The sequence below is a fragment of the Lolium perenne genome, chromosome 6 (genome assembly GCF_019359855.2).
Source record: "Lolium perenne isolate Kyuss_39 chromosome 6, Kyuss_2.0, whole genome shotgun sequence".
NCBI lineage: Eukaryota > Viridiplantae > Streptophyta > Magnoliopsida > Poales > Poaceae > Lolium > Lolium perenne.
In genome coordinates, this window is record NC_067249.2 from 10,732,427 (window position 1) to 10,875,709 (window position 143,283).

At 47.7% G+C, this 143,283-nt stretch overlaps 5 protein-coding genes and 3 long non-coding RNA genes across 10 annotated transcripts; 3 read left to right on the forward strand and 5 right to left on the reverse strand.

Annotated features, from left to right (window-relative positions):
* Positions 1–16,076: 16,076 nt before the first annotated feature.
* On the reverse strand, positions 16,077–21,441 carry LOC127308907 (tRNA nucleotidyltransferase cca2). The gene is made up of 16 exons (XM_051339821.2): positions 21,207–21,441; positions 20,392–20,749; positions 20,140–20,309; positions 19,942–20,059; positions 19,790–19,842; positions 19,593–19,642; positions 19,173–19,271; positions 18,810–18,919; positions 18,551–18,678; positions 18,280–18,355; positions 17,847–17,930; positions 17,124–17,186; positions 16,884–17,028; positions 16,584–16,733; positions 16,419–16,513; positions 16,077–16,341 (listed from the first exon to the last, which is right to left on the reverse strand). The coding sequence occupies exons 1-16, from the start codon at positions 21,365–21,367 to the stop codon at positions 16,234–16,236; spliced, it is 1,968 nt and encodes a 655-aa protein (XP_051195781.1). The 5' UTR covers positions 21,368–21,441; the 3' UTR covers positions 16,077–16,233.
* Positions 21,442–26,385: 4,944 nt separating this feature from the next.
* On the forward strand, positions 26,386–44,931 carry LOC127308906 (uncharacterized). 2 transcript variants are annotated; one of them, XR_011746436.1, is made up of 6 exons: positions 26,386–26,615; positions 26,706–26,816; positions 26,920–26,995; positions 27,474–27,727; positions 41,973–42,044; positions 44,365–44,931. It is a non-coding gene; the product is annotated as an uncharacterized lncRNA (long non-coding RNA). The 2 variants fall into 2 exon arrangements; XR_007856850.1 differs by lacking the exon at positions 26,920–26,995.
* On the reverse strand, positions 30,120–35,612 carry LOC127308904 (disease resistance protein Pik-2). The gene is made up of 3 exons (XM_051339818.1): positions 34,503–35,612; positions 32,869–33,534; positions 30,120–32,290 (listed from the first exon to the last, which is right to left on the reverse strand). The coding sequence occupies exons 1-3, from the start codon at positions 35,556–35,558 to the stop codon at positions 30,296–30,298; spliced, it is 3,717 nt and encodes a 1,238-aa protein (XP_051195778.1). The 5' UTR covers positions 35,559–35,612; the 3' UTR covers positions 30,120–30,295.
* Positions 44,932–45,138: 207 nt separating the features above from the next.
* Positions 45,139–46,491, reverse strand: LOC127308905 (uncharacterized). Its single transcript, XM_051339820.2, has 2 exons — positions 46,113–46,491; positions 45,139–45,740 (listed from the first exon to the last, which is right to left on the reverse strand). Exons 1-2 carry the CDS (start codon positions 46,230–46,232, stop codon positions 45,357–45,359), a joined length of 504 nt encoding a protein of 167 aa, XP_051195780.1. The 5' UTR covers positions 46,233–46,491; the 3' UTR covers positions 45,139–45,356.
* A 3,871-nt stretch (positions 46,492–50,362) lies between these two features.
* LOC127308903 (uncharacterized) lies at positions 50,363–53,548 on the reverse strand. Of its 2 annotated transcripts, XR_007856849.2 has the most exons (3): positions 52,515–53,548; positions 51,325–52,429; positions 50,393–50,801 (listed from the first exon to the last, which is right to left on the reverse strand). It is a non-coding gene; the product is annotated as an uncharacterized lncRNA (long non-coding RNA). The 2 variants fall into 2 exon arrangements; XR_007856848.2 differs by having other exon boundaries at positions 50,363–50,801; positions 51,325–53,548.
* Positions 51,551–69,882, forward strand: LOC139832006 (uncharacterized). The gene is made up of 2 exons (XR_011746438.1): positions 51,551–51,688; positions 69,659–69,882. It is a non-coding gene; the product is annotated as an uncharacterized lncRNA (long non-coding RNA).
* Positions 69,883–72,210: 2,328 nt separating this feature from the next.
* Positions 72,211–75,303, forward strand: LOC127308902 (uncharacterized). Its single transcript, XM_051339817.1, has 2 exons — positions 72,211–73,584; positions 74,997–75,303. The coding sequence occupies exons 1-2, from the start codon at positions 72,396–72,398 to the stop codon at positions 75,053–75,055; spliced, it is 1,248 nt and encodes a 415-aa protein (XP_051195777.1). The 5' UTR covers positions 72,211–72,395; the 3' UTR covers positions 75,056–75,303.
* Positions 75,304–82,930: 7,627 nt separating this feature from the next.
* LOC127308901 (protein ROH1A-like) lies at positions 82,931–84,522 on the reverse strand. Its single transcript, XM_051339816.2, has one exon. It carries the CDS (start codon positions 84,457–84,459, stop codon positions 83,200–83,202), a length of 1,260 nt encoding a protein of 419 aa, XP_051195776.1. The 5' UTR covers positions 84,460–84,522; the 3' UTR covers positions 82,931–83,199.
* Positions 84,523–143,283: the final 58,761 nt, after the last annotated feature.

The window sequence follows — 143,283 nt, forward strand, 5'->3', positions numbered from 1 at the left end:
CAAGGAGGATGCCGACGCGTGGGCGTTCCTTGCCATGGCGCGCTGGCAGGAGGAGGCCACACGCCAGGCCGCACTCCGGGAGGAGGAGAGCCTACTCCGCCTCAAGAACGAGGCGGAGCTTGAGGCCGCTACGGTGGAGCAGTGGCAAAATGAGGCGGCGCGGTTGGCACGCCTGTGTAGGCCGGCGAGCCCTCCGGACCCGCACTCCGCATGGGAAAGGACGCAATGGTCGCCCTGGCCGGAGTTCCCGGTGCCTTTCAGCGTGTCCAGCCGAAACAACACGTTGCTGCCGGGGGGCGTCTTCCTCATCGACGGCGATGATGGCGAGTACCTACTGGGAGTAGGTGGCGCACCGGCGGCCACCGCGTCCCAAACCGTAGACTACGGTTTCACATTTTTTTTAGTTAAAGCCCATATAGGGTTTTCTTTTGTGTAAATTTTTCCCAAAATATAGCAAAGTTTAATTTTTTTTTTAACAGGAAAGGTCCCGAAGGACCTGGAGCATGCATTCATATCGTCGGTGGGAGTACAATTACAAGGAGGACCTCAAAGAGAAGGAAAATTACAACCAAGTCCCTAATACTTGCACCAAGCACCCCGTAAAGATGCGCAGAAACGCGATCGAGTCCATGGCCGATGGTTGCTGACTTGCCGGCGCAACCGCCGCTTCCTTCACCGGGGACGAAACCACTTGGGGAAGAAGCAGCGTTCACCGTCACTCCTGAGTCGGTGTAGATCCTCCATCGAAGGAGGAGAAAGCTCGAACCAGAGTGGAGGTCGAGCGCAACAGGGCCAACCTTATGGCCGAAGATAGCGGCGGCCGGAGCTAGCCGACGCTTGGAGGCTGCTGCCGAGGTTGCACGCTCCAGGAACCTCGAGCACCACCTCTGCAGGGTTGTCGCCGTTGCACGAGTCCACTCCTCTCCCTCGCCACCGAGGCCAGCCAAGAGGAGAAGGAGAGGAACCGGGACACCCAAGCAGTGATGGCGAAGACGCTTATTGAAGCAGAGGCGCGCCGCAGAAATCAGCATCGCCTCCTTCCACCACGGAAGAACGGCGGAGCCACTCAGCGGCGCTGGCCTGACGCGGCGTCGGCACATCAGGCTAGAGGAAGACCCCTGCCTACCTCCAGATGCACATGTGCTTGCTCCATCCCTCCTCTTCTCCTCGCCTACATGGCCGGCCAGAGGAGAAGGAGATAGCAGCCCAACACCTCGAATCCAGGGGTAGAAGAGCCGGATCTTATATACGGAGATCCCTGGGGTGGCGAATCTCACCGTCTCCGACCACCGGAGCTCGAGAAGACGCAACCACTAGCACAGGATGCTCAAGATCTGATCCAGATGATCTTGAACCCTACTCCAAACTACCGGCATATAGCCGAAACCTAACAACCTAAACCTAATATCTACTCCGACACCCCTCCTTCGCCATCTCCGGCCGGCAAAGCCGCCGAAGAAGGCTCGGGAGCGGCCCGGCCTCTCTCTGGGAGCTATCAAGGAAGGGGGAGGAGAGAGAGAGGAAAGGGGAAAGTGAGCGGTTATAGCTAAGTTTAATGAACTTTAGTTTAAATTTAAATTGTTTTTATTTTTGTGGTCTTTAATTTTGCGTTGAATTTGCGCGATTCAAACCGACCGTCAGCCAGGTCCGGGTGTCCGCGCGGCCACCCAAACAGGACCGGGCCAACGCCCATCCGGTTTGGGTCGGCGCGGGGGAGATGCCCTTACAAGTTACAACCCCAAACCATCCTTCGATCTGGGATGGTTTTGACTTTTGAACCCTGGTTTTTTGTGGTTCCGTGAGAGGGCGTTGACGCTGGACTGCGCAATTCCTACCGCCGTCGTTGTTTTTCCTCTCCGTCCCGATCCCTTCCTATTCTTTCTGGGCGACCAGGACAGTCTAGCGCTTCTATGCCGGTCGGTCGGAATGAATAGTTTGCAGAAAGATGGCAAGTAGTACAGTAGAAAATTAGAGAAGAGAAAGGCGAAACTCAATCCTCACGTTTCCACTGCATAAGAACTAATTAACAAAGCTGCGCAATACCATGTCCATAGGAACTGGACACTCCAATGTCAATGCTTTCCAACACATCAAGTTAAGAGATCTGGCATATTGCATCAAATAGTTGCACTTGCAGTGCAACGTGATCAATACATATATGATATATATCTTTTCATGTCTAACTTAATCTGACGAAAGCAAAGTATATACGGAAGAGATTCGTACTCCCTCATATCTATATTAGTCGTCGTTAATATACATGTATCTAGAAATATTTTCATTTTAGTAGAAACAAGTAATATGGATTTGTGAAAATATATAAAATGACAGAAAAGAACATGGAGCAAAATTAGCACTCTCGCGTGTCGCGAGCACCATTCAAATTGCTGAGGTGAAGAAGGATTTGGAGTTGCTTGACACGTCGTAGATTTTTTTCCCCGGAAGTACACAACGTAGTATCTTAGTTTTATGGAAGGAAAAAGTTTATGTATACTAAAGAGTTAGCCTAGACTGCGGTAAAAAAAAAACTCGAAAAAAACCTAAGCCTACTCTTCTACATTACTATCTAGAACTCCTTTTCCTACTCTCTTGGCATAGAGCAGCATCTTTTGATCTCCTAAGATGATCGTCGCCAGCCTCTGTGGCAAATGGTCTTGATATGTGTTGTAGTGTGTTTTATGTGTTTCCACACAGCATGATAAACGGAGCAAACTAGGGTATCAAACATCTTCCTCCTTTTCATGAAACGCCGTCTCTTTAGGCAGGGACGGAGAGAAGGGGGGACCAGGGGGGCTTAGCCACCCCATGATTAGGATTTATGAAGAATATTACTCACTAGAGATCTAATTTCTTGCTGATTTAGCTAGCTCTGCCCCCCTCATCAAGTTTACAACACAATTTTGCCCCCCTCAAGATGGGAAGCTGGCTCCGTCCCTGTCTTTAGGGGCGAGTTTGGTTGCTCAACAAGTCAATTCCCGCTTTCAGGGATGCAAAAAAAACGTGAGTTTGGATAGCAACCGTTTTCGGTGTTGTTGGCTTGCACGAACTTTAAATCATGGTCGAGATAGGTCATAGGTCCACTAGGCACGCTCAATTTGGGATGGTTTTGACTTTTGAGCCCTGGTTTTGTGAAGGCGTTGACGCTGGACTACCCAGTTCCTACCGCCGTCGTTGTTTTTTCTTCTCCGCCCCAATTCTTTCTGGCGACTAGGACAGTCCAACGCTTCTATGCCGGTCGGTCGGAATGAATAGTTGCACAAAGATGGCAAGTAGTGCAGTAGAAAATTAGAGAAGAGAAAGGAGAAACTCAATCCTCAAGCTTCCACTGCATAAGAACTACGTAATTAAGAAAGCAGCGCAACACAATGTCCATAGGAACTGGACAGTCCAATGTCAATGCTTCCCAACACATCAAGTTAAGAGATCTGGCATATTGCATCAAATAGTTGCAGTTGCAGTGCAACGTGATCAATACATATATGATATGTATCTTTTCATGTCCAACTTAATATCATGGGAGCAAAGTATATACAGAAGAGATTTGTACTCCCTCATATCTATATTAGTCGTTGTTAATATAGATGTATCTACAAATATTTTGATTCTAGTAGAAACGAGTAATATGGATTTGCGAAAATATACAAAATGACAAAAAAGAACATGGAGCAAAATTAGCACTCTCATGTGCCGTGAGCACCATTCAAATCGCTGAGGGCATGAAGGCTTTGGAGTTGCTTGACACGGTAGAGAGATTTTTTTTCGAAGGTACACAATGTGGTATCTTAATTTTATGGAATGCAAATGTTTATGTACTAAAGAGTTAGCCTAGCCTGCGGTACAAAAACTCGAAAAAAACCTAAGCCTACTCTTCTACATTAACTATCTAGAACTCCTTTTCCTACTCTCTTGCATAGAGCACATCTTGTGATCTCCTAAGATGATCGTCGCCAACCTATGTGGTAGTGTGTCTTAATTGTTTCCACACGGCATGAAAAACTGTGCAAACCAGGGTGTCAAACATCTTCCTCCATTTCATGGAACGCCGTCGCTTTAGGGGCGAGTTTGGTTGCTCGACAAGTCATTTCCCGGTTTCAGTGATGCAACAAAACGTGAGTTTGGATAGCAACCGTTTTTCGTGTTGTTGGCTTGCACGGACTTTAAAGCATGGTCGAGGTAGGCCCGCTAGGCCCGCTCGATTCTTCTGTTGTCGCTGGGACATGCGCTGTCAGGCAAATGAAGGAAAGTCAGGCGCGCGGAAGAATGCACGGGTGCAAAGAAAGATAGTAGGAGGGGGAAAATTGGCCGGCCCGTATGACACGAAAAGTAGGTTCATTGCCCTCATAGTGGATCACTTTAGTTGGAAAAGAGAACAAACCCTATTTTCGCTCTCGGACATGTGGTAAATGGCCAAATGGGGGATTTGTATCTGTGATACGGAACCGGGCGAAAGAGACAAACAGCTCTCCAAGCTTGTGTTGAAGTTGAGATCAGAACCCCCCAGTTGTATCAATAAAATACCGTTCAAATTACAACCCCAAAGTACCCCTCGATTTGGGATGGTTTTGACTTTTGAACCCTGGTTTTGTGGCTCCGTGAGAGGGCGTTTGACGCTGGACTGTCCAATTCCTACCGCCGTCGTTGTTTTTCCTCCATGACCCAATCCCTTCTTTTTTTTTTGCGGGGAAAGGAATATATATTAATTAACAGAAGGATTACAATCTTGGATTATTGCCCTACTAACAGTCAGGGGCAAATCCACAAACCACACAGCCGACCTGTGCTCAATCCTACCTATTTTAGCTAGTTCATGACTTGCCACATTGGCGTCATGGCTAACTTTGTCTAGCTTAATATTACTCTCCTTTAATAACTCTCTTATCGAAGAAACCCTAAAGGCATAGATGGAGGTATTAGGTGTGGACTCCCTAATTAAGTCGATCGCTACGGCGCAGTCAGTCTCCACGACAATAGGCAGAGTAGTCCACATAAGAAAAGAAAAGAAAAGAAGAAAAACAGGAAGCCGTGCATATATTGCTGAGCGATGGAGATGGAGCGCTCTCGCGACGCGGGAGGCGATGCGGGAGACCCTGCTCCGCCGGAGCCTGCGCGCGACGGCGATCCCACCCACCAGCCTCCACCCCCGCCCTCCACCTACCTCCAGCCCCTTAGCCACCAGCCTCAGTCGTCTTCCGCTCCGGGCGGCGACTCCACCAGATCGGCGCTCGCGGGGCGCCCTTCCCACAACCCATCCGCGCGGTGCGCCGCTCCGGCCGCGCGCGTCCACCCTTCCCCTCCGGCTGCTCCTCTCCGTAGCAGCGCCACCTCGGAAGGCTCCCTCGTTCAGGGCGGCGGCGCTGCTGTTGCTCGCGGCGTCAAGGCACCTGCTCGGTTTGGCCCAGGTAAAACTTTCCAGGACTACGTCTTGGCGAAGTTCTCCTCCTTCCTGTCCTTCTCCCCCTCGACCCCCTGGGTCTCCGGCGAGCTCTGGGTCACGCCGCCCTTCTCCTCCCCCTGTTTCGATGAACGAACCCTGGGGAGCATCCTTTCTTTCTTTTTTTGCGGCGGCGACGACCATCTCCAAGCCCAGTGCGTGTGCCCCGGCGTTTTCCATGTCGTCGTCGCTTCTCCCGCGGTCGCGGCCTTCCTTCTCCAGGCAGGTCCTGCCCACTGCGCCCGCATCCCTCTCTCTTTCCACCGCTCGCTCGCCAGTGCGTGCGCCGTCGCTGCTGACCTGGCCGACCGTGCCCCACCTGCCAGCCTCTTTCGTTCCAAGCGTAGACGTCGCAAGCCAGCCTGGTCGCGTTCTCCCGCGTCTTCGGTAGGGTTTGGTGGGCCGGGTTTAATTCCGCTCCCTCGCGTCCTTAATGGGCAGCTCCCACCTGCTTCGATCGACGTCCCTCCGCCCGTCCCGTCCCCGTTTAAGGAAGCCGCGTCCACGCCTGCCTCCCTACCGCCCTACTCCGGCTCTCCGCGCCATGCCCATGCCCTCCCCAACCTCGAGCCCAATGCCGCTGGCTGCACCGCTCCCGTTTCTCCGGCTGCCAACCAGCTGGGCGAGATCAATGCGCCTGCGTCGCCTCCTCCACGCTCCTATTTGGATGTTGCTAGCTGCGCTCCTGCTGCCTCGCCCAAAACTCCTCCGCCTCCCTTCAAAACCCTCAGTCTTGACGGGTGTTTTCGCTGCCTCTCCACCCTCCACCAAGTGCGCACCTGCCGCGATCCGATCCGCTGCCGTGGGTGTGGCCGCTCGGGCCACCGCCGCCGTGAGTGCACAATGCCTTTCCCCCAGCCCACGTTTGTCCCCACCGCCACCTCCCCGCGTGTGCCCGCTGCCACTCGCCGCCGTCCTCCCACTCCCTACCCTTCCGCCCTAGCCCCGCCCGCCCCGCGCCGCGCTAGATCAGTCTCGCCCCCTCGCAGCATGGGCTCCCTCTTCGAGGTCGGTGAATCCTCCAGCTCTGCGCCTGTGCAGGTGCCGCTCCCTACCGTCGAGCGTGTGGTGCCCATGATCGAGCCCCCTCTCCGCGTCCCTGCTGCTTCCCCGGCGCCGCTCGCCTCTGATGAGGAAGAGGTCGAGTCCGACGAGGGCTCGGACGCCCCTCTGATGGAGGTGTTCATGCCAGCTGGAGACATGGACGCCGCTCCTTTGCCTCGCCGGCGGGTGCCATTGCCGAGGCCATCTACTCCGACCTGCCAGGGCTCTACGTCACCCTTGTGCCCTCGTCCATCGGCGACATGTACGCCAAGTTCCTGTCTGAGGAGGACCGTGAGCTCGCCATCAACCACCAACCTTTCCACCTCCATGGCGCCTCCATCCGGCTCGTGCGTGAAGAAGAAGCCGACCGCGTTCCGTGCGCTATGGACTGGGTCGCCCTGGTCCTCGCACGCCGCGTCCCTGTCGAGCATCTGAGCCACTGGAACGTGGCCGCCGCTTTCAGCCTCTTTGGCGAGACTCTTGAGGTCGATGCGGCTTGTCTCTCGGGCACGGACTACGCCATTGTGCGGGCTATCGTTCGCCTCAAGCACGACCAGTTCGTCCCCTCGGAGATCCTGCTGACGCGGATGCCCTGGGGCTCGCGGCTCGTCACTCTGCGCAAGATCCGTGTGTGGCGTGCGCGTGACTCCTTCGACGGAGATGGCGAGTACATTCCCTTCTTCGCCCCTTGATACGTCTCCGACGTATCGATAATTTCTTGTGTTCCATGCCACATTATTGATGATATCTACATGTTTTATGCACACTTTATGTCATATTCGTGCATTTTCTGGAACTAACCTATTAACAAGATGCCGAAGTGCCAGTTGCTGTTTTCTGCTGTTTTTGGTTTCAGAAATCCTAGTAAAGAAATATTCTCGGAATTGGACGAAATCAACGCCCAGGGTCCTATTTTGCCACGAAGCTTCCAGAAGACCGAAGAGGAGACGAAGTGGGGCCACGAGGTGGCAAGACTACAGGGCGGCGCGGCCCAAGCCCTGGCCGCGCCGGCCTGTAGTGTGGGCCCCTCGTGCCGCCTCTTGACCTGCCCTTCCGCCTACTTAAAGCCTCCGTCGCGAAACCCCCAGTACCGAGAGCCACGATACGGAAAACCTTACTGAGATGCCACCGCCGCCAATCCCATCTCGGGGGATTCAGGAGATCGCCTCCGGCACCCTGCCGGAGAGGGGATTCATCTCCCGGAGGACTCTACGCCGCCATGGTCGCCTCCGGAGTGATGTGTGAGTAGTCTACCCTTGGACTATGGGTCCATAGCAGTAGCTAGATGGTTGTCTTCTCCCCATTGTGCTTCATTGTTGGATCTTGTGAGCTGCCTAACATGATCAAGATCATCTATCTGTAATTCTATATGTTGCGTTTGTTGGGATCCGATGAATAGAGAATACTTGTTATGTTGATTATCAAAGTTATGTCTATGTGTTGTTTATGATCTTGCATGCTCTCCGTTATTAGTAGATGCTCTGGCCAAGTTGATGCTAGTAACTCCAAGAGGGAGTATTTATGCTCGATAGTGGGTTCATGTCTCCGTGAATCTGGAGGAGTGACAAGAACCTCTAAGGTTATGGATGTGCTGTTGCCACTAGGGATAAAACATTGGTGCTATGTTTGAGGATGTAGTCACTGATTACATTACGCGCAATACTTAATGCAATTGTCTGTTGTTAGCAACTTAATACTGGAGGGGGTTCGGATGATAACCTGAAGGTGGACTTTTTAGGCATAGATGCATGCTGGATAGCGGTCTATGTACTTTGTCGTAATGCCCAATTAAATCTCACAATACTCATCATAATATGTATGTGCATGGTCATGCCCTCTTTATTTGTCAATTGCCCAACTGTAATTTGTTCACCCAACATGCTGTTTATCTTATGGGAGAGACACCTCTAGTGAACTGTGGACCCCGGTCCAATTCTCTATACTGAAATACAATCTACTGCAATACTGTTTTACTGTTTTCTGCAAACAATCATCTTCCACACAATACGGTTAATCCTTTGTTACAGCAAGCCGGTGAGATTGACAACCTCACTGTTTCGTTGGGGCAAAGTACTTTGGTTGTGTTGTGCAGGTTCCACGTTGGCGCCGAAATCTCTGGTGTTGCGCCGCACTACATCCCGCCGCCATCAACCTTCAACGTGCTTCTTGACTCCTACTGGTTCGATTAAACCTTGCTTTCTTACTGAGGGAAACTTGCCGCTGTGCGCATCACACCTTCCTCTTGGGGTTCCCAACGGACGTGTCAACCATACGCATCACCCCTCCTCCGCCGCCGCGCTCCGTTCGGCGCCTGGGTCGCCTTCCTCTGGCGCCGGCGCCCATGCCTCCTACCCCTCCTGCGGACAATGCCTCGCTCGGTGACGGCGGCCTCGGCGGCCATGGTGACGCGATGCTGGACCACGCGGCCCTGCTGGCGCTCCTGGATAGCGTGGCGAGCTTCACGCCTCGCAGCCCTTCCTCGCGCTCCTCCGCCCCATCCTCGGTGCTCACCATCTCCTGGTGCTCACACGTGGGCTCTGAGGCAGGCTCCGACTCCCTCGGTTCTGGCCCACCTCTCGCGCTCACTCGCCGTCGCGGTGTGGTGCTTACTGAGCTCGAGGAGGATGTCGTCTCTCCTGCTGGCCCGGAAGAGGTCCCGCTCGCTGCCGTCGCTGTTACGGGTGAACCAAAACGCAGCTCCCGTCTAGCCTCCAAGGAGTCTCAGATGTATGAGCCCGTTGAGGTCCGCGCCATCAAGCTGCGTGGGCTAAAGGACGCTCTCGGCGGCTGCACCTCCACCCTCCAGCGCCAGGTCAAGAAACACGGCGTGCTCGACCGTCGTGCAAAACCCCTTGGCAAACGCGCGGTGAAGGCGATCACCGCTTCACTCTGTGCCTCCGATCCGGTGACCACCGGGTCTGATGTGTAGACAACCTACCGCCTGTGTGTGTGCCACCGCTGCGTCGGTGCTCCCTTCCCCCTCCCTCTGCTTGTGCGTGCATTTGTGTTTCCCTCCCTGTTACCCCCGTCCTCTCCTTGGTGTTAGTTCGTCCAATGATTAGTGGCTGTCGTGAGTTTAAAGTTGAATCGTGGAATACCCAGGGTTTAGGCTGTCTGAAAAAACGCCCCCTTGTGCGTGACGTGATTTCTTCTGCTTCTCCCTCCATCATGTGTATCCAGGAAACGAAGCTGAGCTCCATTGACCGGAGTACTGCTGCTTCCTTCCTCCCCTCTAACCTCACCGATTTCTCGACTGTCGATGCTGTTGGCAGCTCGGGCGGCATCCTAACTGCGTGGGATCCTTCCCTCTTTAGCTCGGTCGCCGTCCGTCAGGATAGATTTTGCCTGACCACCACCCTCCAATCCTCCCTCTCTGATCTTGTGCTTGCGATCACTAATGTCTACGCTCCCTCTGATCACTCTCTCACCCCTGCTTTCCTGGCGGAATTTGAGAGCCTTGGCCCTCTTTTCCCGCTTCCCTGACTCGTGGTTGGAGACTTTAACCTCGTTCGTGATCCTAGCGACAAAAATACGGGCGCGTTTAACACCGTGCTGGCAGATTCGTTTAACGATTCTATCAGGAACCTCTCCCTCTTCGAGCTCCCTTTGCTCGATCGTCTTTACACCTGGTCCAATAAACGCGCCTCTCCGATCCTTGCTCGCCTCGATCGTGCGTTCTTTAACCAGGCTTGGAACCTCTCCCTCCCCAATTCCTCCCTCGGATCCCTCTCCCGCCCCACATCCGATCACGTCCCCCTCCTCGTCACTGCGTCCACCACTATACCCCGTTCCCAGTGTTTTCGTTTTGAAAATGCTTGGCTCGCCGACCCTCTCTTCCTCCCCACCACTCTTCCCGCCTGGGCCAGGCCTCGCTCGGTTGATGACGCTGCTGGCGACTTTGCAGCTCGCTTGAAAGCCTTCCGCAATGCTGCTAAGGTCTGGAAACGCTCCCACAAATTTAACCCAAAATTCGAGAATAATTGCTCGTTCGTGATTGATATGCTTGATCTCTACGAGGAAATTCGCCCGCTCTTCGTGGACGAGTTCTCCCTCCGTTCCCTGTGCAGGTCCACCCTCGAGAAGCTGGTGCGGATGCGCGCTGCTCGCTGGAAGCAGCGAGGGAAGTTCCGTGCCGTTGTGGAGGGTGATGAAAACACGCGTTTCTTCCACGCGCGCGCCTCGCAACGCCTCCGCCGAAACTCCATCCGCACGCTCGACGTCCATGGCGTGACGGTGGCCTCGCATGACGCCAAGGCCGCTGCGCTCTTCTCCTTCTACAACGACCTCCTGGGGCGCCGCTCCGACGAGGCCTGGGATTTCGACATCGACAACCTCTACTCCGGCTGCCCCCCTGTCGACGGAGCTGCGCTCGTTGGGCCGTTTTCGGCCCAAGAAATTTGCTGCGCTGTGCGGTCGATGGACAGGTCCAGCGCTCCCGGGCCTGACGGTCTTGGGCCTGGTTTCTATCGGGCCGCCTGGGACACCATCCGCCCCAGCCTGGAGAGATTATTTGAAGCCTTCGCTTCCTGCTCTGCTGACCTGCAGCGCCTCAACCGCGCTCATGTCGTCCTGCTGCCCAAGGCCGCCGGACCGCTCACGCCCGGATCCTTTCGCCCCGTCTCCCTCCAAAACTGCTCCGTCAAGACCATCTGCAAGGCCCTCACGACTCACCTCCAGCAGCAGATCGCCTCCCTCATCGACGCGGATCAGACCGGCTTCCTCTCCGGGCGGAGCATCTCCGAGAGCTTCGTCTACGCCACGGAGCTGGTCCAGACCTGCTTCCGCCGCCGCGCCCCGTGCGTGGTCATCAAGCTCGACTTCGCGAAGGCCTTTGACTCCGTCAGCTGGAGCAGCCTGCGGAAGATCATGCTCGCGCGCGGTTTTCCGGAGCTCTGGTGCAACTGGATGGATGACCTTTTCTCCTCCTCGCGCTCCGCCATCCTCCTCAACGGCGTCCCGGGGAAGTGGATTCGGTGTATGCGCGGGCTCCGCCAGGGGGACCCCCTTTCGCCTTACCTGTTCCTCCTCACAGCTGATGTTCTCCAACGCCTGGTCCGGCGCGACGACGTGCTCCTTCACCCCCTCGTCAACGGCGTCCCCTGCCCGGTGCTCCAATACGCGGATGACACTTTAATCATCCTGCGCACGGACGCTAGGGCGGCGGCGAGGCTCAAGCTCCTTCTCCATCAGTTCGAGCGGGCGACGGGGCTCTGCATCAACTTTGGAAAGAGCACCATCGTTCCCATGCACGTCGACACCGCCACCCTTGATGCCATCCAACAAACTTTGGGCTGCAAGGTGGAGGGGTTTCCCCAGACTTACCTGGGCCTTCCCCTCTCGGCGGAGAAGCTGCGCCTCTCGGCTTTCTCGCCCCTCATCGCCAAAGTCGACCGGTACCTGTCTGGGTGGCGCGCGCTGCTGCTGTCCCCGGGCGGGCGGCTCGTCCTCATCAACTCCGTCCTCGACGCCCTCCCCGCTTTCGCCATGGGCGCGCTGGAGCTCCCTCCAGGGGTCCTGACGGCTCTCGACAGGCTCCGTCGCGCCTTTCTCTGGGCTGCCGCAGACCGCGTTTCCGGCGCCCAGTGCCTGGTGTCTTGGGACATCGTCTGCCGCTCCAAAAACGAGGGTGGCCTTGGCGTGCGCTCCCTCAAGGACGTCAACTCCTGCCTCCTCGTCAAGCTCCTGCATCGGCTCCACGCTTCGTCCTCTGAATCCTGGCCTCGGTGGGTCTGGGGGAGCCTGGCAGGCCTGCCGCTCGACACGGGCGGTCCCGCCTCTCCTCTTGCTGGGGCGCACTGGAGCTCGCTGCGGCGGCTCCTGCCACTCTATCGGTCCGTCTCGCGCGTCTGCATTGGCGATGGGGTCCGCACCTCGTTCTGGTTCGACTGTTGGCACTCCCTCGGCGTGCTCAGTGTTGCGATGCCGGAGCTCCTCTCCCATTGCACGCTCCAGGAGGCCACTATCCGTCAGGTCGTTGCCTGTGGCATCGACTGCCTCTTGGTGCCGCGCCTCTCCACCACTGCTTCCAGGCAGAGAGACGTCCTGGTGCGGATTGTGGCTGGGACCGCGCTCTCGGACTCCCCCGATCAGCGCTCCCTCCCTCTTTGCTCAAGAAAAGGCGGCGGGCTGCGCACCTCCGCCTTGTACAGGCTCTGCACCATCGGTGGGGTCGACGATGCCCATGTCGAGTTCGTTTGGGGGTGCAAGGCTCCCTCCCGCGTCAAGTTCTTCGGCTGGCTCTTGGTCAAAGGTCGCATCCATTGTCGTGAAAACCTTCGCCGGAAGGGCATCCTGGACGAGGCTGCCAGCGTCTGCCCCATCTGCACCGCCCCTTCTGAATCGACTGGTCACATCATGTTCGGGTGCCCCTTTGCTCGCAGCTTCTGGGCTGCTGTTGGGGCTGCTACTTCCCCTGAGCTTGCCCCGTCGGATTTTTCGAGCTGTCACCTGCCTCCCTCGGCGCCGCCGGCGACTGCCTCCACTCTCCGCCTGCTTTGCTTTTGGCACCTTTGGAAGCACCGCAACGGTGTGGTTTTCAACGGGCTCGCGCCTTCCCTACCCCTCCTGCTCAAGTGCTGCAGGGATGACGCCTCTCTGTGGCGCGCTCGGCTCCCCCCTGATCATCAAGAAGACGTCGATCTCTGGCTCACCTACCTGGTGCCCGAGCGACCCTAGTTTTCCCTTTTCCTCTTTTTTCTCTTTGTTTTGAGCTCGTCCCCGTGCGTTGGGCCTGCTCCCCTGCCCCCTGATGTAAAATCTCGGAAAATTTGGGTTGTTCCGCCCGATCTTTGATGATTAATGGAAAAAATTCAGGCGGGAGCGTTTCTGCTCCCCCCGGTGACCTGTCAAAAAAGATGCACTCCCTCTTCAATCGCCATGAGCTCCGCATCTGTGGCATCTTGACACTGTATGGCCTCGCGGCATGCAGCGGCAACGACAGCGCCATGATGATCTCTGAGCACCATTCCCATGCCTGCCTCTATGCTGCTAACAAAGGCTCCATCCGTGTTCAGCTTCATATGTCCAACGTCGGGAACCCGCCAGTGCTTCCGCTCCTTTCTTCGACCCTCGGGCTGGTTCGTTCGCGCCTTGAACCCTGCATATGGATCAACAACCATCTTTCCTTTAGCGATATCACCAACGGGATGCTGTTTAATAAGGAAGAGAGACTCAATGTAGCTGATCAAAAATCTGCGCGATCCTTCGATGGACGGACACGGCTTATCATGTGTCATTTCGTTATGATTATGCCAAACCCGCCATACGATCATCATGGTGTGCACCCGCTGCTTCTCTGTAATGCTAGTGAGCAGCTGGAGGAGCCATTCAGTCCCTGTTTGTTTCAGCATCTCATCAAACGGCAGCTCCCAGACCTCCTTCATCGCAAGCCACAGGGACCGCGCGTGTGGGCAGCACATGAAGATATGGAAGGTGTCTTCTTCTTCCTGGCCGCATATCTGGCACAAACTTGTTGTAGCCATTTTCCTTCTCGCCATATTCTGCTGTGTGGACAGCGCGTTGCGACATATCCGCCATGTTAGCATTTTCACCTTTGGCGGCACTGGGCTGTTCCAGACGAATTTCCATTGTGGTCGCACCCCATCAGGCCTTGCACTCAACGCTCCCCAGTTCTGGTCAGAATTAGCCATGTCGAAAGCTAACCTGTATGCACTACTCACTGTGAAACTTCCCCTCTTCTCCGGGTGCCATGCAACAAAGTCATTTTCATGTCTTCTAGATGTTTGGATACGTAATATCTCTGCAGCATCCTCTGGGTCAAAGAAATGCAGGACGCGCTCCTCATTCCATGTTCCATCCGGTTGCAGGAAGTCTGATACCCATCGATAGCGGCATCGACGCCTGGCCGGTTTCGCCACATGAGTCACAGCTCTGGGTATCCAGGGGTCTCTCCAAGCGCGGATATCCACACTGTTACCCACCCGCCAAATGACGCCCTTCTTCAGGAGCTCTAGTCCGTACTCAATAGCATGCCATGTAGAGGATCCATTGCCAGTAAAGACAGTATCAATTAGAGACCCACTGGGATAGTATTTGGCTTTTAGGAGCTGGGCACATAGGGTCCCTGGATATTGGATAAGTCGCCACGCCTGGCGAGCCAACAAGGCCTGATTGAAAAGGCGCATATCCCGGAAACCTACACCCCCCTGAGATTTTGGTCTGAGCATGCTGTCCCATCCCAGCCAGTGCGTCTTCCTCTTCCCGTTTTCCGCACCCCACCAGTAGCGTCTAATCATCTTTGTGAGTTCATCACACAGGGCTATAGGCAACTTAAAAACCCCCATAACGTAGACAGTCAGTGCTTGGGCGACAGATTTTATCAAGACCTCTTTGGCAGACTGTGACTTATGATTGTCTTCCCATTTGACTAGGCATTTCGCCAATTTTGCTTGTAGGCTCACAAACTTCCCCTTGTGCATCCGTCCGTCAGGTGTGGGCAGCCCAAGATACTTTGTTTCAAATGTTTCCTGTGTGATTTGTAAACAGGTTTTGACCGCTGCTCGCTGCTCCACAGGACATGATTCCCCAAACATCACAGAGCACTTAGCTGGGTTTATAAGTTGTCCTGTACTGGAGGCGTAAACATCGAGCACATCCTTGATCTTGTTTGCTTGACCAACATCAGCCTTAAAAAATAGCAAACTGTCATCTGCAAAAAGGAGATGAGATATTCCAGGGGCTCGGCGACAAATTTGCAAAGGCTCAATATTATTTGCAGCAACCTCTCGTTGTAGAAGAGTAGACAGCCCATCAGCGACAAACAAAAACAGGAACGGAGATAAGGGATCACCTTGTCGGAGGCCCCGAGAAGGCGAAAATGAATCTAGGAGGGTACCATTAAATTTTACCTTATAACTCACCGTGGTCACACACGACATTATCCAATCGATCCACCTGTGAGCGAAACCCATCCTTTGCATCACTTTCCTGAGGAAGTCCCAATCAACCCTGTCGTAAGCCTTTGAGAGGTCTAACTTGTACGCGCAGAAGTTCTTCCCTTGGTTTGTATTCTGCTCAATAAAATGAAGACATTCGAAAGCTACCAAGGCATTATCCGTAATTAGTCTACCCGGAACCCGATCCCTTCTTTGTTTTCTATTCTTTCTGTGCGACTAGGATATGTCCAACGCTTCTATACCAGTCGGTCAGAATAAATGGTTGAACAAAGATGACATGATGCCGGAATAGAAAATTAGAGAAGAAAAAGTGAAAAGCTCAATCCTCACGCTTCCATTGCATTAAGACCTAATTAAGAAAGCAAAAGATCGAGCAAGTGAAATATAGTTGCAGTGCAACGTGATCAATACATACCTCCCTCTTTATATCCAACTTATCTCACGGGAGCAAAGTAACATGGAGCAAACAAATTAGCACTCTCGCGTGTCGCGTGCAACCGTTGAAATCGCTGAGCTCAGCAAGGATATGGGGTTGCTTGACACGGCAGACATCTATTTTTTTCGAGGGTACCCAGACGTCCTACATTAATTTTATAGAAGCAGAGGTTTATGTACGTCCTAAAGAATTATCACGGCCTGTAAGAAACAGAAATGCCTCATTCGTGCTTCGATCTGACCCCGTGACAAACAGGCAAACTGGATTAGGTAATCTCGTTTGATTTACGAGGAGTAATCCAAGAACGAGGATAACTAGCACCGACCGTAATCGGAACAGGCAAAAAAGCTCCAGGTGGCAGGCTGGCAGCTTAACTAGTGCAAACTAGGGCAGCTCAAAATCAGATGCTAGATTTCTAACTTTTGGCGTTTCGACTGCGACTGCTTCATCCAATCGATGCAATCATCCACGGTTCCGTTTGGATGCGCAAGCTGCCACCTGAACACACGTTTTTTCTGCAACAAGGGATGTGTTAACATATTTTGGGCACAATTGATCATGTGAGCACTTACAAGGGAGCTAGGGTGCATACCCATTCTCCAATCTCTGGACCTTTTGGCCGCTGCATGGCTGCCATTATGGTTTCACCTTTGAGCAATGGCTTCCAATTCCACACCTCATCGAGACCTGAACTTAACATGTTATCTCTACATTTGCGGTGACGGGAAAAGTGTAAACCATCATTAATTTACTTTACCTAGATCAGTTATGAAATGCTCAACTTCCATGTACTTCTCTTTCAACCGATCCTGCTGGCTGAGGGCATTTTCAGCTTCTGGATAGTAGTAGAGAATGGATATAGCAAGTGCCACCCGCCAAAAGTCCTTTATTTCAGAAAGTATGACTCCTGAATGCCAAATGTTATGGTCCAAAATACAACTAAAAGGAATAATCTTAGGACTTTGAGATTGGATGCAAATTACTACAAGAGCATGCCTACATGCATCAGACCAGGGCACAAGATAACGGTGGTAAAAACTAGCATGCTGACACTGACCTGCATAAACACGATTCAATGTGTCCGTTGGTAACTCAAGATATACATCTTCCAACTCCTCCTTGAGAGTTCCTGAAGCGACATTTGATTCAAAGAGGAGAAGAAATTCAGCAAACTTTCCGCTGGCAGCATGTATGTCGACAACCTTTAAGCACACAAGAAAGTTAATTTGTTACCACAGTGCACAAGACTGGGAGTCACAAGAGCAAATGTTGCTCAGGGCAACTCAACACAACATACCGATTTAGCAAGACATGCTGGCAGCTTTAATGACTCCTTAACAATATACCTAGTGACCTCAATCTGCAGATGAGACAACAGAAGCAAAAGACTTAAAGACAGTAGCAGATGGATACCATTCAAAACGCACTACAAGGGGCTCTGAGCAGCAGTAGGGTCAGGCTTCAAATGTTGCAATCCCTGTTCACTTCTAGAGACAAGCAGCAATGAGCCATTATGGGGAACCACAAGATGGGCACAAGAGAGAAATCGTAGACTCAAATATTACTCTAATACCCCTGACCATTATACCATTAACATTGCCTACTTTGGGACTTATTTGCAAACGGAGATCGTAAAAAGCAAGGGGACCTATTTCTACATTTCTTGGAGCTGTTAAGACTTTACTTAACCTACGTAGGCTTATCTAAACCCAAGAATAACTGTCTTCCTAGACAGCTACTGTTCTCACTTAATCTAGGTAGATTATAAGCATATAATGTTCAGTTAACTGAAAACTAATGGCCATGTCACACCAAGCCTGCCTTGCCTCTCCAGTCAGCACAGTAATACAGTAATAAACAGAACGGCTTACATGTATTGCTCCTAAGTAAACAGTTTTAGTGAAACTAAGATGACACAAAAAATTGCCTGTTCAATTTATCAAAAAAAAAATTTGCCTGTTCAAATAGATTAAAACCTTGGATTTACACAAGATTGGATGATGCATAACTTAGACGTTACCTTCTTAGATTTCTCGTCCAAGTAGAACATCTTTCGGAGAGGAAAAAAGAGTGCACTATAGAGGTAAAGTTGTCGCTGTTCATCCTAAACACCGTAAAAGATATTTATGTTAGGGAAGGCAAGAGAGAACATATTACAGTCAAACAATTATGTTTTGCCATAATAGCATCGAATCCACAAAAGAGGTAAGAGGAAATTGGGGTAGAAGTTATTATCGCACCAGAGATGCTCTGAATATTAGTAAACAATAATACTGATAAATCATGGACAAGAAAAGACATTGGTACCATTAAGAGCTTTATTTTCGATTTACATATTTCTATATAAATGGCTTAAGTAGTTCACCAGTGAAGCGTTGTCAAGCTCTTACTATGAAGCATTTTAAATAGAAGTAAGAACATATGGAAATCATCTAAGTAAAAACAAAACAGACCAGCAAGGGATGAGAAACGCCATTGTGCAAAGAAATTGCAAAGTTCCAAGCCGCTTCAATGTGTGAAACACAACACCTGCATATACCAGTACAAAATAATAGATGTAACTGAAGTGAACCATGGGTAATAATGGAAATAAGGAGGTATAACTGCACATTGGTATTTTTCTACTATTCCGAATTCCTACAAGTACCCTAATTGGAAATAAAACTGTGTACAATCAGTTGGATCTGAAACACAAAATAAGTAGATGTCAGAACAAAGACACACCGATCATAGTTGTCAAAATTTGGAGGGTTGGATTTTTCAGGGAAAGCAAATGCAACATAAAATAGCCCCAAATCACAGATGTAAGACATTGCTTCAACTGGGCGTCTGCCTGACATCATATGATTAATCTGCACAAAAAAGCATTATCACTAGGGTTGTTTTCCAAGTTCATCAACAATGATAAAGCATTGTTACAAAAAAACAGGAAACAATTAATGAAAGAGATGTCGTCAGATGATAAGTAGTGTAGGCATCAAACCTCCTCGCCAACACGTTCTCTGCTAATCTTGCAGCAAAGTTCCAACTTCACCTTTTCGTCCGAAGCAGCTTCTTTCAACTCATCGGACAATGTAAAGTTGAATCTAGTAGCTGCGAAAGATAACGATGAGCCAATGCAAGAAAAAAAAACATGATGATTCAATTCTAAATTTTGGAATGTCAGATTACATAACTGTGTGTATTTATAGTCCGTGTAATATATGGGTTCTATAAGGGGTTTAGAATATATTTCCATGCCTTTTACGTGTACATATACTAGCCATTGCCCCCAAGAAATACAAGTATCATGCTTCCCTGCCTAGTACATGTATGTTAAGATCAACTAGGAGATGTTTAAACTTACCAAATCGAATTGCTCGAAGAACTCTAAGTGGGTCATCCAAGAAGGTAGCTTTGGGATCTAAAGGAGTAACAATAAGGCCCTTCTTGAGGTCGTCAATACCTTCACAATGCAAAGCAGCTTGAATATTACATGATGGTCCCATAAATTTAGAGTAAAATGCATAGCAAGTAGGGTGTATCATACATGTCCATGAACTTTAAAAATGTGGTTTGGGGTACTCAAACTTGTTAAGTTGACTGTAGGTGAGTCAACATGCCAAACAACACCGAGATAGATGAAGGTTTGGACTAGCACTAAATAACTTAATAAGTTGAAGAATCGACAGCGCACTTTCAAATTTGATGGACATGAGCTGACAGGTTGTATGACGGCACGCACATGAATTTGGTATCTCGTGCCACAGAAGTAGTACAAACTCACCTCTTCGAGTAAAGTCTTCCACACAGTTATCATTGATGTTGTAGAATAAACTGCCAAAATTGTTTTGAAAAGATAAATATGCAGGGATTCTAAGGAATAGGCTTCTTGAAGTCAAATTTATATCAACGTTGTAATGATGAAAGAAAATCTTTCAGATATAACACAAACACATCATTAATGGGGTATCAAGGTATTACCTATTAATTGTTAGGTCCCTACGGTATGCATCTTGTTCAGCAGTGCCACTCTTCTGCAAGTGATAATCAGGTTGTAAAATATCTATCAGTAATAAAAAATACTCAGATATATATGTATAGTGCGCACTGAGGCCAATAAGATAAGTACACACCATGGTAGGAATACGGGTGCTTTCAACGTACGTTTCAGACCTCAAGTTAACAAAGTCAATGTCTCTGCCCAACACAGACATCTTAACAGTTTCCAAGTGCTTGGATCGATCCGGATTGCTGCAAAAAAATCGTAATAATTCAAGTTAATAAGTTACTCATGAGCAAGATTAGCAGCAGCCTAACTAGAATTTGCATACCACCGGATAACATTAGTTCCTCCTTCCAGCTTCTTTCCTTTCTCCTGCTGCTTCTCCCCCACTGTCAACTTCTTCTCCACAAGGAACTCTGTGTATTTGACAGAGAACTCGAGGCCCGTCATATTATTATCAAGGGCAATGTCGATGTCAGCAGGCTGTTCCCCTAATAGCTGCCGAGAATTCTATGTGTTAGTCAGCAGCGAGGCGAGGAGCAAAATTAAGGAGAAAGGAAAGCCAAAAGGAGGATCAAACCTTGTCCCGGACCCAGCCACCGGCGACACGAAGCGTAGTGCAGAGGTCGAAGTGACGGACGACGTCGAGAAGCCGTTGGAAGATCTTCTCCTCTTCCTCTGTCAGCTCTATCACTACGGTCTCCACTACCTCGGCGCCCCGCTGCAACTGCTCCAGTGAATCCGCCCTCATGGCAGAGTTGCCGGAGTTACCCGCGCCTCCCCCACGTACCACCCGCAGGACGCGTTTGGAACATCTCCATGAATTGTTGGCGTCTCGGTGAGCAGCGGAGGGACCGATCGGCAAATCTCCCTGTGCTTTATTGGGTGCGTCCATCGGCAGGCGGAGCCTGGCTTGTTTTCCTTCGTTTCTCTCATAGCTAGTCATCCCAGACCCCCATAGTTAGTCAGTGCAGCCGGTGAATATCGTGGAAAGATAGAAAATTGGAGCTAGCACCAGTCTTTGTGGCAATTGTTGCTAGTTAGTCAGTGCAGCCGGTGAATATCGTGGAAAGATAGAAAATTGGAGCTAGCACCAGTCTTTGTGGCAATTGTTGCACCAAACACAGAAGCAAAACTCTTTTTTGTTGCAGCTGGCACAGATTGTGGTTTTTTTTTTCACATGGCCCAAATGGACCAATTACAAGAAAATAATCTCCTCCCCTTTCTACAATTTCTTTCACCAAAAAAAGCACAATCCAATAAATATTATTGCAACTGAAAACTTCACACCGAGAAATTAAGAAAAGGTTTGCATTTGTACGTCGATTCGAAACCCAAAATTCAGAGGGAGGCAACCTAGGGTTCTTCGGTCCCCTCAGTCGGAGGGAAATATACCTGGTGGAAGGAGCAATGGGGTTTTCGCAATCCGTCGGAACCGTCGCACAAGCGCCGCCGCCACCGTCGCCGAGCCGTATCGTCTGTGCCTCCTCTCCTGGAGACAGCGGGAGGGAAGCGTACCCATTGAACGGGGAGATGAGGTCGCCCGAATCCATCATCCTCGACGCCGGCGCGCAGCCTCCGCCGCCGCCGTGACGCGAGTCCTCTGCTCGTTCTAGTTAGCTCGCGTAGCTTTTTTTTCCCTGTTCGTTCGATTCTGGTAATGTTGTGTGGGCTTGTAGCTGCCTCTGGGGCTACGTGGGCCTGTAAGGGACGAGGCTTATGAATCCGGTCTAGAATTTCTTTTTGCCTAGGGCGCGTTTGGTGCCTGGGTGCCCGCTCGCATCGCCCCGCAAATTTCTGGGCGCAACTCGCGTTTTTACATAGCACGGTTTTTGAAGCATCTCTGGGACAAGTTTTGGAGGAACCCCGATTTGACGGTTTCTTCAGGACCAGGCCATGTCGAGACGAAAATAGACAACGCCGGTTCGCACTGGAGCTTGCTTCGCCTCGGCATGGCGGGAGAAGCCGAAATCCCAGTGGCGTTGCGCGGCAAAGGTGGGGGTAACCTCCCTCTTCGGTTACCCTTTCCATTAGCCCCTCCCAAATTTTGCATTCTCCCAATTTCCTTACCGGTGTCTGCGACCAGATCTGCCAGTGCGCATCTACCCTTCGATCTCCGGCGCCGACCAGAGTCCTCTTCTCCAGCCACGGCGGAGACTGCGCACATCTGTGGCGGCTTTCGGCCATGTCCATCGTCCGCCATGATGGATGTAAGGGGAAACTCCTCTGCTCTACTGTAGTGTTCGATTCATGTTCGTAGAACTGGTTGGGTTCGATAAGACCGCTCGTAATGCATAGATCTTGTTTGAGTAGACCGACCAGCTCCAGCTTGTGCATCACGCCGCAGCACTCATCATTTGCGTACAAGCCTGGATCCTGATGGTGCACAAGAGAGAAGTTAGGCATGCTGCTTATCCTCCTGTGACTTACGGACCTATGATACACCGATATCAGGAGAGGATTGCCAACCTAAACAACATCTATAACTGCAACGACGTAGAGGCCATCCAGATGCTACGGATGAGAAGAGTCCCTTTCTATGCACTTGTGAAAACGTTCAGGGAAAGAGGACTGCTGACGGATAGCACCCACACCTCTGTCGAAGAACAAGTCGCAATGTTTCTTCATGTCATCGGTCATAACCGGAGGTTCAGAGTCATCCATAACACATTCAGGCGATCCACGGAGACTATCTCTCGGTACTTCCAGGTGTTGTACGCAATTAGGGAGCTCAGTGGGAGCACCTTTGTCAGTGAGAGTGGATTTAGTGACCGGGTGTATACGTGAGCACGCGGTCATCACTGTTGGATTCGCTTTAAGATGCTGGCCTCACAAACGGAGCCCAAACGGCGTGAAACATCCTTTTTCTAATCCCACCGCGAGCTGACTTGTTGACTCGAATTGGGCCGCCTCTGCCCACTCTCTCTCCCAACCAGTCCCAACACCTTCGCCGCATCGCGGGGAGGAGGCCGGCGGCGGCGCCATGGAGAAGGGCTTCCAGCACCAGCACCACCTGCTGGGATGCGAGAAGATGAGGGGCACGGCGGGGCTGATGGGCCTACAGAAGCAGAACTCGTGGTCACCCGACATCGAGCGGGGCGAGGCCTGAGAGCGGTGCCGCCGCGGCCTGAGAGCGGTGCCGCCGCGACCTGATGCGCCGGGCGCCCTCGTCGTCCTCGCTCAGCCGCGCGCAGAGCGTCACCGACGACGACCTCGACGAGCTGTGTGGCTGCCTCGATCTGGTCTTCGGGTTCGAGCCGTCCGCGCGTGGGGGAACCGCGTTACCGTCGAGCTGCGTGGCTTCCTCGATCTGGGCTTCGGGTTCGAGCCGTCTGCGCATGGGGGAACCAACAAATTGAGCTCATTGTAACGGCCGGAGCAGCGAGTGGCCGTAACTTGCACGAGCGCGGCCAGCCAGGGCGTACACGGTCGAGGGGAGAGGGCGAGCAGGGCGAACAGGGGCGGCAAACCAAAATAGGAGGTCAAATCGGAAGCCAGAGGAGGCCAAATCGGAGTGTACATGAGCGGCTACCTAATTCCCGCCACCGTAGCTTGGTCGCTGTGGCCGCCGCTTGGAGTGATTGCTCCGGCCAATGCTTCGTGATTGCTGCAAGACATATTACTTGCTCGCCGTGGTTTTTCGATATGGTCTTTGGAGCTGCACTTTCCCAATCGCTGTTTAGATACGATTTACCCAATGCTTTGTATCCTAGGTCCTATATCTGGAGAAATGGCATTAAATATCCATGTTGATCCACGAGTGGGACGTTGAGCCAACGGGGGAAAAGACGCCGACCGCCGAGCGGGACGTTAACATCCGCTAGCCATCGCAGTTTGACTGGAGGTGATTTTGTGCTCCCAACAATTCGTGATTTTCACATGGCGGGGCTGGCGGCGCTCCCCTAGAATCCCAAATCGAGACAATGGGGCTCATGGAGGTGGCAATTGCGAGCCAAATTGGGCCAACGGGAGCACATCAGCAGTGAATCCGCCGGGGTCCAACGGCAGCATCGGCAGGGAACCAGCGGCGCTCCTACCGAGGCGGAAACTGTTGTGGGCAGGTTGGGGATTAGAGAGGAGGAGCGGACGGAGGGGGAAAGGGATGAGCTAGAGCGGCCAGGAGGATGGGTCAACGAGGGAGGAAAGTGTTAAGGGTGAGGCCGTACTAGAAGGCTTATTTTAGAGGACGACGCACAGGGTTATCATCTAACGGATCACAAACGGCCGTTGGACACGTGTCAGACAGTCACCGCGTGCTCACGTATACACCCGGTCACCAGGCTTCTTTTGTCAGTGGTGAAATGATCAAGCCAGCATCAATGAACACAACAACCAAGATCAAGAACAGCTACAAGTGGTTCCCCTATTTCAGGGTGAGTACAAAATCATGTTCCTTCTACCTATCAGATGTGTGCTACTGTCAGAAACATGATTGTGTGCTAATATTTTTACAGGATTGCATTGGGGCTTTTGATGGTACTTATGTCACTGCAAAGGTACCGAGATCAATGTGTGCAGCATTCCGCGAGAGGAAGCACTACACCAGCCAGAACGTGCTAGCAGCTGTGGATTTCGATATGAGGTTCACCTACGTGCTTGCTGGGTGGAAGGGTTCAGCTCATGATGCCAGCATCCTGACCGACAGCTTGTCAAGGCCTGATGGGTTGCAAATCTCTAACGGTAAGTTCTACCTTGGAGATGCTGGATATGCATGCCGACCTAAAATTCGCCCTTCAGGAAAACAAGGTACCACCTCAATGAGTTCTCTGCGAAGCACCGACCTCTGAATGCGAGAGAGTTGTTCAATCTCAGACACTCAAGCCTTAGAGTCACTATTGAGAGGGCCTTTGCTGCATTTAAGAATAGGTTCAAGGTTCTTGACCAGAAACCGTTCCACACATTTGACACTTAGGTAAAGCTGGTCATTGCTTGCTGCATTCTTCACAACTGGATCCTGGGTTGGGGCAAGGATAAGTTCTTCGAAGAGGTTGTCACTTTTGATGAAGTAGAGACCGGCCATGGCGTGGAAGCAGGCGACAATGATGCCTGAAAGGTGAATAGGCAAGAGTGGGCAGACACAATGTGGAAAACCAGAGGCAACACCACCATCTGAGAAGAATTGAAGAAGTGAAGAAGAAGTGAAAAAGTGAAGAAGAAGTGAAGAAGTGGAAGTGAAGAAGAAGTGACGAAGAAGAAGAACCCCTATGATCCCCTATTTCTCGAACCCTTTTCGATCCCCGTTTGTTGAACGACCCCGTTATGATAAACTGCAATTGGTAGTAGCTAGGAAGCCTCGTGTTATGAATTACCATTCGTAGTAGCTAGGGATGATTTCGTCAACTGATTGCAACTATCATGAACTGTGATTTCTGTGTGATGGGAGGTGGTAGCATGGTAAGGCTACCCAAAGTATAGAAGATGTAACCGTAGACATGCGTGGATGGTACCAAATAGGTTTAATATCATCTCCATCGAGATTTGGGCTTGACTGCAGGCAAACAAATAGAAAGTCCTTTTTGGTCCAGGCGATGCAGCCCGACCTACCAAACAACAGGTCAATTTTGGCCTGTGGCTTGTTCTGGACACGCAAGTGAACTTGCACAGCTACGCCAGTGAGCCACGACCCAGGCTACCAAATGCGCCCCTAATGAATCCGGTCCGATAGTCTTGGTGGCTTCAAACTGTTCTATCGCGATGTACCCCAAAAAAAAGTCCTATCTTGAGACTGTACTCGGATGGTTACCAGGATAATAGCACCAAGGATTAAACCATAATTTGATACTTCGTGTCTTATAAAAATAAATATTTCGAACAATGTTTTCGTTAATAGCGAGATACATATAGTGACTCGCTCAAGCTCAATACCCGTTAGTTTATTGAGACTTAGTCTCTTGAAAGTGCGTATAGAAAGAGTGTGCGTACATGCGTTTACATGGGTGAGTGTCTGGACGTATTTCTGATGTTTGCATCCGTACCGTATTACGCAAAAAACCCCTTGGTTTAGTTTAGCCATTGTTAAAAAAAAAATCGGCCAATTTATCGTGAATCGAGTGGTAACTGATAAGAATCCGGCATATCGGTTAATTTAACGTCGCACCAATATTTCGCCCGTTTTGAATTCGATGGCTGATATCTTAGCTGATTTTTAGTCTAGTAGCCGATATTTCACCCGTTTTGAGTTTGATGCCCGTTATTTTAGCCGATTTTCAGGGGTCTGATATTTTTGTTTTATAGTATTATAGAATGGTATTAGCTTAAATTTTCCATTTTATTGATTCAAATGCAAAAAATTAAGGTAATACTTCAATGCTCCAATATTATTTTTTGTGCGAAAAAATATGATTTATAAAAAAGTCATTAAATAGTGGACGGATAAAATCGACTAATCATTCGACAAGGGATTAATCTCTATTTTGAAGCTGGTCGATAAGTTACAGCTTACTGATGTCTTGAATTTTGAGTTTAGCATGGGATTAGTTTAGCAGGATATTAATTAATTCATTAATTTCACATCAAATCCCCGTTTGCTTTATTTGTGAAGTGATTTTTTTTCATTTCCCCGTTTCACATCAAATCCTCCGACGGCCGCGCCGCTCCGCTCACCACCGCCTCCGCCTGCTCCATCTCGCTCTTCTCCTCTTCTTCTTATCCTCCCACATCTCTCCGACGAGGGCGCGTGCGGTCCTTCCGCCGCGTACTGGCGAACAAGCGAGCCTACGCCGCCGCGCACGGATAAGGCCTTGCCTTCCTCACCGCGGCCGCAGTCGACCCCCGCTCCACCACTGTCTCATCTGGAACCATGCGGTGGGTCACATTGCCTCACTGGTTCATATTCTGAAACTATATACAGAAAATTAAGCATGCACCTAATCCTTTGTGAATCGACTGTTTCAGGAATGTTTATGTGGTTCATAATTTTTATGTAATGAAGGAGTGCTTGGCATGGCAATTTCAACGCATCGCCTGATCTCATTCTGCCGGAGGACTTAAATGGTGTGAAGGCAGGTAAGGTGTCAAGTTTACCCTGCAAGCAATTTAGTTGCTATGTCTGAGCATCTCCAACCACACTTTATGATGCCTGATAACTTATCTTCCTATACTATGGAAGCGGAGTCACACCCATCAACAGTGTTGAATGTCTGCCCGAGTACTGCATATTCTGGCATGTACTGACATTTCGGAAGGTACATTCAGAATAACCAATTTCAGTTAATGCAGCACCCGCCTCTGCTGTCTTCCATAGGACCATCCTCCTGATCAAACTGCTCCGGCAAGTATTTACCAGTACCGGCTTCTCCCTTCGGCTTGCCCAATGTTTTGCTATTACAGCCAGCATAGATTGTCAGGCACTAGCAATAATCTCTGTCTCCACAAAATAAAAAGTACTCCCTCCGATCCATAATAAGTGTTGCGGGATTAGTTCAAAAGAGCTCAAATTTGAACTAAAACCCCGACACTTTTACCAACTCAGCAGATCGTGTGGTAATTCAGAAGACATACTATTTTTTCGAACAAAGACATTTTTACTAACTCAGCAGTTGATATGATACCGTAGTCTGAACATTTTGCTTCCAAAGAAAAAGTTTGTACCTTCTACTATGCTTGCTAATGCATCTTATTGAAGGGATTTATTTTTGTATAACGGCGTATCTTACTATGCAGGTTTTGTTAGCTGTTCGGAGTTTGCTGCAGCTGACTCAACGATGATATATATGTTTCAGCGCAAGAAAGAATGATGTTATATATTTTTCAGTGCAAAAGATTGATGTTATATATTTTGGGAAGTTTAGTTGGACGAATCATGGGTGGACGTGTTGGATGAGTTGACATTCCATGATGAGAAAAGAGAGTAGTATGTTCTGGAATTCAAAATCCTCTCGAAAAAATTCCAGATCACATTGAAGAAGTTTAATCAGGTATTATTTCTTTCTTTATCAATGATACTGGTGCAGCAGTTATACTATGAGTTTCACCTTGTAGAATCCAGGCTAGGATTTCCTTTGTTCGAGTAGTACTTTCCATAACTTTTGTAGAAAGTAAACTTGAAGTAGATGCATACTCAGCGAAGTCATCATCTAGAAGTAATAATTGGTGCAGTTAGTACATTGAGACCATGAGGGGGAAGATGAACAAGTTACTGTTCTGGGGAGGGATAAAAAATATATAGTAGCACATCAGTGTGTACACCTGTCAACTGGGAGGCTTTAGACGCCATTCTGGATGCACGTGGACTCGGGCCCCTCTTTCGGTCCTGGATTTCTTCTATTCTTAACACTGGACGGACTGCTGTGCTGCTCAATGGTGTTCCTGGGCGATGGATTACATGCAAGAATGGGTTACGCCAAGGAGATCCGTTGTCCCCCTACCTGTACTTGGCCGTCGCTGACTTGCTCCCCAGCCTCATCGCCATGGAAGGGGGCGGTGACCGTCTTTTGCATCCCCTTGTCGACGATCTCCCATGCCCCGTGATCCAGTACGCCGATGATACCTTGCTGATTTTGAGAGCTGAACACTCCCAGGTCCATCGCCTCCGTGAGATTCTGGACCTCTTCTCGCACGCCACCGGTCTCCACATCAATTTTCACAAGAGCACGTTTGTACCCGTTGGCGGCGTCTCGGCCGAACTGGCCTCAGAGCTGGCGGGCATCCTCAGCTGCCCCGTCTCGTCCTTCCCCCAAACTTACCTTGGTCTGCCGCTCTCGGACCACAAGCTCCCTGCCGCCGCCCTGGAATTCTTGTCTGTTAAGATCTCCAAGCGCATTCCAGGTTGGCGGACATCCCTGCTTCCCATTGGTGGGCGTCTCACTCTCACTACTGCGGTGTTGTCTGCTCTCCCGTCGTTTGCCATGTCTGTTTTGCCGATCCCTAAAGGGACGCTCGCGAAGATGGATAGGCCCAGAAGATCGATGTTTTGGAAAGCAAGAGAGAAATGTTCCGGTGGCGATTGCCAGGTCGCCTGGGACTATGTGTGCCGGCTGAGATCCGAAGGCGGGCTTGGAGTTGTTGACCTTGGACTTCAAAATAAGTGCCTCCTGCTGAAAGCGGTCCATGGACTTTTCACGGGGCGGGACTCTCCGTGGACCAGGTGGATAAAGCGCAGTTATCTTGGTGAACACCCCCAGGCGGCCACCCCCGCTTGGAAATGCTTCCAGTCGCTTATCCCGCTATACCGCTCCATTACGAGAGTCGAGCCCCGTGACGGGTGCTCCACGTCGCTCTGGCACGACTCTTGGACCCAGCTGGGCCCCCTGTCGGCGGCTCTCCCCGCCGCTTTCTCGCACTGCCTCCGTCCCCTCGCCACCGTCGCAGATGCCCTTGAAAGCGGAACTGTGGAGATCCCGCTCGTCCACCGGGTGTCTGCGGCAGCCTCAGGGGAGTTGGAGTTTGTACATGCTTGCCTCTCTCGGATCTCCCTCTCGGCGTCACCGGACGTCCGTTCCGTCGCCCTCGGCCCATCTGTCGACTTCTCCACAGGGTGTGTCTACCGAGCTCTTCACTCCACCGGTTGTATCGTCCCGGGCCAGGACGTCAACTGGAACTGCTTCGCGCCCCTCAAAGTGAAAGTGTTCTTCTGGATCATGCGCCTCCAGAAAACAAGGACGCGTGCGCTGCTGCATCGTCTCGGGTGTGTGCCCTCCACGGATTGCCCCTTCTGCCCCGGCCAGCCTGAAGACATATCGCACCTGTTCGTTGGCTGCCCCCGCCTCCGCCCCTTGTGGAATATCATCTTTCCCTCGGGGCGCCCCCGGGCTGATGACGATGTGTTGGGCCTCCTCGATGCTCTCTCCGAAGACTTACCCCCCATGCACCCGAAAGCGCGTAACACCGCCATCCTTGCCTTGCTGTGGTCCATCTGGAAATCCCGCAATATAATGGTCTTCGACGCGGATCTCATGTCTACCCTACGCGTGTTGGATATGATAGCCGACCACCTCCGCCTGTGGATCGTCCGCGCCCCCTCTAGTGTCGACACGACCCCCCTGCTAGCTTGGTGTAGATCTATCTCTTAACACTTGTACCCCCTCCTCTAGCTGGCTCCCCTTCGGGATGAGCGCGGTATGCCGCCTCCCAGACCCAGGATTGTTGGCTTACGCCTCCTGGCGTCGCACCCTTGTAACCCCCCGCTAATTAATGGAAACTGAGTTCAGGTGGGCGATCGCCCCCCGTTGATTCCTCAAAAAAAAAAAAAAGTGTGTACACCTGAAGGTACTTATACAGTGGGAACCAATTGACAGCACCTACACAATGTCTAATACACCAGGAGTCCTTTAGTACGTGTTTAGTTAATTGAACGCATTGGGCAATGCAGGACAACAAAGAACGGCAATTATTTTTGTGAGAACGACGAGAAACAGTTCAAATGGTTCAGCGGCGGATTCCCGACACCATCATAGTAGGGATGGAAATTAATACAACCAACAAAGTCATCTCAACACAGAGAAGGGGGAAGACATATAGACCACGGAATAGCCTCAATACTGCTCCTAGGAGCTGTAGTTGTACCTCTTCAAGACGGGTCCATTTAAATTCCTGGCAAGCTGGTTACGTAGGTTCTCCATGAATTCTATCGTGTAGTTGTCGCTATCCAGCATAAATTCCTTGAGGCTTGTGAGCGATGGTAGCCCAGAAAACAACCCAATGTTGGCATCTTCAGGACGGCAACTGAACACCAGCAGCTCAAGCTTAGGGTTTGCTCCTGCCTTAAACTTCACTGATTGTAGGTTATCTTGGACACCCAGCTCCAGCACCATCAGGCTCGGGAATGCCCCCGTATGGAAACTGAAACAGACCTCTTCACCTTCGAATGAATGCCACAACAGACGCAGGATGGCCAGGTTGGGCAGCTTTCCGAGGATCTGCATAGCAACATCGTGCTCAGATATCCTGGAGCTGCGTAGCACCAGCTTCACGAGATTTTTCAGCCCATCGATCCATTTTGGCATTTCCACTAGGTTACCATACAACTCGAGGCTCTGAAGGTTCATATGAAGCGAGGATGGGTCCCCCAAGCAGCCAAAGAAACCAGGCTTCCCCTCCGACCGCATTGACAAGGATTCTAGGCATTTGTGATTGGCAATGGCTGAGAAGAACTTCATACAGTTTTTCTTGTTGAGACCAGTCACTCTTAACTTGCGCAACTCTGTGAGAAATTGAAGATCTTCAAGAATAGCATTTCCCCCATTGATATTGACAACACCCATTGTGTGCAATGCCTTCAGTTTCCTGATTCCTCTCGGAAATTTGACACCATGTGGTTCTAGCCCCATAAAGGAGGCTGACAGCCCACTGAAATCCTCTTTCACATATACTCGTGAGAACTTCCCTATGAGATACAACAAGTTTCCTGTGATGATGAACAGCCAGAGGAGGCTGGCTAGTAAGTAATACAGGCTGCGGTAGCACAAGAACAAGCAACCAGTCCGGGGGTACAAGTGAAAAGATAAATAATTCAGCCAGCGATGGATGTGGTGGAAACCATCAGTAGATTCTTGTTTCTCGTCATCATCCTCTGGTACAAAGCCCACACGGAGGTACTGTAGCTTCCGAAGCTTGATTATTGATCTTGGAAGATTTATTATGCTTGTGTCTTCGACATCCAGTGTCTGTAGGTGCTTCAGGTTACCCAATGAATTTGGCAGCCGTAAAATCCCTTCACATCTTCGCAGGGAAAGATAGTTCAGGTGAAAAAGCTGACAAATTTGATGGAGGTGGTTGTCTGTTAGACCCATTGTGTCTTCCAGATCTAGCACTCTGAGCAATTTCATCTGCTCAGAAATGAAAAATGATTCCCACCCTCCAAATACTGTTAATGATCTTAAGTGAGAAAAGTCCAGTCCATGCTCAAATGCAGTCTTGTTTCTTGTCCAGCTACTGCTTATAGCAAGGTGACGAATTTTTCCCTGGGTATCTAAGTTGCAACCATTCTCTATTGTAAAAACAAGGTTTTCCTCTGTGGACTTTGTGATTCCAATTTCACGGATGAGATCATGGATTTGCAAAAAACCAAGCCTCCCACTACTGTGCACATGGGCTGTCCTCTTTGGTGGTCGCACCATGTTTCTGTTAATAAGCTCAGTAATGTAGTTATTCCCAATCTCTTCTGCAGTCTTGTTTCGTGTTCCTCTTGCGTATTGCTCCGCAATCCACCGTCTCACCAGTCGTGTCCATCTAATGTCATGCCCTTCAGGAAATATTGACCAATACAAGAAGCAAGACTTAAGATGATAAGGTAAACCATCGTAGCTTGAGGTGAGGACTGTCTTTATCATCCCAAGCTCTGGATTGCTCTCAAGCTCAGCACTAATATGTGTGTTCAGATTGCTCCACTCCATGGCTGTTTTAGGTTTGGTTGCAAGAAAGCTGCCTACAATGGATATAGCAAGAGGGAGGCCACCACACTTCTTAAGTACAAGATTTGCTTGCTCAATCATGTCCGGATTATGATCAAAATTTTCCTTCTCCCTAATATCCTTGAAGACCTGTTATTCGCACAATCCAAATGCTTTAGTAATCCGACAGGCAGTGGTTCCTACTCAATAAAATTATTTTTATATAGAAAAGGAGAGTGCTTAAAGTTTATTTTTTTAATCAAGTATGTGAGACCCACACTCAAAATATATGTTATGGAATGCAAATTATATTTGCAATTCACAATCCTTAGGCATCTCCTCTGCTCCATTTTAAATTTTAAGCTCTAATGGAGAAGTGTATAACATCATGTAGTATCATTATTTCGTGACAAATAAATAATTGGATATTTCTTTTATCTAACTTCACCAAAGCATAAAGCATCATAAAGATCAACAGAAGGATATATGAATTATTTCAGAAGACAATATTATGTTAATATGTATCAATGTGAATATAACTGTTTTCTCTGTGTGCACTTTTGCATAATTGAAGACACACAAAGAAGGAAGAAAGTGGAGAGAAATAAAAAATATGTCTAGAGGGTCTTTTTTTTAAAACCATCTTACAAGATAAAAAAAGATAGAAGTACAGATTAGTTAACACTTCATGGCAATACTGTTACTATTTCAGATGTTTCTGGGCGTACCTTCTTTGCGAAGAGGAGGTTAGATTCCTTGCAATCTAACAATTCCAGGTTGTATATTTGCTCCTCCAAGGAACAGTATTTAGCGATGTCCAATTCTCGCGTGGTAACTACGATCCGGTTAGGAGTATTTACAGGCAAGAGGTCCAATACCCACTGCAGTTCCACAGTGGATGATAGATCGTCCAAAACGATGAGGCATTTCTGCTCCAACAAAATCTTCGCTAGTTTTTCAAACAGAATTTGTTTTTTCTTTTCTTTGGATTTATGTTCTTTTTCACTTGACGCACTCTGCAATTTGCCAGCCTTTTTTGTGTCTTCGCGGCGTAATTTTCGGAACAACTCCCTAAGAAATTCGTGATGTTCAAAAGATCGCGACATGGTTAACCATGCGTGTCTCTGAAACATTTCACCAAGTTCTTGTTGGTAGAGATCTCTCACAAGAGTAGTCTTGCCAATACCACCCATTCCACAAATGGTGATCACATAACCACGTTGATCAATTAATCTGATTACTGTATTTTTTGCTGCCTTGCGGTCGATAAGTTCATCTTCCTCCGAAGCAGCTGCCACTGTAGTGGCGTGAGTAGGATTATTTACATGTTCCTCCCCAGCGGGTTCAGTTGAGATGGGCTTGGCCTTGTCATCCTCTTTAATCAAGGTATCCACCTGAACACAAGCAACAAACTGCTTTATAAGTGGAGAGTATAAAAAATGGTGTCCTTAAGAAAATATATCTTTTATATGTGAACATTTTTGGCTCTTTTAGTCTTGCCTACACGATTTTCCATCAACTCTAATTTTATATTTAACAAATTATTCATAATAAACATCTACATCTTTCAAGTGGCCTTATGTGCATGTGCAAAGTCAGAAATTGCACAGGGTCCATAAAATCTGGCAGGTGGCCACCACTTCCAAATTTGCCCCTTACCTTACTAAGATTACTGTCAAGTGTCCCTAAAAAATAGTATTACAATTAAGATTCAAGACTTAATTGATGCATTTGACATGTACGTTTTTTGTAAAAAAAATTAAAATTTTGTTCCGTCACTTTTTGTTCCACTCCTCACAAGAAGTTATTTTTTGTTTCTTGTATTTGTGCATTTGTCTAGTGTTCTTTGTTTTTGCGGCATCTTGCGAAAATAGCGAGGACAAAAAACATAACATGAAGACCATAATTGGATTCTTATGAAAACCAAATTGAAGATTTTACATCAGCAAATGTTAGAAGAATAAATTAATGAATATTTCCAAATTTGATGTTTGGTTAAACCTTAGTCTTAAACAAAATTTTGCTACCGTACTTATACGTAAAATAACTTTATTGGCTTTTTGATACCTATTGCCTAAGTTGATTTAGCACCAGACCCAGTTTCTCAAATACGACTCTGGTTTGCAATTACATGCCTTTCTAGAAACTGTGCACTAACCTTTTTCAAACTTTGACTAGTAATATATAAAATATAATTTGATTGATATCATCACAGTTATATTAATTATAATATTACCAATTTACATGCTGTAGATTTTGTTAACTTTATTGTAAGATATAAAAAAATGGTCAAATGTGTTTGTCCGAAACGTGCCAACATCTAAAACTTTCATTTATTTGTGTCCAAAGAGAAGGAGGTTACCTTCGTGTAGTAGAAGACATAAAAGTCCTTATCAAATGACCATTTTTGGTCTATCTCTGATACCATGTGAGGCTGTTTAGTGCACAAGCTTGCAACTTCAAATTTCTGTGTGGACACAATAATTCTACTCCCCCTCTTGCTTGGGAAATATGTTTTAATCCAGTCCCACTCTTCTATGGTTGATACATTGTTAATGATAACCAGGTAACTCTTCTGGGTTACATACCGATTAAACTCATCAACCAAATTATCTTGCGCTGCCATCTTCTTTGTAACCTCCATCCCCGTGGTTGTTCCTTCTGTTGCTTTTCCTGTTTCTTCACATGAATGCATGTAAAACTGCCTCACCAAACTGATAAAGAAATCACTTGGATGGAAGGGATGCATCAGCCTCACCCAGGCTCGGCACTGAAACTTAACTTTTACATTCTTAGCATCATAGGCAGCCCTGATGATAGATGTCACCCCAACATCGCTGCTTGGTGCCCACACTGCAATCACCCCAAGGTCATCTGCATCCTCGGTGATCAGCTTGACAAGATCTACCTTTTTGTTTTGCTGCAGCGCGGCGCGTCGTGTCGCTTCAGCGATGTGAAGTAGGACCTCAGTGCTGATGGTAGATCGCTCAGCAGTGACAGTAGGCTTAGAACTAGAGCCTTCGATGAGGCGATAGCGCAGGTTCCTCTGGCTAACATCCTCCACCTTTAATCTGAGCTCCTTCATCTCCTCAGCTACACGACGTCGGTCTAGCAGCCTGAATGGGATGTGCCACCAAGATAAGTTCTCTAATCGAACAGCGAAATCTTGAAGGCAGTCCTCCACGTCGTAGGCCACTTCGCGAACTTGCTTCACCCAGGTCTTGACCACTTTGTTGCCTTCTTGATCCTCATGGGAAGCCATCAGAAAAGCCTGCATCATCTCCAGCTCGTCTGTTATGAAGCTGTGGTCACCCTGGATGCCGAGCTGCAATGCGACCTCCTGCGCCACGGCGGAGGCGGCGTAACCAAGTGCTCCACTCAGCACGGACTTGCCAAGGCTCAGCACCGTTGATTCCATCGCTGCCTGCTCTCAGGCAGTCGCCCTGGGTGGTCGCTCAACAGTGTATGTGGATGAAGTGGTTGAAGCAAGGGTGCCGATCGAAGGCAAAGGTCTTGAAAACATGCCCAGCTTGCTTTTGTGGTGTATGTCAGTCTCGAATATGCTAGAGGATAAGATGCTTTGGCTTTGGAGTGAGTGTGGAATCCATTATTGTCTGTTGCTTTGAGCAAATGATGGATACACTGAAGCCGTAGAATTTTTTCTCTACTCCTGGAGGTTACCGAGTTAAAAGGTTGCATGTTAATAACACAGTAACATACAGCGCACATAACAACAAACTGATCGGTTGTGCAAAACAGTAGGTATCCATTGCCATATGTCCTGAACGTCAATGAGTTCAGCCTTCAGCCTCCAGTTCTGCTAAGTTTTATTTGAGAGAGGTTATGTTGCTTTCTTGTCTTTTGGCAAAGTTTATATACCAAACTAAAGGGCCTGTCGGAGGCCGAATAAAGTTGGTCCTGAAATTGCTTTAGTTTCTGGAAAAAAGGTTTGCCTGCTTTAGGATTTCTTTTACTCTTTTTTATTTCTTGTACCAGCTGAGGTGCTGAGAGTTTAGCGTTTCACACGTGTAGGAATGTTTCGGAAGGGTATACCACACAATTTATGAACTTAGGGCATCTGCAGCGGCCAACGTAAATAGATATAAAGTGACCGTTTGCGTTCTGGACATAACAAGAAATGGGGTGAATCCCCAGCCCAGCGGCCCAACGTAGACTGACCGGCTTGTCCGCGTCGATGAATTTGTGGCCCAAATTTGGGCCCAGAATACGTCGCCGTGGACATCAAACCGCGCGTACCCTCCACTGTTCAGCTTAGGCCTGCCCGCGCCCGGGACACAAAACCTGCCACACGTATTCGCGTTCCTCCCTTCCCTTTGCAATTCTAGTGCGACACCGCCGCCTGCCTAGCCGCTCGCCATTTTTGGCACCTTTTGTTCGGCCCGTAGCTCACTGGTGGACACAAGTGTTGTCGGCGCTTTGGACTGCCCTTGCTAGCCTTGTCGCAGTCCTTGGCCCGCTCCCCGCCCACTCGGAACTGCCGACCAACATCGATGCCCAGGACCTGTTTGGCCAATTGTTCCGTACGAACCCCTTGACCATTTTCGGCCATGTCGTGACAAGTAGGCAGGCCATTGAAGGCGAGGAGCTCAAGCCGTACCTGGTTGAAGGCGAGGAGCTCAAGCCGGACCTAGTTGAAGGTAAGGACGGGCGCGCCCGTGGAAAGTGAATTGGTTTTGGCAAATCAGACAACTTGGTCCCAAAAGGTTCCTGATGAGATTTCCCCTAGCAAGAGAATCAAGGAGTTAGTGGAATATCTTTCCATTAATCTCAAGAAAGAAGGAGTGGTGATATATTTTGTGAACTGGGAAGGTGAAGCAGAATCTTTTGAGGAATTCCAAGAGGTTTGGGTCAAGATATTTGGTATCCCTGCCAAGTGGTTGACATGGAAGACAATTTACCAAGTCTCTGCTACCCTAGGTGTTCTTGTCAACATTGATTGGCATGTCATCTTCTGAAGTTTCTACAAGGAAGTCAAAGTCAAGGTGGCTGTGAGGGACAAATCAATAATCCCATCCAACAAGCTTTTTGAAATGGAACAATGTTTTTTCGTGATTGACTTCATTGTGGAGGTTGAAGGAGAAGCTATTGATGTTGATGAGGATGATGATGAAGACCCTGGTCACAGTAATGAAGGGGACAAGATTGATGATGATGCTGAACTTGGTGATGACTTCAAGGCTCTGGATAAAAGCAAGACTGGGGAGTAATAGCAGGATGGAGACTGATCCTTCCATCCCTCCTTAAGGTGGGAGGAGTGTCTCTAGGTCTGTTGCTCAACAGAGCTTGGAGATAAGTGTACAAGACAAGGTGTTTGGAGTGGAGCCGCATATCTCTGCCAGTAGTGCTTTGGTGATGAGGAATGCTGAAGAGAACTTTGGAAAGAATCTCCTCCAACATTTTGATGATGAAAGTGATGAAGAAAATGAGGGTGCAAAGAAGGAGAGTGATGGAATGGTCTCTAACAAACCTGACCCTCCCATGACTTCTTTGGTATGGAAGGAGAAGAAGCAGTGGGGGCCTGTTCAAGCTACAAGGATGAGCTCTAGGATTCCAAGAGATGGCAAGACTGTTATTGAAAAAGCTCAAGACCTTAAGAAGGCAAAAAATCTGAAAATTTCTAAAGGTAACAAGATTTGTGGCTTTGCCAATTCTTTTGCTGCTCTTGATAATCAAGTGTTATTTGATAAAGCGAAAAATGCTGGCATTAGCCTGGGACATAAAAATCTTAATGCTGATTCAGTCATTAATAAGATTAAAGATGTTGAAACAAAAAGACTTAATGATTTTCATACCTCTAACCCTGCTAGCTTTCTTCCTAGTGACATTAGAGCATCTCCAGTCGCGTCCCCCAAACCGTCCCCCAAACCGCGCCGGATCGAGCGTTTGGGGGACGTGTTTTGTTCGTGCCGCGTTTGGGGGACGTCGCTCCCCAGCCGCGTCCCCCAAACGCCGCCCCCAAATGAATATTTGTGCACGAAAATAAAGGTTTTCATTCAATTTTGATTATATATTACAAAGTTTGAATGAAAACGGCTAGATTTCATCTAAACCTAGACTACTGACCGCCCGGCGGCGCGTTCGACGGCCCCGCCCCGTCGTCGCCTCCCCTACGCCGCAGCTCCTCCTGCGCGCGCCTCCTCTCCTTGCGTTCGGCGGTGGCCAGACGGTGCCGCTCCCGCCGCGCGTCCTCCACCGTCCTGGCTGCGCCGCACAGGAGGGAGAGCTCGATGGCGCGACGAATATGCGCCTCTTCGAGGGCACGGGCGTCGTCCTGGAGCTTCTTCTCCGACTCGAAGGACTCGACGAGGGCGCGTTGTCGATCGGCCGTCTCGTCCGGGTGCGGGGCGTCGTCGTCGGACCAGTCGAACTCGTCGTCGTCGTCGTCCTCCTCCACCTCGGTCTCCTCCGCCTCGGCCTCCTCCTCCATTAGCGCCTCCTCCTCCACATCTGTTGGCGCCTCCATCATCGCCGCCGCAAACGCGTCGGCCGCCGCCAATCGCTCCGCCCGCCTCCCCCATAGCGCCGTAGCGCCGCCTCCCATTGTCGGACGCTCCTCCGCCGTCGCTGCTTCTTTGGAGCTCGATCGACTCACGCCGCCGGCGCTCGATCGAGTCACGCCGTTCACGGAACAGCGCTGCCGCTCATCGCGCCGCGCGCCGGCGCTCGTCGGCCCATCGCTGCTCCATCTCCTCCGTGCACGGCGCCGTCGCGCCTCTTGTCCCGTCGAGGCGTCGAACGCCGCAACGGTGTCGCATCTTTGCTCTGCCACGCTGCTGCCGCCGCGGCCTCCTCAGCTGCGGAGGCAGGGGCGGAGAACGCCGCTAGATCCGCCGCCTGCTGCGCCTCACGCCGCTGGCGGGACTCCTCCTCGAGTGCCGCACGCCGCTGCCGGCTCGTCAATGGAGGAGACGGCGGTGGAGGGAAGTGGCCATCGCCGGGGCGGTTCGCCATTGCCACTGGTGATGGAGGAGACGGCTGTGGAGCGACGAGGGCTGTGTTTGTTGCCGGCGGGGTGTGGTGGCTACCATTGATGAGCCGGGAGACCTTTTATAGACGCCGGCGTCGGGAAGAAAGCGCGGGAACAGACGAGAAGAGGCGGGAAGATCGCGCGGGAACGGGCGGTGGCGTGCGAACGCCGGCGACGCGTGGAGGCTGCGCAGCACCGACGAGACGTCTCGCCTGCCCCTCCGTCGCCATTAAGGCAAAGATGCCGCTGCGCGCGAATAACTTCCGTCGCGAGGTAGGCGACGGTTAGGTTTAAATTAACTGTGCCGCTGACGCGTCGGCCCCGCGCCTCCTCGCCTCTCATTTCGTTGTGTTCGGCGTGCCCGGTGCGTCCCCTGTGGGACGGGGACGGGCTCGGGGCGCCGGACACCGTATAGGGGCGCGCCGGACAAAAAAGGGCTTTGGGGGACGCGGCTGGAACGCTTTTTTTGTCCGGCGCGCCCCAAATCCCTTTGGGGGACGGTTTGGGGGACGCGACTAGAGATGCTCTTAGTCTATCTTTGGAAGAATTAAGGGTGGGTTTGGAGGATGGAAATGAGGTTTTATCTGATCAGGAGGATCACACTAGTGATGTACCTAATGAGGATGAACCTTGGACACTAGTCTATAGTAGGAAAAAGGGAGAAGAAAACTAAGTTTTAAAAATGGTGGTAGCCCTAATTTGGAACCCTAGAGGCTTAAATAGGCCTGATAAGATTACTAGAGTGCATGATCTCATTAGAGAGATATGCCATGTTATCATCTGTTTTTCTGAACAAAAAAAAGAGGATTTCTCTAGTTTACAGTTGCAACAACTAGATCCTGGGGGAAAATTCTCTTGGAAATGGTTGCCAGCTGTTAAAACAGCTGGAGGTATCCTTGTTGGCATTAGCATGTGATAAGGGGTTGCTCGATCTTCTCAGTAAGCGATGGTGGATGTGATGAACACGGGATGAACACATCGGAGATAACACGATGATGAAGTGGATAATAACTTGTATAACGTAACGAGTCTCTCGATTGGTCCCTGTCGCCAATGCAACAACTTTCAACCCTGCAAGATATTCGCAACAGTACACACTTGCGCACGTAGCCACCGACCACGAAGCGGTAAGTTGCAACCATCTAAATCCCAATGGAACAGCAGATCACACAAGACTTTCAGTAGCAAAACACCAAATCGATGCGGATTGGTGTAGAGATTCAATTGAGTTGCAAAGCAATCAACTATGAACTAGGGTTTATCTTAAACATGGCCTAAACCTAATTTGGGGGCGTCCTGGGGACTTATATAGGGGTTCAGGATGACCAGAAGTCAAGAATATACATTGAAAACCGACCCAGATCGAGATCTGGTCGAGACTGACTCGGATACGGCCGGCGTGGGGGCCGGTCGACCGAGCCAGGGACCGGCCGGTGCGGTTTGGACCGGGCCTGGGACCGGGCATGGGACGGGTGGCTCAGTACACCGCCCGGTTTGCACTAGCGCAGGATCCGGCGAGCGCCGGGCTTGCCCGTCGTGGGATCCGGTTGGACCGGCCCTGTGGCCGGGCAGGCCGGTGTGGTGGCTCGTCTGACCGGGTTGTGCGCCGGCCTGGACTTGGTCTTCCTCTCTCGCGCATGCCTACCTCTCCTCCCTCGCACGTTCATTGGATGTCTTCTTGTCCAGCTCCATGTACAGCTTCACGTCCAGCTGCTCATCTCCTTCTCGTGTGATGCTTGCTCCATCTTCAGACCTGATCATACATAAATAAAAGGACTTAGGCAGTATAAATTTCTTATCGATGAAAGTATCATTTAGGAGTGAATTCACCTGCTCCTTAAGTAGCTTCGCACTAGCCCTTGTAATGGGTCCAATCCTGATTTCATTGACTTGAGTTTCACAGTAGTATTGTCTTTATCTTGCAATGACGGAGGTAGTGGATTGGTAGGGATATCCTCATCAGACTGGGCCTGTTTGACATAGTTAAGTGGGATGTCTTTAATTACTGTCTCTCTGTGCAAATAAAAGCCAAAAAGGACTATGTTGTTTGGAGAGTCATTGTTGTTTATGGCTCTGCATATGAGGAGCACAAATTAGATTTTATTAATGAGCTACATAATGTATATGCTTGCTGGAATGGTCATACCTTAATTGGTGGTGACTTCAATCTCATTAGAGAAAAATGTGAAAAGAACACTGGTAATATAAATCAACACTGGGGCAATTTGTTTAATGATTGGATCAACAAATTCAATCTGATGGAGCTCAAAAATCCTAGTAGGCAATTCTCTTCGGCTAATAACCAAGATAGTCTGGTCATGGACTTGCTAGATAGAATCTTTGTTTCTACTTGTTGGGACTCTTTATTCCCTGCTAGTAGTTTGTCCTCAAAAGCTAGGGTTGGTAGTGATCATACCCCTCTCATTGTAGATACTGGTGCTTTGAAAATTCCCCATGATAAACAATTCAGATTTGAAAAGTGGTGGCTTAAGATTGAGGGCTTTGAGCAAGTGGTAGCCAAATTTTGGTAAACCCCTTGTCATCTTCAAAACTCTCTTGATAGGTGGTAATTTAAAATGAGGAAAACTAGAAAAGGTTTGAAAGGTTGGTCAGCCAACATTGAATCTTCCCAGAGGAAGCCTAAACAAGGGATGGTTGCTGAATATGATTTTCTTGACATTATTTCTAAATCTCAATGTTTATCACCTGCTTCTAAATCTAGAATGAAGAATATTTATGTTGAGCTTACTAAAATTTAGAGTAATGAGGAAATTAAGGCTAGGCAAAGGTCGAGAGAAAGATAGATCTTAGAAGGTGATCGTAACACTGCTTACTTTTCTGTAGCAAATCAGAGGAGAAGGAAGAAGCAAATTAGTCAGCTGCAAGGTGATACAGGAATGGTGGAAGATAACAAAGGTATGTTAGATATTGTTGTTAATTATTATAAAGACCTTTTCTGCAAAGAACCTTGCCTTGACATTGATTTAATGGATGACTTTTGGGACCTTGAGGATATGGTGTCCCAAGAGCATAATGATATGCTTAATGCTGCTTTTTCTGAAAAAGAGGTAAAGGATGCAATCTTTGGCTCGTATGCTGAGGGTGCTCCTGATGGGTTTTCTTCCTTTTTTATCAACATTTTTGGGAGCTTATTAGAGCTGATTTCATGGCTATGGTGAATGATTGGAATGCAGGGAATTTGGATCTATTTAGATTGAACTTCTCTTTATTGACTCTGATTCCCAAGGAGGCTGAAGCTGTAACTATATAGAAATTCAGACCCACAGCTTTAACCAACTGTAGTTTTAAGATTTTCTCTAAGTGTGCTACTAATAGGCTGGGTGTGGCTAGTGAAGAGCTTATTTCTCCAAACCAAACAACTTTTATTAAAGGGAGGTATATTCTTCAGAGTGTTGTCTCTACACATGAAGTTATTCATAGTGCAGTGCACAATGGTCAATCTGGGTTTATTTTTAAGCTTGATTATGAGAAGGCATATGACAGGGTGGACAAAGACTTTCTTTTGAGAGTCATTAGGATGAGGGGTTTTAGCCTTAGATGGATGTCTATCATTGAGGGGCTTTTGTATAATGGTTATGTAGGTGTTAGGATCAATGATTGCAATAGTCATTTTTTCTCACTAGTAGAGGTGTGAGGCAGGGGGATCCCATATCACCCATTCTTTTTAACTTTATGGCTGATGTTTTTACTAAAGTCATGTCCAAAGCTGCTGTTAGTAGACAGATAGCTGGACTTATGCAAGAGTTGGGAGAGGGGGATATCATTAGTATGCAGTATGCTGATGATACTTTACTTTTCCTAGAAAATAATTTGTCTTCTGCCATAAATTTAAAATGGATTCTGGCTTGTTTTGAGCAGATGTCTGGCATGAGGATCAACTTCCATAAGTGTGATCTCGTTCCTATTAATGTGGATGATAATGATGCACAATTTATTGCGCAATCTTTGAGTTATAAATTAGGTGAATTCCCTATGCAATATTTAGGAGTTTCCCTACATCACAGTAAGCTTAGGAGAGAAGATTTACAACTTGTTGTCGACAAAATCCTCAAAAGAGCTGCTGGTTGGAGAGGAAAACTTCTTAATCGTGGTGCAAATTAGAGCTGGTTAGAAGTGTCCTAGCCAGTATTCCTCTTTATTTACTTAGTCTGATCAAGTTTCCCAAATGGACTATTACCCTTATTAATTCTCAGATGGCTCACTGCCTTTTCGACAATTATGAGGGGCATCATAAGTATCACTTAGCTAACTAGGGTTTGGTCACTAGGAAAAAAGAGTATGGAGGTTTAGGCATTCCTGATTTATCACAGTTGAATATGTGCTTGTTAGCCTCTTGGATCAAAAGATATAACTTAAATGAGAACAAGCTTTGAAAGCAGATAATTGACGACAAATATAATGTTGCTAACCCCAATTTCTTCTCTTGCTCATCTAGTGGTGCCTCTCCCTTCTGAAAAGGGGTTATGTGGGCTGCCAAAGCTGCTAGGATGGGCTACCACTGGAAAGTAGGGGATGGTCGGCATATAAAGTTTTGGGAAGATCATTGGGTTGGATCTTGTAGTCTGGCCATTCAATACTGGGAAGTTTATTTCCTAGTTAATGAGCAGAATAAGACCATTGCTGATCTTTGTGATGGGCTTTCTTTGAAAGTAACCTTTAGAAGGTGTTTTGACCATAGATTGATGTTGAGTGGCTGGAAATTCAGAAAATTGCTCAAACCATTTCTTTGAATAATAATATGAAAGATGCTTTGATTTGGATGTGGGAAGCTAATGGGGTCTATAGTGTGAAATCCATGTATGCTGTGGTTAATTTTGGTGGGATTAAGCCTGTTGACATTCATTGTGTTTGGAAAATTAAAGTGCCCCCAAAAATTCATTTCTTTCTTTGGTTGTTGTTCCATAATAAGTTGCTCACTAGAGATAATTTGGTCAAGAGACAGAATGTTGATGATTTGACTTGTATTTTTTTAATGAAGTTGAATCATGTTAGCATTTTTTCTTTGAATGTGTGGTTGCTTCCAATATCTAGAAGGAAATAAGTTCAGTCTTGGATCTTAAAATTAAAATTTCAAATCTGTCTGATATTACCTCTCTTTGAAATGAAAAGAAAAAGAACAATTTATATAATATGATCTTTTTCTGCTATCCTGAGAACTATCTAACTTACCAGAAATGATCAAGTGTTCAAACGTTCTCAATGGTTTGGTATGCAGGGAATGTGGAGACAAGTGGTTTAGAGTTGTGCTCAGTGGAAAATTTTACTGAAGGAAGAAGGAAGAGAAGAGCTGAATCTGTTGTTGAGCAAGTTGGAGATGTTGGTTCGGCTGCCGCCGGCTGCTGTCGTGGCCGGAGCCTGGCTGACACCTCAGAAGAAGGTGAGATCAACTCTGGAGGTTTGCGACATGAACAGTACAAGGGGTTTTGGCCCGATGTTGATTACAGATGAAGATCTGGTGAGGATCCTGGAGGCAAATGATCTGATCCTGGTGGGTGACGGAGCAGGCTTCAAAGTCCTGAAGCGTCCCTGAACAAGTTAGCCTGGGGGTTTGGTGCTGATGGTTTTTAGATGTTGTTTCCATCTAGCCCTTTGATGCTTTGTCAGAAAACTTCTAGTTGTTTGGTCTGTAGCTTAAAATTGGTATGTGTGTTTGTGTGAGTGCTGGTGGTCTGTAAAGAATACTCTAGTGTTGTTTTTGTGCCTGAGGTTTCAGTAAAATGGAGCCGGGGTTTGGAGCCCTGTTCTTCTAAAAAACAAACAGTCCTATCAATACATGCCCTAACAGCTAGCCGAATTTTCTACCTAGCTGTGTTATCACAAGCGAGCACACTTATTTTTTATGAACACAAGGATCGAGCTTAACTGACAGAACTAACACAACTGACAGGATCGAGCTTAGCTGCCGGGCGACCGCGCGCTGTCGTCGACCGTTCACCCAGACAAGAACCCCACGACGCGTACCACAGTAAGCAACTAACCACAGCTGTGATGACTGATGAGAACAATAATAATGCTCAATGGTGGTGGTGGGCTGGTGGCAGACTGATATACTGCTCAAACACTCCTATCTAGCACGAACATAGTCACGGCAATACGAAAATGTCCACACACACACAACTCAAATTAACCTAAGGATGCAAGCGCTCAGATTCAATGCCCCGGCCGGCAGAGTAGTACTCAGATAAGTGGTCTTCGCGCAGGGTGCAGCTAGGCGTCGGCCTTGCCGCAGAAGACCACGACGACGGCGGCGATCGAGAGCAGAACGAACGGCACGGTGATAATGACGTCGCCGGCGATGCGCAGCTGGTGGTAGAAGCCGTGGTCGTGGCAGCGCCCGATGGCAACGAGGAGCACCCCGGGGAAGATGGCGATGGCCCTCTCGGCCATGGGGATGCTCAGGAGCAGCGCGAGGAGGGTGCCGACAGGGTTCGCCCCCGCGACCGCGAAGGCCGCCATGGCCATCAGCGCCTGCCCCGCGCCGAAGAGCAGCAGCACCGCCGCGTCGGCGCGCATCGCCATCGCCTCCGCCGCCGTCGCCGCGCAGCTGGTCTGGCCCTCCTCCGGCTGGTGACCCGGGTCCTCCTTGATCATCTGCATTTAGAGGAGTAGTATACCGTTCAATTGGAGTATTCTCGAAAGCAGAACGCAATGGAATCAGTGAAAAGATGAACCGGATCCAATACACCTCGTCTATATATATCGTCTAAGAATCGATCTGGACTTGGAAAGATTAATCTTGGACGGCTTAGCATTAGCCAAATTTGTAGAAACTACTGTAGGTAGCAGTGTGCGTGGTTCAACTGAACTTCACTGTGTAGTGTGTACTCATGCATGGGTTCGGTGACCTGATTATTACTACAGATTTGATGGAAAATCTAACAAATAAAAATCATGGTTGCAGTGAACAGTTCGGATTCCGAAGTGAGCTAGCTAGGTAGCTGGAGGGAAGAGAGGAGTGGGTACCTGGAGCTGGAGCTGCTGGAACGCGGTGGGATCGAGAGAGATGGCGTAGAGCGCGAAGCACACCACCGAGAGCCCCAGGACGACGTACATCCCGGCCACCGCGCGCACGCCGCCGGCCATGGTTGATCGATCGATCGGTCACCGCGCTCCGCCGGCCGGCTTCTGCACTCTCTAGCTAGCTAGATCTCTCTCTCTCTCTCTTGACTCTTGAGTCTCTTGTGGACAATGGCTCGTGAGCTCCCTTTCCGTGAGCAGGTGTGGTGTGGTAGCTTTGGTTAGATGGATGTTATAAGTGCAGCCTGCGCGGCGCGAGATGAATCGACGGCCGGGAATTGGCCGGAGGACGGTGGTGGGTTGGAGCTTACACGGATTTGGCAGGCAGGCTGGCCGGCTGGGCATGGCCCGACGCCGGAAGTGGCAACAGCTAGGTCAGCTAACCAGAGCGATAGAGTGAGTGCGGTGGGCGGCGCTGCTGTCCAGTTTTCACTCAGCATATTTGGCCATGCGGGTAGGGCCAGTCAGTAGGGATGCATGGCCGTCTCGAGGAACTGGACAGGATGCATGCGTAAATTTCTCCGGCCTGTCAGGTCGTCAGGTAGATAGGTTACAGATGTATGTAAATGCATTTTAGTGTGTAGAACTGCAAATATATCTATGTTTTTTCTTCTTCCGTGTCATATCCTTCGCTCGTGTAAACGTTTAAAATGCAACCGTGCAGTTGAAATGGGGCGAGTGTGATATCACCACTGTTCATACGGCTATCCATCTATGAGGTCCATCTTCCTGCCCACTCATATGAAAAGATTCACTTGTTCAATTGCACTAATAATTCCAAAACAAGAACAATGTTCACGTAACAAATGCAAATGAGATTATGTTTGCATATTTGACTTTCTCGCGATGAACTCTTCGAAATGAGTCTAATATTCAATATTTTAGAATTTATTTAGAGTTTATTTGGCAAACTGGATCTATAGAGTTCTATATTGTTTCAACATGTAGTCCGAACACTATGCCCATGTGGTCTTGTGATTTGTCGTGCCTCTTTTCGGCGGTTTCTTAGTCTTTAAGTTTTTCTCGGCGAAGTCGAGAATATATCGAGACCAGTGCATGTCAGTAACATGCGTACTGTATCGGACAACGCAGTGTCAGCGAGGGTCAAATCCCTCATCTCCCGCGCGCATTTAAGACGCCGCACCTGATCCGTATGACCCTCCGTGTGGCCGCTCCAATTTCACGTGTATCACGGCACCACGTGGCGGCCCAACCGCCGAACCGTCGCGGGCCGAACCGCTTCCGGCCCACTAAGTGCCCCCGCCTATTTAAGGGGCGACGGTTCGCCGTCACTCCCATCGTCTCCCTCTCCTTTTGCCATTTTCCCCTCGAACCATCTACGAACTGCTCCTCGTGCTCCTCCGCTGTCGTCCTCCGCCGGAGGTCCTTTTCCTCCGGCGAACACTGCTGCGCCACCGAGGAGGGTCTCCGCCGCCCATTCGCAGTCAGTGCGCACCGTTCCCATCTCCTTCTCTCCTTAGCCTTCTTCGTGTTCATCCTCGGGTACGGTAGATTTACTTACATATTTTTTCTCTTCTTTTTTCTTGTCTTTAGATCTCCACGAGCGAGTAGGATCTGTGGAAGTTGTTTTTAGGTAGCTCCGGTACAGTTAGACTTACGGTTTCCGAAGAGTCCGATTTAGAGCTCTCCGGTTCCTCCCGAATGACCGGAGAGGATGAAGAGGCCGAATGGCCCGAGATATCTGGGGGGCATGAAGATGCCGCGGATTAAGAAACCGGCGAGCACGAGGAAGAGGCCGGTGGGCAGGATCAAGAGGCCGGCCCAAATCCCGCGGGTTACTCGCGAGGCTGCTGGAGAGGCTTCGATATGACCCAGGCCGAGATAGATTGGTTATGCCGGTCTCGGAGGATACCCGAAGGGGTATCTTGCCGATTCCAGGTTTTGAGCGTGAGCCCGTGTTGAATCCAGGAGAAGTAGTGGTTTTTACCGCTCACTTCGAGTGCAGCTTCGGCCTGCCGGCGTCGGACTTCTTCCGGCGCTTCCTTAATTTATATAATCTTCAACCCCACCATCTTCCCAGCAACGTGTTTTCTACCTATCTTCATTTGTTTATTTCATGGAAGGATACGTCGGTCTCTGGCCTACTGTCGAGACCTTTGCTCGATTCTATAATTGCCGGATCAACTCCATCCAGGATCCAAAGTTACCACTTCCCAAGCCAATAGTCCAGTGCGGGGCGTGCATAATCACGCGCCGCCAGAAGAGCCCGTATTATAAGCTCTCCGGCTTAGAATCTTGATGGAAGTGGCAATAGACTTTCTTTTATGTTAAGACTAGCTGGCGGTGGCGCGGCGCACGCCGCGCCCGTGGCTTTTTTTTCCTTACAAAATGTGATTATTTTTTTATGAGGGGCACCGTCGGCTGAAATTGATTCGGCTGTTCTAAAAGGAGAGAGGAGGAGTGCCTCCGGATACCACTTTCACTGTAAGACTTGCTGTTTCAGGACGGCTGGTGTACACGGGTTGCTGTTTTTTTTTTTTGAGAGAACGTGAGCATGTAAGCGCCGCCATAAGACACCGTTTCATCTTCTGTTTATTTGGTGTGCTATGTCAAGGCTCTTTACATGGGCCGCAGCAGTAGATCCGGGCCTAAAATAGTCGATTCATCTAGCAGCATCGGTCTTAACAGAGATGAGGACCCCCTCAAAAAATAAAACAGAGATGAGGATAGGAACGGGTGAGGGAAAAAAATAGTGGATCCTAGAACAGTGACCAGAAGAGAGGTGCTAGCTCTGGGTGCCGTAGCTGAAGAAGACGGGCGGCGTGATTGGGACGGCGGCGGGCAGCATGCTGCAGGGGATGCGAAGCGATGCCTCTGCGGGTGTCTTCACGTCCAGGCCGCAGTCGCGGAGGCCAATCGTTGCGAGCGCGGACGCCCTGCGTTCTTCGGACGGAGGGTGACGTGGTAGAAGCTCCGTTCAATGGAGGTCGGTGGAGCTCGTTCGCGTACCAGACGGCAGTGCCGACGGGAGGGAAGAGCGGGGCAACCCAGGCTGCCGACGCTGAGCTCGAGAGCCTATGGGTTAAGGCATCAACAATCGGTATGTCACTTCTCTCTGTAGTTGCTCAACAGGAGCATTTCTATGTGGAATAGCAGTTGCGTGCATCTGGGAAGAACTTATTATGTGAAGAAAGCTAAAATTAAAGGATCGAAAGTACAACATCTCGAAACCTGTAGACTGTTCCGCTAGAAAGAGACAGTAAAAACAAAGACAATTTGGTTTTGTTCAGCTACATAGTGTGCATCGATTTGGAGATATGTTCCATTGAGTCGGATGCCATCTAAGAAAAGGAAGCAGAAAAGTTAGTTTTTTGAGCTGATACATATGACTTTCTCATGCAGTTTAACTGTTTAAGGGATTAAACGGTTTCAGATTTCAAGCTGCTGCACACAATGCGTAAATTCAGAAACCTAGACAGGGCACGGGTCATAATTCACAATCCCATCTCTTTCGTTTAGGGGCGATCTAGATGGTGCGCCATGTTTGCACCGGCACACCGAAATTTGTGCAAGCCAGCGGGATCGAAGTAATCACCAGATGGAAAAAAGAAAATAACAACCTCTCGTTTGTTCATGCTACCATAGTACCATGCAAGGAAACCAGTTTTGCTTTACCGTTGAAGTGTATAGATTGGTCAACCTAAGCGTATATAAACTGCTCAGATATGTTGTCTTCTATAGCGCTTAAATTGGAAGTAAAAAAGTACACGCATTGTACTGTTACGGTCGTGCTTTGATAAATCGTTGCTCCAATCTGTGGTCAGATAAGCACATTTTTTATACCTGTAATTGTTTCCCAGTAATTAAACCGTATTGCATACACATTAAGCTATGGCACCTTGCCCGTGGTGTTATGTCAATTGATGCAAGAATGTACTGTGAAAATGCTTCATTTGAAAATAATTTGTGGGCTGTCTGCATAAGCTTCTTTGGTTTTGGAGTTAAATTGTTGGTTTTCACATTGGCGTTATTTAGCGCACATATAGTGTAATAGCCCAATTTGTACAGCCGGTCTGAAGACTCATAACAGTACTATCACCGAGATGGCTAAAGAGCTATTAGTATGTCCTCTTTAGACAATAGGTTCTATTGCTGCTCAGCGCCTCAGCCTCAGGGATCACCATTTGGGCCGCAGAATATTCACCCAAGTAGTCACATCTCATTCAAAAAAAGCAAGATAAATAAACTCGTTTAACAACCTGTAGTAATATGCAAGATTCTGCAATTAAGGAAATAAACGTTCAAAGAAACATGTCAAGCAGATCTTCATGGAGAAGCTTATCCTGCTTAAACCGTACAACCTTCAGTCGTGAGGCCTCAACTTGTGTGACAGCATCAGGCTCACGTGTGTCCTTATTTTCAGAATTCTCCCTTTCCTTCCAAAGCTCTTGGAGACCTGCATGGACTGGAGACCTGCAACTGTGGGCAGGCGATGCTATACCTTGCAAAGTACCACAAGTTTACATTTAGATAGGCATCAAAGATGGACCATGCAGCTTTGATGTGAAGACCGACGCTTCTTTGGTCTTTGAACTGGAGACATCTATTCGACGCAAGGAGACGACCTAGACTTCTTAAGAATGTGCGTTCCATATACTTTAGAAGATCACAAAGCTGCATATATCATAGATGGAAAAATCAGAAAACTTACAAAGAATGAGTTGAAAGAAATCAATAAAAAGAGTCATACAACAACTAATAGAGATCAGACCAATCAGAACAAATTAGATGCCCATAGAGACAAATACAATCAAAAATATTTAAAGTAAAATCTTATTTTCATTTATTTGCAATAAATTCAGTTTGAACAGAGGATTTGGGACTTAGGAAAGTATGTGTAACTGGGATACATAACTGGCATTTTTGTCCTCTAAATCAATGTCATTTTACAACGAATAAAACGGTTCCTCAATATCATTTGTAGGCATCAAGCCATCAACATGTCAAGAGAACAGAGAAATTTCCATGGGCAAATACCATGTACAGTATAAGACTGTAGAAAAAAAAAATTCAATGAACCAGGAAATGAATAAGCCCGAGTCTTGTGACATGCAAACATAAATTCCTGAACCAAAAAAGTGCAGAACACCAACGTCACCTCCATCAGGCCAAAACAGTACGTACACACGGTGCTCACCTGAACCGCAAGTTGCTCGACTTTTCTCCTCAGGACAGAATGTTGGACCTTACTTACGTATTGCGCTTTGTCCCATAAGCAAGTCCAGGAGCAAATTAGCATTATGTAAGTCACATGGAGCAGCTAGAGCTAGCTAACCTGCTTGTATTTCACGAAGCAAGTGTGCACAGGAAACTCCCAGTTCAGAAAAAGGAGAAATCACCATCAGAAGATAATAAATGAGTGGTCCAGTTGAAGTACAGGCTATGGGTGGATGAATGCAAGACGCAAAGGGGAGATGCTGGAAATATACAGGTAGAAGAAAATGGAAGTGGAGTGGGTGACTGGTTGAGTTGATTATGTCGTACTCATTCCCACAACAATGGTACGTCCACATCCCCTATCTCTGCGTCCATTTGTCGTGCTTCTGCTCTCACCTCTTGGTGGAGCAATCCTTGGTGATAAAAATCTATCCTATGCGTATAAATTGTGTGGTTGGTAGTGTTGTTACTGTACCAAATATTTTTGTAGAATAAGAAACGACAATGCATGTAGAAATTATAGTTCACAATTATATTTAAATGCTCAACATTTTAGTCTAATTTACACGGGGTGGATGGTTGTTTGGGAATCCAATCCAGTGCTGCTATTCACTAATCATTTAATCATAATTTGTAATTTATGTAGTGACATGATGAAGAGGTATTCAATAAAGTTATGTTGACCTTAAATTGGTATTTTTGAATCTCTCCTTATAAACAGTTGCATCGTTTAAATGTGTTGACAATTCATGTCAGTACCTTCTTATTTGGGTAGAAAATAAACAGTCCGCCTAAATCTGATTTTGGAGTATCCCTCAGTATGATTTCAAGCATATATGTTTTCTGTATTACATTTTTGTACTTAGATTTGAGGGTAAGGTTAATAACACTGAAAAATTGATAACCCGTTTTTTGCTAAGCCCATGTTATTGTGAGAGGGTAAGAACTCTAAATAAGCTAATAACCCGTTTTGGTGAAGCCCATGTTATTGATTTCCCTTGCAGCTATTTGGTTACCTTGTTTCTTTCTTCTGTGGTATAGCTAATTAGCCTTTCTTTACCTCAGTCTCCATGGCAGCGGTAAATCTGTAATAATGACAAACAGATGGCTTTGAGAAAATATCAAAATTAGACATAAAAATAAGATCTGAGCAGAGAATCAGCACACAACTTGATAGGATGTAGGAGTAGATGACTGGCGCTGCTCATCGGGGATCTGCTCTCTGTACTTGTCACGGCCATCTACTGCAGCTTGGCATGACTGCCTGGGCGTGGCGACACAATGAGGGTAAGGCAGCGATCATCTGCTGCCGCTCATCCTGGTCATCACCCACGCGCCATGGAGGAGAATAAGAGGAGAAGCTTGGGGTCGAGTGAGACACAGAGAAAGAAATCAAATGAGAGGGAGAAAGTGATGGGGAAAGTCACGCTCAGCTTATTCCTGCAGGGGATGGTGAACATGGAGTTGAGCTCGCCCTCGTTCTCCACAGCTGGTAAGGCGTGATGCTTGATGGCACTACTCCTCAATGAAACGAGCACCTGTGAAAGAGAGAAAGAGAGAGAGAGAGAGAAGGCGAAGAAAATTGAGGTAACGCGGCACGGGGCAGACTGTGACCTTATCTGGATGCTGATGGCCTAGGCGCCTAGCGCCGGGGAGGCATCGACGGGCACTGCTCCGGCGAGGTGGACCTCTGTGCTTCCTGGACGACGACGCCACTGGCCACTCCGGCACGGTGACCTACCCTACAGGCGGAGCTGACAAAGGAGACGTAGAAGGAGGACAATTTGTTAGTAGCACAAGAAACTGCAGGAAACAAATAGAGATCAGATCGGGAGAACGAAAACAAAAGAGCAGTAAAACAAAGGAAAAAAAAGAAACATGAGTCGGGACAATCCTCAAAGCGACGACGTCGCTGTCGCGCTCTTCCTCTGCCGTTCTCCAATCGTGATGCGCCTACTCCGGCCCAACGTCGCCTCCATCGGCCCGCGCCTGCCCTGCCACGAGAAAGCCATCCCCGACCTGCGGCCGCCATGTCTTGATGCCGCCGTAGGCCACCGTCCCGCCGAGATAGTCGTCACCCAGCGCTACGTGGAGATCATGGCTGGCGACCAACCCTTCCGGGAGCTCCCCGCATCGCCAGCCTTGGAGACCTCTTGGTCGGCGGCGGAGATGGGACGGGCGAGGGGCGACATGGAGAGAGCTGGGCCTGGGCAGGCGTTGGGGGATTTGCTCTCCCTCACAACTCGGTCAAAGCGGTTAAATTCGGCAAAAGAGGACCAAGCGGTGGATGGCAGGACCCACCACTAGACCTTTCTGGAGGAAGTAATAGGGAGAGGTGGGCAACAATGAGAATAAGGCCTAGGAACCGGTGGTTACCGGTAGTTTATCTAGCAAGAAAAAAGGCAAACGGAAAACAACTATGTGCTTGACACGGTAGAAAGATAAGAGGATGCGTACGTGTCTCTACCCAATTGGAGATAAATAGCTCATGAACAGTAGCCAAGGCAAGAGGAGGGCTCTAAATCAGCTAACTTTTATATAGCAAGAAAAAAGGCAAACGGAAAACAACTATGTGCTTGACACGGTAGAAAGATAAGAGGATGCGTACGTGTCTCTACCCAATTGGAGATAAATAGCTCATGAACAGTAGCCAAGGCAAGAGGAGGGCTCTAAATCAGCTAACTTTTATATAGGGTATAAAGTCTGGACCCACAAACCTTATCAATCTTCCGGCATACTTCCCTGGCAAGCCTGTTAGAACCAACTAGCAGTTCAACCCGAAGGATAATCACGATGAAACAAAACGGATTATCCGGTTTATCAAGAAGCTTAAAAATAAAACCGAGCTCTCAGCCGACGACATCGTGCGCACGTTCATCGCGCACTGGATTCTTCCCGTTCAACGCCGCGCTCACAAGATTTGCCAGATGAGCGGACGGTTTGATCCCACCCGGATCACTACCTTCCGGCTCACTAAAGCTGACGTGGCTGTGAAGGCCAAACAAATTTCTAAAACGAAGATGTCGGTTGACTGGGAATGGGGCTTGGAGCCTCACAACCGCAGACATCCGCCAGCTCCCCAAGTAAGGTTTTGGGGACTCCGGAATACCTTTTCCAGAATGTCGAAATTCATCTTCTGACTTGTTTCATCTTGTGTGTTGCAGAACTTTGCGTGCATCAGCGTCGAGCAACCGGCTTTGTTTACCACGAACCGCACTGAAGAAGACAACGAGGACCCGGATCCTTTCCGAACTACACCTGTGCACGAGATGGACTCCACCCGTAACACGGGTTCCGGTAATTCTTCTGCATTTCATCCATCAAGAACTCAGGCCGATGATCCCGGTAGCGAGGAAGAAGATTGCATTATCCTCGAGGTACTTGACTTGCTTCCCATATCTTACACGTTCCCCACGACTCCAGTTTCAGCTGATCCGGATCGTCAGGTGTTGGAGCATACTGTACCGCTTGCTGCCGATCCTGGAGCGCCCCCGACCTCTCGAGTCCGGAAGGCTCCTGCACCCGCTGCTGGCCCTAGCGGTGCGCCAACCCCCAAGCGCCAGAAGGTTCCTAGTGCCGGTCCTTTGCGGGAGAAGAAGCGGAAAGCTATCCCGACCTCCTCTGGGTAAGCAATTGGACATCATGGACTACATTTGGCATGAGATGCAAGATTGTGCCTTCCCCCGCAAGCTCCCCCAATATGCACCATACATCATGAGGCTCATTTGTCTCAAGTGGGATGAAGCCGTCTGTGGAGACCTCCTGGAACAATGCTACCCAATCACCATCCACAAAGAGCACAACCCCGCCGTCAAGAACCACTCTCTCCCAAGGTATGGCAAGAATGCTCCCAAGGATAAGGAGGAGGAGGAGGCCGATAGTGATGACTCTGACTTTGTGCCCAACTCCGTCAAGACCAAAGGCCTCTTCGCCAAGCTCACCGCTCGCCTGAAGAAGTCCTTTTGCTTCAAGGAGGACCTCCAAGATAGGATGTACCAAGCCCACGTCGATAGCAAGAAGATCTGTCAATGCCAAAAGGCGATGATGGCTCATATGAATCTCCCTATCTTCGATGGCTCCGAGAACAACATCACCCCTCCCGAATAGTGGAAGTCCAAGCACACTTGGTCAAGCTCCGAGGAATCCATCCCCGAGCGCATCGTGCGCCCCTCTCCACCACCTCATGACAAGGCCCACGTTCAAGACGAAGATGAGGATGATGAGGATGAAGATGGTGATGATGATGACGAGGGCGATGAGGAGGACAAGGAGGAAGAAGACGAGGACAAGGATGACGAGTGATCCCCTTGGGGCGTTAGCATGCTTCCTCTCCCTTTTTGGTGTTCCGATGCCAAAGGGGGAGAAGTTGCTCTATTAGGACGGGTATTTGCATGGGGATGCCAATGAATCGGTGCTTCATTTTGGTTTTTCGGCCTTGGCATCATCTTTTATCCTTAGTTATTCGAGAAACTCATTCGTATGCTTGTTAGTTTGATTCTCTATTCGTGGATCTCCCCCGGTTTGTAATAAGACCTATTCGTGGTAGCCTATATTGGTTCTCGGTTTTCATCTATTGTGGCTACACCAATTCTATGGAGGCATTACTATTGGAAGTTTGGGTTTTCTCAAGGCAAAGGTATGACAAATTCACCCAAAGCTCCTTGCATTATCATGTGTTGCCTCCATAGTGTGCATATGCTATATAGACATGTCAAATATCCTTGTTGCATATGCGCTTGGTTTGTAGAATCTAGGGGGAGTTATTTCTCTAGGATGTGTGTATTTGTATTCAAATGCACATTCTAATTATGCACACGTCTAGGGGGATCTCCGTCTAGTTTTTGCAAATCTAGAACCTTATCATAATATCTTATGCTATATTGCAAATTCTTGTGTTATCATCAAACACCAAAAAGGGGGAGATTGAAAGAGCAAGGTCTACACCTCGTGTTTTGTGTGTTTGATAACAACAGTTGAATGAATTTAACCGTGTGCATAGATTGTCTTTGATAGATTTGCAGGGCACGGTGCCCTCGCTGAACACCTCATGATCGGAAGACTCAAGCGTAGATTATAGGTTTTCTAGTTTTGTGTGTGTGTCGCGAGGTGACGTGGTTGGAGAGGGTAAGAGACAAATGCAGAATCTGCCTGACCGGTACTACTGGTACCAGGAGCGGTAGTACCGCTACCCTACTGGTACCGCCCTATTGTACCGCTCTGGGACTTACACGTGAAAATACCCACAGAGTGGATTACGTTACCTTTACGGTACCATGAGCGGAAGTACCGCTCACAAGCGGTAGTTCCGGCATGGTACCACCTAGGTACCGTAATTCAGGTTACTGCACTACCGCTCCGGTACCGCTGAGGTACCGGATGGAGTCCGGGGCTCAAAGAGGCCATGTTGGTACCATCAGTGGTACCGCTAGTGGTACTACCGCTTCGACCCCACGTGGCGAATCTGCGGGATGATTTCAAACCCAGAGCGGTACTACCGCTTACCCAAGCGGTAGTACCGGTTGTCCGGGATCTGCACATAACGGCTGGATTTGGAGGAGCCTATAAAAGGGTGAAAGGATCGTATGCCGCACCTAGAGGGGGGGGGGGGTGAATAGGTGCTAACCATTTTTTAGTTCTTTTTCAATTTAGGCTTGACACAAAGGTAAATTCTCTAGATATGCAACTAAGTGAATTTACCTATATGACAAGGTTATCAACAACGCAAGATATAGCTACGCAATATATAGGAGATAGAATGGGATAGAGGTAACCGAGAGTGGAGCACACGATGCCACGGAGATGATTCCCGTAGTTCCCTTCCTTTGCAAGAAGGTACGTCTACGTTTGGAGGAGTGTGGTTGCTACGCAAGCCAAACCAACAGCCACAAAGGCTTCACTCAGATCTCCTGTGAGCAACGCCACGAAGGCCTAGCCCACTTCCACTAAGGGATTTCCTCGAGGCGGAAACCGGGCCTTTACAAGGTTCTTGGGGCACACATCCACAACTGAATTGGAGGCTCCCAAATCTGTAACAATACAACAATCAACAACAACACATCAACACAAATCAACTAGAGAACCAAATAGGAACACTAGCATGAGATCCCTCAAACAAATGAGGGGGAAATGAAAAACGCTTCGGTGAGGATGTAGATCGGTGGCTTCTCCTTCGAATCTCCAAAGATCAAGAGATTTGGTTGGGGGAGGAAGGAGATCTTGCAAATCTTGTGTTTCTTGAGGTGGCTCTAATGGAGGTGAAGCTTGGCAGATTTCTTGTGCAATGATTGAGCAAAGGGGTAAGGAAGAAGAAGAGGGGTATAAATACCCCTCCCCAAAATCCAGCCGTTGAGCTCTTCGGGGGGCCGGATAATCCGGCCTAAGTTAGGGCCGGATAATCCGCCCCCCGGATAATCCGTCCTCCAGGTACAAAACTATGACAAAGTCCGGGCAAAAGTCCGGCCCCAATACTGAGCAGCAAATCTCCAGGTCCTTAGCCAATTTCGAGGGGGCCGGATATTCTTGAAATATCCGGCCCGGATAATCCGGCCCTGGAACAAAACCAGGACAATATCCGGGCAAATGTCCGGCCCCAGTACTGCGCAGCACTTCTTCAGGTCCTTAGCCGAAATTCTGGGGGCCGGATATTTTGGAAATATCCGGCCCGGATTATCCGGCCTGATGAACATTTTTGCAACATCTTTTTGACAGCACTGACCACATCCAACACACAAACACATGTATCTATTTAATCCCTGTACCACTTAAACAACCATTAGTGTATCAAATATATTGACATCAAACATTCAAAACATAATATGAGAGATGTTCTTTCAATCTCCCCCTTTTTGGTGTTTGATGACAATATACGGATTTGCAAGAGAATAACTATAGAGGCAAGCATGATGGCAAAAACATAGAGGCACTCCCCCTATATGTGTGCATATAAGTAATTTGCATTTGAATACAAATACACAACACATAGGATTGAGGTGCCTCAACACTAGAGGTATCCATCATAAGCTCTAACAAGAGACATATATATATATATATGAAGTTGAGATAGGATGCTAGAAGTCATACCCACGTGTAGATATATGATACAGAGATATAGCATCACACATGATATAATAGTCTTGATCTCAACAATTTGAAAACCGAAAACCAAAAACAATGTCTCACACCACATAGCACATAGTTTAAAACGGAATACAACCAAAGCAAATAGTTCAACTAAGAGGGAACACAAGCAATAGAAGAATGATAAACGCATATGCTTGTGCCCAAATCATGCAAATCCCCGAGATAAAACCTAATAGAACACTTCTCCCCCTTTGGCATCGAAACGCCAAAAAGGGGACAAGCGCGATGCTACTCGCTCCCATGGGGATCACTCGGAGACATCTTCATCATCGGACTCGTACGCCTCTTCTTCCTCTTCTTCATCAGTGTCAGGGGCATCCGGAGAGCGGCGTGTGTGGCTGGACCTTTGAATGCAGTCATCAAGATCACTCCACGGAACCTGTGCAGAATGCCACCCACTGTAACCTGGGTGAACTGGAGGCTGAGGAGGGGGTCCTTGCTCACCACTGAGCTTGTGCAGAATAACCGCCTGAGTGTGTTTAATCTCAGAACGCTCCCGGCTGGCCGCATAGTTCTCCTTGTGGATTTCAATGTTCATGCAGAGGATGTGGCGCTGAAACCAACTGAGCCTGCTCACTTGTTTCTTCATAGCAGGGAGGTCAGAATGGCGAGCAGGAGCATATCCACTAGAGCGAGCATCACCCATGAATGAGTCAGGTGGAGGAACAGCAGAAGAGACAGGCTTAAGCTTGTAGGCCTTCTTGACAGTGTGCTTCAAATAAGAGTACCCGCTCAAATCTTCACCACGCACGCCCGCAGTGTTGTTGATGAGGAGCTGGATGTAAGGCGCATAAGGTATAGTGGTCCGGGAGACCATGGCATCACGAATCTCATGGAAGATGTAGTCCATGATATCAATAGTGTAGTTGCGTTCCTCATTCTTATCACGGGCACATCGGAAGCTGAGGTACATGAGGTCCACAAGAGTTTCCCGGAGAGCATCATTGTTACCACCACTAGGAGCGATGGTGGCCCGAAAGAACCTAAGCAATTGACCATAGATGGGAAGCAGCCCCTTGGACTCCCCCACCTTTCCAGCAAACGTATAGAGATCATACAATACATTCTTCTCAGTCCTCTGAGGTCCATGGAGACGACGGCCTCCTTCTGCAGGAACTCCAAGAATAGCAGCAAAACGGTGCAATGTGGCACTACAGTGAGTGGAGCCAGACATCCACTCCATAGTGCGGTCCTCATCTGTCTTGATGGCCAACGTAGCAAAGAACTGCTTCACCAACTCTGGGCTATAGTCGCATTGAATCTTCATCAAATCCTTCAAGCCCAACCTCCCAGCCACCCAGATGGAATCCTCAAAGTGATTGTTGACTGCCAGAACGTCCACATCGATAGCTTGCATAAGGCGTACTTTCCTCATGGGCTCATAGACATCTTTATAGATGAACTCCTGCTCCATGCACCAGAATTTTCTGCCCTCAGTCTCTTCATCCCTTGGTAGGTCTTCATACCAGTTCTTCAAACGGATTGCCTGATAAGAGACACCATCCATAGCCTTGTAGTTTTCCCTTGAGGCTTTGTTCTTGTGCCTAGATGAGGTTGACTTGCGCGGAGCGTTGGGCACGAACTCATCACTTGACCGATCAGCCCTTGGGCGTCTCCGAGAGGTACCAAGAGAAGTACGACCTGTGAATAGCAAAGATGGATAGCAAAGAAAAGGTAATGCTCATGAGTCATGTATGATACAGTAATGCACTCTAGAAACATACTATAAGCTGGTACAAATCTAAAACAAGATAGATTGAATCAAAACTGCGGTGGCGATGAAGCTCCAGGCCGGATAATCCGGTGCCCCAAGGGGGCGGATAATCTGCCGGACCGGATAATCCGGTCCTCGCGGGGGCCGGATAATCCGGCCCTGCGAATCTCGCAGATTTTGCAATCAAAAACTTGTTTTGGAACAGATCGGCCTTATAGCATGCAAGAGGAGTACACTACAAGCGATTTGGAACAACTAGACACCAAATCCACCAAGAAAATAGCCCATACAAAACACAACACCTAGGGTTAGGGATTGTGAGTCATACCCGCATCCATTGCGAAAGCTGCTTGGAGGAGAAGGTAGCTAGGAGGGAGGAGCACCCGATCCACCCAAAAACTCCGGGAGGGAGTGGACGGGGCAACTCCGGCGAGGAGGAGAGTCTCCGGCGACCTTGAGAGGAGAGAGAGGAGAGAGAGGCGCGTGGGGGGTGGAGTGAACCGTCCCCCCCCCCCCCCCCCCGCGGCCTCGTCCTCAGCCCTTTCAAGATCCGCCCAGGCCGGATAATCCGGTGTTCTGGAACGTTTCAGAACTCCGTCAATCCCGCCTATCTTTAGTTGGTTATTTGTGTACCCATATGTGGTGCAATAAAATATCACCTCACATATAAGATGCAAATTTACCAATAAGATGTGGCAACTTAGATCGTCCGTCCGAGAAAGCTCAAACTCCAAGTTTTTTACCAAACATGACAAATGAGCAAGATGGAAATGGCTTATAGATGAGTGTAGGCTTGGGTTTAGAAGACTCAAACTGTTAATGGTACATGATCACTCAAGTTTGCAAGATATGAGCAAATAAGGCCAAACTAGAGTGATTTCCCATAAGAACATGGAGATGTCAATGAAGTCCAATGAAGATCCAAATAACTCCAACTCTTCACGAAGAAGAGTGTGGTGGCCTAGGCCACCATATATGAGTGTTATGGTATGGCACCGCGAAGATATATCTTGGGTCCAAACCGATACTCATCATTGAAGCTCACATATCAACATATGATATAGCGAGAATGAAATCTTTAATGTTGGCATTAAGGGGGGAGGGATAGCTCAATAATTTAAACCGCACTCCCCCTATTTCCATGCCCACATCTAAACCAAATAAGGTTTTGAGACGAAGGTGTGTTTGCAAGATGGTCAAGCTATACTCCTTGAATCAATGATGTTTAGCTCATTCCTCAAATAAGTGAACCTTGCTTCATCAAGAGGCTTCGTGAATATATCGGCAAGTTGATCTTTGGTAGGAACATAGATAAGCTCAATATCACCACGGGCAACATGATCCCTAATGAAATGATTCCGGATCTCAATATGCTTCGTTCTTGAATGTTGCACCGGATTATAGGCAATCTTGATGGCACTTTCATTGTCACATAATAGAGGCACTTTGTCACAAATGACACCGTATTCCTTTAAAGTTTGCCTCATCCATAACAATTGAGTGCATCCACTTGCGGCGGCAACATATTCGGCTTCGGCGGTGGAGAGAGATATACAATTTTGCTTCTTAGATGACCAACACACCAAGGACCTACCAAGGAATTGGCAAGCCCCGGAAGTTGATTTCCTATCATCCTTGTCACCCGCCCAATCCGCATCGGTATAACCATTGAGAATAAAACTTGAGCCTTTGGGGTACCAAATACCATATCTTGGGGTATCAACCAAATACCGAAAGATTCTTTTGAGAGCCATCATGTGGCTCTCCTTAGAAGAAGCTTGATACCTTGCACACACACCAACACTCAACACTATGTCCGGTCTAGATGCACAAAGGTAAAGCAAGGATCCAATCATGGAGCGATATACCTTTTGATCCACCTCTTTACCATTGGGATCTAGTGCAAGATGACATTTAGTAACCATAGGAGTGGCCACACCCTTCATCTCGGTCATCTTGAACCTCTTGAGCATGTCTTGGAGATATTTTGCTTGATTGATGAAGGTTCCTTCCCTCAATTGCTTGATCTCAAAACCAAGGAAGAACTTCATCTCTCCCATCATAGACATCTCAAACCTATCGGTCATAAGCTTTGAGAATTCATCATTGAAAGCTTTGTTAGTAGAACCAAAGATAATATCATCAACATATAATTGGCAAACGAAAAGCTCCCCATTGACCCTCTTAGTAAAAAGAGTGGGATCGATTAACCCAACATCAAATCCACGGTCTACCAATAATTCCTTAAGGTGCTCATACCAAGCTCTAGGAGCTTGTTTGAGACCATAAAGAGCTTTATCAAGCTTGTAGACATGGTTAGGAAAGTTGAGATCCTCGAACCCCGGGGGTTGCTTAACATAAACCTCTTCATGCAAAGGACCATTAAGAAATGCACTTTTCACATCCATTTGTTGTAACTTAAAGTTATGATGCGATGCATAAGCAAGAAGGATACGGATGGACTCAAGGCGAGCCACGGGAGTATAGGTTTCTCCAAAGTCAATTCCCTCAACTTCAGAGAACCCTTGAGCCACCAATCTAGCCTTGTTCCTCACAACATTTCCAAACTCATCTTGCTTGTTCTTGAAAATCCATTTAGGGCCTATAACATTGCGGCACTCCTTTGGCTTCTTTACTAAGGTCCATACTTTGTTGCGCTTGAAGTTGTTGAGTTCTTCGTGCATAGCTTCCAACCAATCCGAATCTTCAAGGGCTTCAAATACTTTCTTGGGTTCCACTAAGGAGATATAAGCATGATGATTGCTAAAGTTAGCCAATTGCCTTCTAGTGGAAACCTTTGCCCTTACATCACCAAGAACCTTGTCATGAGTGTGTCCACGAAGCTCAAGGTTCCTATCTCTTCTTGCTAGACGACGGGCCTCGATCTCCTCCTTGGTTCTTCTTGGCCTTGGAGGTATCACTTGATCAACTTGATCGTTTGGGTCCCCGTCTTGACCTTCAACTTGAGCAACTACCATTTCTTGAGAGTGCTCAACATCATGTGCTTGATCTTGGACATCATTTGGTGCGGAGCAAATATCAAATGGATACTCGTCGGAACCATCATGAATTCTTGGTTGACCTTGACCTTGATCTTGTCCTTGATCTTGTCCTTGATCTCGTCCTTGATCTTGCACACAAGAGGGAGGGTTTTGTTCTTGTTCTTGGGTTGGTGCATCATTTGCTTCACTTGATGGGGTTTGTTGAAGTTGAGAAGATGAGGGCTCCACCGTGGTAGAGCATAGTCCTTCCCGAGACGCCACACCGTGTCCCTCAATGGGGCGGAAAAATCCCACACCCATTCTTACTATGGCATCTTGAGGTATTTCATCACCTGCACATACATCAACTTGCCCCACTTGGGAGCCATCATTTTCTTCGAACTTCACACTACTAGATTCGATGATAATCCCGGAGGCAATATCAAAGATTCTATAAGTGTGAGATTCGGCACCGTAACCAACAAATATACCCTCCAAAGCTTTAGGAGCAAATTTAGATAAACGAACCCCTTTGATTTGGTAGAAACACTTACACCCGAACACCTTGAAGTATGAGATATTAGGCTTGTTCCCGGTGAGTATTTCATATGGAGTCTTGTTCAAGCCCTTGCGGAGATAGAGCCGGTTGGAGGAGTGACAAGCGGTGGAGATGGCTTCGGCCCAAAAGTTATAGCGGGATTTATACTCCGCCATCATAGATCTTGCCATATCCATAAGAGTCCGGTTCTTCCTCTCCGCAACACCATTTTGTTGAGGGGTGTAAGCAGCAGAATATTGATGTCGAATCCCCTCATCACTAAGAAAACCATTGAGTGTGTAGTTCTTGAACTCGGAGCCGTTGTCACTTCTTATTGCCATAATGATGAGGTTGTGTTGGCGTTGCACCTCGGTAGCAAAGTCAATGAATATTTGTTGAGTCTCATCTTTCGTCTTGAGAAAGTAGACCCAAGTGTATCTTGAGTAGTCATCAACAATCACCAAGCAATGTTTCTTCGCACCAAGACTTGCATGAGTAACGGGACCAAAGAGATCCACATGAAGGAGCTCTAAGATCCTCTTGGAAGAGATGATGGTCTTGCTTGGATGCGGGAGTCATGCATTTTGCCTTCAACACAAGCCCTACAAACACGATCTTTGGCAAAAGACACATTTTCCATTAGTCCCACAATATGGTTCCCCTTGTGAAGACTTTGCAAAGTTCTCATGTTGACATGGGCTAGGCGGCGATGCCACAACCAACCCACGTCCGCCTTTCCGAATAGGCACATCGCACTTGACGTGGTGGTCCCCGAAAAGTCCACCACATACAAGTTGTGTTCGCGATACCCAACGAATGCGACTTTTAGAGTCTTGCTCCACAAGAGGACCACAATATCATTATCAATAAAGACGGCGAAACCCATCTTGCCAAGGGAGGAAACGGAAAGTAAATTGTAACCAAGGGTTTTGACAAGCATGACATCCACAAGAGTAATGTTGTGTGCAACCACAACCTTGCCAAAACCCAATACCTCGGATGTAGAATTATCGCCAAAGGAGACGGTGATATCATTTATGTTAGGCCTCAACTCCTTGATGAGGTTCTTGCCGCCGGTCATATGACTTGTACATCCACTATCAAGTACCCATTTTGAACCTCCGGCGGCATAGTCCTACATGAGATCAATTCTTGGATTTAGGTACCCATTTCTCAATGGGTCCTCTTTTGTTAGCAACAAGGGTCTTTGGGACCCAAATAGACCACGCAACATAACCATCATATGGGCCAACATATTTATCATAAACATCACCTAATAATCTTTAAATAAAACATAGTGAGGGTTAGCATTTCCCGCATCATCATTATTAATGGTTTTGCCCTTAGGGACTTCACCATTAGAGATATCTTTCTTCTTCTCTTGTGCGGGCTTGGCCTTTTGCTTGTTTGCCTTCTTTGCCTTGGCACCGAAACCAAGGCCCTCCTTCCCATTGTTTGATCTTTGCTTACTCAAGAGATCATCCAACGAAAGTTTACTTTGGGGAAAGGAGGCCTTAGCAAGTTCATCCTTCAACCTAGCATTTTCCTCAATAACATTTGCGTGATCACATGAAGGAGTAGAGGTACTAGGTATGTCATATGAATCGAGCCTAATTTGAAGTTGCTCATAAGACTTGGAGAGGAGAGAGTATTCACTCTTCAAGGCTTTGTGTGCCTTGTCTAGATCATCTAGATCTCTCACAAGTTTCTCATGATCAACACCAAATTTGGCCTTTTCCTTTAAAAGCACTTTAGACTTAGCTCTAGCAAGATCCCTAGCTTTAGTGAGCTTGTTAATTTTATCTTGAGGATCTTCAAGAGTTTCTAGCCTCTCCTCAAGAGAAGCTATAGTTTCTTGACTTTCCTCAAGAGCATTTTTAAGAGCATGGATTTCAAGAGAGTCTTCTCTTTCTATTTGACCCTTTTTCTCAAGAATATCATTTTGTTGAGCAATACGAACCATGAGGTTTGAAACATGCTTTTTAGTGTTACCTTGTAGGTTGAGAATGAAATAATCAAACTCTAGCATTTCTTGTTTCACTTTTAGACTAGCATCATCAACTCCTAGATCACTAGATATGTTAGGCATAGAGGGGTTAGGGGATGATACCTCGGAGGATTTAGCCATGAGGCAACTTTCTTCCTCCACATGAATGACCTCATTGGGGGATTCACTTGGTGATGAAGGGTTAGTGGAGAGGGAGGCAAGAGCGACCAATCCATTAGAGGTTGCATCTTCTTCATCATCAACATCATCATCTCCGGAGGTATACTCTTCTTGAGTTGATAGCACAATAGATGTGTCCAAGGAGGACCTTGCCATGAAGCAATATGCATTCTTGATATGAGGATTCTCATTGGGAGAGTCAAAGAGAGATGAAGAGGGAATGTTGGTGGTGACGATGGCGGCCAATTCCTTTGAGCTTTCTTCATCTTCCTCACTACTAGAGCTTCCCACTTCATTGGAAGAATATTCTTCCCTTGTTACTAGCACAACTCTTGAGGGCCTCTTGCCCTTCTTGGTCTTGTTGTTGTAGAATTTCTTGTTGGGGGCTTTTGAATATTTGCCATTTGTGTCTTTGCTCTTGTCCTTGGGAATGAGCCTCCCATTATGAAGCTCTCTATTCTCATAGGGGCATTCGGCAATGAAGTGGCGCTTGTCATCACAATTGTAACATGATCTTGTCTTTGGACCAAAGCTAGTGAACCCACTTTTGTTGTTTCTCTTGATGTTGTCTTCCTTGGCCTTGGATGGATCAACCCAAAAGGACTTTGCATGGAAGGCCATGTGATCATGGTAGTGGCATTGCAAATCTTCCGGATAGGACATACTCCAAGATGCCCTATAAGATTCTTGAGGAATCACTTCTTCAACAGAGTTGACCGCCAAGGCAAGGTTGGAACCTTTTGTCATCCCAAGAGCTCGATTGCGAGAATCATGAGAGGTTTCCTCAAGCACCTTGAGAGCTTGCATCTCGTGCACGACTTGTTGAGAGGTGAGAGAGGAATAGCATTCCCTCCCCACAAGAGTCTTGACATCAATGGGTACAAATGGCATCATGCATTCAATGTACTTCTCCTTGATCCAAGAGTCATTGATGTGGGTGGCACCAATAAGCCGGAAGGCATCGGCAACGGTGAGAAGTCTTCCATACATGACTTCATGATCTTCATCCGGTAGCCTCATGAACCCTTCGGCTTTATTCTTAAGAGCATTATACTTGTTCCTCCTTGTGCTCTCACTTCCAATGCAACTAGCGGCCAAACCATCCCAAGCTTCCTTGGCGGTGGTGTAGTTCCGAACACGATGCAAGTCCTTTGTCCCCACACTAGTTTGAATCATGTGCAAGGCGGTGTTGTTGAGTTGACTATCAACCGCTTCTCTTCTAGTCAACTTGTCGGGGTTGTATGGCTTGAAGCCTTCCAAGATGATTCTCCAAAGTTCATTGGAGGCACTGCAAACATGAGAGCGGAACTCAAATTGCCAAGTATCGAAATTATCAATAGAAAACTTAGGAGGGTCGCCCCGAATGTTCAAATGGGGATGGGGAACCGGTATATCGGGGGATAGAAAAGGTGGAGGTACTCGATTGTAGCTCTCACCCCCACTAGTTCCCCTAGGAGATGTAATGGGAGATTTGATAGTGTTTAAGTTATCACCATCCACGGGTTTGGTAGATGAGGGTAATTCCGAAGCATCTCCCTCTTCTAACGCACCCGTGTCCTTTACCTCTACACTAGGAGCCTTGGGAAGGACCGGAGCCAAAAGCTCGGCAATCATCTTTTTCATGCTTTCCATTTGGGCTTCCATGGAGGACTTCACGAATTGAAGTCTTCCATGGAGACCGTCTTGGCGGCCCCTTCCGAGGGCTCCTCGTCCGGCATACTCTTAGGCGGTTAAGCCCGAAATAAGAGCCGAGGCTCTGATACCAATTGAAAGGATCGTATGCCGCACCTAGAGGGGGGGGGTGAATAGGTGCTAACCAATTTTTAGTTCTTTTTCAATTTAGGCTTGACACAAAGGTAAATTCTCTAGATATGCAACTAAGTGAATTTACCTATATGACAAGGTTATCAACAACGCAAGATATAGCTACGCAATATATAGGAGATAGAATGGGATAGAGGTAACCGAGAGTGGAGCACACGATGGCACGGAGATGATTCCCGTAGTTCCCTTCCTTTGCAAGAAGGTACGTCTACGTTTGGAGGAGTGTGGTTGCTACGCAAGCCAAACCAACAGCCACAAAGGCTTCACTCAGATCTCCTGTGAGCAACGCCACGAAGGCCTAGCCCACTTCCACTAAGGGATTTCCTCGAGGCGGAAACCGGGCCTTTACAAGGTTCTTGGGGCACACATCCACAACTGAATTGGAGGCTCCCAAATCTGTAACAATACAACAATCAACAACAACACATCAACACAAATCAACTAGAGAACCAAATAGGAACACTAGCATGAGATCCCTCAAACAAATGAGGGGGAAATGAAAAATGCTTCGGTGAGGATGTAGATCGGTGGCTTCTCCTTCGAATCTCCAAAGATCAAGAGATTTGGTTGGGGGAGGAAGGAGATCTTGCAAATCTTGTGTTTCTTGAGGTGGCTCTAATGGAGGTGAAGCTTGGCAGATTTCTTGTGCAATGATTGAGCAAAGGGGTAAGGAAGAAGAAGAGGGGCATAAATACCCCTCCCCAAAATCCAGCCGTTGAGCTCTTCGGGGGGCCGGATAATCCGGCCTAAGTTAGGGCCGGATAATCCGCCCCCCGGATAATCCGTCCTCCAGGTACAAAACTATGACAAAGTCCGGGCAAAAGTCCGGTCCCAATACTGAGCAGCAAATCTCCAGGTCCTTAGCCAATTTCGAGGGGGCCGGATATTCTTGAAATATCCGGCCCGGATAATTCGGCCCTGGAACAAAACCAGGACAATATCCGGGCAAATGTCCGGCCCCAGTACTGCGCAGCACTTCTTCAGGTCCTTAGCCGAAATTCTGGGGGCCGGATATTTTGGAAATATCTGGCCCGGATTATCCGGCCTGATGAACATTTTTGCAACATCTTTTTGACAGCACTGACCACATCCAACACACAAACACATGTATCTATTTAATCCCTGTACCACTTAAACAACCATTAGTGTATCACATATATTGACATCAAACATTCAAAACATAATATGAGAGATGTTCTTTCAAAGGGCCCCTTCTTCCCCAGCTCGGTTTAATCTCTTCTCCTTCTCTCTCCTCCATTGTTGCTGATCTCAAACCTTGAGGATCTCCCCACCTACCCAACCAATCTTGCCTAAACTTTGTGGAGTGGTGGAGGAGGCTCTGATAGTTCTACCAAGAGAGATTTCACAAACACCAGCTAGTCCTTAGTGGATCTTGGAGTTAGGGTTCCTATGGTGGGATCTTGGAGGAAGTGCTCCTATGGAGGTTAGCTTGGAGTTTTGCTAGCCCCATAAGGTGTTGGGAGCCTCCGGTGTTTGTGGAGCTCGCCCCAACCTTGTGAAGGAACCGCCGCCTCGACCGGCTACTTAGTGGAGAAGGGGAAGCTCATTCATGGGGTTTTCTCGAGGAACAAGGTGAGGCCTTCCTTCGTGGTGTGGCCGCCTAGCCTTCGTGGCTAGCACCTTCTCAACGCAGACGTACTCCCTTTTGTGGGAGAAACTGCGGGAAACAAACCTCGCCTCGTCTCCGCGTCCCCGTTTGTCCCGCTCCCTAACTTTACTATCTTGTTTGGATCCTTTGCTTGTTGCACTAGCCTAGGATCATACTAGGAACACCCCTATCACCAAAGCTATCACCTTTACTTCCGCATCGCACAAAAACAGAAAAAGACATAAAAATTGTGTAGCGCCCATTCACCCTCCCCCCCTCTTGTTCGCTACGATCCATTCAACTTGGTTTAACCCCTGTCTAGTTCTTCTTCTTATTTGCAGGTTTCAAGCTCAAGATGATCCAAGGACAAATCCTTCCAAGACATTTAGTTTAGGATCTAGGATAGAATACAATTCTTGTAATCTTCTTTTATTTTGTTTATTATTCCATCCAATTCTTGTAATTTCATTTTGTTCTATTTATTATTCTATCAATTCTTGTATGATAAATATTGTAAAGACAATGTAATGTGTGTATATGATCAATAAAGCTCAAGTTTCATTTTGCTCTATTTATTATTCTATCAATTCTTGTAAAGCTCAAGTTTTGCTTATGAGCTTTGGTGTAATATCAATATTTACTTATGAATTCTTTGTGTATGTGTGATGTGATTTGAATTATGAATTCATAATTCATTTTTTATAATGTTTACTTATTATTTCTTTAGTTTGAATTCAAATATGAATTGTCAATTCAAATAATCTCCCAAAATTCAACAAGTTGCAAAAGAGATCATGTCGAAATTCTTAACACTCACATTGCCTAACCCTAATAGCAACGAGAGAGAACCTCGACCCCCCTTAGGTTTTTATGCAATAAGGCGCCAAAACTTCCCTCGTTTTGCGATGAAATGTACATCCCATTTCTAAATCTACCCTTCGGTGTTCCTATGTTCTGGGATCTTACAATATGTATGAACTCACCTTTATATGTTAAATATCTTTAAATTTCGCTGATGTTTGAACGAATTTCGCCTTGTTTTGTTTGAATTCGTCGCTATTTGTCAAAAAAATTCATCCATCCTGGGCTCGCCGTTGGGAAAATGGGCCTCCCTAGGCCAAAAATTACATCCATCCGGCGCTAAATAGCGCCGGATTTCGGCCTGGGGAGCCCCAACGGCTGGAGATGCTCTAACCTACGGGTGTTACCTCCATTGTCGATGGAGTACGTGGGTATTCCTAGTAGTTAATTAATCTTTGTCTCTTATATACAATTATGTTTCTACCGATTATAAGTTTTTCAGATGCATTGATTTCAAGTCTTTTTTTTAAAAATGTATCGACCCTTGCAGCGGCGGCGGCGCGCCGCCTAGGGAATCTAATGATGAGCCCCTCCAACGCCCTCTCCTCCGTCCTCTCCTCACTCCGCCGCCGCGAAAGGCATCGCCGGCCAAAGGCTGCTCGACGTGGCGGTGGCGGGGCGCCCGCTGGGAGCGGCAAGGGGTGAGAGGCGGAGCCCTCCATACCTCTGTATCTGCTGAGATGCGTGGCGTGACGTCGGCCAGAGCTACTCGCGGTGGCGAGGTCTCGACCTCCTCTTCAACGACGAAGATGGCCAGTGGCGCTGCTGCATCTTCTGGGCGTCGGGGCGGCGGCCCCGGGCATGGCTGTGGCGCCTTTCTCATCCGGAGGAGGACGACCAAGATGGGATCGAGTGTGGTGGATCTTGGGATCCAACACTGATCTCCGGCGGTGAGGATCCTGACAGGGATGAGCTTGGAGTGATGGGGCAGCCGGTGAGAACCGCACCTCGACCTCGGTCTTGGTGGATGATGGCGGCGTCGCTTGACGTCGTTACCTTGTCAGAGGCATCATCTTTGCGTGTCTCATCATTTTTCTCGGTTTGACATGAATAATGGTGGCTGTCCTAGGATTCCTCTCCCGCCAAGTGAAGATCGGTCGGATGCTTCTTCCTGCCGGGCTGGCTGGATTGTCATGTTTCGGGAGGCCGTGCCGGTGAAATTCATTGTGCTATCAATGCCTGAAGATTGCTGAATTGGGTGCTTTCGGTCGTGCGCACCCATGTTTTTATCTGGCCGTTTGGTTTCAGAGGGAGCGCTTCGAAACTCTGCTGGCTGTTAATATCATGGAGTTTTCTTTCCGTGGTGCTGGCGGAGAAGGTCATGAAAGCCGAGGTCGGTGGAAGAGCAACGGTGGTCGGATCTTGGTGGTGAGGTGGAATTATCTTGGAGCTTCGTGACTTCGAACATCGACTTGTATGTGGGGGCGACTGCACAGGAGAAGTTTAGAGTTTTATCTTTAAAGGTGAAAATCCAAGGTCTGGCCTTAACTGGTTGTGTCTGGCAATGTTCTTGTTGAAGACATTGTTTTGAGAGAGAGGACTTTCTTCAGGGTGAAAACCTAAGATCTGTGAACGGCGATGACAGCGTGTGTGCACTGTTTCCTTCTTGGAGGCGTCGCTTATGAAGAAGCTGATCTTCTGGTGTTGTCTTGGTGGTGTCAGAGTTGTTGTTTAGAGTTTTCGATCTTTGTAGCGGGGCTTTTTCTTTTTTATAATTCTTCTATCATTTTTAGCTGTGTGCATCTTTTATGCTATTAGGGCATGAAGTTGTTGCAGACGCTAGATGTAATTGGTATCTACGCGATATTAATATATGCTTTTTATCGGCAAAAAAAAAGTTAGGAGTAGTTTTTATTAGGGGTGTTGTACAAAACGGAGGGAACTATAGTCTCATGGCCTTATAAGTTAGGAGTATATTTATTTTGGTGGAAATTGTTCGGTCCAATCCCATTGAGCAGTATGCTAATTCCATCTTTGTCAATAAGGCCCAGCCCATGTATTCCATTGCTTCCGTCTCTATTCTCTGTGCTGCTTCTCCCACAGATTGCACTCAGTCATTCCCGTGGAAAAAAATCCCCATTCCACCATGTGCGACAAGACGGCCGTCGGCCGGCAGCTGCCGCCGTTCGCCGGCGGAGGCTGTGCTGCTTCTGCCTCCTCCCATATATTACCTCCAAGTCGGGTTTTTCTTTTCAGAAATAAAATCTCCAACCCACAATGAGCGACGGGGGCGGCGACGAGACGGCCGGAAGCTGCCGTCTTTCGCCGGCGGAGGCGGCGCCGCTGGACTCCGAAGCTATCCTCGGCGAGATCCTACTCCGCCTTCCACCGCAGCCCTCCTCGCTCCCCCGCGTCTCCGTCGTCTCCAAGCTCTGGGGAAGCCTCGTCACCTCCGCCGCCTTCCAGTGCCGCTTCCGCGCCCACCACCGGGAGCCCCCCATCCTCGGCGTCTACGGGAAGACCTCGGGAGACATCGTGTTCACCTCAGTCCTCAACCCTCCCGACCGCATCTCCGCCGAGCGCTTCGCCGTGCCGGTCAGCGCCGACGACTTCTTCGATAGCTGGAACCTGCTCGGGTGCCGCCACGGACGCGTCCTCGCCTTCAACCGGGTACGGCTTGAGCTCCGAGTTTTTCACCCTGTCTCCGGCGACCTCCGCGTCGTGGCCCTTCCGCGGGAGTTCAATGTGGCTGGGTACGGCCATGGGTTCAGTACCAGCGGAGCCGTGCTCTGCGCCGCCGGCAACGACGACTACCCGGGTCACGGCCACTCGAGCCCCTTTAAGGTGGTCTTGGTAGGCACATTCCACGGAAACCAGCGGCCAGCCATTGCCCGCGTCTACTCCTCTGAGACCGGCTTGTGGGGAGATCTCGTGTCGACTCGGGGACCATGTGGCGGTTTCTTCGGCGGTCACCCTGGCACCCTCATCAGAAATGCCATTTACTGGTGGCTACATGGCTTCGATATTGACATACTCGAGTTCAGTTTGGTTAGCAAGAAGTTAGCTGTGATCAAGAGGCTTCCCATCGCGGGCGCCGAGATTCGCAGGGCTAACATGAGGATCATCCGGGCAGAGGACGGCGATGTTGGCATCGTCATATCCATGTACCCAAGCTTCCATTTGTGGGACCACAAGGTCAGTTGTCATGGTGTTGGCAAGTGGGTTCTGCGCAAGACTGTTAACCTGCAAAATATCATTGGTCTACCGCCTTCGACTAATGCGCCGATCGTAGCTATAGTGGCGTATGCTGAGGATACTGATGAGATCTTTTTACTGGTGCGCGGCGCTGGAGATCCATACAGGGGTTCCTTGATCATGGTTCAACTTGAGTCGATGAGGGTCAGGGAATATCGTGGAAGCTTTTTGGAGGATTCCTATCATCCTTTCACAGACTTCTTTACTGCAGGTAATTGCTTCTCTATACATTACAGGCTGAATATGCTTATTTTGCATACATTCTTTCTGGAATGCCTCTACTGTGCTTTGAAGTGTTTACTAACTTAGCTATCTTTGTCATGTGTGCTTGATCGATAAAATTAGCAGCTGTCTTCTTTCTCTTGATCTAGTTTAACTTTATCTTAACATACTATTTTGAGTGATTTATTATGTTATATCAGTGCTGCGAGGTTAACATACATTACATGTAAAACCATTGTGAAAAGTTATAAATTTGGTTTAACACAATTTGTAGTCTACCCACAAAAACAAATTTGTAGTCACAGGCACCTTCATGGTAAATCTTACGACTCAAATCCATACATACCCTGCTCTTAATTCTATGGGGGACAACATTGCTTCTCTCCACACAGCTTTCTTGTACCAAAAGATTCCCTATCGTCCGCATAACACTTGGTAAGATGATATGTCAAACCTCAGCGTGTTTCAGGGTCGTGCTGCTGATAATGCTGCTTGTTTTTCATGTATATTTGGGCTTCTTCATTCCAATTGTTGCATGTTGACCGAGTGGGTGGCCGAAAGCTGTAGAAATTTACACTTGTGAGATTGATATTCAATAATTAAGTTAGCTAAATTTCTAAAAAAGTTTTACTCCTCTCTTTGTACTTTCCTTGTTTGTTTTTGGATTCTGGATACCTTTGTTGGACATGACCCACCTGACTAGTATCTCTTAACTTAACAAGAAAATTGATCATGTGTCACTTAATTGATATGGAATTGCCATTGTGTCAATAGGAGTTGTAACCTCTCATATGCCCCTAAGTCGAGATGCCAATTTGTATTTTATCATCTTGATATTTAGAGTCACTTGGGACTTGTCTGCATGAAAAGACTAAATTACCTGGCAAGGTTGGTGAGCAAACTGTTCACAGAAAAATTAACTAATAACTGATTACTGAAAAGATCTTCCTTGCTCTTAGAACCGTTTCTGGATGCAAGGATTATACTGTACTATTTTTTAAGCAAAATATGCAAGGTGTGAGGGTGATATCTATGCTACTTGATCTACTTATCTCAAACTTATGTTAGCACTTTCTGAAGTTTGAAATAGTTAGATTTGATCTTAATGGGAATCTCGTGAGTCCAGAAAACAAAAGAATGTGACACTTCTTTTACGGAAAAGAATGTGGCTTCATTTAGGATCATTTTTAATCGGACATCAGCAATGCTCGGTTGGATTTGAACCATACTTGCTTGTTCCAAAACACTGGTTTTGTGCTTTTTATTTTCTTTTTTAAATACTACTTTCTCTTTACCTAATATTGATGTAATGATCAAATTCAAAGATTCAGTCATAAATTCTGTACCGTGAAGTTAATATTTTCCTGAGTTATATAACTAACGAAATCGGTTGCTTCACAGGTACTGTTGGAACTCGAAGTATTCCAGTCACTGAGCCAAACCAGCCTTTGAGTCACTGAAGCAGCGTGCTCTAACCGTATACCATATCGTCATACATCTATGTGATCCTCTAGTTTCCCGTGATATGTATATATCTTATAACCTGGTCGATTCAATTATATGCTTTACTCATATGAAGGAGGTATCCTGGGGTTACTGTGATAGAGTGTTCTGTCATTTTGTCCAATGTCCCTTTATTATACTAGTTCCATGTAACATTTTATGACTGGTCTCACATCAATCTTGCAGCTGCAGTGCCTGTGAATTCTGTATTCTTCTTCCGGCTTCTTATTCTGGAATAAGATGTCTTTGTGCTAGTTCCTTCTGGCTGCTGCTCATAGGACATAGAATCACTAACCCTGTTACATCATATGAGTAGATGATGTCGCTGCCGTGGATTTGAAGTCTTCGCTGCATGTTTATCCCTTTCATTTGTTTTGTTTTCTCGGGCCGCCACCATAGTTTTGATGTGAGGCTGCAGATCCCATGGTTTCGAGATTCAAGGGCTGGAACTGTTTATGCTTATATTAGCTCAGTAATCATTTGGAACAATCAATTGCACATTCCGGTCAAGGATTACACTCTAATCTTTGCAGCTGCAAATCATCCAGTTGTTTCACAATCTAGATGACCAGAGTTTGGGCTGGAACCTTGAGATGGTTGACAAGCAAGTTGATGACTCAGACAGAGATGATGAGTGAATGAAGAAAAGATCAAGCTGGTTAGCGAAATCCTGGAGAAAGATGCAGGCAAAATATTGGCTCAACTCAAGCCGGCAGGCATGCAGTACCGAACACTGACAGAGATTTGAAACAGCCTGGGGTTACCTGTTGAGAGAGCCTTGGCACTTTGTCCCTTCTTCAACTCAGCTGATCTGTCAGTATTAGTTTAGACTACTCTCACAGCAATCCTAAAGCTTTAGTACCTTATTTGTATTGATAATCCTATCCGGTTCGAATTAAAAGTGTCTCTGTGTGCTAGCTTCTACTTGTTCCTATGAACCAGCAACTTAGTGATAAGCCTTCTCCTTCAAGAATCTATATCTCGTGTCCTCCTATTAAAGTGTAGGCTATTCCTCTTTTTCTCATAATATTCCAACCATAAAAATCTCCATATATAAAGGTTGCCTCCGGTGAAGTTTGGCCTGATTAATGATGTTCAATCTATTTCCTTGGTGTTGCCAATGCAAGCCGAGGATATTCCAACAAGTACTGAAACTGAAGATGCAGTGGAAAAGGAGGTGTTTGACTGTCTCTTCAGGTGGAGCTAGACATAGGATGCAATTAAATCCAATGTCCAGATGGTGTTGCCTTCTCTTTAGCATGTTCTTTCCCTCGGATGTTCATAGAGAACCAATTAAGAAAAGATAGAAACAATTGTACAAAGAGGGTCATGTTTTTTATTGACGGGTAACTTTCAGAGGAAACTCCATAACATGTTCTTTCCCACGGATGTTCTTAGAGAAACCATTAACAAAAGAGAGAAACAATTGTACAAAGAGGGTCATGTTTTTCATTGACAGGTAACGTTCAGATCATTTCTAGTCGCGTTCCCCGAACAGTGTTAGGCAAAAACATCGGATCGGTCGAATGGGGACGTCGTTTGGTGGTGCTGTCTTTGTGAGACACTCGATTCCACACCCCCCCCCCCCCCCCCACACACCGCTCTCCTCTCGCTACAGTGCCCTTGAGAGACCACCGTCTTTGACCGGGCCGCCGACGGCCGCTCCGCCAGATTAGCTGGCCGGAGTTGGTTTAGGTTGGCGCCGGAGTAGATTAGGTCCCTAGATCTATAGTTTCTTGGTGTTTTCCGGCCTCTGCCGGCGTTTTGGGCGTTCTGCCCCTAGTTGAAGGCGGAGCTTCGGATCCCGGCCGCCGGATCCATGGAGCTTCTAGGGTGGCTGCTGCTTGTTCTTCTTCTCCTGCGGCTGGAGGGAAGAAGGAGCATCGGCAACGCCGCCTTCCCCAATAATCTGGTGGTTCTAGCCCCTACTTTTCCTCGATCTCTCGGCGCTGGTGATGCTCTTCTGTCCGGCCGTGGTGGCAAGGGGGGGAGCCGATCTGGAGTGGAGAAGCGGTCTTCTGTTCCTCCCCTTTCTGGCCGTGGTGGTCTGGAGGAGGTGGAGCAAGATCTGCTGTTTTTGGATCTTGGAGGTGGTGGTTCCTGTCGTCGGAGCGGTTCGAGGTGGTGGGCATTTTGGCTGCTCGCTCTCCTGGCCTGCCGAGGTGGCGAGGAGGAGAGGTGCGGCGAACCAGCTGCTCCTCAAGGCCAGCGTCGACGACCTTTGCCTGCGTGGTGCTATTCTTCTGAGTTCTTCCAAGCAGCTGGCGAGCTCGCCGTTTCTATCCATCGCCGTGAGGACGGCAACTCTACAACCTCCGATGAGGAGGCCATGATCTGTCCCCGTCGCGGGTGCTCGAAGCCTCTCTCCTGCGAAGTGATTCGTTCCCCGCAGGATGGAGGTGGACCGCGGCAGCGGATTCTCGTCGGAAGAGGGCTCCCGAGCAGCTGGCCCTTGCTCCTCGGCGGCGACGCCTGGGGAACACCGGCGATTGGTGGCGGAGGCGCCCAGGGACCTGATCGCGTTTCTAGTTTTTGTCTCAGGGTGCTTGTTGTAATTTCTGGAGGGCCTTTCTACAATTTATGGTTTCTTTGTGCAATAGATGCCATAGGACCTCCTTGTAAATTGTACCTGCCACGTGTGATATAATGGAACCTCTAGGGCCTTCTAGGCCCTTATCTTGTTCAAAAAAAAAACAGAATTTCCAACCAAAATAAATAATGATGTTGCAGTTTTAAATGGAGTAATTATTGCCACGCGATCAAAGATCTAGCCATACTCGTCCCAATCAATAGTACAAAATCGGGATACAAATGAAGCCTAGAAGAACAAGTTCGGGTTGTCTTCAGCTGTCGACGACGCCTCTGGAGTCGGCGAAGGCCCATCCAGCACAGCGGCGGCGGCCTTCTCTGTAGGCGTCAATGTAATTCTCGCTAGCAATACCGTTATTGGTGGACTCGCCGATGTCGACGCAGGTGTGCTCGTAGATGTTGATTGTGATGCTAACAAAGGAGGCTGCGGCCATTCGATCGGAGGTTTCTTTCAAGATCATGTCGGGATACAACATATCTACCGCCAGCGTACTTGCGGCACAAGTAGTCTGCCTCCTAAGCTTTTTGTACCCACGAATCCGGCTACGCCTTCGGCATCTGTGTCTTGCCTGACTTCATGAAGGGTGCATTCACACCCTTCTTGGCTAGCGCTTTGACCGGCGCTGTTGGCGATATACCAACTAGGTATACCACGGCAAGATCCTAATTCCGGCAAGTCCGGTGGCCCACCGATGTTGGTGAGGTCTAGAGTATGCAAAGTATTCCTTGCCATACACGTCACGGATCCGACTTACCTTCACCATGGGCCAGATATGACAGCCCGTCTCTTGGCCGGGTCTCACCATGTCTGTTCTCCGGCAACTCGCCGCCGCCATGCACTCGCTCCTTGCAGCGAAAGCTCCCAAGAATCCAGCCAAGAAGACGGCCAAGAAGCCATGGCGTGATCGACGGTACTCCGATGAGGAGATACTCACAAAGGGGAGAGAAAGAGGGGGCAGGTCTAGGTAAGGAATTGTCGCATCGGGCAGGATAAATGAAAGGCGCGGCAGGAGGAATAGAAACGAGATGAAAATTTTGGAATATGACCCAACGATTGTGTCGATGACGCGATAGGCCCACCTAGGAAAAATAATGCACTACAAGGAAAAGCCTTATTGCCGGCGCACCAAAAACGGCTATTGCCGGCGCACCAGAGCCCGCCGGTGGGAACAGGCCGGTGGTAATGAGTTACCGCCGGCGCACCAGCAGGTGCGCCAGCAGTAACATGAATTATCCCCGGTGAACCAGGCCAGGTGCGCCGGCGGTATGATTTTTCAATTTTTTAAAAAAAGGCCGATCTAGATCTAGATCTAGATCTAGCTCGGGTTCGTCCTCGAAAACCATGAAAGTGGCATGTCGTTGTTGCACCGAGGTAGGAGTAGGTGTAGGAGGCCGGAGTTGGAGGTGGAGGAGGAGGTGACCGGAGGTGGAGGAGGAGGTGACCGGAGGAGGAGGTGACCGGAGGTGGAGGAGGAGGAGGAGGGGTGGTGCGCCGGGGGTACTTTATAATTTTTTTCATCCAAATCTAAAACCTCAAAAAACTCTGTTTTCCTTTTCGAATTTTGGGAATCAAAAAAATCGGTAAACGGCTATAGGCCGTTGAATTCGAATAGCAAATTTTGCGTAGATCGATTTTGATATAAAAAAAGTTTTTCATCGGAGGTCGTATGCAACCAGAAAACCCGTTTTACCGAAAGATGACGCCATTTTGCATAATATATCGAAATTCATTTTTTCAAATTTTGATTAAAGCTAGATTACATAATACACGGGCAGTTCAAAGGATTTTATTTTTTTGGAATTTTCTATCATTTTCTTTTATTTTTTTGAAAACTGAAAAGGCGATTCTCGGGGGGGAGGGGGTGTGGAGAGAAAATTCTAGGCAACTTACCCCCGGCGCACCTCTATGGTGGTGCGCCGGTACCACCGGCGCGCGTAAATGATGGTGCACCGGCACTTTTTCAAGTAGTGATGTGTTTTTCATGTAAACGCAACAAAATGACATCTATTACAAATTCTGTTTCCAAATTGTCTAGTATTTAATGTGGCATGACATTCGATTAATGTGTTCTCCTTATTTCCGCGTTTTTAAAATTCTTTGAACCAAACAAGTTCTTATAAATGGAAAAAAACTCTGTTGGAAGCTCGGTTGTTTCTTTCGCAAATTTAAGATCCAATCCACATCAGGGCCACAAATAATAGTTTCTAGTCTTGGTAACAATGTGAAGAGAAACTGTTGGAAATAATGTTTCTTTGTATAAACTTTTGTATTTTCTCTTCTCATTGTAACAAACTAAGAAATAACTATCGTAAATGCTCCAATGCTTCGTGCAAGGGACATAATTATTGTGTAGCAACTTAAGAAATGAATTGTAGATGTCCTTGGCCGTTGGCTTCAGCATTTGGCAGTTGATTATGGTGTTCATTTATAGAACCCAAAACTAGAAGAAAAAAGACAAGAGAAAGTGCCCCGTATGTCCCATGTATCTGGCCTCTTGTTGTCGGATTTTGCTATGTTGTCACTCGGTCCTGCCACCTCAGGGTCTTAAAACTTTCTTTTGGAACGAAGGGTCTCATACTCTCATACTTTCATCTCCTATGCCATTGATGATTAGCAGTAAAATCAGTAGTCCTGTTGAGTACTACCTGCTGCATGCCAAATGTGAGGAAATTAACTGATGATGGGTGGCAAGGCTCTATGCTGCCTCATGAATGCAGATGATAGAACACTGAACATGGTGAGGATTCAGAGTCATGTGTACTCTTCTTTGCTCATGAAGGGTAGCTAGGTCATTCTCACAAGTCAGTCAGGACTATGCATAGGATCTGCTCTTTTTTTTGAGGAAAAGGCAGTCGAATCTGCCGATTAGATAGATAGAGTGCTACGCACAGAATGACTCAGTTTATAAGAGAAACCGGGTCCAAAACCATACATTGCTCGGTTTATACGGAAACCCGAGATGAAAAACAGCACAAGCGAGGAGTCCCGTCATCCACACCGGTTTATACGGAAAACCGAGATGAAAAACCGCACAAGCGAGGAGTCCCGTCATCCACACAACGCAGGCTACCAACGCAAGAAAGATACCTCCAGCTCCGGGGCCGCCGCCCCGACGTACCATCCAGAACGACCTTCACATTGCCCGAAGACGAACCAGACGGGTCGACAAACTCGTTGTCCACACAGATATCCAAGTCGCCACCCAAGCACCATGCTTTCGGGGCCGCCGCCCTGACGTAGCAACCAGGACGACCTTCGCATGGCCCGAAGATGAACCAGCCGGGTCGACGACCTTGCCGCCCACGCAGCCCCAGAATCGCCACCTAAAACCAAGCAGCGACACGACCCCGCCCCATAGGGCCGCTGCCGCAAAGGAGATCGAGGTCGCCGCCTCGAAGTGCCACCACTGTCCAGGACCGCCGCCCCGGCGTCCGCTCCCTCGGCCACATAGCCATGTGCCCCACCGCCGAGAACCCGTCGCACCGCAAAGGCCAAGAGCTCCAAGGTGACGCCCCCAACAAGGTAATGACGCATCCGTCACCGTCGCTCGCTCCCGATGGAGCTTAGGTTTTCACCCGGAGAACCTGAAGCCACTCGCGTCGGTCAGGATCAGAACTCTACAACGACGCCAACAAGAAGGGATACGACGCTCGAAGGCGCTACCGTCGCCGGCACAGACCGGAGTTGGTGCAAGGCTTTCACCCGGAATTCGAACCCAAACGCGAAGCTTGGGGAGCCGCAGGGAGGCAGGAAGACCATGTCGTCGACCACCGATCTCCACCGCAAGACCATCCACCGATGCACCTCACGCCGCGGCAAATGCCTTGCATGGCCGCGCCCAAAGCCGCAGCCGCTGCTCCGGGGCCGCCGCCCCGGCATCCTCGCCCACCTCTGGAGCACGCGAGCCGAAGGAGGAAGGCCTCCCCAAGCAGCGGCCACCACCCCAGCATCTCCTCCCCCGCATACGCACGGCCAGGCTCCGTCTTCCCCAGGTCCGACCGCCAAGCAGCAACCGCATCCACCATGGCCCGCCTGGCCCAAGCCGAGCCTAGATCGGGCCGCATCGCCACCTCCGCCATGGAAGCTCGCGACGAATCCCGCCGGCACGGGTTCCCCAATCCCGTGTGCAGCCCCTCCCGACCGGAGGAGAAACGGGTCCTGCCGCCGCCGGCTCCGCGCGCGCTTTGCCGGACGGAGCACACCGGCGACGGCAGAGAAGGAGGTGGGTGGGGTTGCGGCGGTGTCTGGCCAGGATTTGCTCCGCCGGCATTGTCGCCCAGGGGAGGGAGCGACGCGAGGGCCTCGAACGCTAAGTGTCCAGTATATGTACTTGTCACCATAGGATCTGCTCTTAGTGGGATTGCCATACCATTTCAAATGTAACTTCACACAATCTTTGTGTCCATGGTGGAAACATGTTTTCCTTGTGCAAGTACATGGGTCAAAATGGAGACCATATGGTGACATGGATATCATATGAAAATGAGATCCTGTCTCCTAGCTACAAGTGGCAGCAGCTAGCACATTTTCTCTCAGGAAACGATAATGAATACTAAATCAGGCAGTGCAGCTTCAGGACTGCTGTGGCAATAGTCATAGGATAATCCATGGACAGGTCAGCTGGGTTGGACACTTGGACTAGTATACTAGCAAAGCTGCAAAAGGGACAAAGTGCCAAGCTCTCTCAACAGCTAATCCCAGGCTGTGCACCCTTGATGGCCTGCACATCTCTGGCCAATAAAATCTATGTCTGTCACTGTTGGCTGCTGTAGGCCGGCCGCCTGGCCGGCTGTCCGGCTTGGGTTGAGTCTACCCTGAATTTGATTGCATCGTCTCATCCACCAACTTGATCTTGTCTTGGTTCACTCCTCCCATCTCTGTCCTGAGTCAACTTGCTTGTCAACCATCTCAATGTTTCAGCCCAAACGAATTTGGTCATCTGAATTATGAAACAACCAGCTGCAGAGATCATAGTATGTTGATGAGAGAATGAGATATCTCGTGAGAGGATGATCTGAAACAAGTGCAAGAAAGGAAAGATATCTCATGGGAGGATGATCTGAAACAGCGGAGGATGTTTCAGCCCAAACTTTGGTCATCTGAATTATGAAACAACCGGCTGATTTGCAGCTGCAGAGATCATAGTATGTTGATGAGAGAATGATCCCATGAGAGAATGTCTCATGAGAGGATGATCTGAAAAAGTGGAAGAAAGGAAAGAAATCAATATGATGATTGATGATGAGAGGAGCAGGCAAAAATTCTGCAATCGTTGAACCTTTCCTTTTTTGGGGGGTTTTCAGCACACAATACATTCTCTTCTCTGCTCTCGAGCATTAAGAACAGCACTAATCGAACAAAAGAAGTTAGTTTTTACAGCTTGCATCTACTACACAAGATCACAGAGGCAGTGACAGTGATACAGAATCAAAGAATGGTACAGTGTGGCGGAGAAAGAACGGATTTTTTTTGGGTTTTAATCCGTCAAGGCAAATCCTAATCGTCGTCGGCTCAGAAGGAATGGGGCTGCGTCGGCGGCGCGCCGGTGGAGGCGGACCCGGCGCCGCTGCGCGCGCTGTGCTCGATGCAGCGCACGACCTCGGCGCGGCTGGCGACGACGCGGTGGAAGACGGCGCGCACCTGCCGCTCCAGCGGGGCCAGGCCGTCCTCCAGCGCCCGGCACGCGCCGGCCAGGGCCTCGGCGCGCTCCACGACGTCGCGCGCCCGGTCCTCGCTGACGGACGCCGGGGACGGGGAGGGCTCCGAGTCAGCGTCAGCATCAGCCGCCGCGTCCTCCTCGGCGATCTCGTCGAGGAGGCTGCTGAGCTCCCGCGCGGCGCGCTCCACGGCCTGCATCTCGGCGAGCAGGCCCGAGGACGGGGAGAGGGTGGAGGAGGAGTTCCCGGACGAGGACCCCTTCTTCTCCCGCCGCCGCGACTCCTCCGCGATCCGCTCCTGGAGCGCCGCCATCGGCGCCGCCCACTGCGCCTGCTTCGGCGGGGCTACGGCGGCGGTGGCGAGGGTGCACGGCACGGCGGCGGCCAGCGCCCACGTGGCGAAGGCGAGGACGGAGCTCATGGTGTAGAGCGCGAGCCCGAGCCCGCACCCGGCCGCGGGGGCGAGGCCCTGCGGCGGGGGCGGCGCGGCCATGGCGTGCGCGTGGCGGCCCGAGGACCAGTTCTTGGAGGACACGCTGAAGGAGAGCGCGCGCGCCGTGCGCGAGCACGAGGAGGGCGTCGTCGGGGCGGCGGTGCCGGGGAAGAGCCTGGCGATGGCCCGGCGCGCGCGCGCGAGCTGCGCGCGGTGGAGCATGGGGTCCGCGAGGAGGAGGCAGGAGGCGGCGGTGAGGGCGGCGCGGTGGGAGCCGCGGAGGGAGGCGAGCGCGAGGGAGACGGCGTTGAGGACGTCGAGCGCCTTGACGGCGCGGTCGAGGAGGTCGGCGGCGAGGCGGTCGGCGGGGGCCCGGGCGAGCGCGGCGCCGACGGGGCCCACGGCGAGGGCGTCCCGGAAGGCGGCGTCGGAGGAGACGACGGCGTCGAGGAGCTTGGAGAGGAAGGCGAGCGAGAGGAGCGGGGCCCCCGGGGATGAGGAGGCGGCGGCGGAGAGGGCGGCGAGGCGGTCGGCGACGTGGGCCTGGAGCGCGTCGAGGATGAGCAGCTCGTCGTCCTGCGCCGGGTCGAAGGAGGCGACGGCGATGGGGCTGCGGCGGAAGCTGAGCAGGCCGAGGAACCCCATCCCGCCGGTGGCCGGCGGCGGCTCGGCGGCGGCCATTGTCTGGTCGGAGGCGGGCTTGGGCTTGGGCTTGGGCCTGGGCTCGGGTTGTGAGGAGGAGTGGACGGGAGGGAATGGTGGGGAACCGCGGGCAGTCCGCGTCTATATATACTGCGAGGGGGACGGCCACGGACGGCTGCTCTGGATACAGATTCTATTTCTACCTCACTCGATGACATGTGGGACCCACTAGGCTGTTGGACAATATGTCAGTGAGATATGTAGAAGTAGCATGGGTGTGTGCGGGTTGTGGAAAGGTGGACTGGTTCGTTGGAGAGGATGGGAGGCTGACTTGGTTGGCTGCCACTACTGAATGGACTTGGTGTACTCTCCTCCTGCAATTTTCTTCCTTCCCTTTTCTTAATCCATATATATGCTGGAATTTATTATGCAAGATTTATTTCCCTAGGTACTACTACTCAATATTATCTGTACGATTTTCATTGATTTGGTTCCATAAAGTATCCTGATTTCATCCCATTCAATTTGATTTTGGCAAAATCAGGATCTCTGGCAATAGCTCACGTCTGATTAAGAACTACTCCATCTGTTCACAAATATAAGATATTTTAGATATCTTAAAGCGAGCTAGATACACATCATAATGAGTGAACATACATACAAAGAATAGACTAGATAATATTAAAATAGATAAATCGAACTAAAACATCTTATATTAGTGAACGGAAAGAAATACATTGTGGATTGGCTCATTGGCTGAGTGCAATGCATGTACTTCTGTAGCTTGAAGGTCCTAAACAGAGGAGCTGAAAATATTAAACCTCGGTTTACATTAATCTAGGAGACCCTGAGGTAGTGAGGTGCAAGGCATGACAGGGCAGAGTGACACGGAAATGAAAAGCAGCTGGTGGCAAACATCTGACGGAATTAGGCCAAATACATGGGACAACACATAGGGACAGCGCATACCTGGGATCTTTCTCTCTTGTCTCTTTTTCCCCGCGTTTTGGTTTCATATACGAAATGTCTTGATTGGATAAGCAAAACCAGCACCAACCGTGCACAGCTGCCAAATGCATGCTCAAGCTAGCGCCCGACCACATACATCTGCAATACTTCATTTCTCATGGTTTTTATACGAACAATTGCTTCCAGTAGTTTTGTTCTTTCCTCACCTTGCTAGCAAGAACATGCATTATCATGTGTGCTTGATGTCGACGGGATCTCGACTTCGTGAACAAAACAACCAAGCTTCAAGCAAAAATAATGTTTGTTCATAGTCATTGTGAAACAACCAACCAAGCGTCCAACAGAGATTTGCTTGCTTCCAAAATGTTTGTACCAGAGGGGGAGGCTATCCCCAGGCAGCTAGGGTTTTAGGTCCTCCGTCGGCGCCGTCGCCGGTTCACCCCACCTTCTAATGGTCTTCTGGACCATGGAGGTGGAGCGGATCCAGTCAGTCGCTGGCGGCAGAGTTCCCGTTTCTTGTTTTTGTTTTTTCAGTGTACTTCGAGATGGTGAGGTAGAGACAAATTCTTAAAGTCAAAATAAGGTACTTTCCGCTCTATCTTGCTTTGGTAGTGCACCTTGCACTGGCGAAGGGCGCGCGGAGTTGTAAGTCCGGCAGATCTTACGGGATCTGGTCGTCTTTTGTGTGTTCATTGGTGTTGTTTCAAATATGTCTCTTTCGATCTACGATTGTCATCATTGGTGATGATTGCTGCTCTGGTGCGCTGGTCATTTGTGCCTTAGCACAACAACTACCGGTATGTCCGCTACAACAAGCTCTACTACGACAAACTTTGCTCGGCTCGATCCAATGATGGATGGGCGAGGACGATGACACGCCTTCGGTTCACGCTAGTATTTGTAGTCGTCGCTAGGTGATCCAAGTACATATTTGTAGTCTATGTTACTTTTAGGGCATTTTCTACAGTTTTGATGATTACTAATAGATTGGTTAAATTTTCAAAAATGAATATTTTGGTTGCTTTTAAGTATTGGTAGCAACAAAGCAGCAAACGTTGTCCCAGTAATCCCCATTTGTGAGCTCTATTGTGTTTTAATTTGGGTGGTTCTGATATTTACTCTCCTAGTTAGGCCTAACTTAGGGTTCAACGTGGTTTTTCTGCTTAAAAAATATATCCAACGAATACATAATTCATTTGTGACATCATTGTCGCAGTTAGCCCTAGTCTCTGAGTAAAAAATATGCTTTTTTTACATTTTGAAATGCAACTTAGGTATATTTGAAATATATATAAAAGACGAAGGAACATCTTCATGCGCTATGCGTCCACAAAGTCGTTTCATGAAAAAACGACTTATCGCGTATGATGTGCGTAAAAAGGATAATTTTTGTGCTAAATATAAGGCTTTTCATGAAAGTTGAAACTTCAAAATATGTTTTTATGCACGAGAGAGCCGAACTGAATTTCTAAACGAGAAAATGGATAAAAGAAAATTCGTATAGAGAAACAATTGCATGAGTAAGGTGTTTTGGCTCCCGAGCTGTACTGCCCTCGGTACTTTAATTCATTGGTTTCCACATTTGTCTTCTTCGAGCAAATATCATATGGAAAGATATTTCTATGAACTTTGGTCATACATACAGCTGGAAACGGATATGTGCATGTGTGTTTCTTTTTCCAATTTTTTTTTGGGAGAAATAGAATGAACTTTTCGAAAAACAAAGTGAGATAACTGAAGTCTAGGGCTACTAGTTTTATTAAAAAACACAGTACAAACACAGACGCTCACGTACACACATACACTCGCCCCTATAAACGGACACACGCACACCCTACCCCTGTGAGCACCTCCGAAAGACTGAGCCGGCGGATCAAATCTTGAAATTGATGAAGTCACCAGAGGCGTCTCACTGTTTGGGGGACGTCGTCTCCCACTGAAAAAATATTCCGCCTTCATGAGACACACATATGTTAAATTTAAAGTTTAAATTCTGGTGGGCTGGGGTACAACCACCCTCCTAACCACCCAACCTCAGGTTGGTTCTCCCAGAGCTACTAGTTTAAAACAACTGCTTCCAATAGTTTGTTATTTCACAACCTTGTTAGCAAGGCCATGAATTATTAGGTGTGCTTGATGTCCCCCTGATCTCGACTTTGTTGTGAACGAAACATCCAAGCTTCCAACAAAGATAATGTTTCTTCATGGTCTTTGTGAAAGAACAAACCAAGCGTCCAATAAAGATTTTGCTTGCTTCCAAGTACTGGTAGCAAGAAAGCAGCAGACGTCGTCCCACAAATCCCCATTTGTGGGCTCTATTGTGCTTTAATTTTGGTTGTTTTAATATTTACTCCCCCAGATGTGCCTCATTGACGATTCAACATGGTTCTTCCTAAAATAAAATCCCACAAATACAGATTTTGATTCGTGATATTATTGTCGGAGTTAACCCTAACATCTCTAATTATCTATCTATACATGATATGGAGTGTTGAAGTTGCCTGCGTCACTTGATGCAGAGCTTGGAGTCTTCCTCGTTTACAGAATAATACTCCCTCGATCTATAATAAGTGTCGGTACTTTAGTACAACTTTGTATTGCACTTGTACTAAATCACCGACACTTATTTAGATCTGAGTGAGTAATTGGAATATGTCAACTACACCGAACACATACATAATTTAATTAGTTGATTATTATAAACTAAAAGATCTGTACACACCCATGTCTCTTTTAGTTAGAAAATATACAACAGAGGTTGAGAATAAATCCTGCAAACTCACCAAATTGCTGGTGAAAAAACACGTGCAAATGTGCGGTTGATTTTTGTTGAAAATTTTGGGTTGATTACCATGAATGTATATCACCTGGAAATGTGAGATTGAAATTCAAACATTAAGTGAAGGAATGCCACCAAATTCTTAATCAGCATACACACACGTGTGTCTAAAGTGTGAGAGATTTTTGTTTTAGAAGAGGTCAAAAGAATTGCCTCCAATTATTCATTGTAAAATAGTATAGTTTAGTAGAAAGATTACCATTCTCTACAATTCAACGGACCCTATATAGCGCCTAACACAGCGTGGAATGGTTGGCGCCGCGCACCCCCGTGGTGTTGTGGGCTAGCCCATTCCGTGCATTTTCCTTTTCTGTCATTCTTCAAGATTATTGTCGATCTTTCTCTTTTTTTGTTTGGTTTCCGTGGATCTTCATGATCTTAATTGGTTTTCTATGCCACGGTCTGTTTCTCTACTCAGTTATATTGTTCTTTTGTCTATTTTATTTTTTCCTTTTTATGATCAATTTATGATTCTAAACTTTTAGAATTTTGAAAAATGTTCACTTTTTTTAGCTTCTTGGGTTTTGGGTTTGTCCAGATTTTTACTTTTTGGTATTGAATTAGCTTAAAATTTAAATTTATCGGATTTCGATTTTACTTAGATTTTGAATTTGTTTAGGCAGAGCTTGGGCACCGTGCCACTTAGAATAGTCACAGTGGGTAACATAGAGTGGTAACAAATATGTTACTCGTCATGTAACTATGTTGTAGACTCATCTTATTTCGATAAATGTGATGTTATGGTAACATAACTATCACGGGCGGATGCATTGCTCGTGGATTAGGCGGCCGCACATCGCGCAAGAGGGAGCCATCATGCCATGATGCTAACCTATGATTAGAGTTTTTTTTGGGCACCTTATATATTCTAGAATTTCCTGTTTGTATATATTTGAAATGAAGAATGTTACACGTATTTTTTATCAGGATATTTGTAGACCCTTCACATTAGAGGGCTCCTTACAAGATATTTAGAGATCTTATAAAATAGATATGAGCACATATACACATGTGCATATACACACGCTACAATTCATTAATGGCACAAATTAGTCAGCGGAGTTCATTTACTTTGGATCAGAGATGATTCGCTCTAGAAAATGTTATTAGCCTTCATCTCATTAAAAATAAAATCTGAAAACATTGCACACTAACATTTAGCAACCAATTCAAAATTATTCTGATGGCGATAGAATAAATTTTAATTAAGTAAAAGAATTCAATATAAATAGAAGATGGTCATTTGCTATTTGAACTTGTGTTCGCCTCATTAATTACTTATATTGCCTCTAGGAGTTAGTAGTTAATCACTGGCGGGGCTACTCAGGGGGCGAACCTGGCCCTAGCCCGCCCAGGATTGGTGCAAAAGTATCCATATTTAAGCATAATCAGTATCCCAGTTCATTGGCAGCAGATGAAAATAACTAAAGAGCAAGCCGGCCGTAACCTTGCAGCAAGCATGGAGAGCGCCGTGCTAGTCAGAAGAAAGTCCACGTTGCTTTGATTGCTTGTTGGTTTTTCACTAATTGTCGTTCGTAGCTAGGTTGCTAGCTTTGTTAGATGTTCTATAAAAAGGAAAAAAAGCTAGCTTTGTTAGTAAATTCTAAAAATATCTAGCCTGGCTAATCAATTTAGGAGATCATTTATCTTGGCTAGAAGAGCCAGCGCCCCCGTAGGTCAAGATCTTTGAGGAAGCGGACTTTGTTGATGATGAAAAAGTCAAGGCGGAAGCCGTCGAGAAGCTCTCAGAGCGAGACGCCGCTGATGCGCATCAGCGCGAGGAGGAGGGTGCGTTTATCAGGTGCGCGCCTACGAGGAGTTCCAGCGGGAGGTCACTGTCCGCTGCATGAAGACGTAGCACGTGCAGCTCGAGTAGGAGGAGCTCGCCATCGGTCGACATCCACCGCCGCGCTAACAGGTCCCGGTGAGGTATCTTGGGCTGAGTTTTGGTAAATGTAGGGTTACTAGTAGGCTAGATTAGGTTTTAATTTTGTATTTGTGGTTGATTTTGCGTTTGTACGATGTATCCATGAACTCAATCACGGTCAATGTTTCGATGAACTGCTTGATCACTTCTTAATTCTCCCGTGAAAATAGTTTTTAGAATTTGTGGTTGCGCAGCCAGTTTTTGAACCTGCAAACATATTTTCGGTGGCCTATACTCGCATTTTAGGAGGCTGATATTTGCATAATCTGCTAGAGTTGTTCTTAGTTGGCCCGCCCAGCTATTTCTTTGAAGCTCCCCCACTGTAGTTAATAGTAGTAAGTGTCATGTAGACACCCGAGCCATCGACACCCTCGCGTCAAAATTTATCTTGTAATATGTAGTAGCATGGGTGTATTTTCGTTTGCATATAGTTCAGGTTTTAGGATTTGTAGGGCAGATAAAGCTTCAACCGAGCGCGTCTATGGTGAGATGTCGAGATGCCGTTGTGTGATTCAGCGGGATGCAAGGTCCTGTGTGATGCAGTACCTACAAGGACGTGAAGGTGCGGCCTGCATCAATTTACTAGCCGAGTGACTCGGTCACATATTTGTTAGTTTTTTTTTAACACACATATTATATTAGCATTAAAGATCATAGTACATCATTCCATGACTCTCAAGAACAGAGCAAGAAAGGGATGTGCCTAGCTGCACAAAATAAGAGAAGGATGGTCTACACCGGTAAAGAACATGAAGAAACCAAAGATTGCCAATGGAGCCAATCAGCCATCGATCATCCGTCGACAACTCGGATTCAAATATGCCGCATCGGCAATCTTCAAGGGCCTTTGTGCTCCATACCAGTTGATACCCCGCAGGTGGCTCTCCCGACGGTCTGTCTGGCGTATGCACTTGAGGTTGGGAAGAGTTGAGTTGTAGATAGATATCTGTGAACCATCACCGAGCTCAACCACGACATGTCCCTGCTGTTGAATCTGGGGATCAGCAACAGACATGTTGTCATCCAAATCTGGTGAAAGAACCCAAACAGCAAGAGGATGACTTCTTCAACATAATCACCATCCGTAAAAGATAACATTGTGCCGCAATAACTTGAAGGATAATCTTGCTCATTGGTACCATAGATCATGCCCAGATTGATGGTTGGCTTTGCAGATAAATCAATGTGAAGCAGCACCATTCTATGATCAGCAAGACTGAACTTGTCATTCTCCCTAGCATTTCTTTCAATTTGAGCTTTCAGCAGAACACCACATCAGATTGGACAAGGAGAAGACCGTATAGTAATCTTGCAATTCATCTTCTCCAACCAGATTTTCAACAAAGACATATCGAAGATGGTGTTGTAAACTTAACAAAGATGTACCAGCCTTGAAACAACAAAAATGGGGTACTACCAATTGTTGCAAGTCCAATACCAAACTGATTTCTTGTGAGATGAGAAGAAACAACAAACCATGTAGCATAAAGTCCAATCCTTGGCCAGTGAGAAGAAACTGTAGGGCCTGGCACCACACTCAAAATTGCTGCTCACAGAAATCTAGGAAATCAAATCCATCAACATATCTGGAGAACTGGAGGCGCTGGCCGCGGAGATCTGACCATGTCGCGACACCGCAATGGCCAGCTTCCAGCCGAGAGACAACCCGAGCTTGCTATCATCGATTGGAAGCTGCAGCATGATATGCAGTAGGCGACCGACGACGACTTCGTGCTTCAATATATGCATCGCCTTATCCTTTAGCTCACATGAGACCTTGATTGCGCTGACATCCTTAATCGATTTATTGCAGAAAAGAAAGGGAATCAAGGGAGTGGGAGCGATGGCAGCCAAAGCAAACCCTCACCATGGACTCGGCCAAGGGGTGCCGGCATGGGATCTGACCCCAATCGAACGCCCCACTTCCACTCCATAGCCATGGCCACTGGAGAGAGAGCAAGGTGAGATTGAGCCAAATCTAGATCCGGCCGCCTCCCGGTTATTTGCTAGGGAAGAGAAAAAACAGCAAGAAACTACAACTACTAGGTGCCAGACCCCCCTCCCACCCATCGCCGGCCACCATGACCGGCGGCGGCGAGGGGGAGAGAGGCCGGCAGGGGGAATCAGAGGTGAGGCAAGAAGTGGCAGCACGGGGGCTGAAGACTCCACAAGGGTATTCTCTTTCGTAATACTGTAAAGCTACATATTGGTTAGTTAGTTAGTCCCTTGAGAAAAGGTCGTAGTATTAGCTAAGGTCAAGTTTGTTGGAAGGATGTAACATGACCAGCCGTGAGTAGTGTCCGGTGTGGCATAGAGTTAGTGGTTAGAGCATGTCTAGCAGACCCCTTATATTTCTGTCCCGTATCTCGCCGCTTTTTCGCCCCGTATAAAAAAAATGCTCGTAGATACACCGCTCCGTCTAGCAGACCCCGTATTTGACCCCGTATATTTGTAAATTTAAAACCCCGGGAAACTAGTTCATTCATAGTTTGTCGATCATACATAGGAATCGACATACCTACATACAAAATGCGCGATCTTCGTTCGCGACTTCTAGTCGGAGAGGTCGATGATGAACCCGTCGGCCTCCGCCTCCGCCTCCCGCGCCTCCGCCTCCTTCACAGCGGCAATGGCCGCCGCCCTATCTTCCTCCTCCGCCCTCTTCCTCTCGTCGGCGTCCTTGAGGGACTCTTCAATTGCCTTCAAGAAGGCGGGGTCCTGGTCCTCGTCTTCCTCCTCCTCCTCGCCGGCGAGCGGAACACCTCCGCCGCTGGTGCTCCCGATGGTCGCCCTCCATGCCTCGGCCACCCGGCGTTGGTGCTCCCACTCGGCGCGCCACGCCTCGAACTTGGGGCCGCTCATCGGTTTGAGCGGTGGGTCCTCGTGGTACCAGCGGCCGCCCCGCGTGAAGTCACGGAGCTTCGACGGGACGAACACGCCGCCGTCGTACTTGCAGGCCGCGCGGCGGCTCCCGGCGGCGGATCTTTTGCATTGAAGCCGCCATGCATCCTCCACGTTGTCCGGCGAGCGGGATCGCTTCGATCCGCTCGCCGGCGAGGCGGTACTGCGGCGGCGGGAGTCCATGCCGAAGATGGGGTGGAATGTGGCGCGGGGGAGCGAGGAATTTCTCGCCGGAGCAGGATGGAGGAGGCAGCGGCGCACGGCGGAGCTAGGGTTGCGAGTGAGGGGTTAACCCCTCACTTGCACCTGCGCCCAGTATAAGTAGGGGGCGGCGGGTCCGATTTCCTGGGCCCCGTATTTCGCCGAAACGGGAATACGGGGCCTGCTAGACGGCCCAAACCGCGTCTGCCCCGTATCTCGCTGGAATTTTACGGGGTGGGCGGGTTATAAGGGGCCTGTTACATGCTCTTAGTAGAGTCAATGGCGTGAGTGGCCCAAGTGCCAAACCATGTGTATATATATTGCATCAAATGAATGGAAAAAAAGAGTTGTGAGGGCTAAAGCAAAAAATGTAGTTGTTTGTGTCACTAAAGAGAGAGCCACAAGAAGGCGATGGTGTGAAGCCATTGTGCAGCAACGACGGTGTGATCCCGTCACCTCGAGAGCCACAAGAAGGCGATGGTGCGAAGCCATTGTGCAGCAACGATGATGTGACCCCGTCACCTCGAGGAGAGTCGGCGCGATGCCGACAATGGTGGCGTGATGTCATCGTCATCACGAAAAGTTGGTGAGAAGCCAATAATGATGATGCGGCGTGAAGCTGCGAGAAGATAGAGTAGTGGTTAACAATATCAAAGTAATATCATAGATGTCTTCATTAATTAGCTTGTAGACTCATTGTATCTTGGAAAGTGTGATGTTACAGTAACTACTCCCTCCATACCGGTTTACAGGGTAATTACACATTTCGAGAAAGAAGTTTGACCACAATTTTGATCAATAAACAGTAAATATATACCACAATAATTATACCATTGGATTCATATTGAAAAGGATCTTCAAATGGTATAATTTTTATGGCATATATCTTACTGTTTGTTGATCAAATTTGTAGTTAAACTTTTTTTAAAAAAAATACATAATTGCCATGTAAACCGGTGTAGAGGGAGTAGCTATGTTACTTTATCCTCCTCTCCTCACTAACTCACTGCCACATAAGCAAATTTGGTGATTTAGACACTTAATTAGTTACTAGTGAAATTACTCTCACAATGAGTAGTGTTAAGGCTCCCCCGAGAGAACTAAGAGAAGTTTTTTAGAAATAAGTTTTTTTTGAAACAAGAACCGAGAGAAGTGGTGACTGCATATCATCATTGTACTAAGCTTTAAGGAGTACATATAGAGTGGAGAGTGCTAAGCATCGGATCGTTTTGACCATTTCATAGTTTTTATCCAGCGCAGACCAATTCGTGGAGCTAGAAATGTTTTCCTGGGGTGGACCCTGGGGTATATATGTATCAGATCGAGCTAGCAGACTGCCGCAATTTTCTCCCAGATGTCGTCAAACTCGCTCGAGCTAGAACTGTGTGTGTGTGTGCGCGCCCGGTCATGCGCGCGTGCATGCAAGCCCGTCATCCGCCGCCGGCCGCCGCCGAAGCAAAAAAAGTCCTTAACCAGCAAACACACCGTCGTGCCATCTGGTCCGTCCACGGCCAGGTGCGCCACCATGGCGTTGCATAAGATCCACTCGGATAGTGACGTGTCTCTGCGAGCCGTTCCTCCTCGACCACGTCAACGTGCTGCTGCCACCTGCTGGAGATCGACTTTCTCGCCGAGCTGGAGGCGTATACGGTCTACTACCCAGACCAAGTCATCGTATTTCCTCGATAAAAAGAAACACTCCTATACTACTTGTTCAGCTCAGCTCCCCGTGCACATGAAGAAACATTACTAGCACTTGGGAATTTTCAATTCAGGGTTGCAAACATCCTTGAGATTTTCTTTTACGGTGGAGACGTTGCTGTCGCTGCACTCGATGGATGGACACGTCTTTTACCAGGAAGCCGTTTAGCAGGACGCGCGCGTCGCCGTCTGCCCGTATTACTCTGCAATACGCACGCACTTACATTTGGACGGCCAGGATCGGTTCCCTCGCCGCGGGCGAGGCGTCCTCTGCCGTCGGTCCGTGCCAGCTTGCTAGCTGGAGAGGGGTACGTCGCGGTCGCGGGTTGACGGCCAAGTAACCGAACTGGTCGTTGTGTTGTTGTCCGGGCGAACACGCGGCGAGGTCAAGCGGTGGGAGTAGCTAAGCTAATTAAAGCACAATATTGTGGATTTACTAATTACTAAGCTCGTGATGATGTTAACCGTGCTCACAAAGATATCCTGATCGAGACAGCCGAACCGTTCCACCGCTCTATGTTTCCCTCTTCCTAACCGCTACTGTGCAAACTTTGAGTTGCGACCGGTAGAGTGTACGTTTGCACAGGTAAGTTTATGTAAATACATCTGAATCGAGCCTACACGCCACAGGCCGTACCACCACCTGCAGCCACCAATAGCTCGCTTCTCCCGTGAAATCCCTTAGGTTACTCGAGGTCCGGTTGATATACTACACAGGTCCTAGGCTTTACATGGTAGGTCCTAACTGACTAACTCATATAATAGATGCCTGGACGGATACAAAATTCAGGTCTTGCGCTCCAAGTCATCTGTCATTGGATTTGGATACAAATCCATCCTGGATCTGGATTTGGACTCGGATGAGGACGTGATGCAGAGGGCCATGTGGCGCAAGGCGGAGAAGAACCTCGACATGGCAGGTCATCTACAGATGTACAAGTATTCTCCGTTCGTGGTTACCTCTTCAGCGGGTGGAGAATCGAGACCTATTTACGAAGGTCTCTGTACACGGTTGGAGGCTACGGCGTGGGATATTTTTTTCCTACATGGGTGGCAGCATAGTCTACGGATTGTAGCGCCATCCTCATCTTAGGCATTATATGATTCATCGCTTCGATATATATTTCGCCTAGTTTTTATATACTTTGAATCCAGACACTTGAACGGCTGTGTGCATCCTGGTTATGCAGAGGCTGGATGTAATTGCTTCCCAAAAGTAATAAAGCATCCTTTACCGAATTTTTTTTTGGGGCTAGCTGGTTGGGCCTACGTCTTGATCTTCGGTAGATGGACATTCTGGTGGACATACGCTCTTATTGATGGGCCACCATGGCCTATTAATATTGACAATGTAAAATCTATATTGGTAAAGTATATCCACAACCATGGATGTTTGGAGCAACTGAGGAATTAACCTCCAAGTGGTGTCACCAATAGTGACTATGAGATTTTTGTGGATTGATCCTTTTAATGTGTGCATTGTTTAATTTATTTGAAATACTCCACTAGTGAGAGTATCTGCCACAAATACTTGTTCATTGTTTGGTATATATATGATAAAACTGCATTTGGAAGGTACAAGAAATGGCCTCTTTAAAAAATAAACCGTTTATGCTACAACCGAAATTGTTTGAGCATAATGAGAAGTCGAAGTTGTGGGAGCATGAAGGTCCATCGAAGAAAGGGGAATTTTTCCAATTGGACGATGATGTGTCAAAATGAGGAAGAAATGAAGGAAAGCCCGATAAAAATAAGAAGCCAAAAGAGAAGCTAATGAAGCAAGACAATGAACGAAGGTTTAGGGACAAAATTGATGAGACGGTGGAATCAAAGGAGATGTTGATGGACAATAAATTGAAGGCAAAGATGATCATGGCAGGGAAAATGAATCAGGAGAAGCAAGGAAGGTGACCAACACTCCCCGTTAGAAAATATAATCGTGTAGCTTAGTTTTACAGTCTCATAGCAATCTCTTTCTGCTCCATGCCATGCCATGTGGGTGAAGATTTGCACTTTCAGGTTGATTCCTTGGAGATGTATGCATGCGCAGGTCTCTCAAGCAGTGTGCATGTTGGTGGTGTACCCGGTCGTGCGTGCATGCCGTCACCCCGCGCAGCACGAATGCAGAATCATCCAACCGCGCCCCTATAGACAGACGGAGTACGTCACAGCGTTCTGGGCTGGAGCTGGAGAGTGTAGACTTTGTCGCCGAGCTGGACGTACGCATGCACAGACTAGGTCACCATATCATTCTCCTCGATCGATATAAAAAATGAAGTCATCCACTCTACTCTCCCTCTCGACCTGTTCAGGTTGAGCTGAGCTTCACTCCCTGTGACTCTGTGAGGCGTGAGCGATAGAAAAACACGAGCAGTACGTTCTTTCAGGGGCTTGCTCATCTCATGGATTACGCACGTACGCCAGGGCACGTAAATAAATAATTGGAGGCCGATGGAGACGTTGCTGATTCCGCGCGCAAACGATCGAAGAGAAAAAGGAGAGAGACGACGGCGTCGTTGTTGCGCGCTCGATCGACACGTCTTTTACCACGACGCCTCGCCAGGCCCAGGGATCCATCGAACGATTCACCCGCGCACGTCGCTGTATGGACGGCCAGGATGTGATCCCGTGCTGCGGGCATCATCCCGATACACAAATTTTATCTTTTTCTTCACACGATACACAAATTGTCAGTTTTCCGTGAAACAACTTTCTAAACACTTCTTCCGAAAAGAGAACCGTATCATAGGCATGCTCAAAAATAGATAGCCTAACCACATCCAATAGATGTATCTAGACATACTTTGTGAATAGATACATTTGAGTCTGCGACAAGAGTTATGGCGGAGGGAGTATTTTATATTGTACATGTTGACATTTTTACTAGAGATTTGGTTAAACTTTACAAACTTTGAGTTTTACTAAACTTAGAGTGTGAGATAATTATGAACGGAGGAAGTATGCAGAGAACACATGGGTACGCATATCTTATCTCCTCGCCTCCACTTTTTTTGGATTACATAAATTCTCTGATATTATAATACTCCCTCCGTCTCAGCTTACTAGTCTTCCCCGTATCACTAGATCGCCTATTTTACCTATATAATTTAAATTATATAATGCAAAAATTATATCATTAGAAAATAGAACATCTAAATTTTCTAATGATATAATTTTTATAACATATAACTAATTCTAGCTTGATCAAATTTGCGACCTAGGGGTACGAGCACGCCTAATAAACTATGAGAGAGGGAGTACTTCCTCCGATCTATATTATTTGCCACTAAAATAGATGTATCTATAAATAAATGTGTCAAGTACTCCCTCCGTCCCACTAAAATTGTCCCAACATTATGATTTTTTTAATATATCTACCTACTAGATAGTGTCTAGATACATTCAAATTTTGATAAAGTTGAGACACTTTTATTGGGACGGAGAAAGTAATATGAATCGGAGGGAGTAAACAAATTCTCCCTTGGTTTCAAAAAGGATGCCTCAAATTTTTCTAAATTTCAATGCATCTAAGCACTTTATAATATCTAAATGCATCTAGATTTAGACAAAGTTGAGATATCTTTCATAAAACTGAGACATTACTACTCTATTTTAAAATGTAAGGCTTCTTGGAAAGGTAAATATTTTAGCTTTCTAATTTAGTTTTCAAAAATCCTCACATTTTGAAACTGAGGTAGTAACACCTTAGCCATCCTATAACTGCAAAATCCTCGAGTCAACTACCACAAGCATCGATCGATCGCGGGCTTCCTACACACCAATGATCTTGGAGGAATATATATTGACACAGCCTTGGTGTATGACTATTCGACCCCTCTCCTGGTCCTGGACGACGTCAACATGCTGCCACGGAGACTAAGTTTCATGCCAGGCTGGAATCCTGCACAGTCCACGTGGACCAAGTCCTCTCCCCCAGAAGGAAGTCTTACAACCCCTGGGCTCCTCCACCACCGCCACATCCATGGGCACCTCCACCGCCGCCACAGTCCTAGGCGCCTCCACCGCCGTCACAGCCACAACCCTGGGCGCCTCCACCTCCGCCACAGCCATAGCCCTAGGCGCCTCCACCTCCAGCACCGCTGGCGCGCCCGGCATACGTTCCACCGGTTCCCAAGTGGCCATGGACGGTACCGGAGCTCATCGAGCTCGACAGCGACGAGGAGAAGTAGTAGGCGCAGGCGTTTAGGGTTTATTTTCATGTGTTAAACTATGTAAATTATATTTTCATGTTATAAATAAATGATTCGAGCAAAAAATGCGTCGTGCCGCTGGAGCCACATCCGACGCAAACGGACGCACGGTCGATTTCGACCATTTCGGCTGATGCAAACAGACACGCGCGGACATTTTCGGACGCTTAAATGTGTCACCCCGTTGGAGATGGCCTGAGCATAGAGAAAGTAAAAGAGCAGGTTCAAGCCTCCGTGACCTCTCAAGTTACTACTACGAGTACAGCAGTTTCTTTTCAACAACAAAAACTTACTACACGAGTTTAGTTTAGAGATGTCGTATAGAGAGCCACAGAGTTTTAGAAGTGCTACGCCTCGTCTTGTTTTACAGGCAGCTATAGCTTCGAACATAAGGAAACCGGCCAACGCGGCCGCATTCTGTCCGTTTCCCCGATACGGCCATGCATGAGCACTACCTGGGCCCATCTCCATGGCCAAGAACGTGTGTGAAACCGTGCGTTCTGGACATCAGCCAGCTCCGTCGAACGCCCACCGGCCGCACCCACACGCGCTCGATCGCTTCCACCGGCCTGCGCGCACAAATAGAAAGCTCACAAGCGCGAGCCGATCAGTGTGAAGGCCTAGAGAGAGAGAAAGGTCACCCACCCCTCATCAGTAGATCTGCAAGCAATAAGCAGGCCGGCGGTGATCGATCATGGGCGGCGGCGTGCGCGCGGTGGCGAGAGCGTGCCTCCTCCTTGTTCTCCTCCTCCGCCACGTCCTCCCGCTGGCGGTGGGGTGCTTCACGCTGTACATCGGGCTCTACCCGGCCACCTTCCAGCAGCTCCAGCTCCTGGTAGTTTCTACGGCATGATCTAGGACCGGACGCTCGTCAGCAACATCGCCGTCACCATGTCCGGTGCGCTCGTTGTCTTCGCCCTCCGCGCCATGGCCTCTTTCAGCGACGTCGACGGCTAGCTGCCTAGCCTAGCACCCCACGCGCGCGCAGACCATTTACCTATCATATCATCTACGCTACTACTGTGCTGATGAAATAAAGCTTGTAGCACAGAGGATTTGGGAGGCTAGCGCTTAATTACTCTAGTTAATTTGGGTTGTATACTACTTTGATCAGTATGGCCATTTTCATAACTGTCATAACTCATAAGTAGTTAAATTCGTATTGCCTTGGAGTACTTGAGTATACGATCAACCACCCTCGACCATTTTTGTTATCACCGCGCCCTGCTTACTAATGCATTTTTATTTAAATGAAAAAAAAACTAATGCATGCAAGGTAACCTGAAAATGATTTCAGAACAATGGCAATATTTGTTTTACTCCTAGCTCATCGATTATACACGCAAGGACGGATTATTTGTCCGAGATGGATGGAAGTTGCTGTTTGTGCAAACATAAAAGGATAGATGGTTGCAGTTGTTGTTTTTTTTCTAACTGGGATTTTCTCCCCTTTTCATTAATTGCTCAACGGAAATACAAATGTCTTGCAGTTATGTCTACCAACAGCAAATCAAAGAAAAACAGAAAAGAAGAGAAACTTGGTAGGAAAACCCGTTGTACGGCCTTGGCATCAAGACCATACTAACTACTACAGAACATCCAGACTTCTCTTTTTTTCGAGAGTACGCCAAAGTCGTACCATATCTTTATAGAAGGCAGAGCTTTGAGTACAAGAACACACTACCACAAGTAGCACACACACCACACCGGCTAGTCCGAAGACAGCCATCACTGACAAAACAACAACAACACGAAGGACCCTATCCTAAGCTAAAACACACAAAGCCGCGTCTCGACCGACGCTAGACACCTCCGAAGAGCAACAACTTCAAAAGGACGCTCCTTGTCAACGCGCCAAGAAAGAGGAAGATGGCGGAACTCGGGCCGCCCAAAGAAGACATCGTCTCGGGGATGCCAGCAGTGGCGTGCATTGCGCCCTTGCAGCCAGCCTCGAATAGCGTCGAACACCGGAGGAATGCACCAGGACCTCCAAGCCGTGTGGACCAAGTCCTCTCCCCAGAAGGAAGTCTTATTCGGCCGAGGGCGTTGAGCTCCGATCTGACCTGTGAACATATGTAAAGTGAATTTTCTATGCCGGGACTATCGGATACAGAACTGGGTTGCTGATCGATCGAGACGCGCGACGGTTTCGTTGTTGCACTCCACACGTCTTTTACCACGTCGCTACCTGTCGCCGCCGTCGTCTCTACTGCACCGATCCGATCGAGATGGAGGCCGTCCGTGCATGCCAGCTAACTAAACAAGCTAGCTGGAGCACGATGGACGTCGCCGCCGGTCGCTCGCTCGCGGTCACGGGAAGTCCACGAACTGGTCGCCGTCGTCGTGCTGCGCGGGAGGGCGCACGCGGCGAGGTCAAGGGCATCCAACCAGGCAAAGCAATCTATGCTATGCAAAACGCACTCGGCCATGATTCCCACTCCTTTTTTCCTTTTTGATCTTTTTCTCTTTCTATTTTTGATTTGAGATAGATTATTACGTACCAGCCCGTGCGCAGGAGTTGGGAGTGTGATTTCAGACTTTTTTTAATAGAAAAGACAGCAAAAGCTTTGCATAATTTTTCAATTAAGAAGAAGAGATGCACAATTAATAATGCAAAACTGGGCATAAACCGCTACAACAACATCGACACCATAAGAGAACAACACCAAACATAGTCAATATCTTGATCGACTAGACAAACAAACAAAAAACTCCCTTAACCTACTTTAGCCACGTAGTGACGCCACCTAGAACATCATATATTAAGCAGCTGCATAAGCTTTTCTCGCAATGCGCCTCTTCTCTCTTACCCTTCCATTTCTTATTATGCCCTTTGAAGCCTTCTCTATCAAGACACAACCAGTCTTATTGCCATATCCAAGGCTAACCATCTCCTAACTAGCAAGAAAGTCGCAATTGTCGACCTGGTAAAAATGGGAATTTAAAGTTTGCATCCACAGCTATACACGCATAAAAACGAGAGAAAAGTGGCCGCACCCTTGACCTTTATGCATTGATGCACCATGCTCAAAGGAAGTGAGAAGTGGACAATGAGACCTGTCGGAGGATGAAGCCCTACGAATGGCGCTATAGGACTCGGCCGCGCCACAATCGCCGTCGTACAACCCCTGGGCTCCTCCAGCACCGCCACATCCATGGGCACCTCCACCGCCGCCACAGTCCTGGGCGCCTCCACCGCCGTCACAGCCACAACCCTGGGCGCCTCCACCTCCGCCACAGCCATAGCCCTAGGCGCCTCCACCTCCAGCACCGCTGGCGCGCCCGGCGTACGTTCCACCGGTTCCCAAGTGGCCATCGACGGTACCGGAGCTCATCGAGCTCGACAGCGACGAGGAGAAGTAGTAGGCGCAAGCGTTTAGGGTTTATTTTCATGTGTTAAACTATGTAAATTATATTTTCATCTTATAAAAAAAATGATTCAAGCAAAAAATCCGTCGTGCCGCTAGAGCCACATCCGACGCAAACGGACGCACGGTCGATTTCGACCATTTCGACCGACACAAACAGATGCGCGCGGATATTTTTGGACGCTTAAATGCGTCACCCCGTTGGAGATGGCCTGAGCATAAGAGCATCTCCAACAGGCGCGCTATATAGGTCGCGCGGCATAAAAACGTCCGATATAGCGCGCGCGGGAGGAAATGCGGCGCTCCAGCAGGCGCGGTATACGGCGCGGCGCTGTAAAAAATTTAGGGCGCGCGGCGTTTTGCACAAAAGGGAGCGGCATATCTGGCGCGTCGGCTACAGCGCGCGGCAACGCTCGTCCAAACCGCGAAAAGCCAACGGCTGGAAAATTCCTCCCCCCCCGCGCCCGCGCCCTCATTTCCCCACCTACCGCCGGCGCGAAATCCAGCCGCCGCCGGTCGATTCCGCGGCCGCCGCCGCTTCTGCGCGCCGCCACGCCGTAGATCCGCGCCGCCCGCACCTCCTCCTGCCAGCAGCGGGCGCTCCGCCGCCCTGTGCCGCTCGCGCCGCCGCCAGCGACAAGTCGCGCTCGGCACTCCTTCTCTGCGGCGCGCCGCCGTCGCGTTCTCCTCCGCGCATGCGTCACCATGTCGTCCTCGTCGTCCTCGAGCTTGCTAGCAACATGGCGCGCCCCATGGTGCTCGTCCATTTGCTCGGAAGGTATGAACCTCCACCGGCCGGCCGGCCTCCATTTGCTCACAATAGTTCATAGTGAAGTAATTTTATACATATGTTTGTAGAGTTCGTCATATGATTCATCGGATGACGAGTTCGACCAAGAAGAAGAGGAGAACATATCTATACTATTAGCATACCGCGCCGTTAAGAGGCCAAAATTTGGTGGATCGGTGTTCGGTAGACAGAAGTTGTGGAGAGAAAGGATTGAAGGGCATGAGAAGTTGATGCGGTCGTATTTCAATGAGAATCCGATTTTCCCCGAAAGCTATTTTCGGCGGCGTTTCCGGATGAGTCTCAACTTGTTCAAGCACATTGCAACGGAGGTCACCAAATATGATCGCTTCTTTGAGCAAAGGAGGAATGCCGCCGGAGAACTTGGTCATAGCACATATCAAAAGGTGACCGCCGCCTTGCGTATGTTGGCATATGGTATACCGGCGGATCTTATTGATGATCATTTGGCCATGGGAGAGAGCACTTCTATCTTGTGTGTGAAGCGCTTTGTCGTTGCAATTGTCAATGTCTTTGGCTCCACATACTTGAGAGCCCCCAATGCTCAAGACACGGCAAGACTTTTGGAGATCAACGCCAACCGGGGGTTTCCCGGTATGCTTGGTTCTATTGATTGCATGCATTGGAGTTGGAAGAATTGTCCAGCGGCATGGCATGGACAATTCAAAGGCTACAAGAAGGATGCCACTATAGTACTTGAAGCGGTGGCCGACCAAGAGACTTGGATATGGCATGCTTTCTTTGGAATGCCCGGATCTTGCAATGACATCAATGTTCTTCAACGGTCACCACTAATGACAAGACTTGCAATGCGGGAAGGTCCATTGGTGGAGTTTGAAGCAAATAGCCACAAGTACAACTATGGCTACTTCCTCGCCGACGGCATATATCCAAGGTGGCAAACATTTGTGAAGCCAATTATTCAACCAAGAGGTAAGAAGCAAACCCAATTCCACAATGCACAAGCGGCGGCTAGGAAAGATGTAGAGAGAGCATTTGGGATTTTGCAAGCCCAATTTGCCATTGTTAGAGGACCGGCTAGATTTTGGGATCAAGAATGCCTTTGGTATATCATGACCGCGTGTGTAATCATGCACAACATGATTATAGAGGATGATCGCGGAAAAGATGTGGATCATACCCACTACGACTTGATGGGGGTTCCCGTGCAAGTGAGGAGATCCGCACATAGGATTGCCCGATTCATTGCCTCATACCATGCCATTCGGTGCAACGACACACATGATGAGCTTCAAAAAGATCTCATGGAAGAATGGTGGAATTGGAATGGACAACAATAGTTGCATATTTGTTGTATTTGTTTGCAAACTATGTGTTGTATTGTCTGAAAACCATGTTGTATTGTTGTATGTTGGACGCGTTGTATTTGGTGTGAAGTATTGTTGTCAACAATGTATTGTATTTGGATGGTACAATTTATTTGTGAATTTTTATATATTGTGTGATCTAGTTGGATGCATACTTGCGGGTGTTTGTTGTTTGCGCCGCGCCCGCGCGCTGCAAAATGGCGCGTCCGACGGAGGTGACATTTTACCGCGCCAACGCGCGCTGCAAAATGGCGCACCCGGCGGGGGAGAATTCGCTACGGCGCGCGGTATCGGTTTGCAGCGCGCCAAATCGGAGGTATAGCGCGCCGCGATATAGCGCGCCTGCTGGAGATGCTCTAAAGAAAGGAAAAGAGCAGGTTCAAGCCTCCGTGCTCTCAAGTTACTACTACGAGTACAGCAGTTTCTTTTCAACAACAAAAACTTACTACACGAGTTTAGTTTAGAGATATCGTATAGAGAGCCACAGAGTTTTAGGAGAAGTGCTACGCCTCGTATTGTTTTACAGGCAGCTAGCTTCGAACATAAGGAAACCGGCCAACGCGGCCGCATTCTGTCCGTTTCCCCGATACGGCCATGGCCAATCTCCATGGCCAAGAACGTGTGCGAAACCGTGTGTTCTGGACATCAGCCAGCTCCGTCGCCCACCGCACCCACACGCGCTCCATCGCTTCCACCTTCCGGCCTGCGCGCACAAGCGAGAGCAGATCAGTGTGAAGGCCTAGAGATCTAGAGAGAGAGAGGAGTCAGTCACCCCTCATCAGTAGATCTGCAAGCAATAAGCAGGCCGGCGCGGTGATCGATCATGGGCGGCGGCGTGCGCGCGGTGGCGACAGCGTGCCTCCTCCTCGTTCTCCTCCTCCTCCACGTCCTCCCGCTGGCGGTGGGTGCTTCACGCTGTACATCGGGCTCTACCCGGCCACCTTCCAGCAACCCCAGCTCCTGGTACTCGAGCTAGCTCATTCTTTTCTTCCTCGCTGCGGTCCTTGGTTTTGTTTAGATTTTCCGTTATGATTCATTGTTATGTTACACATTCACGCGCGTCGGGGCACCTGTAGAAAAAGGGGCTTTAATCCCGGTTCGCAACTGACATTAGTCGCGGTTGCGCAACCGGGACCAATGAAGCGCGACTAAAGGTCTCCCCCTTTAGTCGCGGTTGCTTACGAACCGCGATTAAAGGCACGTCCACGTGGCCGCCAGCAGTCCGTCGGGGCGGAGGACCTTTAGTCGCGGTTCTCCTGGCCAACCGCGACTAAAGACCACAGCAGGTTTAGGGTTTTAGCCCCCCTAAATCTGGTTTCTTTTTAGTTTGTATTGTTTTATTTCTTTTATATTTTATTTTGTATTTTATTTTAATTTTGAAGAAGTTTCAGTACACATATTCTATGATACTATATACATGCATATGAATGTACAATTTCAAACAAATTTGAAATTAGAACCAAGAAAATTCAAGAGGAATATACAATATATATTCAATATCGGATGACCATATACAATTTTGAACAAGTTTCCATACGTAATAGTGTTCTCCTTTAGGATGGAGGACTTCCCTCATGAACCATCCTGCTAGTTCCTCTTGAATTGGTCGGAAGCGAGCTTCTGGACTAAGCGTCTTCCGGAGGTTATTCCTCTTGACGTTGTTATCCGACGGCTTCCGCTCAGAGGTGTATCTCCGGATGAACTCACAAACATAGTATCCATATAGATTGGTCCCCGGTGGCTGAATATCCCCAGTCACTGACCTTCTAAATTCTAGCTCTTTTTTGAATTCACCGACCGTTTCATCTGTGAACCGTCTCCAAACCCTACGAGGCAAAGAAAATTAAATGAACAAGAAAGTCTTGTTAGCCTTGGCGCCTCGCCTGGAAACACTATGTACTTCTTTTTCCATAGAATGAACTGGCGCTTGACATCTCCAAGTCTTCTCTCCCCTTCGGGTGTAGCAATGTCAATCTCCAGCTCCTCAAACCCTTGGACTATTTCTTCCACCGTGACACGAGCATAGTCATTTTCAATGGGATTATTGTGGTGGAGTGCTCCAGGTGTACAGGGTAAAGCACTGCCGCTAGCTACCTTCGTGGAACATATGCCCCCACTGAAAAATGCAGCTTCTTCACCTTCCCCTTCACCTTCCCCACCTTCAGCATCCTCCATGAAAGTATCACCGAAATGATCAAGATAGTTGTCATCGATGAAATCATCCCCTTCTTCATCTTCTTCCATTATAACCCCTCTTTCTCCATGCTTGGTCCAACAATTATAGCTTGGCATGAAACCCTGCCGAAGCAGGTGCAGGTGAACGTCTCTTGAGGAAGAGTAAGGGTGTGTTTGGTAGCCCGGGTCAACCGAGAATGACTATCTCTTCTCATACATGATGACCCTAACCAAGTTGAGCTGAGGTGAGATGTTGTTTGGTAGCACATGTACCAGCTGAGCTGAGATGTTGTTTGGTAGCACATGTATGACATGAGATGGTAAGAATATCACCGCAATTGATTTTAGCACTAATTCAATATTTGATCTATGCTAATACTATATCTAAATATAAAATACACACTTTATAAAATACACAGTAATTCCATATTATATAAAATTCACACTGATTTAATATTATGTATTTGTAGATAGCAGTTTTACAAACAGGGGCATTTTTTGCAAAAAGGTCCTTGAAAAAATTATGTCAAAAGCAATCAGATCCAAAATCAGGCTCTGGAGGAGGCCCTGCCGGCGCGTTCGTTGGGCCCGGCGGCGCGGCGTCGGCTCTGGAGGTGAGAGGCAGCTCTGCTGGGCGGCTCTGGCAGAGCGGCGTCGGCTTCTGGCGGCGCAAGGACGCTGTGCTCGGCGGCGCGAGGCGACCTTGGCCGCGCGAGGAGGCGCATCGGCGGCAAGCGGTCGAGAGGCGCGGCGGCGGCCAGCGGTCGAGAGGCGCGGCGGCGGCCAGCGGTCGAGAGGCGCGGCGGCGGTGGCAGCCAGTGCTCGTGAGGAGTGGCGGCGGCCAATGCTCGGGAGTTAGGAGACGCGGTTGAGATGTGCGAAGAGAAGAAAATGAGGTCTTTTTTTTCGGGGGATGGGAGTCTGGGCCTCTGGGGGGTGCGCGGGTTGCGATTTTGCGGGATGCACTCAGCCAGGCTGACTTGTGAAGCTCGATTTGAGCTTCACAACCGGGCCTGGCTAAGGAGGCTTTTCTGTATGAGGTGGGATAGTTCAGATGGCTTGGCACGGGCTAACAAACACGTTTTTCTCTAAAAATCTCTGTTGAGATGAGAGTTTCTGGGTTGCCCCAGTCTACCAAACACACCCTAACCCTTCTGATTCTTACAGCCAACACATGGACAGATAATAAAACCCCCCTGCTTATTCGCATTAGCCATTACGAGGAAATCTTTCAAACCCGTAATGAACTCGCCGGAGAGACGATTACCGTACATCCATTGCCGATTCATCTGCATTATTATAATATAAAATATATAATTAACCATCATGCATTTGTTAAACTAACTAGCTACAAACAATAGAAATTAAACAATGAACTACACACATGCATATTTTATCAATGACACATGAAAGGTTCAAGTTGCTAACCGCGATCGAGGAGAAAAAATAAATGAGAAAGCTCAAGTGTGGCTCGGACACTTCATATCATATTTGTTTCATGCGCTCGGGCATTTCATCGAACACCTTGTGTGCATAAGAGGAACCAAAAGCAAACCCACCACCCCTTGTGAAGATTGTGAAGAGAAATGCTACCAAATGGCTAAGTGAAGTGAGCTGAGCTGCCTTTTATAGGGATAGGCCTTTAGTCCCGGTTGGCCTGGCTAACCGCGACTAACGGCCTTCGGGCCAAGCCTGAGGACCTTTAGTCGCGGTTGGCCGGCCAACCGCGACTAAAGCTCCTCCCGTCCACCAGCTAGCCACCGAACGCGCTGGGCTCAGGTCTTTAGTCGCGGTTCGCCTCCCGAACTGCGACTAAAGTATTTTGGCGACTAATGGGGGCGGACGGAAGCCTCTTTTTCTACTAGTGTCGGGAGCTATATTTCTCGATCGACTTATACTCAGGCTAGCTAATTGTACACCTCCTCCACTCAGTTTTGGACGTATCCTCCCATCGATTAATTGCATTTTCATCGCAACGAAAATGTTTGATGGCAGACAAAAATCCTAATTTTCTCTACGAAGTTGCCCCGGATGTGCTTTTGGTCACGAACTTGCAAATCGTGTTAGGTCAGGAAGTTGCCCCGTGCGAGTGTTTTCATCACTCTATCACACCTTCGGCGACGTGGCCAGTTGGTGTTTTTGCAAATTGGCCTCCAAAATTTTGTTTCTTCTAATTTTCTAGTTCTTAGTTGATGGCATGTTATACTTATACACATAGTTTAAAATAGCCAGCTATCTCATATAGCCGCTATTTTTTTGGAGGCTATAAAAGATTATAGCCGGGTTATAGCGGGCTATTCCATTTAGCATTTTTTTAAAAAAAATTAAAATATTTCAGTCATATCTTACCAAAAGAAGAGAAAAACTATAACTCAAACACGATTCGTGATACAACCTATTCAACTATTCAAGGCAAACAAGTATTCAATTATTCAAATCACAAGTTTTATGTAATTATATTAAACGCAAATTCGGAAAATAAGAAATAAAAAAACAAAAGAGAAGAGAAATTTAAACTGCGGGAGATTTAGCGGCTAAATTAGAGGCTAAATAGGGCTATAGCCAGCTATTAGCGACTTTTTCATTTAGCCTACAAATAACATAGCCGCGGCGACAAGTCTCCCGAAAATTAAGCAATAGTCGGCTATTTAAAAGTTTGCTTATACATCAACGGCATTGATCAATGGTGCTTATTTTGCACCGATTAAATGAATGCAGATGATCAAGGACTCAGGCGACGTGTTGCTCGTGCTTTTGTGGGCGTCGGTGATGATGGCCATGGCGCCCTCCTTCCAGCGCATCTACGACCTGACGCTCGGCATCTACGTCCAGAGGTTCTACGGCATGATCTACGACCGGACGCTCGTCAGCAACATCGTCGTCACCGTGTCCGGTGCGCTCGTTGTCTTCGCCCTCCGCGCCATGGCTTCTTTCAGCGACGTCGACGGCTAGCTGCCTAGCCTAGCACCCCACGCGCGCGCAGACCATTTACCTATCATACATCTACGGTAACTGTGCTGATGAAATAAAGCTTGTAGCACAGAGGATTTGGGAGGTTAGCGCTTAATTACTCTAGTTAATTTGGGTTGTATACTACTTTGATCAGTATGGCCATTTTCATAACTGTCATAAGTAGTTAAATAAGTATTGCCTTGGAGTACTTGAGTATACGATCTACCACCCTCGACCATTTTTGTTATCACCGCGCCCTGCTTACTAATGCATTTTTCTTTAAATGAAAAAAAAAACTAATGCATGCAAGTTAACCTGAAAATGATTTCAGAACAATGGCAATATTTGTTTTACTCCTAGCTCATCGATTATACACGCAAGGACGGATTATTTGTCCGAGATGGATGGAAGTTGCTGTTTGTGCAAACATAAAAGGATAGATGGTTGCAGTTGTTGTTTTTTTTCTAACTGGGATTTTCTCCCCTTTTCATTAATTGCTCAACGGAAATACAAATGTCTTGCAGTTATGTCTACCAACAGCAAATCAAAGAAAAACAGAAAAGAAGAGAAACTTGGTAGGAAAACCCGTTGTACGGCCTTGGCATCAAGACCATACTAACTACTACAGAACATCCAGACTTCTCTTTTTTTCGAGAGTACGCCAAAGTCGTACCATATCTTTATAGAAGGCAGAGCTTTGAGTACAAGAACACACTACCACAAGTAGCACACACACCACACCGGCTAGTCCGAAGACAGCCATCACTGACAAAACAACAACAACACGAAGGACCCTATCCTAAGCTAAAACACACAAAGCCGCGTCTCGACCGACGCTAGACACCTCCGAAGAGCAACAACTTCAAAAGGACGCTCCTTGTCAACGCGCCAAGAAAGAGGAAGATGGCGGAACTCGGGCCGCTCAAAGAAGACATCGTCTCGGGGATGCCAGCAGCGGCGTGCATTGCGCCCTTGCAGCCAGCCTCGAATAGCGTCGAACACCGGAGGAATGCACCAGGACCTCCAAGCCGTGTCTCCAAACGCGAAGCTCCCAACAGAGGAACGATGTCGAGGACACCGCCATCACGCCGATCCAAAGGATCTAGGCTTTCGCCCAGAGACACCAACCAAACCAGGCGAGAACACGAGAGACACCGACATGCTTCGGCGACGCCTCCAGAGAGGTGCACGACACCCGCGGGCGCCATCGCCGCCGGCCCAACGAGTTGGGCAAGACCTTCATCTGCATCGTCGCACGACTCCGAGCCTCCGAGGTTTGGGGCAAACATGTCCATGGAGAGACACACCGCCACCACCGCAGCTCCTCCACATCATGGTCGCAAAAAGCCGTGGTCTCCAGCACGACGGCCCAAGTCACCAGCATCAGCCTAGACAAAAACAGTGCAGCACTCCCCACCACCTCCGGCGAAGGCCAGGCCGTCTCAGACACACCCTCTCCAGGCACTGCCAGCAGATGACCAGGCCCAAAAAACTCAGATCTGGCCCGAGAAGCGCAGACCGAGCCCGCTCCAACCACCAGCTTCCACGCCGGCACCACCGAGAGGCATCGCAGCCCGACCACAACGCCGGGGCGGGCGACCGACGCACCAGGGCACTCCGCCCTGGCAAGGCGTCCTCCGCGCCGCCGCCCCCAAGATTGGGTCTTGCGCCTCCGACTCCTGGCAGCCCCGCCGCGCCACGCCGCAACCGCCGGGGAGCCCCGCTGCTCGACCCCAGCACAGGGACGGCGGCCGATGCGCCCGGGCACTCCGCCCTGGCCACGCATCCTCCCGCCTCGCCGTCCCCGGGATGGGATCTAGCAGCGCCGCCACCCAGCCGCTCTGCCGCGTCCTCCCTCTCCACTCCTTGCTGCCTGCCCAGTCGAGGACCTCCGCTCGTCTGTGGGCTCCGCCGTGCATCGGCGACGACCTCCAGACCCGCGCCACCGACCTCCCGCCACCACCACCTCGCAGCCCTTGTGGCGTTTCCCTCCGTGCCAGGGAACCCGCCAGGCGCGCCGACCCTGCCCGCCGCCTTCGACGGCCGGGCGCGGCCGCCACCGCCGGCGGCGGCAGCGGCCGGGAGGAGGAGATTTGGGGGCTTTTTCTGTTTAGGGTTGGGGCTCTCCGGAGCCGCTCGCGCGAGAGCCGAGAGCGACCCGGGAGAGGAAGAAAATGAGGTGACATCCAGACTTCTCAACAACAGTCACAACCATCGATCAACCAAAAAAGATACAAAACAAAGAAGACAGTAGCATGCATCAGCAACACGTATACCTTCAGCCTTCTGTGATCATTAGCCTTCCCGGAACAACAGTAGCCATGTGCGCCGCTCCATCACCAGTCATCATTTCCTGGAACCCCATGAGCTCTGACGCCTTGTACATCAACTGCTCAGCACCCCCTTTGATGAACATCTCGTCATCAGCTCCATATAAACCTGCCCAATAACGAAGAAACAAGCACATAGAGAAGATGGTTACCATAGGAAACCTCACCACCTTTTTTTCAAAGGCTATCAGACTCCAAACATTCCAAATTGCACAGCAAGCTGCTGCAAAAACCAACATATCAAACTTTTTACATGTGGGAAATAAACATGAAACCAAGTAATACATTACCACACGGAATTTGGGCAAGTCGCAATTTTAAGAGCATTGCCTACCACACCCCACACAACTTTTGCATGAGAGCAGGAGAAAAACAAATGTGGGACCAGTCGGTAGCTCGATGCGAATATCTTGGGCTTTGTCCTCTATATCTTGATTAAAAACTGGAGAATGTGGCAATATAGTAGAGATGCCCTCATCATCCTTGCCCACTTGAAAAAGGCGTCGTCCTCGACGCTGGATTATCTCCTCCAAAAAACGGCGACAAATCAGAAACATGAAATGTGGAGCTCACGGCGTAATCATCTCCTGGAAGCTCAATCTTGTATGCATTGTCATTAATTTTCTCTAACACTTTGAAAGGGCCGTCTCCTCTTGGCATTAATTTGGATTTGCGGCGGTCTGGAAAACGATCGTTGCGGTAATGCACCCATACAAGGTCTTCTGGCTCAAATAATAGCTTCTTCAATTTCTTCTTTCACCTTAATGTGCATCTTCTTAACATACTTAGCTCTCTCTGATGCCTCCATATTAGACCGATGTTGACTAGCAAGTGGCAGCATGTAAAGTGGTGTAATGGGCTTGAAACCATACTCCACCTCAAAGGGGCATAATTGTGTAGTGGAGTGGACAGTTGCTGTAAGCAAACTCAACATGTGGCAAAAGATCCTCCCACTCTTAAATGCTCTTCTTGATCATGGTCCGCAGCAGCATGGAGAGAGTGCGGTTCACCACCTCGGTTTGGCCATCCGTTTGGGGATGGCAAGTTGTGTTGAATAACAACTTTGTCCCCAATTTTTCCCATAGTGTCTTCCAAAAATAGCTCGTGAATTTTACGTCGCGATCTGAAACAATTGTCCGAGGAACACCATGCAACCTCACGATCTCCCTGGAAAATAAGTCAGCAACATGCGACGCATCGTCTCTCTTGTGGCATGGTATAAAAGGCTCCATTTTAAAAACCGATCAACAACAACAAATATATAATCTCTCCCCCTTTTAGTCCGAGGAAGTCTTAACACAAAATCCATATAAATATCTTCCCAGTAAGCATTAAGAACGGGAAGAGGAGTATACAAACCGTGTGGATGTAACTTTAATTTGGCCTTCTAGCAAGTGATGCATCGCTGCACATACCTCTCTACATCATGCCTCATCTTAGGCTAGTAGAAGTGATCACTTAACATAGCTAGTGTCTTCTCACGTCCAAAATGTCCAACGAATCCTCCGGTGTGTGATTCCTGCAACAATAACAAATGCTTCCTGCGACAATAACAAACGCATGGACGACTCCGGAACACACAGTTTGTTGGCACGAAACAAAAACCCATCAGAGATATGATATTTCTCCCATCCTGGAGCAGCAAAATCATTGCCAGTACAATATCAATCACACTTGCACATCGAGACGATGTAAAAGTACACTTCTCCTTAAGAGAGAATTGGCAACCACATTTTATTTTCCCTTTTTATATTTCACAATGTAAGTAAAAGATTCAACAATCTCAACCCACTTAGCATGAAGTCTATTCAGTTTAGATTGACTTTGCAAATATTTTAAAGACTCATGATAAGATGAATAATAAATTCCTTAGGCCATAAATAATGTTGCCAAGCCTCTAAAACTCCCACTAAAGCATAAATCTCCTTATCATAGACCGGATAATTCAATAGGGCAGCCTCAACTTTTCACTAAAGTAGGCAACCGGTTTACCTTCTTGCATCAAAACACCGCCAATACCAACTCCACTAGCGTCACACTCTATTTCAAAATTCCTAGTGAAATCTGGTAAAACAAGTAACGGTGCTTCCGTTAGTCATCTCTTAAGCAAATCAAAAGCATCTTGAGGTGTTGGCCCCCAAGTAAATATATTCCTTTTTTTCTTAATTCATTGAGTGGGGCTGCAATAGTGCTAAAATCCTTCACAAATCGTCTATAAAATCCAGCAAGATCATGAAAGCTACGATTTTGACTAACATTTACGGGTGTAGGCTATTTTTTCTAGCTTCAATTTTAGACTCGCCTACTTCCACACCTTGCACTGAAACAACATAGCCCAAAAATGTCACCTTATCTTTGCAGAACATACATTTTTTTAAAGTTTCCATACAACTTTGCATCACGTAAAATAGCAAGTACTTATCGAATATGGTCAATATGATCTGATTCATTAAGACTATAAATCAAGATATCATCAAAATAAACAACCACACGTTTTCCAATTAAATGTCTCAAGGCATGGTTCATCAATCTCGCAAAATTACTAGAGGCATTAATTAAACCAAATGGCATAACCTGCCACTCATACATGCCAAATTTTGTTTTAAACCCAGTTTTCCGCTCATCCCCTTCTTTCATTCTAATTTGTTGATAACCACCACGCAAGTCAATTTTAGAGAAAATAAAAGCGCCACTTAATTCGTCTAGCATATAATCTAAGCGAGGTATAGGACGACGGTATCGAATAGTGATATTATTAATTGCTCTACAATCTACACACATGTTGTCCCAAGTACCATCTTTCTTAGGAACTAGAATAACAGGAACCGCACAAGGGCTTAAACTTTCACATATGTACCGCTTGTTAAGAACCTGCTTGTACCTGTTTCATAATTTCCTTTGTTTCCTCGGGGTTGGTGCGGTAGGTCGGTTTGGCAGCGTCACTCCTGGTATTAAATCAATTTGATGCTTGATACGTCTCCGACGTATCGATAATTTCTTATGTTCCATGCCACATTATTGATGTTATCTACATGTTTTATGCACACTTTATGTCATATTCGTGCATTTTCTGGAACTAACCTATTAACAAGATGCCGAAGTGCCAGTTCCTGTTTTCTGCTGTTTTTGGTTTCAGAAATCCTAGTAACGAAATATTCTCGGAATCGGACGAAATCAACGCCCAAGTTCCTATTTTCACCGGAAGCATCCAGAACACACGAGAACCGCCAGAGAAGGGGGACAGGGCCACCAAACCACACCCCGGCGCGGCCAGGGGGGGGGGGGGCGCCCCCCTATGGTTTGGGCAGCCCGTGGCCCCTCCGACTCCGACTCTTCGCCTATTTAAGCCGTCATGACCTAAAACTTCGATACCGATTGACGAAAACCACAGAAACCTTCCAGAGCCGCCGCCATCGCGAGGCCAAGATCTGGGGGACAGGAGTCTCTGTTCCGGCACGCTGCCGGAGCGGGGAAGTGCCCCCGGAAGGCTTCTCCATCGACACCGCTGCCATCTCCACCACCATCTTCATCACCGCTGCTGCTCCCATGAGGAGGGAGTAGTTCTCCATCGAGGCTCGGGGCTGTACCGGTAGCTATGTGGTTCATCTCTCTCCCATGTAACTCAATACAATAATCTCATGAGCTGCTTTACATGATTGAGATTCATATGAGTTTGTATCACAATTTATCTATGTGCTACTCTAGCAATGTTATTAAAGTAGTTCTATTCCTCCTGCACGATGTAATGGTGACAGTGTGTGCATCCGTGTTAGTACTTGGTTTATGCTATGATCATGATCTCTCGTAGATTATGAAGTTAACTATTGCTATGATAGTATTGATGTGATCTATTCCTCCTACATATGCATGAAGGTGACAGTGTGCATGCTATGTTAGTACTTGGTTTAGTCTTTTGATCTATCTTACACTATAAGGTTACTTAAATATGAACAAATTGTGGAGCTTGTTAACTCCGGCATTGAGGGTTCGTGTAATCCTACGCAATGCGTTCATCATCCAACAAGAGTGTAGAGTATGCATTTATCTATTCTGTTATGTGATCAATGTTGAGAGTGTCCACTAGTGAAAGTGTAATCCCTAGGCCTTGTTCCTAAATACTGCGTTACTACTGCTTGTTTACTGTTTTACTGCGTTACTACTGCTGCAATACTACCACCATCAACTACACGCCAGCAAGCTATTTTCTGGCACCGTTGCTACTGCTCATATTCATTCATACCACTTGTATTTCACTATCTCTTCGCCGAACTAGTGCACCTATTTGGTGTGTTGGGGACACAAGAGACTTCTTGCTTTGTGGTTGCAGGGTTGCTGAGAGGGATATCTTTGACCTCTTCCTCCCTGAGTTCGATAAACCTTGGGTGATCCACTTAAGGGAAAACTTGCTGCTGTTCTACAAACCTCTGCTCTTGGAGGCCCAACACTGTCTACAGGAAAGGAGGGGGAACGTAGACATCAAGCTATTTTCTGGCGCCGTTGCCGGGGAGGAAAGGTAAAAGGTACTCACACTCCGGACCTCGGCTACTAAGCTATTTTCCCGGCGCCGTAAGTACTCAAAGCTATTTCCTTTAGATCCTGCAATTGCAATTTTTTGTTTCTTGTTTACACTAGTAAGGCATAATGGACAACAATGAGCTTTTTACTCTATTTCCTGATTTAAGACATGGATGGTTTGATCCGAAAATTAAAAAACCCATGGAACATATTAGCATGAACACATTGAATACCATTGTTGCTAATGATATGGAAAATTCTAAGCTTGGGGAAGCTGGTTTTGATGAGCATGATCTTTTTAGTCCCCCAAGCATTGAGGAGAAAATTTACTTTGATGATACTTTACCTCCTATTTATGATGATTATAATGATAGTAGTCTTTTGTTGCCACCTGTTATGGAGGATAAATTTAATTATGACTACAATATGCCTCCTATATTTGATGATGAGAATAATAATGATAGCTACTTTGTTGAATTTGCTCCCACTACAACTACTAATAAAATTGATTATGCTTATGTGGAGAGTAATAATTTTATGCATGAGACTCATGATAAGAATGCTTTATGTGATAGTTATATTGTTGAGTTTGCTCATGATGCTACTGAAAGTTACTATGAGAGAGGAAAATATGGTTGTAGAAATTTTCATGTTACTAAAACACCTCTCTATGTGCTGAAATTTTTGAAACTACACTTGTTTTATCTTCCTATGCTTGTTACTTTGCTCTTCATGAACTTGTTTATTTACAAGATTCCTATGCATAGGAAGCATGTTAGACTTAAATGTGTTTTGAATTTGCCTCTTGATGCTCTCTTTTGCTTCAAATACTATTTCTTGCGAGTGCATCATTAAAACTGCTGAGCCCATCTTAATGGCTATAAACAAAGAACTTCTTGGGAGATAACCCATGTGTTATTTTGCTACAGTACTTTGTTTTATATTTGTGTCTTGGAAGTTGTTTACTACTGTAGCAACATCTCCTTATCTTAGTTTTATGTTTTGTTGTGCCAAGTGAAGCCTCTAATCGAAGGTTGATACTAGATTTGGATTTCTGCGCAGAAACAGATTTCTATCTGTCACGAATCTGGGTTGTTTTCTCTGTAGAAAAATCAGAAAAATATGCCAATTTACGTGCGTGTTCCTCAGATATGTACGCAACTTTCATTAGTTTTGAGTTTTCTGATCTGAGCAACGGAATTATTTATTAAAAATTCGTCTTTACGGACTGTTCTGTTTTGACAGATTCTGCCTTTTATTTCGCATTGCTTCTTTCGCTGTGTTGGGTGGATTTCTTTGTTCCATTACCTTCCAGTAGCTTTATGCAATGTCCAGAAGTGTTAAGAATGATTGTGTCACCTCTGAATATGTTAATTTTTATTGTGCACTAACCCCTCTAAAGAAGTTTATGAGAAGTTTGGTGTGAAGGAAGTTTTCAAGGGTCAAGAGAGGAGGATGATATACTATATATCAAGAAGACTCAAGCGTCTAAGCTTGGGGATGCCCAAGGCATCCCCTTCTTCATCGACAACATTATCAGGTTCCTCCCCTGAAACTATATTTTTATTCCATCACATCTTATGTGCTTTTCTTGGAGCGTCGGTTTGTTTTTGTTTTTGTTTGTGTTTGAATAAATTGGATTACATCATGCTTGTATGGGAGAGAGACACGCTCCGCTGGTTCGTATGAACACATGTGTTCTTAGCTTTTAGTATTCATGGCGAAGTTTCTTCTTCGTTAAATTGTTATATGGTTGGAATTGGAAAATGATACATGTAGTAATTGCTATAAATGTCTTGGGTAATGTGATACTTGGCAATTGTTGTGCTCATGATTAAGCTCTTGCATCATATGCTTTGCACCCATTAATGAAGAAATACATAGAGCATGCTAAAATTTGGTTTGCATATTTGGTCTCTCTAAGGTCTAGATAATTTCTAGTATTGAGTTTGAACAACAAGGAAGACGGTGTAGAGTCTTATGATGTTTTCAATATGTCTTTTATGTAAGTTTTGCTGCACCGGTTCATCCTTGTGTTTGTTTCAAATAACCTTGCTAGCCTAAACCTTGTATCGAGAGGGAATACTTCTCATGCATCCAAAATACTTGAGCCAACCACTATGCCATTTGTGTCCACCATACCTACCCACTACATGGTATTTCTCCGCCATTCCAAAGTAAATTGCTTGAGTGCTACCTTTAAACAATTCAAAATTTATCACCTCTGATTTGTGTCAATGTTTTATAGCTCATGAGGAAGTATGTGGTGTTTATCTTTCAATCTTGTTGGGCAACTTTCACCAATGGACTAGTGGCTTCATCCGCTTATCCAATAATTTTGCAAAAAGAGCTGGCAATGGGATTCCCAGTCCCAAATTAATTAACAAAAATAGACACTCCTCCATGGTATGTGATTGTTGGACGGCACCCGAAGGATTCGGTTAGCCATGGCTTGTGTAAGCAAAGGTTGGGAGGAGTGTCATCATAATAAAACTAAAATAAAAAGGCACTCCTTCATGGTATGAGATTGTTGGCAGGCACCCGAGGACTCGGTTAGCCATGGTTTGTGAAATAAAGGTTGGAAGGAGTGCCACCCAAAATAAAATAAAATGGGAGCCGCTCTTTGAAGGTTTGTCTGGCAAGGGGGTTAGAGTACCCGCTATCATTCGTTGACAACAACATACACCTCTCAAAACTTTATTTTTATGCTCTCTTTATGTTTTCAAAATAGAAGCTCTAGCACAAATATAGCAATCGATGCTTTCCTCTTTGAAGGACCATTCTTTTACTTTCAATGTTGAGTCAGTTCACCTATTTCTCTCCACATCAAGAAGCAAACACTTGTGTGAACTGTGCATTGATTCCTACATACTTGCTTATTGCACTTATTATATTACTCTATATTGACAATATCCATGAGATATACATGTTACAAGTTGAAAGCAACCGCTGAAACTTAATCTTCTTTTGTGTTGCTTCAATGGCTTTACTTTGAATTATTGCTTTATGAGTTAACTCTTATGCAAGACTTAATTGATGCTTGTCTTGAAGTGCTATTCATGAAAAGTCTTTGCTATATGATTCACTTGTTTACTCATATCATATACATTGTTTTGATCGCTGCATTCACTACATATGCTTTACAAATAGTATGATCAAGATTATGATGGCATGTCACTCCAGAAATTATCTGTGTTATCATTTTACCTGCTCGGGACGAGCAGAACTAAGCTTGGGGATGCTGATACGTCTCCGACGTATCGATAATTTCTTATGTTCCATGCCACATTATTGATGTTATCTACATGTTTTATGCATACTTTATGTCATATTCGTGCATTTTCTGGAACTAACCTATTAACAAGATGCCGAAGTGCCAGTTGCTGTTTTCTGCTGTTTTTGGTTTCAGAAATCCTAGTAACGAAATATTCTCGGAATCGGACGAAATCAACGCCCAAGTTCCTATTTTCACCGGAAGCATCCAGAACACACGAGAACCGCCAGAGAAGGGGGACAGGGCCACCAAACCACACCCCGGCGCGGCCAGGGGGGGGGGGCGCGCCCCCCTATGGTTTGGGCAGCCCGTGGCCCCTCCGACTCCGACTCTTCGCCTATTTAAGCCGTCATGACCTAAAACTTCGATACCGATTGACGAAAACCACAGAAACCTTCCAGAGCCGCCGCCATCGCGAGGCCAAGATCTGGGGGACAGGAGTCTCTGTTCCGGCACGCTGCCGGAGCGGGGAAGTGCCCCCGGAAGGCTTCTCCATCGACACCGCTGCCATCTCCACCGCCATCTTCATCACCGCTGCTGCTCCCATGAGGAGGGAGTAGTTCTCCATCGAGGCTCGGGGCTGTACCGGTAGCTATGTGGTTCATCTCTCTCCCATGTACCTCAATACAATAATCTCATGAGCTGCTTTACATGATTGAGATTCATATGAGTTTGTATCACAATTTATCTATGTGCTACTCTAGCAATGTTATTAAAGTAGTTCTATTCCTCCTGCACGATGTAATGGTGACAGTGTGTGCATCCGTGTTAGTACTTGGTTTATGCTATGATCATGATCTCTCGTAGATTATGAAGTTAACTATTGCTATGATAGTATTGATGTGATCTATTCCTCCTACATATGCATGAAGGTGACAGTGTGCATGCTATGTTAGTACTTGGTTTAGTCTTTTGATCTATCTTACACTATAAGGTTACTTAAATATGAACAAATTGTGGAGCTTGTTAACTCCGGCATTGAGGGTTCGTGTAATCCTACGCAATGCGTTCATCATCCAACAAGAGTGTAGAGTATGCATTTATCTATTCTGTTATGTGATCAATGTTGAGAGTGTCCACTAGTGAAAGTGTAATCCCTAGGCCTTGTTCCTAAATACTGCGTTACTACTGCTTGTTTACTGTTTTACTGCGTTACTACTGCTGCAATACTACCACCATCAACTACACGCCAGCAAGCTATTTTCTGGCACCGTTGCTACTGCTCATATTCATTCATACCACTTGTATTTCACTATCTCTTCGCCAAACTAGTGCACCTATTTGGTGTGTTGGGGACACAAGAGACTTCTTGCTTTGTGGTTGCAGGGTTGCTGAGAGGGATATCTTTGACCTCTTCCTCCCTGAGTTCGATAAACCTTGGGTGATCCACTTAAGGGAAAACTTGCTGCTGTTCTACAAACCTCTGCTCTTGGAGGCCCAACACTGTCTACAGGAAAGGAGGGGGAACGTAGACATCAATGCTCAATCTCGCGGATTGGTGGTAACCCAGCAGGTACCTCCCCCGGAAAGACATTGCTAAATTCCTGTAAAAGATGAGAGACACCACTAGGAAGAGATGTTAAGTTATTAGTACAAAGCAATCCATCCTTGTACAAAAGTACAATCTGCACCAAATTGGGATCCTCCGCAAAAGCTCTCATTTCAAATTTGGTGGCTAGCAAGACTACACCTTTCGCTCCCTCATTTTTATTTTTACTACTTTTATTTAATTTTTGGTGGCTCTCATTTACGGTTTGTGGGATTTATCTCTTTCTCTCATTCTCATTTTTTACTGGTAATTTCTTTTTATCGGCATGAACGATCTGTGTAGGTGTAAGAGGATGCAACACCAGAGCCTTGTCGTTCCACTTGAGCTTGTTGCATTTTTTCCAAACATCATGAAAAACTCGACGATCAAATTGCCATGGACGTCCCAGCAACAAATGATATACTAACATGGGAACCACCTCGCAGTCAACGGTATCTTTATAATCTCCAATCTTGAAGTGTATCTTCACCATATGACTTACTTTCACTTCGCCAACATCACTGAGCCACTGAATATGATACGGATGCGGCATATACTTGAGGCCTAACTTTGTGCACATCTTTTTGCAGGCCAGATTGTGGATTTGTTGTTTTTGAAGATTGCATCATTCCAAGCATTCCAAAGTCTGCCCATGGTAAGGACAATGATTGATTTAGCACCTTTCTGAACTGAAGTTTCTGCATTCGCAGTAGCGGTCGCAAACCAAGTGTTGAACTCACCATTATGGTCTGGCATGCAGGTCTGAAGGTTGAGTCTGCTACATATATCGAACCACACTTGCTGCGAGAAGGAGCATTGCGTCATAAGATGTGCTGTGGATTTTGAATCTTGATCGCAGAGCACGCAAGTGTCATTGTTGGTAAGGCCGTGGTGCAAGCGCCGTTGATTGGTCCAATATCAATCCAAAGAGGCGAGCCATGCGAAAACTTTACATTTCAAAGGTGCCCAGCAATCCCAAATTGAGTTATGGTGAGGCAAAGTCATCGTACCTTCAAAGAGAGCTCGGTAGGCTGATTTGGAGGTGTATTCTCCAGAAGCAGAAAGGTGCCAAATGATCTCGTCTTTGAATTCTGGATTAATCCAGGTGATGAAATGAATAATGCCATTTGCATATGGCGCATCGGAGATGCCTTGAATCCAGGCATTCACAGGAAGAGCTGCAGCCACCTTCTGAGTCTTGGAAGCACGGACGTTGACAGCAGTTAGAACATTTGGTGCCAAGACTAAAATACTTTGCCCTGCAAGCACTAGTAGAAAATGGGCCAACAGTCCCGGTCCATTTGGACCTTCAGTCCCGGTTTTTGAACCGGGACCAATCAATTGGGACTAAAGGGTCAACCTTTGGTCCGAGTTACAATGTACACCGTGACCAAAGGCCTAGGCATGTGGTGCTTCCAGGGGGCTCGTGGTGGAGGACCTTTGGTCCCGGTTCGTGAGACGAACCGGGACTAGAGGTTCTCTGCCGCGGCAGAGAAAATAGCCGTTTCTCTGCCGCGGCAGAGGTTTAGGGTGGAGCGGCTGCCGCGGCAGAGTTTCAGAGTTTTATATTATTCATTTAAATCTACAATGCATACATCATTCAAGAAACCACAAACACCGTGGCATGCACCGGGACCAAAGGCCTTTTTTGCATGTTCGGCTGCCTTCGCGCGCAAATTAACCCTTTGGTCCTGGTTCGTGGCACGAACCGGGACCAAAGGAAAATTTGTATCTACATATTCATACAATTTCGTTTCTCGCCTTATTTCAAATCAAAAAATGACATATAGTATGTCAAAATGTTCAGAAAAGAAACCTCTATGTAATAAAAGTATAATTTATTCATTATGAACATTTAAATATTTACATTCCTTATGAATATGAATTTGAATAACTTATGAATATGAAGTGACTTTTTTCAAATAATTTTGTTTCCCGCCTTATTTCAAATCAAAAAATAACATATGGTGGGTAAGTTTCCCGCCAAGACACCGCGCGGGAAAGGTTCCCGCCAAGACGCCGCGCGGGAAAGTTTCCCGCCACGACGCCTCTATAAATATCTCCTACGTTCCCGTCTCCCACTTCACTCACCGAACTCTAGCCCATTTCACAATGCCCCCAAAGCTGCACCCGCCGCCGGTGGAGGTGGACCCGCAGCTCGCCGAGATAGAGGAGTGGGAGGAGCTGCAGCAGCTACTGCGGCAGGAGGCGGAAGCCAGGCGGGTAGCAGCGGATGAGGTGGACCCGCAGCTCGCGGAGATAGAGGAGTGGGAGGAGGCGGCGCTAGCGGCTACCATAGAAGCATTTGAGAGGCAGAGTCTCCAGGAGCTGCATAAGCGGCGACGTGTGGCGGATCTGGATAGTGAGGAGATTCATAAGCGTCGTCGTGAGGATGAGCTGCGGCAGCAGCAGTTGCGGCAGGAGGCGGCAGCCATGAGGGCAGCAGCGGATGCGCGGAAGAACTAGTTGAAGTCTTTATTTTAGTTTAAATTTAGTTAACGTATCTAGTTAAATTCCAATAAAGTCGTAGTCTTTACTTTGGTTTAAATTTAGTTAATGTATCTAGTTAAATTTCAATAAAGTCGTTATCGGTTGTTTTACTCCCTCCGGTTCATATTAATTGACTCTAATACGGATGTATATAGACACATTTTAGTTCTAGATACATCCATATTGAAGTCAATTAATATGAATCGGAGGGAGTAGTTTAAATTTAGTTTATATACCCCCTTTTATCCCGGGTGGGGGCTCAAACCGGGTCAAAAGATGGGGGGCTTAATCTGTAGGAGGAAGAAGAGGAACACAGAGCTGGTGGCTTCATCGTGGCTAACGCTGATGATGAGTAGGAGGAAGAAGAGGAACCCAGAGCTGGTGGTGAGCATATGGAGGAAGAAGAGGAAGCCAGAGCTGACCATCTAACCTTTAGTCCCGGCTGGTGGGTGTAACCGGGACTAAGGTGGTTTTAGAAGCAATGTACCAACAAACTGTCGGTGGGATAAGGACGTGCGGGCAACCATTAGTCCCGGCTGGTGGGTACAACCAGGACTAAATTTGGTTTTTGTGTCATCTAACAAAACTGTCGGTGGGATAAGGATGTGTGGGTAACCTTTGTCCCGGCTGGTGGGTGCAACCGGGACTAAAGCTGTCGGTAGGATAAGGACGCGTGGGTGAACGCACTGCTCGATGAGATAAAGCATGTAGCGCACGACGCCCTGTCGGAGTAACAAGACAAAGAAGAAGCGGCGCCGTGCCTATAAAAGGAGCATCGAAACATCATGGCAAGCAGCTCAACAAGCCAACCTAGCTAGCGGGCAGGGAGAGTTTCATCCCCATGGATGGAGGAAAGGGTTGGGAATCTCCCGTGGCGGAGCTTCTCGAAGATGTCGTTGGTGCATACGCCCTACGGCATCTTCGGAAGCTCCGCCTCGGAAAATTTTCCTGCAAGCCCGTGAACGACTCCATCTCCTCTAAAAGTGTTGGGGAAAGGGTTGGGAAATCTCCCGTGGCGGAACTTCTCGAAGATGTCGTTGGTGCACGCACCCTACAACATCTTCAGAAGTTCCGCCTCGGAAATTTTTTTCCTGCCAGCCCGTGAAAGACTCCAACTCCTCTAACAGTGTTGAGGAAAGGGTTGGAAAATCTCCCGTGGCGGAGCTTCTCGAAGAAGTCGTTGGTGCACACGCCCTACGACATCTTCGGAAGCTCCGCCTCAAAAAAAATTCCTGCAAGCCCGTGAACGACTCCATCTCCTCTAACAGTGTTGGGGAAAGGGTTGGGAAATCTCTCGTGGCGGAACTTCTCGAAGATGTCGTTGGTGCACACGTCCTACGGCATCTTCGGAAGTTTCGCCTAGGAAATTTTTTCGTGCAAGCCTATGAAAGAGTCCATCTCCTCTAACAATGTTGGGGAAAGGGTTGGGAAATCTCCCGTGGCGGAGCTTCTCGAAGATGTCGTTGGTGCACACGCCCTACGACATCTTCGGAAGCTCTGCCTCGGAAATTTTTCCTGCAAGCTCGTGAATGACTCCATCTCCTCTAAAAGTGTTGGTGAATCTCCCTATATATATAGTACAAAAAGCCAACCATCTCCACTTTTAATATCTTACATACAGTTACATGATTACACAAAAATAAATGGGAAATTGATTGCCACGTTGAGATACTCATTTCTGCCATGAACATTCTTCAATTAACTTGATGATGGAGCATCTTCATCATTGAACCTTCTTCGGCCATAACTATGGAGCATCTTCATCATTTAACTTGATGCTTGGGTCAATTTTCACTGTGAAGGGTGGAATTTCATCAAATTTATTATAATCTTCTGACATGTCTGTTTTGTCCTCCACTCCCACGATGTTTCTTTTTCCAGAAAGAACTATGTGGCGCTTTGGCTCATCGTATGATGTATTCGTTTCCTTATGTTTCTTTTTTGTTGGTTTGGTATACATGTCCTTCACATAGAAAACCTGGGCCACATCCTTGACTAGGATGAATGGTTCGTCTCTATGCCCAAGATAGTTGAGATCCACTGTTGTCATTCCATACAACTTGTCTACCTGAACCCCGCCTCCTGTTATCTTGACCTATTTGCACCTAAACAAAGGGACCTTAAAAGAAGGTTCCTAGTCAAGTTCTCATATCTCCTCTATGTAACCATAATATGTGTCATTTGGGCCTTTGTTGTTTATTGCATCAAAGCAGACACCACTATTTGGGTTGGTGCTCTTTTTATCTTGGGCGATCGTGTAAAATGTATTCTCATTTATCTCGTACCCTTGGAAAGTCAATACAGTCGAAGATGGTGTCTGGGCCAACAAGTACAGATGATCTCCAACTGGCGGGCAATTCGTTACCCCTAGGAAGCTTCTTCTTAATTATTTTCAGAAACTTTTCAAATCAAGAGTTGGGAATACTGACGTTTAAACATGTTTCATAGGTGACATGATATACTTTTGGTTTAGTTTTTTTGTTGTTTCTATTTATTTTGTATACTCTGGAAAATCTGCGCGTTTTTATTGAAGCATGTGACATGTTTTTTAAAACTTGATCAATTTCCTTTTGGTTTCTTGATTTTAGGGAAATCTTTGTATGACCGGGTCTATTAAAAGTTTTTTTTAGTGAGGGTCTATTAAAAATTTATGTTCCATAGTAGCATACGAGAATTCAACTAGTATAAAATACTAGTACTCGGAATAGGTTAAGTACATCGGACACATTCTTTGATTTTTTTGCTACAAATTAAAAGATTTGTGCATGCTCACCTCTCCTTCCCACCTCCTTTTCGCCTACGATTCTTCTCTTGATTCATGTTCCAAGAGTTACAGCAAGTTGTTAACCTTCAGAGATTTGCTTCAATTCTTATATCCATAGGACACTGGAAATGATCTTTGATGTGAGAAAATGCCTAAAAGAAAAGCCTGCACAAAAGGGCACCAAGTTAACTCTAGTTACATATCTCATGTAGGCTATTTTTTCAATTCGAATAACAGGAACTTATACATGGAAAAGGGCTATCATCACATGATTTTGACAGATGCACTTCACTGTGTGATCTACGAATCCTATATGCACAATACAAAAATATTTATTCTATGCATCAGAATGACCCGTACATGCATGATAAAACTGAATCTTTCCCTGCAGATTTTTGGGTGCGAACCTAGCTAGGTATAGATACATTTACAGATTAAAAGGAATAAGAGATGATTCTACCGAATTACAAATTATAACATGAGTTTGCGACATGCATGCAAAGCCCATCTGCTACTCCAACCACCATATGCTACTAATAGTTAGGACTAAGGACGAAGTATTCGCATTCACTCTAGCATTTTTTTAGAGTATATCATACTACAAACACAATTCTTTCAATCCATTGCTTTCCATAAGGTGTATTTTTGTAATTAGCTAGGTTTTAGCACAAGTACATTTCTGAAATTTTCCATCACACATAGCCAACTATAAGTGACATCTTATCTCAACAAGTGTTATGCAATTTGAGGCTGAAAGCTTCTGTCGCGAATGCAACACACTAAGAGTCTATGAAAGTAGAATGATCTTAGTGTGTAAACCTTGTCGCATACTCGTAAGCAAGAACATGGGTTCACCTTACAACACAGCAAGACTGTGTGACACTGTCATGCTTGAGTCTTGAAACAACCAACACCTGCAAAAGAGAGATTATGTGAGAACAAAATAGGGTCTGAACCTACGCAAGGGAATCTTAGTCAGGCTGTTTGCTAGAGTCGGGCACCTGCAGTCCGAGATAGAACCCTCCTTTCCCAGTTACGGAGCACCGATGTCGATCATGGCAACGAATAGCATGGAGTCGTGGCCAGCTTCGGCGGAGCTTCGTTGGCACGATCCGAGCGGCCTATCGCCGTCCTCCACGCAGCTGGGAGGACTGGAGCCCATGCGCTGTGAGAGAAGGACTCCGGGGCGACCCGGCAGCTGCTTTTGCTCGCGATCTGGGAAGGGCGTCGGGCCTCCATGTCACTGAGACGTGATGTGGACGAAGAACAACCGAGGGGGAGATGGTGACGGCCGGATCCGTGCGGGGGAGGATGGATCTGTGTGGTGGAGGATGTGAGGCCGCCACTGCCCTCTTCGGGTTCCTCTCTCCCTCACCTAACTCCGGTCAATTTCTTCCACCTGGGAGATGAGATGGGTGAGGCTGGTGAGGTGGGGATGGGGTGCCACGGGAGAGATGGGATTCACGTGGGTGGTTAGGAGGATGAGACAGACGGATGGAGGGGTTGTACCTGCGCCGCCGCGACGAGCAGACTGGGGAGAGGTCGATCCGGACCGTCGGAGCTCGTCGGCGCCTAGCTTCAGGATGCAGTGGATGACGACTCCCTCGGAGAGCACGCGGCGACACAGCCCCACTACAGGCTCGGCAGTTTAGGGGTCTTCCCTCCGGATCGCGTTGTCGCCTGGGGCGGCGTCCCTCCGGATCTCGTCGTAGTTTGGGGCGGCGTCCGTAGTGGTCGGCTGGAGCGGGTGTTGCGGGTGGAGTGGATGCGGAGGATAGTGGCGTTGGGCTTGGCCCAGTTTGGCGCTTGCGGGACGACGGAGGCTAGGTCGGACGACGAAGGGGTTAGTCGTAGTGGCAGAATAGGGAACATATTCCTCCTTTTTAAGTAGTGTAGATTTATGATTCTAAACTTTTAGAATTTTGAAAAATGTTCACTTTTTTTTAGCTTTTCGGGTTTTGGATGCCCAGATTTTTTACTTTTTGGTATTGAATTAGCTTAAAATTTAAATTTATCGGATTTTGATTTTATTTATATTTTGAATTTGTTTAGGCGGAGCTGGGGCACCGCGCCACTTAGAATAGTCACAGTGGGGAGTAACATAGAGTGGTAACAAATATATGTTACTCATCATGTAACTCATATTTATTATGTTGTAAACTCATCTTGTTTTGATAAATGTGATGTTATGGTAACATAACTGTCACGGGCGGATGCATTACTCGTGGATCAGGTGGCCGCACATCACGCGGAGAGGGAGCCATCATGCCATGATGCGAACCTATGATTGGAGTTTTTTTGGGCACCTTACATATTCTAGAATTTCCTATTTGTATACATTTGAAATGAAGAATGTTACACGCATTTTTTATCAGGATATTTGTAGACCCTTGACATTAGAGGGCTCCTTACAAGATATTTAGAGATCTTATAAAATAGATATGAGCACATATACACATGTGCATATACACACGCTACAATTCATTAATGGCACAAATTAGTCAGCGGAGCTCATTTATTTTGGATCTGAGATGGTTCGCTCTAGAAAATTTTATTAGCCTTCATCTCATTGAAAAATTCAATCTGAAAACATTGTACACTAACTAATTCAAAATTATTCTCATGTCGATAGAATAAATTTTAATTAAGTAAAAAAATTCAATATAAATAGAAGATGGTCATTTGCTGTTTGAACTTGCGCTTGGCTCATTAATTACTTATATTGCCTCTCGGAGTTAGTAGTTAATAGTAGTAAGTATCATATATGTTGAAAGGCTGTTCTCATCTGTAACCACTCCTCCTAGTATTCAGGTGTAGACCGGATCTATAGCCACGACATGTTGTTCTCATCTGTAACCACTCCTCCTAGTATTCAGGTGTAGACCGGGTCTATAGCCACGACATGCTCGTACGTGAGCCACTGCATGGGCAGCCGTTATGCTCTCTCTCACACCCCTCACATATATTGTACTCTGTGATGGATTAGTGGAATACAACGATTATCATCTATCTGTCTTCTTGGTATCAGAGCTCCAGGCTCAACAATGGCCGAAACAACTCCCTCCTCCTCGCCGGCCACAAATCCCTCCTCTGTAGTTCCTCAAATCAATCCCATAGATCCCAACCTCTTCACCCCAATCCAACAGTGACATGTGATGCCTCGAGCACCAGAAACACTGCAAACCTCCGATGCCTTCAACCTCGTCGGGCTTGCCGACTCCCTCTCCATCGTCACAACAGCCGGCGCCGTTCCCAGGCTCGCTCCCACATCCTACCTAGTTTTTTCCCAACCCATCTCCCACCCGCTTCTCCACATTCACGTTGACAATTACATCAAGTTTCAGGTGTCCACTGCCGGGGCCAATTACTCCAAATGGCGTCAGATCATTACTTCCATGCTCACCATGTACAAGGCCATCGACCACATCAAAGAGGGCGCCGCTCCGGCGGATCCAGACGCCACATGGCTGGCGGTTGACATCCATATCTCCCTCTGGTTCCTAGCCACCTTGAGTGATGATATGCATCGCCTTGTTCAAGGAACTGACGGCTGGGCGTGCACCACATGGCAGCGCCTTCATCGCTTCTTCCTCGACCAGGGCACGTCCCGCTGCTCCCTCGCCCCCTGCACCATCTCCACCACCCATCGCCAACCCGTCCCCGCCACGTCCTCCGGTCCCATCTCCCAGCTCTGTTCCGGTAGATCCACCCACCAATGCACACATAATGAATACCAGGGCCAAATCTGGATACTTTATGCCTAAACAACACTTTAACCTCTCCATCTCCACCGCCACTTCACCCATTCCCACTTTTTACCGTGCAACACTTAAAGACAACCGTTGGCATGATGCTATGCGTGATGAATTTGATGCCCTAATTCGGAATGATACTTGGTCTTTAGTGCCTTGTCCTGCAAGTGTCAATGTGGTGACTGGAAAATGGATATTTCGGCATAAGCTCCATCCCGATGGCTCCCCGGCAAGGTACAAAGCGAGGTGGGTCCTCCGTGGCTTCACTCAACAAGAGGGTGTTGACTATGGTGAAACTTTTTCCCCGTGGTGAAACCAGCCACTGTTCGAGTGGTTCTCAGCCTCGCCACCTCCAAATCATGGCCTATCCATCAACTAGATGTCAAGAATGCCTTCTTGCATGGTGAGCTTGCTGAAACCGTTTATTGCACACAACCATCTGGCTTTGTTGATTCCACTCATCCCACCCATGTGTGCCAACTCAAAAAATCCCTATACGGCCTCAAGCAAGCTCCACGGACATGGTTCCTGAAATTCACCTCCTACTTACACACTATCGGCTTTGTCTCCTCCAAGAGTGACTCTTCCCTCTTCATCCTCCATACATCCACTACCACCGCCTACCTCTTACTCTATGTCGACGACATAATACTCACTGCCACCACCACCCATCTTCTTCACCGTATCATTGCGTCCCTCCATCGAGAATTTGCCATGAGTGACCTTGGTGAGCTCCACCACTTTCTTGGTGTCAATGTGCATCGCACATCCCGTGGGCTATTCCTGTCGCAGCAATAATATGCCCTTGAACTCCTTGAACGGGCTGATATGCTTAACTGCAATCCGATCTCTACCCCACTGGACACCAAGACGAAGCTCTCGGGGCAGGATGGTCATCATGTCTCCGATCCTTCTCATTACAGGAGCTTGGCGGGCGCTCTCCAATACCTCACCCTCACGCGCCCGGACCTGTCCCATGCGGTGCAACAGGTCTGCCTCTTCATGCATGACCCTCACGACGCCCACCTTCAGCTCATCAAGCGAATTCTGCGCTATGTGAAGGGTACTGCCCATCTCGGCCTGCAGTTTCACGTCGGCCCCTCGTCAAACTTGGTCGCTTATTCAGACGCCGACTGGGCGGGGTGCCCTGACACTCGCAAGTCGACCTCAGGCTTCTATGTGTTTCTCGGACACAACCTGGTGTCCTGGTCTTCGAAGCGACAGCAGACCGTCTCGCAGTCAAGCGCCGAAGCGGCGTATCGCGCGGTTGTGAACTGTGGCGCTGAATCGGTGTGGCTTCGCCAGCTCTTGTCTGAGCTGCACCAACCAGTCAAGACTGCAACTGTCGTCTATTGCGACAACATCAGCGCTACCTACATGTCCGCCAACCCTGTTCAACATCAACGAACGAAGCACATCGAAATTGACCTCCACTTTGTCCGTGACCGCGTCGCTCTGGGAGAAGCTCACGTCCTGCATGTTCCTACAAGCTCTCAATTTGCAGACATATTCACCAAGGGGATGTCCTCTTCCGTGTTTGAAGAGTTCCGATCCAGTCTCAACGTTTTGCCAAGCCAAGTTTCGACTGCGCCGTTCTCATCTGTAACCACTCCTCCTAGTATTCAGGTGTAGACCGGGTCTGTAGCCACGACATGCTCGTACGTGAGCCACTGCGTGGGCAGCCGTTAGGCTCTCTCTCTCTCACACCCCTCACATATATTGTACTCTGTGATGGATTAATGGAATACAACGATTGTCATCTATCTGTCTTCTATATGTAGACGCCCGAGCCACCGACACCCTCACGTCAAAATTTTGTAAGAACTAATCTTGGAATACGTAGTAGCATGTGTATTTTCGTTTGCATCTAGATTAGGTTTTAGGATTTGTAGGACAGATAAAGCTTCAGCCGAGCGCGTCTATGGTGAGATGTCGAGCTGTCGTTGTGCGATTCAGGGGGATGCCATGGTCATGTGTGATGCAGTACCGTCGCGAGAATTGAAGGTGCGGCCTGCATCAAGTTACTAGCCGAGTGACTCGGTCACATATTGGTTAGTTAGTTAGTCCCTTGAGAAAAGAACATAGTATTAGTTAAGGTCAAGTTTGTTGGAAGCATGCAACATGACTAGCCGTGAGTAGTTTCCGGTATGGCATAGAGTTAGTGGTTAGTAGAGTCAATGGAGTGAGTGGCCCAAGCAGTGGGGGAGCTTGAGAGCTCCTTTGATTTGAAGGATAGGAAAAATATAGGAATAGGAAAGGTATAGGATTGGAATGGCATGTCTACTTGAATTCTATAGGAAGATGAAGTTTGTTTGATTGTATCAAAGGAATTTTTCCATAAGGTATGAGCTAATGCTTTTTTCCTATAGGAATTACTCTGTGTTTGGTTGCATAGAAACTGGGCTCGGAATTGGAATTGGGGCCAAATGGGCAAATTCAGCCGTTTGGTTTGCGCTTGGAATTGGGACGTGGAAACTGGGCTCAATTCCGAGCCCCCCACCCACGCGTGTAACCGTTCGCTCCAAACTTTCCGAGGTCGAGACCTCGGAAACGCTTGGAATTTCCTCCCTGCTCCAGTACCCCTTCGTCCCACGATAGAAACGGAGCGAGCTCGCTCGCTCGGGCCGCCGCCATCGCGAGCTGCAGAAGCCGCCGCCACCGCGAGCTGCAGAAGCCGCCGCCCTCCTCTCCCTGGCCTCCCTCCTCTCCTCCCTGGCCTCCCTGCTCCGCGTTTCTGGCCTAACCCTAGATCGCGGGCAGGACCAGATTGGCGGCGGGAGAGTCAACGCCGGCGGCGGCTCTCCGGCCCTCCTCCGAGCCTCTCTGTGGTGGCGTCCTCTCCCCATCTCCGCCCTCCTCCGAGCGTCTCCGATGGCGGCGACCTCTCTCCATCTCCGCCCTCCTACGAGCCTCTCCGTGGCATCATCTTCACCGGCTCCGGCGGCAGCGATAAGGGGAACGGCGGGGGATAGCGGCGGGCGGCACAGCGGCGGGCGGCGGTAGGGGGAACGGCGGGGGATGGTGGCAGGCGGCGGTAGGGGGAACGGCAGCCTCACCGGCTCCCTGCCTCTCCAAATCGTGGAGGCAGTGAACTGCTTATTTTTTTTAATGTTTGATTTCTTTTTTACCTAAACAAACCCAGAAAATTATTATGTGTGTGCTAGGTGTAGACATAAACTCAACATGAAAACATAAATTTAAATTGCCAAATTTAACAAAACATCAAATTCCATAGTTTGTACATCCAAACAGGATTTGGAATTGGTTCCACCCTTTTGATTCCAACAACAATTTCCATACACATCCAAACAACAGAATTGAATTAGAAGCCAATTCATTTCCATCTTGGATTTGGAATCTTAGTCAAATTCAATTCCATGCTAACTTTCCATGCAACCAAACACAGTTCCTATAGGAATTTTTCCTATAGACTATGTTCCTATGAATAAAACAACATGTATAGAAAATTTTCCCATAGAAACCAAATCCTACACAATTCCTATGCAAATCCTTTGAATCAAAGGAGCCCTGAGAAAAAATCTGCGGGGCGAAACAACAAACAAAAGTTGAATGGTAGTAAAATAATTGAATTTACAAACTGGAGACAAATATATATTAATATTGGCCATATTGGTCGCAAAATACATCTACGGTGACATCATACATTGATAAATCTATATACTGGACAACATCACTTACCAAGAAGGCAACTAGGCAAGAATCAAGGCGGCAGGCCGGTCGATCTACCAGGGGAGCTATACTTCCGCTTTAGCTACTGGTCGCCGACTCGCCGGCCGCCAGGTCGGGAGCGATGTCGCGACGGGGCCAGGACTAGGCGCAGGCGGTTAGGTCGCAGCTCGGGCGGGTGGCTGCTCCAGTGCGCCTGGTCGTCGGCAGCCGGGTCGGGGATGGGGGGCGCCGCGATGATGGGGAGGTGGGCGACACGATGGTTGGAGGTGGGGCGGGCGATGGCGATGTAGGGAGCAGGGGATGCAGCCTTTCTAGGGACGAGGGAGACAACGAGTCGTGAGGGCAGAGGCTATTTTTTCCGTTGCTAGGAGAGTACGAGTTGCCGAGTTGGGCCAACTGGGGGGGGGGGGCAAAAGGTCATATTTCGGCCAATCCTAGCTAACTAATAGGTAGTAACAAGAAAATTTTCATTGGGCCGGGGGGGTGATAACGCGTGAAGCTGTTGCGGTCAGAAACCCACCGGCGAGCAACGACGGGCAACACAGGAGAGCCGGGAGCAACTTAGGGCTGCGGCTGGCCCTGGTCCCTCCGAGCGACGGCCCGCAAAGACTCCGGCACGCACGTTCGATGCTGGTGCAAGGGCGTGCCACCTGACCTATACCTGGTCAGGAAGGTGATGGAGATGCCTCGCTTAGTTTCCTGCATGGCATACACGTAAACATTAAATACGAGCCTCGATCGGCTCTCAGGTTGTCCTGTGAATCGGCTCAAAGAGCCGATCCACCCATGATTCGCACGAGGTGCACGAATATATGGTGGTCCTGCTTGATCAAGATAAAGCTAATACGATCTACGACGATTTAGGGTTTTCACCGCATAATCGGAACATCCTACTCGTGATTGGGCCTCGCGGCCGCGCACGGTGATCGTAAGCCGATCCTAGACAGGGCCTAAAAACCAACGCGAGGTTGATCCCCGGAACATCCTGTCTAGGGCTAGCAAACTACACCCTACGCGCCGCTGGATCCTCCAACCCTTTGTAAGGCCTAACTATGCAGATATTAAACTAATCCTTGAAGAACAAGGAGCAACCATAACGGATCGGATCTACTAAATAATGATCAAGCGGGGTGCCGCCCCTACGCCTAAGAAAGGCGTAAGGGCGGCTAGATGTCTAAGGGTTGCACGACGATAGCATATTATACGAAGAACAATGCTAACCCTAACACATCTAAGATAACTACGTTGCTCGCCATCAAAAAAGCTTCAGTACGAGCAACGCATGAACGGCGAATAAACTTGTACTGCCTAGATCGCAAGATGCGATCTAGGCAGCATGATGCTTACCCGGAAGAAACCCTCGAGACAAGGGAGTTGGCGATGCGCCTAGATTGGTTTGTGGTGAACGTGATTGTTGTTTATTTCATAAACCCTAGATACATATTTATAGTCCGTAGACTTTCTAACGTGGGAATAATCCCAACCGTGCACGAGCCAAACTCTAACTAACCGGCACGTAATCTACTATATTACAGATACACGGACAAACTAGCCCAAACTTTGCATATAAGGCCGATTCACGTATATTCTTCCATGTATATTCTTCAAGCCCATCTTGATCGCGGCCCACCTCTGACTCGGTCAAATTCTGGTGATAACAGAAGCACACGTCCGTTGGGAACCCCAAGAGGAAGGTGTGATGCGTACAGCAGCAAGTTTTCCCTCAGTAAGAAACCAAGGTTATCGAACCAGTAGGAGATGAAGGCCACGTGAAGGTTGTTGGCGGAGGAGTGTAGTGCGGCGCAATACCAGGGATTCCGGCGCCAACGTGGAACCTGCACAACACAATTAAAATACTTTGCCCCAACTTAACAGTGAGGTTGTCAATCTCACCGGCTTGCTGTAAACAAAGGATTAAACGTATGGTGTGGAAAATGATGTTTGTTTGCAAAGAACAGTAGAGAACAATGATTGCAGTAGATTGTATACAGATGTAAAAGAATGGACCGGGGTCCACAGTTCACTAGTGGTGTCTCTCCAATAAAAAATAGCATGTTGGGTGAACAAATTACAGTTGGACAATTGACAAATAGAGAGGGCATAACAATGCACATACATATCATGATGACTAATATGAAATTTACTTTGGGCATTACGACAAATTACATAGACCTCTATCCAGCATGCATCTATGCCTAAAAAGTCCACCTTCGGGTTAGCATCCGCACCCCTTCCAGTATTAAGTTGCAAACAACAGACAGTTGCATTAAGTATGGTGCGTAATGTAATCAACACAAATATCCTTAGACAAAGCATTGATGTTTTATCCCTAGTGGCAACAGCACATCCACAACCTTAGAACTTTTTGTCACTGTCCCAGATTCAATGGAGGCATGAACCCACAATCGAGCATAAATACTCCCTCTTGGAGTCACAAGTATCAACTTGGCCAGAGCCTCTACTAGCAACGGAGAGCATGCAAGATCATAAACAACACATATATGATAGATTGATAATCAACTTGACATAGTATTCCATATTCATCGGATCCCAACAAACACAACATGTAGCATTACAAATAGATGATCTTGATCATGATAGGCAGCTCACAAGATCTAACATGATAGCACATGAGGAGAAGACAACCATCTAGCTACTGCTATGGACCCATAGTCCAAGGATGAACTACTCACACATCAGTCCGGAGGCGATCATGGTGATGTAGAGTCCTCCGGGTGATGATTCCCCTCTCCGGCAGGGTGCCGGAGGCGATCTCCTGAATCCCCCGAGATGGGATTGGCGGCGGCGGCGTCTCGGTATGTTTTCTCGTATCGTGGCTCTCGGTAGTAGGGTTTTCGCGACGGAGAGTATAAGTAGGTGGAAGGGCAGAGTCGGAGGAGGCACGGGGGCCCCACACCATAGGCTGGCTAGGGCCCCATGCTGGCCACGCCGCCTTGTGGTGTCGGCGCCTCGTGGCCCCACTTCGTATCCTCTTCGGTCTTCTGGAAGCTCCGTGGAAAAATAAGACCCTGGACTTTCGTTTCGTCCAATTCCGAGAATATTTCCTGTGTAGGATTTCTGAAACCAAAAACAGCAGAAAACAGGAACTAGCGCTTCGACATCTTGTTAATAGGTTAGTGCCGGAAAATGCATATAAATGATATAAAGTGTGTATAAAACATGTGAGTATTGTCATAAAACTAGCATGAAACATAAAAAATTATAGATACGTTTGAGACGTATCAGGGGGGCGGCCCCCCTGACCTCAACATAGCTCCGCCATTGGGCCCAAGTGCTAAACCATGTGTATATATATTGCATCAAATGAATGGAAAAAAAGAGTTGTGAGGGCCAAAGCAAAAAAATGTAGTTGTTTGTGTCACCAAAGAGAGAGCCACAAGAAAGCGATGGGGTGAAGCCATTGTGCAGCAAGGACGGTGTGATCTCGTCACCTCGAGGAGAGTCAGGGCGATGCCGAAAATGGTGGCGTGATGCCATCTTCATCATGAAAAGTTGGTGAGAAGCCAACAAAGATGATGCGACGTGAAGCTGCGAGAAGACGGAGTGGTGATCGGCACTTCGAGGGCATCATCCATGACAAGATGATGGTCTTTGGCGGTGAGATGCCGTCCCCAAGACGATTCGCTGTGACGGCGACTACATGACGTACGTGACCAGTGGTGCTCGCAGTTCATCCACAAGATGGTGAAGCTCATGCAAGATGGTTCGGCTGGTCCAAAGATTTGGCGATTTAGGATGACAAGATTAGGGGATGATTGTTAGAAATAATCTTGTCATATGTGGTTGCATGTGTATTTTTATTTGCATGTGGTTCAGGTTTTAGGATTTGTAGGTCGGATAAATCTCCAGCTAGTTTTTAGAAATAAGATTTTTTTTGAAACAAGGAGAACTGAGAGAAATGGTGACTGCATATCATAATCATTATACTAAGCTTTAAGTACTGCATATAGAGTGGAGAGTGCTACGAATCCGATCGTTTTTTACCATTTCATAGTTTTTATCTAGCGCAGACCATTCGTGGAGCTAGAAATGTTTTCGTGTGGTGGACCCTGGGGTATGTATCAGATCGAGCAGACACCGCAATTTTCTCCCAGACGTCAAACTCGCTCGAACTAGGTGTGCGCGCCCGGTCATGCGTGCATGCACGCCGTCATCCGCCGGCCGGCCGCCGCCGCAAAGCAAAAAATCCTTAACCAGCAAAGACACCGTCGTGCCATCTGGTCCGTCCACGGCCAGGTGCGACAGCGTGGCGTTGATATCCACACTTGGATAGTGACGTGTCTCTGCGAGCCGTTCCTCCTCGACCACGTCAAGTTGCTGCTGCCTGCTGGCGTGGCGCCGGAGACTTCCTCGCCGAGCTGGAGGCGGCGTACACGGTCTACCTGGACCAAGTCACGATTTCCTCGGTAAAAAGAATCAATCAATATGTTGCTCCACTCTCCGGCCCCTCCTGTTCAGTTCAGCTGAGCCCCCGTGCACATGGGTTTATCGATCACATGCACACATACTTGAGTCTCTTTTATAGTCGAGACGTTGTTTTCACTCGATCGATGGACACGTCTTTTACCAGGAAGCCGTTATTGAGGAGGACGCCCGCGTCGCGGTTAAACATGCATCTACCTAGGCTTACACGATTCTTTGAAAGAGGATTGTTGATTAGTTTGTGTTTGTTATCACATAAAATTGAAAGTGGGTTGTGTTTTCTGGAAACTTTATTTCAAGAAAGATGTGGAAACACAACAAGAGATTGTAATTATTTCCCCACAGCTTTTTCCTATAGGCTAATTTATAAGCTGGGTGTTACTAGTTTGCCACAGCGGAAATTGTCAATAATTAAGCTTTGTATTGTCTAACTTTTTCCGCCGATGCCAAGATCACATTTGGGTGCAGTCGTGCAAAAATTCAAGAGAACCCAGTATGAGAAGCGCTGCCGATGAGTGATAAGCCTAGGCGCTGAGATGGAAGTTGCTAGGAATAATACCCCACAAAAAAAAGTTGGGAATACTGACGTTTAAACATGTTTCATAGGTGACATGATATACTTTTGGTTTAGTTTTTTTGTTGTTTCTATTTATTTTGTATACTCTGGAAAATCTGCGCGTTTTTATTGAAGCATGTGACATGTTTTTTAAAACTTGATCAATTTCCTTTTGGTTTCTTGATTTTAGGGAAATCTTTGTATGACCGGGTCTATTAAAAGTTTTTTTTAGTGAGGGTCTATTAAAAATTTATGTTCCGTAGTAGCATACGAGAATTCAACTAGTATAAAATACTAGTACTCGGAATAGGTTAAGTACATCGGACACATTCTTTGATTTTTTTGCTACAAATTAAAAGATTTGTGCATGCTCACCTCTCCTTCCCACCTCCTTTTCGCTTTTTATCGCTACCAGCCAAGTTTACGCTCTCTCCCTCCCCGTCCATGCTCGTGCATGCAAAGATCAAATTTTTTTTTGCATCAGGGAAGCACGAGACGAGGATGGCTCGTTTGAATTGGACGAATTAGTCCTTCCTCGTAGGTCAAACTTAGAGGCATTTTGAGAACCGGTTCAAGAATCTAAACGACCGAACTTCTACACTAGTAGAAAAAGGGGCAACCGTCTGGAGCTTTCGTACCGGTTCTATTACGAACCGGTAGTAAAGGGGGGTTTTATACCGGTTTGTGTGCCCAGTCGGGCAAGGAGCATTTGTACCGGTTCGTGAGGGGCTTTCGTACCGGTTCGTGTTACGAACCGGTATGAAAGGTCTTCCGCCCGAATGGCAGACCCATGTGGGTCCAGGGCTGGACCTTTGGTACCGGTTCCTAACACGAACCGGTACGAAAGGGTGCCCCTATATTATTCACATCGCGCGCACAGCCTGGCCCTGCTCTTATTTTCTCCTCTCTCACATTTCTACAAAATTTGCACCTCTCACACTCCAAAAAATATCTATTTTTTCTCCACCATTTTAACATGATTAAGGGCATACATCTATCCAAGGGTTAGCAATATCATCCTTCCTTCCGGCGTTCCTAATTTAGCACATTTCTTTGGTAGTTTTAACTCGTACTATTTTTCTAGTGCTAGCAAGGTGTTCGATGAAATGCCTAAGTTAGGGATTTTATTTTTTTATATGCAATTTGAGCTGAAATTATGGTATATTTTGTAGGTTTTAATTAGTATCATCCCCGTCCTCACCGCCGTCGATCGCTAGCGTCGTCCCCTAGCCGGCACCGTACAACCTCGGTGAGCCTCTTCTTTTTTATAAAAAAAATTAGTTTTATGTGATGAACTTGAATATTAATTAAGTTGGTCACTCATATATCCACGATGTTGTGTACTGAATGATTTTTGATATACATATAAAATGCAGATGAGTCGACAATGGATGTACGGTGACCGGTGCCATCCCGAGTTCATTAATGGCATGCATTATTTTCTCAACGTGGCTGAGGCAAACAGGCGGTCGAATGGTTTCATGTATTGTCCATGTAGTTCCTGTAAGAATATGAAGGATTACTCTACCTCGAAGACCCTTCACGTCCACCTGCTGGAGAACGGTTTCATGCCCAGCTATAATTGTTGGACCAAGCACGGAGAAAGAGGGGTTATATTGGAAGACAATGAAGAAGAAGGGGATAGTGACAACTATCCCTTATTCACTGAACACAGTGATAGTAGAATGGGGGAAGACGAAGCTGAAGAAGAGCCCATTTTCGATGAGCCAATTTTTGATGATCCGGATGACGATTTGGGTCGGGCCATTCTTGATGCGAAGATGAACTGCGGAAATGAAAAGGAGAGGTTGAAGTTGGAGAAAATGTTAGAGGATCACAACAAACTGTTGTACCCAAATTGCGAAAATGGTCAGAAAAAGCTGGGTACCACGCTGGAATTGCTGCAGTGGAAGGCAGAGAATGGTACTTCTGACAAGGGATTTGAAAAATTGCTGAAAATAATAAAGAAGATGCTTCCAGGGGAGAACGTGTTGCCCTCTAGCACGTACGAAGCAAAGAAGGTTGTCTGCCCTCTAGGATTAGAGGTGCAGAAGATACATGCATGCATCAATGACTGCATCCTCTACCGCGGGGAGTACGAGAATTTGAATGCATGCCCGGTAAGATCAGGCGAGATGACCCTGGCGATGTTGAGGGTGAGTCCACCCCCAGGAAGAGGGTTCCTGCGAAGGTGATGTGGTATGCTCCTATAATACCACGGTTGAAACGTTTGTTCCAGAACAAAGAGCATGCCAAGTTGTTGCGATGGCACAAAGAGGACCGTAAGAAAGATGTGATGCTGAGACACCCCGCTGACGGGTCGCAGTGGAGAAAAATCGACAGAGAGTTCAAGTCATTTTCAGATGACGCAAGGAACTTAAGATTTGGTCTAAGTACAGATGGCTTTAATCCTTTCGGGGAGCAGAGCTCCAGTCATAGCACCTGGCCAGTGACTCTATGTATCTATAACCTTCCTCCTTGGTTGTGCATGAAGCGGAAGTTCATTATGATGCCAGTGCTCATCCAGGGCCCGAAGCAACCCGGCAACGACATTGATGTGTACCTGAGGCCATTGGTTGAAGAACTTTTAGAGTTGTGGCGTGACGAAGGTGTACCTGTGTGGGATGAGCACGAACAAAAGGAATTTAACCTACGAGCGTTGTTATTTGTAACCATCAATGATTGGCCTGCTCTTGGTAACATTTCAGGGCAGTCAAACAAGGGATACAATGCATGCACACACTGTTTAGGTGAGACTGACAGTAATTATTTGGGAAACAAGAATGTGTACCTGGGGCATCGTCGATTTCTTCCAAAACAACATCGCGTAAGAAAGAGAGGAAAGCATTTCGGTGGTGAGGCAGATAACCGAACGAAGCCTACCCACCCTACTGGGGAAGTTATATATGATATGGTCAAGGATTTAAAAGTGGTCTTTGGAAAGGGTCCCGGCGGACAATCTGTTCCGCATGATGTTGACGGACACGTACCCATGTGGAAGAAGAAGTCGATATTTTGGGAGCTACCCTACTGGAAATTCTTAGAGGTTCACTCTGCAATCGACGTGATGCACGTGACGAAAAATATTTGCGTGAACCTGCTAAACTTCTTGGGCGTGTATGGGAAGACAAAAGATACACCGGATGCACGGCAGGACCAGCAAAGTATCCACGAAGGAAACAACCTGAATCCAGAGAAGTATCAAGGTCCTGCCAGCTACGCTCTTACCAAAGAGGAGAAGGAGATCTTTTTTGAAGTCCTGAGTAGCATCAAGGTCCCGTCTGGCTTCTCGTCGAATATAAAGGGAATAATAAACATGTCGGAGAAAAAGTTTCAAAACCTAAAGTCTCATGACTGCCACGTGATTATGACACAATTACTTCCGGTTGCATTGAGGGGGCTTCAGGAAAATGTTCGAGTACCCATTGTGAAGCTATGTGCGTTCCTCAATGCAATTTCTCAGAAGGTGATCAATCCACTTACTCTACAAAATTTACAGAAGGATGTGGTCCAATGTCTAGTCAGCTTCGAGTTGGTGTTCCCACCATCCTTCTTCAATATTATGACACATCTCCTAGTTCACCTGGTCGAAGAGATTGGCGTTCTCGGTCCTGTATTTCTACACAACATGTTCCCCTTTGAGAGATTCATGGGAGTCTTAAAGAAGTACGTTCATAACCGTGCTAGGCCAGAAGGAAGCATCTCCAAGGGCTATGGAACAGAGGAGGTCATTGAGTTTTGTGTTGACTTTATTCCTGACCTTAAGCCGATCGGTGTTCCTGAATCGCGCTATGAGGGGAGACTGCGTGGAAAAGGCACGCTAGGAAAGAAATCAAGAACGTGTATGGACGGACATTCTTTCACTCAAGCACACTACACAGTTCTACATAATTCCATCTTGGTGGCTCCGTACAAAGAGGAACACAAGGATATCTTATGCTCTAAATACCCGGAGCAACGTGAAGATTGGATTGCTGGAGAACACATGAAGACTTTCGGCGGTTGGTTGCAAACACGTCTCATGAATGTCACTGAACAAGTTAGAAAAGACAATGAAGTGTCCATCACAAACTCCGGCGAGGTGTATATCTATGTATCAATTAGTCTGTGTTCATCGATCCCTAGATGCATTCATTTATTT

Bases quoted from the DNA above. Each gene is read 5' to 3' on its own strand.
- LOC127308907 (XM_051339821.2), bottom strand. From the start codon at position 21,367: ATGATGGATTCGGGCGACCTCATCTCCCCGTTCAATGGGTACGCTTCC. The intron at 18,920-19,172 runs GTAAGTTTAAAC...TATCTTTCGCAG, and splicing joins TCTTCGAGCAATTCGATTTG to CTACTAGATTCAACTTTACA. The intron at 18,679-18,809 runs GTTTGATGCCTA...TTTTTTGTGCAG, and splicing joins GAGAACGTGTTGGCGAGGAG to ATTAATCATATGATGTCAGG.
- LOC127308904 (XM_051339818.1), bottom strand. From the start codon at position 35,558: ATGGAATCAACGGTGCTGAGCCTTGGCAAGTCCGTGCTGAGTGGAGCA. The intron at 33,535-34,502 runs GTAACCTCCTTC...GCTTGTGTTCAG, and splicing joins ATGTCTTCTACTACACGAAG to GTGGATACCTTGATTAAAGA. The intron at 32,291-32,868 runs GTACGCCCAGAA...TGCGAATAACAG, and splicing joins ACCTCCTCTTCGCAAAGAAG to GTCTTCAAGGATATTAGGGA.
- LOC127308905 (XM_051339820.2), bottom strand. From the start codon at position 46,232: ATGGCCGGCGGCGTGCGCGCGGTGGCCGGGATGTACGTCGTCCTGGGG. The intron at 45,741-46,112 runs GTACCCACTCCT...CTCTAAATGCAG, and splicing joins TCCAGCAGCTCCAGCTCCAG to ATGATCAAGGAGGACCCGGG.
- LOC127308902 (XM_051339817.1), top strand. From the start codon at position 72,396: ATGAGCGACGGGGGCGGCGACGAGACGGCCGGAAGCTGCCGTCTTTCG. The intron at 73,585-74,996 runs GTAATTGCTTCT...GTTGCTTCACAG, and splicing joins CACAGACTTCTTTACTGCAG to GTACTGTTGGAACTCGAAGT.
- LOC127308901 (XM_051339816.2), bottom strand. From the start codon at position 84,459: ATGGCCGCCGCCGAGCCGCCGCCGGCCACCGGCGGGATGGGGTTCCTC.